A 144179-nucleotide genomic window follows, 5' to 3' on the forward strand; every position below is an offset into this window, starting at 1 on the left:
TTGTGGCCAGGGTAAGTAGGCTGTTTCTTTACTTCCAGCTCACTTTAAGGAATTTTAAAGATACAGAAGAGCTTCTTATACAAGCAGTCCCACTGCTGATCAAAGCTGTATGAATCTGTGGGATTGTGCCCCATTACCAAGCACTACAGATTTTTCACTCACACAAAATCTTTTGGCCCACATCCATTTCAAGGTCAATGTATCATCACAGGCTTTTAAAAAACAGTTAATTTTAATTCAACACCAACCCCCATAGCAGTCTGTGCCTTTTTAGAAACACTTTACATCACATGGTTCAAGATTAGCCATGCATCTGATGATATTTATTTCACCTGGAAAAGCAATGATCGTTTTATATACCAAAGAACATTTGAATCTTAATGAGACTTCCTAAAATTATTCTTCATTTTTTTCTAAAATTTCGTTTGAATAAATTACATGCTTGTTCTCAATTGACATTTTCCTTGCCATAATATTGGATGTCATTTTTTACAAAACAGCTAAAAAAACTTCTTAATCATCTTTTCTTCACAGTCAAATGATCACTGCACTTGGCAAGAGATCCATGCGCAATCCAGAGAGATACTTCAAAGAATTGAAAACTACTCTTTCAAGACAAGAGCAACACATTAGCAAAGGCAGTTTCCATCAAATACTTAGAGGATCTACTATCATGTTAAGATAAATTATCCTATTTTTCTAAAAATTAAAGGAAGTAGTATACACATAGTTCCTATTTAAAAATATAAATAGCCTAACTTATTTTTGTCAAGATATTTTTTCTAAACTACTATAATAACTTTAGCCTTAATAAAAAGGATGCAAAATAGTATGCACATATGTTTGTGTTTATTTGTTTTACAAAAAATAAGGGGACATTTTTCATAAAATAGATATCATAGATACAACCCTCCGAATCTTGTGTTCAGGCTAAAAAATGAGCGTATCAGTTACATTACTTGATTTCACAGTACATTAATCAAGTTATGGGAATATGAACCTAGGACAGCCTAATGCTCTTCCAATGCACCCCTCATGCCACACATTTGCACTGCTGCACTTTCAAGGCTACTTGGCCATTCATGTGTGGAAAGATACACCTGTTTCCACAATGCCATGCCGCCAGGCTTCCAGAGCTGTTCACAAGAATTCTGAGATTTCAGTTTGATCATCCATATGTATATTATAGATATATAAAAAAATAACAAACCAACCAACCAAAAACCTGCATTCCATTATACAGACAAGACCCTAAATAGCGAAACACCTTTAAATGCTCACATGGTATCTAATAGGCATTGGCAGCACTGCATATTGGCACATTTTTCCAAACAGCTCACTGATTATTTGAAAGCCTGTAAAAGACGATAACATCTATGAAACCGACAGTTTTGAAGAAGAGAAAGGAGGGGTACTGTGAATGAACAGTGTTTCATAACATCTTTTTGGCAGTGAGATAAGCCTTACTGCTGTGGTTCCAGATTTCTAGGCACTGGTTTTCAACCTGTCTCTTCAGAGAAACAAAGATGTTAAAACAAGTCAGGAGACTTTGCAAAAGATTCTAATATTCATACTTAATTTAGATTGCACAAGGATGAAAACAGTAAAAATATCCATAATGCCGTATTTGTCTTATTTCCTTACCATTCCTGAACTTTTCTTTTGGTTTTTTGTTTGTTTGTTTAATCTGGTTCGAGTCTTCACAGGTAGCCTAGCACCTCACTTCAGTATGACTCTCCCAAATCCCCAGGATCCCCTCAGCTCTCCTTTCAAAAATGGCTTGGGAAAAAAACCTTATCTTTTACAAAGAAAAATGACAGTAACCAGGTAATCAATATTAATCCTTTTAGATCTGCTGCTCTGTCACCAAGTTTTGATGTTTTGATCACCTTTTATGGCATATTCATTACACTGCCTTATTCATGCATCATCTGAATTGGAAGCTGTTCACTCACCTGAGCCTTGTGTCACAGAGCTGTGGGCAAAAGAGAGTGCAGACGGTGCTCCAGCAGAAAAAATAACTCCTTGAATTCACACAGTTATCAATTCCAGAATCAAACTTCTTCAATGAATAAATTCAACTAAGACAAACAATAAATTAAAATGAACAAAATTCCCACATCTCTGACCTGAGGAAGTGCTTTTGCACATACTGCATATACTGCATTCTAAGACAGATATTGATATATATTATAGTAGTTTGGATGTGGATCCAACCTTTCCGTCATAAAAGGTACATTGCCAATGTAAGCGCATTATATATATTGATGGCATTAAATACCTAAAAAGAAAATTAAAAAAAATTAAAAATTGTCTTACCCTTCCCTTTCCAATGCATTCCCTTGAATATAGTTCAAGAAAAACAATATATATTGTTTTAGTCCTTAACACGTAGACATTTGTAAACTGTTAGGGTAGGTTTGTTATGCCAATACATGTGTCTGAGTATTTATTTCAACACTGGTCATAATCTATTTTAATCAGATTAGAAAGGACACCAATTATTTAAAATATTCAATGCAGAAAATATAAGCACACAAAAACAACTTTGCAAAAATAAAGGAGCAAAGACCTGCACTGGTCTTTAAAGTCTCAGCTAATGAATCATTTGATGAATGAATCGTTTTTACAATAACTATCCCAATCTCCTACCACAGAGTAAGATATATTAGGATTAGGAAATCTTTAGGCATCTAGCAGTGACACTGTGCATTGCAAGGAGGAGCCAAAGACAGACACTTTAATTCCTGCTGGAAAAGTTGGCAACTTCTAAACTTCTTGGACGTTCAATGAATAAAACAACCAATATTCTCTTCATAGGAACATATTTTTCTGTGTATTTGCAGATATGCAGGTAAGTTAAAGCAACATACGAAACCAAGAAGTCTCTTCTATCTGGGGGAAAACAATCACAGACCATGGCCACAATAAACTGTGTATGCCAGATACTGACAAGAGGTTTGAGCTAGCCTTGGTATAAGGTCTCCATTAAGGACCATTCTGAGGACATCTCTCTACAGCACAGGCTAGTACAAAAATATCTGAGTTAGCTTTAAAACATTTGGCTATAACATGATAAAAACTCCAGCTAGAGATAATAGCATCAGTTCTTCACTTAGGCAGTGAAGAGCAGATTAACAGCAATCCTGATTTTGTACAGCAAAAATGCAACACGAGTCAAAAAATACCAATGCATAACTCACTATCATGAGCGGTTTATTTTCATTTTTATTTCCTGAAAAACATCATTAGAATTGCTAAAGGTTTTTATGCTTTGGGGTCCTGGTTTTGGCTGGGATTTCTTCCTTGTAGCATGTATAGTGCTGTTTTTTGGATTTAGTAGGAGAAGAATGTTGATAACACACTGATGTTTTTAGTTGTTGCTGAGTACTGCTTATGCTAGTCAAGGACTTTTCAGCTTCCCATGCTCTGCCAGGTGCACAAGAAACTGGGAGGGGGCACAGCCAGAATAGTTGATCCAAACTGGCCAAAGGGCTATTCTATATCATATGACGTTATGCTCAGTATAGAAACGGGGGGGTTGGCCGGGGAGCAGCGATCGCTGCTCAGGAACTGGCTGAGTATCGGTCAGTGGGTGGTGAGCAATTGCATTGTGCATCACTTATTTTGTATATTATTGCTATTATTATTTTCCCTTCCTTTTCTGTCCTATTAAACTGTCTTTATCTCAACTCATGGATTTTACTTTTTTTTCCGATTGTCTCACCCATCCCACTGGGGAGGGGGAGAGTGAGCTAACGGCTGTGTGGTGTTTAGCTGCCTACCAGGTTAAACCACAACATTTGGAAAAAGACAAATGTTATTCAGCATCTTCTAAAACACTAATTGTGTGCTGAGAAAAAAAGGGGGAGGTAGGAGGAAGGAAGGGACAGACATAAAAATATGAACGAGTGATCATGTTAAACAGCCTATACTTTGTCTCAGAAAGCTGTAGATACAGAATTAAATATATGTTATCTTATTTAGCATATTTTTACAATGTATTTCAACATGAAATTATTTCAGAATATAAATAAAGCAAGCAGACTGTATACACTATGAAACAGCACTTTGGAATAGACTAGATTTTTTTTTTCCTCCATTTGACGTCACTAGTAAGCACAAGCTTAAAAATATCATTTTCTATCACAACTATTTGATTCCAGCACACTTGATTTTATCTGCCAAGAGGAATTTGCAATAGCAAACGTTAAGAATAGTTTCTTGAACCAGTTGAGTATTCACACTCAAAATTTTATCTTAAAAGCATCTGTGTAAAATCTCATACCTGTGTAGTAGCCTTGATAAACACAAGATGTGTGGACATCTGAGGATGTAGTAAAGACAATCTTTTAAATAAACAACGTATTTCAGGAGACAATACTGAGTCAGAGGTTGTATTAAATAGCATTTTCACTGAGACTAGGTTTATTAATGAGTCTCCTGTTCCAACCCGTGGAAGAGACAAGAGAGCTGTCACTCTTTCCAATATGCAGCTAGCTCCACGATTATTTTGAAGATTTGTATGCCTGCATTCTTACTTTTGTAGGCTTTTTCCAATATCAATCCATGTAATTTCATCTTAAACTCTTCCTCATTCTATATCAGATAACCAACACCACATTAAAAGTCAAGTGGTACCCTCCTTGTAGCCTGAACTAATTAATTTAATGAAGCACATTACATCACTGGGTTTGTCATTCGGATTCAGTATGTATATTTTAGTGTATCAAATATAGTAAGAGCTTGTAGCTGTCCTTGACCCAGCTATTACTCAGCAGAAGAGGACTTGGTGGTGTACAGGAACGGCAAGAACAGCAGGCACCAGTGAAAACTGAGATATTTATGTTATTAGCATATGACAAACAAAACATACACTAGTTATTTAAAGTTTGAAGTTTTCAAACATTTCATTTGCACAGAGGCATCTCAAGAGGGATGCAGAAGAACAGTATGAGACAAAGTCAGGAATGGGAGACGTTTTCCTACTGGTGATTTTATCCAGCTACAGCAACTGAGCTGTTTAAGCAACATTAGGAAAGCAGTAGTGTATCAGCTTTTTAACATGAACTTACAGGTGAAAAAAAGGACAAATGAGCACCACACACCTGTTTCTATAATTTCACGAGACTGCATGGTTTTCAGTTTAAAGACCTACGTGGTGCTATGAGCATTCTGAGCTAACCACTGCATCAGAAGAAAGCAGCCCTGCATTGCCATTTTATGTCATCTTCACTCTGAGAAATACTCGAAAGAGAAAAAAAACCTTGGTATTCAAGGACTGTTACAAACCAGGGAAGCTATTTGTAGCTAACAAGAAAAAAATAGCTGCTCTGAATTATACTCCAGAGAACCCTCCTTCTCCCCCCATCATAACAGCTTGCCATTTAGCTTATGGAGCTTAAGCTTGCCATAAAGTTGTGGCATACAAGAATTTTAAAACATGTACGTGCAAACCATGGATTATTACTGCAAAGGGCAGTTGCAATCAGAACACAGGAGACAAAGCAAACAAAACTTGAAAATGTGATACTATTATCCTGTTTTGATGTTTACATTTATATCTTATAAAGGAAGTGGTGTACTTCTTGTCACATTTCATACACAATCAGCACTACAAATGAACAAGGTGACTTGAAAATGAACCTATCTTGGAGTGATTCCACTGGGTCAAGAACACAGATGGCAGTCCAGGTCACTGACACAAAACTGTAGAACAGTGGTGGCGAAGCGTACTAGAAATAGTGCTTAAAATGTTTAAGCAGTCTTCAGTTAAAGAGGAATGAATGCTGAATACAGCTGAAACTTTTAGATTAATATAAATTATTTTATAGCTTTATATTCAAGAAGAGGTATCATTAACACAGAACCTAAATGTATATATTCAAGTCACTGATAAAAACATTTTTCTTTAAAAACAAACAAACAAACAATGCCCAGTATTCCTAACTTAGCATGGGTAACAACACTGTTACTATTCACACACATCTCAAAGTAATAGTAACAGTGGGGATGAAAGATTACCATCAATCAGTTTTAACAGTTGTGCTTGTTAATGAAATACTAAGTTACTAGAAAACAAAGTATGGAAAATAATTTTGTATTGTGGTATCAGATATGTGGCCTAACCAACCATTTCTACCTCAGACTTCTATGATCTTTTAAACTGCACTTCCACTGTGGGTGGCATAGGGAAAAAGCAAGTAAGAAATATTTTATAACTTTCAGGTAACTGCCTGTTATCTCATGCAAATGAAGTTTAACTTGAAGCCCTAACCCACACCAGAGCAGAGTCTGCACTGCAAACATGACCAGGATTTCGGGGAAATTCTGGGTCTAACAGTTACAAAGAAAATGACTGCAATTTCAGTTATTTTGGCCTCTCCACGCTTCTAACAATTCTTTACCCTGGACATCTAGGTACCCCCCTGGGTTTGACTCTTTTCAAACTATGAAGTGCTCCCTGTTTGCTCATTAATCACAACCTTGCACTGACTCATGCTACTCACCCTGTCACTGTGCAGTAAGACTTTCCTCTCAGGATCCCAAGTTTCTAAAGCTACACTGGTTCTTTCTTAAAACAAAAATACTTTCAGAGCAGCTGCAACTTGGCTGGCAGTCTAACCACGTGCATAACCCTCCTTCAGATGTTTTTAGCCTGCAACTGACACTTTTCCTTTCCTGAAAGACACCATACCATACCCCAAAGTATGGCCACATCCTACACTGGGGACACAGGGGAAGACGTCAGTCACATGGACCTTCCAATTCCCTGGGAAAAAAAGTCAAAGATAGCTGTACCATTACACTTGTGAAAGCAAAGTTGTGAGACCTGTGCCAACCTTCCCACGTCATAAAAAATTAAAAAATAAGTCAGAGCTTCACTACCCCAAATCTGTGACCCTGGTAGGGGAGCAATCTCTTTCTGTGTTGTCCTAGACAAGGTTTCTCCATACTATGGGGCTGCAGCACAGGACCTGATCCACAGCACTGGATATTACTATTAAGGAAAGCTACTAGAATCGTGTTTCCAATTACAGACACAAAGCTGTACTTAATTATCTTGTGTATAGGACTGGTAACTTAATGTATTTGCTTCTGACAATAAATTTCTGCTTAAATTTTTCTGTGAAAGCACTGAGTTAAGTAACAGGCTGAAGTCCAGTGAAACAATAATAAAACTATTTTCAGAAGGAAAGTACAAATGGCAAGAAGCATAAAGAACTCGACTGTGATCAGTAGTTTTCTGGTTGTCTTGGAAAGAATTTCTGTTTTTTACAGCTACTTCTTCATACTAGCACTTGGATACAGTCAGCTTTGGAAACAAGAAGAAAACAATAGCTTCTGAATACTTTTAGTAACCAAAGTTTTTATCTTTCCAAAATAAAAGAAAAACTGTTCAGAAATTTATGCCTTCAATCATCTGCTTACTTGTAAATGCACTTAAAGATATATGAATACTTGCTTTCTAATCCATACAACTAAGAAACTATTACACACATTCATCCTCTTAGTAATTCACAAAATTGAGTAAAATTTAGAATTATAGAATCATAGAATAATTTAGGCTGAAAGGGACCTCAAAAGACCTCAATTCAACCTCCTGCTCAAAGCAGGGTCAACACTGAATTCTGGCCTTTGTCCAGTCAGGCCTTGAAAACTTCCAAGGTAGAAGTTGTAAGAAAAGTGAATATTCCTCATAGCAGTTCACATTCTTTTGTGATTCTTGATAAATTATTTTTATTGGTGGCAATATGAACATTAAGAAGGCATTAAAATGTTTTTCCTAGCAGACATTATCTCTGCTGTCTCTGTTCCTGTCTTATTTATCCTTACGTGATTAATTTTGTCCTCTGTTCTGCTTATTGAAGTTTCAGTAATTCACCCTAGTCTGGGCCTACATACTGGAAAGTATCAGGGTTTCCTAAGGCAGCCACTTGCTAGATCTATATGGTACATGCATGACGCTCAAGGACTTGTGGATCCCAAGATAAGGACAATGGCATTGCAGCAGAATTGTTTCAGGGATGGGATGGGAATTCCTATCCCTCTCAGTCACCAAGTGAAACGGAAGCACTTTGCCACAGGTGTCTAGTTTGCGCTTGGTGAGCATCACCTTATGCCACTAAAATGGAATGAAGCTTCACAGGAGCAGATCTTGACCTCAGAGAGAAATTAGACTGGCTATGGACAAGTGTATCAGGGAGGAAGACTAGAAGATCTAGACCATAGCTTCCCAGAAGTAGCTAAAAACACCTACTAACTCTTCATGGAGCTCATCCTGCCCTGGAATTCAGTTGATCCCCTTCCAGCCCAACACACATTATTTCCCAAACTCCCACTGACCTCTCCTACTCCTGTCTACTCCTTTAGAATCTATTCCAGCACATCACAAAACTGAGCTAGCTGCTGCTGTGAGTAAAATTTAATTTGATCAAGATCTGTACTCACAAAAGCAATAGAGTAAATACTGTGACAGATAAGCTCTTATATCATGCTAATTAATGAGTTAATTTTTCATCTATGTAGAATATTTGTTTCCCTTTGCAGTAAGAAGGATTTTCTTTTTAATCTCTCCAGTGAGCTGTTGTTATTGCACCTGTTCTTTCAGCAGTTGCTTACTTTTTTTTTTTAAAAGCAACTATTTAATACACAACATTCATATTTTAAAGACAAGATATTGTGTGAGGCATTTAGTCTCAGCAGCAAATAGAGGCATTCGACATCAAAGAAATACTGCCTTCCTGGAAGGGAAATGATAAGCCTGATAATTGTAAACATTAAACATGCTCCATTTATATCTGATCGCAACAATCACCATTCAATTTATTCACAATACACTGATTATTTTCACATAATGATCCTAATGGTATTACGCAAACATATCATAAAAGGACTTTGGTCACTTGCACAAACAATCAAAGAAATCAATTTTTTTCTTTATTAGAATTCTACGGAATTCCGAGAACTTATAACACAAGTACAAAGAAAAAAAAAAAAAAATCAATGTGTAAGAAGCCAGATATTTAATATGTTCCTAGCACTAGCACATACTCTTAAATACTACACTCCATATAAGCTTACAACATTACTAACTCTGTAAATAAAAAAATAAATCTGTATTTTTTTCTCAGCTCTGTTCCACAGTTTAAATACATTACTTAACTTCTCAGCTGTGCCTGTCAAAGTATTTCTAAACTGTAGGTTCTGGTATATGCAATATGTTTTTTGTTTGAGTTTGTTTGGGGGGTTTTTTTGTGCTACAGAATGTGAGATAAGACCTTTTCTGGTGTCACCCTGAGCAAAGGATGCACACAAATGCATTTTTACAAGAAATCAGTATTAAATAAATCTCTGCTAACTACTTAAATTTTGCAGGCAAGGAGAAATGAGAAGATGTTATCAATTCCCTTCACAGGAAGAAAACAGACCACATTGCATAAGGCATCCGTACTGGCTTCTTGCAAATAAAAATGACTCTGCTAGCCATTAAAGGATATTTTTTCATTCCACAAATAGAAACATTCCATATTTTTCATCATCAGTTATGATCTCAAATTAGTGTCATAAAAGATACTTAGAAGCAAGAATATGAAATTTTTACCAGTTAACTACTATACTAAAACTATTAACAGTAGTGAAAAAAACCCTGACATTCTTATCTTCAGCGTTAAGAAAGAAAGAAAGAAAGAGACGGGAAGGAAGCTGCAAGTAGTGAAAGCAAGGAGGAGCAAAAGAAAATAGATGGTAGAAAAATAAATGAAAGGAAGAAAAGGAAGGCTGAAGTGGGGAGGAGAAAGAGTGAGAGAGCAAGAGCATGCTAGGAAATAAGAGGTATTGACTGACCAGGACACAGTAGAAGTAAAAATAAGCACGTCCTCTTGACGAAACAATCTTTGCTGTTATACATTATTCACAACACCATTACGGAATAAAACAGCAACAAAAAATCAAAGGTAAAGACTGCTTCTTGAAGTGCAAATTATTTGGACCAAATACCTAACTTTATTGCTTTCTCTAAGTACTTTTAATCTCTCTCAGAAACTGCTGAGTGCTAACACACAAGCTCTAATGATGGCCCCACTATCTGCTTTACTACCAAAATTGCTTTTCTAGTCTCCTCAGTCCTGCAGAAAGACAACTTTGTGGCACTGTACTGCTCAGCTAGTTTGTGGAGGAGACAGATGCCCTGTACACTCTGGAATACATTCCATTTTGACCAGTTATGCTCTCCCCCATCTCACAATCCCCAAAATTAATGTTTCCATTAGGTTCAGGTATTTTGAATACTGAATCCTCTTTCAGTCCAATAGTAAGATGCCACAGTGAGTAGCAAGAGCCTTTGAAGGACTAGGGTCATAGCAGCTACAATAAAAAGTGCAGTCATGTATCATTCTACTTATCTGAGCAATTTATCACTAATGGTTGCTTGAAGTCTCCACAACCACCTAGATTATTTTAAGCATTGCTGGAGCTTCCATTTTCAGGCAAGCCACAAAACTGCAAAGAAAATATACATACCTCTATTGCAAAGAGTGAAATCTATCCTCAAAGGGAAAAGGATCCCATGAGAAATATATAAAATCCACTGTTTATCAGTATTAATAAAATTAATATAAATACTATAACTTATGCAAAAACATACAGGAAGTAGGAAGTTGAGTATTTACAATGTAATGGAGAACAAGTTCATTTGTTTAATTCTTATTTATTATAAAACATGCAAAGATTGCAAATCATAAATCACAGTTTCAATTATTTTAATTTTAGATAAACTAAAATTCTCCAGTATCATGGGAACTGCGGCATATATTTGAGGGGACTGCATTTTTAATTCATCATATCAATAACACTGTAAGTACATTTATATTACCTTAATTATTGTCATGTTAATTCAAGATTATAAAATTCAAGTCTTTGTGGAAGGGAACAACCATTGTGATGTTTGTAGAACATCAGAGCTTACATTTAGAAATTAAGTTACACTTACCAAACCAACTGAATTAGATTAGATTAGATCATTACTAATGGTACCATTTCTTGAAGTATAATTAAGGGTACATAATTTCAAGTAGAAAAATATTTCTGTGATTTTTTGGTTGTTTTTCTTTTCCATGTAAACATGATCCCCAAGGTCATAAAATAGGGGAAGAGGTTACTCTTTCCTTGAGCAACCCCAAGTTACGCAAATCATACAAATTCTTCTTTATCACTCCTAGTTCTTTCAGAATTTTTTCTCTTGCAGCTATTCTGCCAAGGGAAGAAATCGGAGACAGCTTCAGGCCAAATTGCCCATTTGGCCCCAGTCCACAGAAACACTTACTTGATGTGTCCTGTATTCATGCCTTTTCGGAAACAAAAGACTAAGCATTATTCCAACCAAACTCGGCTGAAGAATATGATATAACAAATCTTCAGAGAACTCCTTAATATCATCCACTCTACCACGGAAGTGACCTCCATGTAAAATTCCACAGTGCTCACCTTTTATATAATATAGCCTAACGATTACAGCATATGACGAGAAAGTCATGTTCCTGAGATCAGTTTTGCCCAAGTGCGTTGAAGGCTTCCTCCACAATCCCCCTTATCAGTCAGGAAGACAGTTTTCTGGATGAGGACACTCCAACACTCCTGCTGAAGCTGTTACAAGGATTCACTAATCCAGAAGTACTCTACAAAGGATAATACCATCTATTAATCAAGGTGTTAGGGCACTCATCTATAAGAAAGTTCTGCGTTCTAGACAATGTTCTAACGTTATTGTTCATATTTTTATATTGATCATTAAAGTAAACCTACATAATTCACATCACACAAACAGTAAGAAATCTCCTCAATATCTTCAGATCATTTTCACTACTTAAGAGAAAGCTGCAAAAGGACCACATTCTGAGAACACCACGATTAGTCTATATCCTTTTAATGCAGACTATGAACATGTATACATGGCCCTACCCATTTCCCAACCAGACATATACCTTTTGTGGCTCATAGTATGGCAAGCTTTCAAATTATCCTGTGGTGCCAAATGACGGCTCACTGTGGAAGTTTTCTAGGTGAGAAAGGCTTACGTATTCTTCTCCCCCAAACCAGGAGAAATAACTTAGTCAATTGTATGTTTCATTAGCCATTTAATTAGTACAATGTTTCCTTTTAATGAAGTGTCTTAGGCAGCTTTTTCTGTTTCTGAGTTTTTTAAACCTCTGAGCAATTATGCTACATGTACAACTAGCACTTTATTCTCACTAGCTCAATTCTCACTAGCTCAATTATTCAAAACCTAGTATATCTGACACAACATATCTTTCACAATAACACAAATCCTCTTTGACTGGCAATGTTTTTGGGTGGTGCTTAGCTCAGTCATGAATTTTCCTACCCAATAAAACAAGAAAAATATACCTTTAAATTAAGAAGTAGACTCCAGGTCATGTCAAACCACAGAAAGATTCATTTAGGGCCTCAGAAATTGCTTTTTTCAAGAATCAAAGTTTGAAAGTTAAATAACCTAGAAATACATAGCATATTAATAATATTTGTTTGATGGTGGCACTGAACAGTGAATTTAGCAGCTAGCAGCAGGAGGAAGAAAGAACAATGTCACATAATGAACCTGTTGAGCACAAATTGGAAATTTCAGTACATGTCATTTAAGAAAAGATACATGAATTTACAGGGAAGAAATAACTATCAAGCCTAAATACAACACTGACACGTTTTCCATATAACTATTTATAGAACATTTGCCATAAAACCATGGAGGCTTCAAAGCTAGTAAGAGCTGAACAATACTTCCTGGTTTTGAAGTTTTATAACAACATTCCCAGTCAAAATATTTTTGCTAGGAATTGATGTGCTACTGCTTAATCTTGGCGCACATTTAGATTCTGAGATAAACAAAAACATTGTGGAGGAAATAGCTTCTAGAAAAATACTGCTCAATCATTGTCCCCTTTTTTTTTTTTTTTAAATAAAGAATCATTATAGTTAAGTAAACTTAGGGATTAGATTTGTGCTCTTCTTTTATACGTAGCCTGATTCAAGCACCATTAAAAAGTCTTGCCATTTGATTTTAGTGGGGATTTCATTAACGCCTTAGATTAGTCCCGAAACTCTCAATTGAAATGTCAGGTACAGCATATTCAAGCAACAGCCATTTGACATTCAAGAAGAAGTTGCAGCTGATGTTCAGTAAATGATTTTCTTTCACGATGAACATGGTGATGTTTTACATTATCATCTCTCACTGAAAATAATGGAACATCCTTTACAGTTGACATATTTTCCCTTTCCCACTTCTTGCACCGACTCAGGCAGTTGAAATGGCTTACACTTGCTACAGTATGTTACTAAGTATTTTTGTCCCTGTTTTAAATGGGGATATTCATAAACAAGTGATACAACTCCCTCTGTTTTAAAAGCTGATACTACAGTGACTTGAGATACTATCTATTTTTACAGTGAAAATGATTTTGATGCATTTTATATGACTACTGGGAAGTAACAGATTAATATTTTGATTACCTTTTCCATAATGCCTGTATTGGTCAGAGTTTTAAGTAAATACCTCTCCAAGGCTGTGTTAATTGCTGCTCTCTCCCTAACAAAATCAGTACCAACTAGAGATAAAAACAAGAAAAATACATTAGAAAATCTTGTTTCAATATTTATTAAAAGACTTACCTATTCTGGATACAATCATGTCCCCTTCTCAAATCTGTGTTAGCTTTTCATTGCCCTCATGTCCCTTCCTTCCTCACCCAACCATAATAGCAAGTCCTTCGAATCTCTGGGAGATTTTCCAATATCTCTTGTCTCATACTAGTTCTAGCTTTCTTCTCATTTACATCCTATATTTCTAGCATAAAGAAAGCCTTGGGTACATTAGTGTCACTAGCACTGTCATTATGCAAGACAAATTAAAAAACCCACCCATAGAATCCAGCCCCTGAATTTATACTGTTAGAACAACACAACTGAACGGTGAAAACAAGCAAGAAACAGACTAAGTAGAACAAGAGTTAATATGTAACATGTAGGCCCAGGGAGTATTGTAGTATTAACAGAAGAAAGCAGTCAGTTCTCTTAAATAAATCAGTGTCACCATCTGCCCAGAAATGATATCTCAATTACTTCTTTCCTTCTTTTCATGCTAATCTGTGCATTCCATGACTAGGCTGTTTCATTTTAAAATGCTGGAATTTCTGTAAATCCTTCCATCTCATTCTCTGTTCTCTGCCTGTTTTTTAATAATATTAAAAAGTTGACGACGCAAAAGTTAATTGTCTTTATGATTCATAAGTCTCATGAAAAAAACGATAGTTGGGCAGAACAGACAGCTCCTATAAGCACCTCAGAAAAACCTGAAGTGCGGGCTCACATACCACTCGATGGCAGAGAATCCACATATGAAAGAAAGGTCTAGCTGTAGAAAATAGTTTCAGTCCACTGGAAATCCATTCATTCAGCTCTGTTACTCATGCAATAATCTCATTCTTTTCAGACATGACTTGTTCTTCCTCGTTTGACTTCATTTCAATGGAAGATGTGCCAAATGAAGTACTGGATGCATCTGTGATATTACATCCATGGCACGAACTGTCCTATTATTCAAAGGCAGCACGTGTAATGACATTGGCACAGTAAGTTGAGGTGGGTAGCAATCCGAAGTATTTTTGAACGATCATTCAGGATTTCTTAGGTAGTGATAAGATTTAAAGATGGGTAGATAGGCTTGATCTAGATGGCACAGGGAAAAAACAGGCAAAGGGAAAAGGATGCAGCAGAGCATCTGCAATGGTCAGTATCAGGGGAGAGTCAAAACCCACCTGTCCTCTCCCTATCCCAGACAAACTGATTCTATTTAGTATTACAGTAAGAGGACAATTAGGGCGCCTGATGTAGCGTGCAAATTACCTGCCAAGGTTTTATTCAGATATGCAGTTTATTTATTATCAGTTTCCATATCTCAAAAGAGGGCATTCTCTTAGTGTCAGTATGATTTATACACGTGTACCTAGCTGCATTGCAACTATATCCCACAAAGTTAAATAAGACTGTTTCCCCCAATAATCTTCAATACTTAAGCCAAGAATTCACTCCGTTTAATATTATAGGCAATTGTATTGCTGGAAGATATTTAAGTATATCAAGACAGCCTCAGGAACAAACAGTTCCACATCCTTTCCTCTCCTCCCACCTCTATATTAATGACTTGACACAGACAAAATACAATTCTTTCCCAAGAGCTCTGCTGAAGAACAGTGAGTAGCTATAATAAATGATGAAAACAGTGAACTCATAGGCAGCTTCCTAGTTAGACAAGGGTGAAGAAACCCCATCACTTGTAAGTTCATTATGTACCATAAGGCAATTGGAGAAAAAAATACTTTCAGAAAATAATAGCTTCTTAGCCTCAAGGCTGTATTTGGAAGCAAGAGGGACAAGTCTACTTCCAGACAAAGTGTGAATGTTTTAGCTACACTGAACAGAACAAAGTAAGCCAATTCTAAAGAATGGCTAAGTATCTTCACCAAACCAGACAGCACCCATGCAAAGCTTCCTCACAGTGTTGCTCAGATGACTATCATACTATCATAGGTCCATGATCTTAAGTAGTCATAAAAGTTTGTATTAGCCAAAGACCTTCCTACTGATTTTACAGGCTTTGGATCAAGCCCCGAATCACTTAAAGACACTAATTTAGCTTTTGCAGACCTAGTCGCCAAGAAACTAATGTGATTCCAATTCAAACCAGAACCCTTTGAACAGAGTGGGGCTTTATATATTTCTATAACAAAAATTCATCTTTGTTACAATCTACGACTCAGAGCTCTCTTCAGATTCAGGAAAGAATACAGTAAATTCCCTGCAGAATCACTATTGTTCATGGTATGCAAACTATTTGGCAATGCATCTTTTCCACTGTCAAATCACACACTCATTTTAGCCTCTGAGTAGATTTGCAAACATGAGCTGCCCACATACTAGGCATAGATATATATTTGCAGGTATGGTTTCTTCAAACATTTATCTATGAGTAATATTGACTGAACTACCCAAATGAGTGTACTTCTGCATGTCTGTGTCAAAGTTAACAGGATGAGCACGTGTATTTTTACAATGTGAGTTAAGTCTAAGATGTGATGATGTTCAATAAAAGCAGTAATTATTCTAGCAATTAAAATACAAAACTGAAGTCAGCATTTTGCTGCCGTTCCTGACTCTCCTTGACTTGCTTTATAACTTTGGGCAAGTAACTTAGCCCCCGATTCCACAAATACTTTTACTTATGCTAAGTACCACAAAGAACTGTATACTGGATAATACAGCTTCATTTGTTTAAATTAACAAAATCGGGGTCTTAAGCTGTTTCTGTTGTACTCCAACACGGCGTTATAACACAGCGAGTTTAAGAGAGTGCTTCTCTGTCAGTACTGAGCACTCCCCAAGAAAAAGCATCAGTGCGCAACAGGAGAACAAAAGGGAAGGCAGAAAGAGTGGGATTCCTACCTAGAGTAATTTGTCCCAACTGCTTAACCTCTGTCGCTCCCTTAGACTCGACACTTGTCTCTAAGCTGTAAATACTTACAGGAAGTAACTTCCTTTTCCTACCTGCGCCAGAACATCTGCTACCGCTCCAGGATGCCACAGCAACAAGACATACCTGAGAGGGGATGAGAGGGGCAAAAAGGGAACGAAGGAAGCTCTAGGCCTCTGGGTTTCCCTGTCTGACAAGGCAGACGTGGCCCAGACCCTGGGACACAAGCCCTGCCAGACGGCAGAAGTAACTCTCCTCGCTTACTCTGCGCCCACAGCGGGCGCCGCGCTCTTCGCCCACTGATGCGAGCCTTCTGAGCAGGAGCCGAGCATGAGGGCAGGCCGAGCCGCCCTGCAAGAACCGGGCAGTGAGCAACCGCCACGCTGGGCGCGGATGTCCCGCTCCAGCCGCCGGCAGCGGCCCGCCAGGCCGTGGCAGGGGCTCACGCAGGACGGCCGGGCCGGGCCGGGCCGGGCACCCCCAGACTCACCCCGCGGAGAGCGGCCCACAACGCGGAACGGAACCCCACAACGCGGAGAGCCCCCGCGGCAAGGGCTGCCCGGGGAACCCGCTCCTACAGCTGCACAGGCGCGGCGGGGGCACGCGGCGTTACTCAGTCGTTACGGCGGAGGGGATGAGCTAACTCCGCCGGCAGACCGCCCGCCCCCCCGCGGCCGCCCGGCCAAGACGCCAGCCATCTTCCCGCACCGCCCCCGCCCCAGGCGCCGCCGCGGGCAGGGAGGGCGCCCCCGCCCCGCCCCCACCTGCGGCCCCGCCCCCGCCCGCTGCCTCAGCCGCGCGCCACCCCCCCCACCTGCCAGCTCACGCCGAACGTAACTGCCCCGCCCCGCCCGCCGCAACGGCCGCCGCTCGAGGCGGCAGCTCGCCTTCTCATTGGCCCCCTGGCCCGCCCATCTGCCGCCGCTCCTGAAGGGGCGTTGGAGGGTGGCGCCGCGCCGCGCCGGGCTGCGGCGGGAGCGGGGAGAGGAAGCGGCGGCGGCGGGGGGAGAGGCGGGCGGCGAGGCGAGGCGGGCGGCTGGCTGCGATGTGAGCTGCATCTCATCACCTTCCCCCCCCCCTTCCAGGGTTTTTTCACACAGCCACGCGCTCCCCTTATTTTTTCTAGAGAAATATACCTGTCTGTAAATACACCTACACCTTTTTTTTTTCTTTTTTTTTTTCCCGGGCTCTTTTTCCGCAGAGGCCAAATATTTGAACCGGCGGAGCGTGCAGCTCGGGTAGCAGGGCAGAGCCCCGCGGCCAGGGGCTCCCTCAGCGACCTCGCTCCCTCTCGCCCGCCGGGGCCGCCCCCGCAGCGCCATGGATCACCAGCCGAAGTTCTTCGAGAACCTCTCGGGCACCGGGAAGGCCATCGGGGTGCTGACCAGCGGCGGCGATGCCCAAGGTGGGGGCTCACGCCGCGCCCTCCGGGAGCGAGGGGAGGAGGAGGGGAAGGAGAGGCAGCCGGTGGGGGAGGGCGGGCGGGGGGACTGCGGACGGGGTGGGGAGTGGGGGCAGCGGAGCGGGAGCCCCTCGGGGGTTGGTGTGAGGGAGGCAGGAGCGCAACGGGCCTCCTCGGCAGGCAGGGCGCCCATGCGGGAGGCCGGGGAAGGAGCCGGTGGGTGTAGCAGCGCCTGCGAGAAGGGAGTAGGAAGCATGGGCCGCCTCAGGCGTGGCTGCGGGGAGCCGCGCCGGTAGGAGCACATGGAGGTAGTGGAGAGAGGGGGGCCCTGGGAGCGGGGCACACGAGACTGCCGTGGTTCTCGGGTTCCTCTCTCCATGCTGGCCTTCGAGCTGTCTCTCCTACTGCGATCATTTGAAAGAGAAATCATTTTTGCGCGGCCGGGGCGCCTGAGCTGCAAACATACCCGCACCCTTCCTCCTTCCTTTCTCATCACGTTTCCTCTGAGTCTGCCTTGGCAGGGAAGAGGGTAGAAACGCTGCAGTAACTTTTACCACCAAAATGTCTTCACCCCTCGGGAGATGGGGGAAGAGGGGAGTGAGGCGGGAGGGCGGCTGGCAGATGCGAGCCGGAGAGGAGGTCGTGCCGCCTTGCACGGCGGGTGGGAGGCAGTCCTCGCTGCTGGGGCTCTGCCAGCCCTCGCCTCATCTGCTTTTCACTTCATTTTGGCACCAGGCACACTTCTGTGTTCCTACCCGTGGTTTAGAAACCTCACGTGGTAATTTACGCTGTAGCCCCGTAGGAGGATGTTGGAAACGTGTTTCACCTCCTTAAATCTCTTAAGTGTAGAGGGAGTCCTAGCTACAGGACAGGGCGAACAAAAGACCTATGGACACTAAGAGGGAAAGGAAAGAAGAGAGACTTGATCGCAATATACTTCGTCATGAAGTCATGTTTTCCTGCGTTTTCGTTTTCCCTTTTCTACCAGAAAATCTCATCCGTATTAATAGTTGGAAGCTTCAGTTAATGAAGATTTCAGATGTACAGTGCCCCATGCTATTTGAGAGGACTCCTCTCGCTCTGCTTTTGCCAGGAGAGTTGTTTAGTGGTGATTGCTTTTAGCTCCTTCCCTGAAATTACGATTACTTTTTTTTTTTTTTTTCCTCCCCGGGAGCGTCTCGAAAGTACTTTCACTCAAAGAAGAAACGGCTCTCTTATTCGCGTTTGTGAAGAGAGTAGAGGGAGTGGGGGGAAGCCTCTCCTTCCTTTTTGTGTGGGCTCGGTAGTTCAATGACCATTTTCCCCAGCTTTTTGGGCGGGGACCAGCCCGCATCCGCGGCTGGGGCGTTCTGTCCGGTTTCCCGGGGGCGAGCGGGTGCAGGCAGCAGCCTCCCCTCCCCTCCCCTCCCCTCCCGTCGCTTTCCCGGCGCGTCCCTGGGGCAGCGGTGTGCGTGGAGCGGTGCCTCCGCGCCCTCCCCGCCGCCGGTGTGTACGTGATCCGCTGCGAGTCGCTGCGGATTCCGCCTCTTTGCGTCATCTGGGCCGGGAGAAGCATCCTCCCTCCCTCTGCCCGCGGGAATAACGGGGAGCCCCCGGGTTTACCTGGGATTATCTGCGACTCTTCCTAATCAGGGGTGGAAGGGATTTGGTACCAATGGGAGAGGAAAATGTTGCAGTTCTGGAGAAAAGGCAGATTGGTGCCCTTAAATGGCTTCTCTTTTTCCCCTCGACGGGGTTACACTTGTTCAAGTTCTATCCACAGTCTGCTCTCGGTGTCATCAGTTCCACTGCTGAAGGATTCTAGGCGGGACTGTGAATCAAGGCATCTCTGGTTTAATGGTCTGGTCGCCAGATCGCCATTTTAATTTTAAAGTGTGACAGGGCATTGCCTCAAGCAGCAGTAGCATGCTCAGCGAGAGGCTGAGCCCTGCTACTCGCTTCCGCGTGGCTGGAGATTATATAATGCAGCAGCAGATGTATCTCTTTTTATAAAGTATTAATCTGCACTTGCCACTATATGAATTAAAGCATTTAAAGGACCTGCAGAATCCATGGGTAACATCTAGACTTTATTATCTGGCAGATGGCAACTGCAGCATATTCACATGGAGGGATAAAAAGTAACAGTCTGTGGAAGTTGCTGTCTGAAGAGTGAGGTTGTCAGAAAGACCAAACAAAGTAAACTGGATGCTTTCCAAGTTGTTTTGTAGGCAGTGGTGTTGTCCTAATTTTTTTTTTTCCTTTGTTCTTCTAATTTAGAACTTGATCATTTCAGCTGAATGGCACAACACAGCTGAGGTTCATAACCCTTACTATCTTGGTAATGGTATAGATGCGTAAAATACGCAACCTCAAGTCTGTTTGCGTGCTAGGTTATGAGTTAAAGGACAGAATGAGTCATGCCCTGTCAAGGTCATTTGCCCTACAGAGGGCAAATGTATGAGATAAGTGAAGTTGTGAAGTGTATGCAGAAGGAAGTATGCTGCTATTACTGCAGAGCTGTTTGAAAATATATTTTCAAGCAAACTGTAGGTGAGGCAAAACTACTAACTGAAGCAGGCAAAAGAAGTACTAATATAAAAGAGTTCCAGTCTCCTGTTTTGTTTTTTGTGTGGTGGTTTTTTTTTTTAAGATTTACTAGACACTAGAAATCTTCAGAATATCTGTGATGCAAACTAAACTCACAGGAAACTGAGTGTGAAGAACACTCATTGCAGTAAACACGTAACTTTCATATCAATAGGTGCCTTGATTTAGATTGGTGGGCTATAAATCTTAGCCTAGAACAAAATATGCTTGAAATAATTTTAAAATAGAAGTCACTGCCTTTGCTGTTATTGTACTTTTTAATAATTTAGAAGTAGCATTAGGTAAATTACATAAGCCTTTCTATTTATAGGACATGTTAAGGTTTAAATTACTTCCCCACATTTGTGGTATTTCCTTGCAAAGGTTTTTTGTTAGTCCTTTTTACTACCCGTGGAATGTTAAGGACTAGAGAATGTGTATATGTCATACTGGAGCTATTATGGTTTAGTCACCATACTTTAAACACAGGTCTCTTATTTTGTTTGTGGAGTTAAAGAATTTATCAGTGATTTATTTCACAGAAAAAAATGTATTTTGTACACTCAAGGTTTGTAACTACTGAAGTTTTCAGTCCATCACTTCAGCTAGCCAGCTTTTAAATTGTGAACTAAAACATTACTTTGCGCTATACTCACCTTGAGAGGCAAAGGAAGTTTTGACAACTGGTTCTCAAAACTTAAGTGTTAGTACTGTTTCTGGACTATTTCTAAGTTGTAGTGGTTGTGGTTCAGAAAGGTGGACTAATAAATGGGTTTTACGTCGTGCTTCTGTCTTCACTTTGTGGGACTCTGGCCACGGTCTGCTTCAGGTCATGAAGTATGCTGGTTGTATCTTATGCTGGTTGCCAGTGGCTGCCACAGACAATTTTGGCTGCCGTAGGTCACTTACGTTTGTACAACCTCCAGTCAGACTGCTTATTCTAGGACTGTGATAGATATGGCTCAGCTGCAGGAACAATGTCATCTGAAAGCTTCTGACAGAAGGTGATTGTGTACTGTTGGGGAACGATGTGTTTGTTGCTACTTGGAGTTGTTGCCCAACTTACTGGCTCAAGTTTATTGGCTTTGAATGTGACGGTGTTATTTTTGAGATAAAGATTTAGTGTTGTGGAAGAGAGCATAAGTAAGGGACTTAGATTACTTCAGCAGTCATGGTCTATGATATTGCAGACCATTACTGTGTAAAGATCTACATATCTCTGTTTGAAGCATTACAGGCTTCCCAACATTTCAAGGCATATTTAAAATAGTAGTGCAGATGTACTACTCTTGTCCTGGTAACTTACATTGGAAGAAGAAATTTTGCCACTGAACAAATAAAAACATGACTCCTTCAGCAAATATTGAGCTTAAAAATGGCTAAAAAGAACCCTATAGCCTCTTGCATTCCAGAGTTTTAGAATACCACAGACCATGACTGTGGAAGCAAAGATCTACATATTTCTGCTCTTGAAGCATTAGAGGCTTCTGAGGAACATGGCAAGACATGTTTAATATGGTAGTGCAGACGTACTGATCTTGTCCTGGTAGCATATGATGGAAAAAGAAATTTTGCCACTGAACAAATAAAATAAATCAAAAAAAACCCCAAAGAACATGGCGGGGGGGGAGGGGGGCGGGAATCCAAACCAAAACAACTCACACTCCTTTTATGTTGTCCAAATTGCAGAGTTTATTAACACTTAGGTAATTTGAAGATAGTTACAAAGGATTTTTGAATTCTAGCCCCCCCCCCCGCCACCTTTTCCAGCAAATAATAGTGTATGTGTGTATAGACATGTATATAAAATACATATATATGTGTCCATATGTATAATATAAATATAACTTGTATGTAAAATTAAGGAACGTAGTTATCAATGGATGAGTGTAGCTACTTCAATGCATTTCATTTTTGGAGGAACTGCTTCTGTAATTAGTGGATTCTGATTGGAGCTAGTCTCAATATTTTTAAAATTTTGATGAGATATGTAGCCTAGGTATTATGCTATTGTATATATTTGCAATAGAATGTTCTGATCTAATACAATGTTACTGTTTAGAAAAATTGTGTAGTATTTTCTTCAGGTATCAAAAATAATTGTGATTATATGCAATAAAATCTGTTACGTAATTAAAAGTAAATGGAACAAACACAAATTGTTTCCTTGATGAGTTGTTCAGTTCTTGTATTTGACTGCTTCTTCTCATCTTTCCTTTTGATGACTGTAGGCTCGTACATCGTTATTGATACCTCTACTCACATACTTGAATAAAGTCTTTCTGTTCGGTAATGTTTAGACATTTTCCTTAGTTTCTGTGTTTTGCTGTATAGTCTTTTAAGTCTGGATCTTTATTCAGGGTAGCACTTAAACACATGCACTAAGTTATTAAGCATGCATTAAAGCCAATGTTTATCTTTAAAATTGGTGGTACTTCAGTATTTCTTGATGCTTGTCCAAGATGCATGGTTTTGATTTTTCTTTTCTATGGTTAGTATTACAGTTATTTATTTAAAGGCCTGTCTGGCTGACTAAAGTGAGGAAAACTTGGCTTAAACACAAAATAGTGTTTTAATTTTACTCAAACTCTTCTGTTGTTGTGGTGCATATGTATGTGGAACAGGACGTAGGCACGGGAGAGGAATACCCTTTTGAGGGAAGGGAGTGCCTTTAAAATAATTTAAAGATTTCTGTAGTACTGTTTGTAACCCTGCTATGAGAATTATTGCTTTCAAAGACAATTGAATAGACAATATCAAGAAAGATGGTAAATTATCAACTGTTAAATTAATTTCAGAAATTATGTAAAACTGTGTAAGTAGTTGCAGGTTACTTAATCTTTGCTGAGTCCAAAAGAGCAAAATAAATTTTTTCCTCAGTCAAAGGCTTTAATGCAAAAGCAAGTGGTAATTCAGAAGGATTTTAAATAATTCTTACACTACAAAAAAAAAAAAATACTGGTTTTACTCATGACTTTCTTTTGAAGCTGCTATTCTAATCCTGTATATTTATCAGGCTATATTTATTATTCAGGACTAAATCCATGGTTAACCTGGTAAATCTCTTTTTCAGTAATAAGCATATAATTACATTTCATAGTTATGGTAATTCACAAATGCTATTGTGAGACTCCACAAATAATCAAATACAGCACCATTTTGTTAGACAAGTTTTACAGAGACTTAATGAAATTTTCTGTATTTACATACTTCAATCACTGCAAGCAGTGTATTCAGATTTAGTTAGCCAACATGTTAAAAGTCTAAAGCTTCGATGTTTTAACTGTATCTTGGAGATACCAAATTACAACATCCTTCAGTCCTTAGGCCTTCTGAAATGTAAGGTACTTCTTTAGGAGCTTGCTGATAAACACTCAAGTTCTTTTTCTGTATAAATAGATAAAATATACATTGCCAAATAATAATAAAAAGTATATTGCATAACCTTACGAAGTTACAGTGGTGGTACTGCTTTCTGTCGGTAATTTGTGGTTTGGTTTGGTTCCTGCCCCCTCTCCCCACCCCACCCCTAGGGCTTTTGCCCTGTCTTGCAGCAGATACATGAAAAATTGGTGAAATTCATAATTTAAGACACATGGACACTGGAAAGTATTCACCAAGAAAGTATGTGTCTGTATTATGAATATATTCACATGGAAAGAATTAATGGATTTGTCATTTTGAGAAATAAATGCTTATCTTTTACTCTGTTTTAGAAGTATGAGCATTAAGCCAAATCAATATTTGTAGGTTAATTTATACATAATGAAGGTATGGCAGATCTGGAGAATTTGTAATGAGAACAGAGTTTCTACCCTTCCTTAAAATACACTGATTGAGAGGTGCATGCTAAAGATCAAAAGCTAGGATACCTGACCAATAAAGCAGAAATGTGAGTAAGAAACAGATAAAAGACAAGTACATATCTTTGGTAGGCATGTGAATGTTTTTATTTAATGTCTTCCTATTTTATTAAATACTTATTTTTGCTGACAAAAGTGTTCTGCTTTAGCCTGTTTGGATCACAGACACTTTTTCTTTATCCTAATTAGATACTTGTAATACAGAGACTACTGCTGAATGAGGCACCAGAGTCTTTATAAGTGAACATGTATTAGATACCTGGAACAGTCTTAGTGTTTCTTCTCAGGTGCCAAATGGGAGAGGTGACAAAGCTGAACCTCAAAACCAGAAGGTTCTTAAAAGGGCAGTTCTGAGTAGTCCTCACCTGCTGAGGATGAACTTTTTCCCTTCAGAAAGTGAACCTTTTAGCCACCCTTCTAGAAATCTGCAGCCAAATGGATAATATAAAAAGTTGTTCTTATCTCTAAAACAAACAAAAAAAACCTCACCACCAAAATGCCTCCACAAACAATGACAACACCCCCCTGCCCCCCCCCCCCCCCCAAACCCCCCCCAAACCACCAATAGACCTCCCTACCAACCACCAACAAAAAAGCCCTACCTCCCACACAACATGTTGTGCATTAATAGAAGCAAGCTGTGGACTTTGACAAAAGGAGCAGCTTGTGCTAATGTCTTGTGTTTGAGGAAAACAGCTGTGCTGTGAAGAACTGTCAGGTTTATGAAGTTAAAGGTCTTTGTCTCCACTTTCCAGGGGACATTGTATGTGAGGGGTGGGGGTGTTCTCTCTGGTATGAGAACTGTTTCACTGGGTAGTTAACTTTGCTCTGTGTATTAGATCTGTTTTCATCTGAGACTTGGCATGCTAACTTTATTTTCAGTATAGCCAATCAGGTGAGATCCTCTGCTTTTCTTTGGTATCATACAGTTCATTGTCTAAAGCTGTGCTTTTAGCTGTCTTGGCATTTGAAAACTTTTTCCAGCTCTGTCAAAAGGCTGACTCTGGCTGAGGGAATTCTTGCTGTTATTTCCTAATACAGAATTGATGGGAAAACACTGTTCCTCATGATTTTAATCTTAAGGTTAAGTGACATCTGTATGAACAACAAAGCAACTTTTGATTTTGGCAAACTTAATTTTTTTGTTTTGCATTGGGCAACTTCAGGTATGTTCTGGTATGTTCCTAAGCAATAATTCTTTGAGAGAACCTCAGTCTCATTCTTTATTCAGACAGGTAAGCTTTTATAGCTCAGTATTTTTTCCCATAATGGTGGATATTGTAGGAATAGATCTTTATGGCTTACTGTGTTGTGGGTTTATATATTCTAGTTACCGACTTTTTACATCTCCAGACAGGTGAATGCTTCACACCTATGTCAAACAGCAGAGCTGATCTACTACTTTGCTATTTTGGTATTAAGTGCAACAGATTTGGAGAATTGGTGCCCAGTATTTTGGATTGTCACGTTTGTGGCATCCCTTTTCAACTGATGTGCTGAGGCTATTTCTTTCAGTGTAGTCTAACTACTGTCCTCACGCTTTGCATAATCTTTTGTGTCTAAGTGGTATGGAAGCAATTACTTTATTACTTTTGGGAAGTTCCTGAATAACGAGTAAGGTATCTGAAGAGATGGGTTGTAACAGAAATTCATTTGACCCATGTAGGGAGACCAGCGGAACTTTCACTGTTGCTCAGGTTTGACCATTGGACTTAAATGGAAGATTTTTCATTAGTATAATTTGTCAGATGTCTGTGAGCAGAGAATTCCAATGTGAGCTTGCAATTCTGGGAAGCAAAGTGGCATTTAGGCACTTTTCTGTCAAATGAGCCCATGCAACATTTCTTGTGTTAATTTACTGCTAGTTCTATCTTTTTAAGTGGGCACCTGTCCATATCAGGAGCTTTGGCTGTGCTCCCCCAAAATACTGTGTATACACTTGTGTACTTTGGAAAGCTCAGAAAAAAGAACTGTTAGAATATAATTGCTCCTTTGAAGAAGCTAAATATTAACTGGCTGAATGTTTTACATTTTAGATAGAAAACTAATAACTATTGTGAAATGAATTTAATTTCTGCTTCTGGTTTAGTAGTTACTTTTACAATACTGTTTTACAGTCAGCAGCAGTTTAATCTCCGATTAACACACATACTGGCATCCACGGAATTATTGTAACAAAGCAAATAGTTCTGCACCCTTCATATTCATGGACTGATTACACTGTCACTAAGCAAATTTCTGTTTTAATAGATGCTGATCATTGTCTTTAGGAATGAATTAATGTTTCTTTTTTTTTAAAGACACTGAAAATTTGTAGTATACAAAAAATATTGGATAACCTATAACAATGTGATTTTGCTTTTTTTTTCCCAGGTATGAATGCTGCTGTGCGCGCAGTAGTACGCATGGGAATCTATGTAAAAGCCAAAGTGTATTTTGTTTATGAGGTTAGTTTTTGCTTTATTCATTCTGTATTTGTCTTCTGACTACACTTGAACTTTTGTGGAAACCTCATAGGAAGTGAATAGTATAAATTAAAAAATGTTGTAGATGTCATTCCCTCTCATATCAGCATTTTATTTCATATTTTTGACTTTTGTGGAAAGTACTTTTTACAAGGTATACCCTGAAACTATTTAAATTAAAAGTAATTTTTTTAGATATATGGAATTCTTCATGTGCCACCAGAAGCTTAAAAATACTGAGAAAACCAGAGATGGTTGTTACCCAGCAGTGAACTATGTATTTGTGTACTTGTTAAATGTTTGGCCCCAAGTATTGTACTTTATAAATACCTTTCTAAACCTAGTTAAACTACTAATTCTTAACCCTTTGATTTTTCCCCAGTTCATTTTCCTAGAGTATGATAAGGATGTGCTGTTGCCCTCATTTCACAGATTACACAACTTGGTTTTGATCAAGAATACTGTCAGGCTGGTACCATCTTTCCTGGCTTATAGGTAGAAAGTTGTAACTGAAATAAAATTTTAACAAAAAAGACCCCACCAAAAAAACCTGTACCATCAGTAGTGTGTCCAGACATCAGAATTTTGTGGTTGAAGCTTATGACTGCATGTGCATGAAGATTGTTAACTTCTGTAACAATTAATTTGGTATGAAAAAATGATGAGACAAGTTTAATGTAAATGCCAAAATAATACTATGCGTTATGTCTTACTAAGTTATAGTTAGACTTCTGACTGAAGGACACTTTCAGTTTTTATAAAATTTGAAGATTAAACAATACAGTAAATATATTTAGCAAGAAGTCATTCTGTTCACACTGGAATTCCTGTACAACTCCTTAGAAGTTTGAGGTGATTACAAATCACAATAAACATTTGATACAGGGCAAAACTTGGTAGGTAATATTACTAGCAAAATGTAATTTTAATGTTTAATACAAAAATACCGAGTGCTAGAAGTCATAGAAGTGCCAGGACAGTACTTTGGTTTTAGTCTTTCACATGCAAAATATACAGTTTAGCTTTAAAAGGTAGCTATTTATGCATTTTCCTTCTGTGTCTGCTTATTCCTATAGTTCATTTACTAAAGAGATGTGAAGTATATTGAAATGCAAATAAGCAGAGCACTGTGCTCCAAAATTCTTTTGTACTACAGTGCTACAGCGAGTAGCTCTGAATACTTAGTGTGCACTAATTACATGGCCAATCTCTAGAATTCCTTCAGTGTTCGGCTGTTTTGCAGCCTTGCTGAAATGGGTCAGATAACTTTGTGGAAATAAGGAGGGTTTTTGACTGTCTTTAAAGGCCAGAACTTGGATTTTTTTTTTAATTATGTTTAACTTAAGAATTTCCATCTCTATAATTCATCTTACTGTACGTTTACTTTTGTCACCTTTTAAAAACTATTTTGTATCACAGTGTATTTGGTGATAAATTTCCAGAAATTTGGATATTTCTGTTTTCTGAACTTAGCAAGATTGCACTATTTCTGTTATCATGTTCCTCTGTTAATTGCTAGAGTTTGCCAATGTGAAGTCACAGATATTTCCAAATGAAAATCGATTGTAAAAATCAAGTCAACGTTGGACTTTTGAGTTTCCATTATATATTGTCATTCTGTCTTGATTGTAACAGTGTAATTGGGAGAAAAATGCACATTTCACTGTAAGTGTGGGTAATAGCTCTGAAAGAGATCTTTGCTTCTAGATTAGTTCATTCAGTTCTATGTTTCAGGAAGTACTGAATGCTAAACTTGTTTCCTCTCTGACCCTGTGTTAATTAAACTATGAAGTCAGTTTTCTTTCACAATGTGTATAAGTACTTCAGAGAAACAGTGTTTCAAGCTTTTGAAATGAAACAGCTATTTAATTTCAGCACTTTGAAATAGATAATAAGTGCAGGTGACAAGTGTCATGGAAAGTAAAAATCTTAGGGTAAGACTTGTCACTAATGATCCCTATTATAAGCCTTTGCATGATGTATACAGAGAAGTATTTTTGTATATACTTGAAGTTATTTTATTTAATACTTTTAAGAAGGCCCTTCTAAATTACAGTTTATCAAATGCAGACTTAAGTGTGTTAAGCAATGAGAATAGTATATTTTTAGCCTACATTTTTAGTAGGCATTTTAACTAGACACATACATGTCAAGGTAAAGTGATACTTGTATTGAAGCTGCTCTGAAAAACTGAAGAAAAAACCTGAAGTGGCAACATCCAAAAGGTGAAAAATGTTTTCTTATTTGGAGCAAAAAATGGAGTTAAAGGTCTCAGCCTTTTCAAACTTACTTTGCTCTAGTTTTCATACACTCTTTTGCTCCTGTACCTTTCTCTATCATATGAACTTTTTTTGCACTGTAAAACCATCAGTCTTCTACATTTGTGGCCAAAACTAGCTCCGTATTCTAAGTAAAACAATAACTCTATTTTCCTTTCATTTCTGAACTCATTTTGCTTCATCTTGTGATAAGAGAGAGATTACCAAGATAAATAAAAATTGCAATGAACTAGATATAAGTAATTTTCTAGCCTTTCTTAAGTTGGGTTTACCAAAGCCCAAAGAAAGAAACAGATGTTGGAATTCATGGGCTATTTGGACATACTTTGATTCCCAAAAGGAAAAAAAACCAAACTCATGTGAAAATTAAAACTATAAAATATTTTGTATAAACACTATAATTTATTATATTTATATATGGTTTATATGAAAAACTAATTTTATAGCTGTGAAATTTTTTTAAAAATTGTATCTTAATTTGTTGAAATTAGCACATTTGAAAAGTTTGCTACTAATTTGTGGAAACAGTGCTTACTCTATACAGTTGCCCTAGTTTCATATTTTGTTCATGTTAACAGCTTTTAGTATTTAATTTTAGTATATAAACAGTCTGTAGTCATCCTCACCAACTAGCATCACATTACTCCTCAAATCCGCCCCTATCTGAATTAAAATTTGAATACCCATGGACTTATTTCACTCATGCTGTGAAAATCTAGGAGATGGAAGTACATCTAAAAGTACCAGGCTGCTCTAGGAGGCTAGCTTCAATTTTTTCACTAATCAAAAAGGATTTAAGTTGGTGGGGTTTTTTTGTTTGGTTGTTCTTTGGGTTTTTTTTCTGTAAAGTGAGAATGAGAAGAAAAAGTGATGCCTCTCAATTATGGCAATTCATTTTAGAAACTGAGGTCTTAAATATAATATAATACAAATAACCTGCCCTTTTTCCAGGATTGAAGCACATAGTTCCTAGTGGATGCATGCTTTTACTACTAAGCTATGGAACTTTTAGATTCTTCATCTTGATTAAGAATCTTTTTCTCAAGAGGCTGGCATTGGAAATGCAATGGTACGGCAGTCATGGATTTCTGTGAGGAAAACTTCGTGTCTTTTATGTGGTGGTTTGTGCACTCAGTGATACTAGTATTTTATGTTGTTGAGCAATAGCTAAAAAAGCTCAGTAAGTAAACTTAAATAAAGCCCCAAATATCTCACTTGTAGCGTATCAGAAGATGGCTTGTTCTTTTTCAAAAGCTTTTGTTTGTAAAGTTAAGACCGGAAGCAAGATTTGCTGTCTCTGCCACTCTCTTCAGGAGTTACAGTGTATATGTATGTACCCTGTGAACATATGACCAACACAGTTTTCCTCTTGTTCGTCTTTGAATATTCAGATTTTGCATAGAGGAAGGAATAAGCATAAGATGGGGTTGATCTTCAAGTATAGTGCTTGCTGTATTTTGACAGTTTGCTTTTTTTGCTTTTTTCCGTTCTTGCCCCTTCATTTTAGTATCTTAGTACACAAGCTGTTATTTTTAGAATCTAAGTAAGATTTTTTAAAAAAATATAAATTGACAGGCCCCCTCTTTTTATTAAGGTCTGCATTCACATCTGCCAGTAATTTTCAGTAAATAGGCAATTTTTGTCCATGAGTCTCATGATATGTACATAATTATGTATATATTTATTGTTTATAATACTTCCTTGGATCCACTTTCTTCATTTTGCCTCTCAAGTAAAAATGGAAGGTGAATGATTGCAGCAAATATGTGAACTGTATACATCTTTGTCAGCTTGTAGTACAGCTTACTATAGTCAGTGTTACAAACTGAATTAGGATGCAATATCACACTATTCTTTTAGGATTTGTTGCCTATGTATCTTTGTGTTAGTGTAGTTGCCAATAGGAACACTGATAGGAAATGCTTTCAATCCATTACCGAGTGATAAAAGGAACATGGGATTCTTTGCTTTCAAAACAAAAAACAAGCAAACTTGTGGTAAGTGAACTTACTAATTTATTAGCCTTCATCAAGCTCACTTGGATCCACTGGAATGTTTCTGTCTGAAGATCTTTGCACTTTATCTGAGAGATTTTTTTTTTTAAGTTGATATGTAGATTAGGCATTATCTCTTTTCCCACTTGCTCTAATTTTGAAGGAATTGTGCAAATAATGTCTTAGCTTCAAGTCATTATGTGTATACATTAGTATACAAGACAGTATGTGTATGCATTAGATACATATCAAAGTTATCTGGAGAGTGTACAAAATACTGAAAAGATCTGTTTAATGACAGAAATTAGAGACATGGGTTGTTTTCCAGCTAGCTGTTTCTTTACTATGACTTGATCATCCTATATGTAAATTCATTAGTCAAATCTCACTGAGCAGAAACTTTTACGCTTTCCTGTTGGAATCTGTACTAGAATCCTAGAAAGCTTAGTTTGAGTAACTTGTACTTCTGCTGAGTCCAGGTTACCTTATATACTTATCCTGTCATGCTAGTGAGGGACTCCAAGTATGATATAGTATTCATATAATACATATGGCTTTTTAAGCCAGTGTAAGCTTTGTATGTTTCCAAGTTACTGCTTACTGGATAAAATCTACATATACTCTGGTCATGCCAAAGTAAGTGTCACCAGTCCATAATGTCAGTTTAGCTGTCTTCTGAACTCCCTTTTGTTTCTAGTTCCACCTGATTTATTACTGAGAATCCTAAAACTAAATATGTACAGTCTTGCAAGAACTGCATACAGAAGAGAGGTTGACTAATTGTTCCTCAGTATGATTATACATATGTACACATAATCTAAAAATGGAGACATAAACATGGTCATGTTTATTTTTGTTTGGTGTTTTTTTGTTTGTTTTCTTTAACCTAGAATGCTTTTTTCTCTTTGGATTTAAATGAATGTCAAAAAGTTGAATGGTAACTCCAGTTTTATTCTGGTGTCTGTATCAGTTAGGTTTTTCCAGGTTAGGACTTTTTTTTTCTTTTTTTGGTTTGTTTTTTTTCTTTTTAAATCAGTGTTCACAATATCAACTAATGGAAAAGAATTTGTAATTGTCACTATCTTTCTGCTAGTATTTATGCAGAGACTTAATAAAGCCAGGCATAACAAAACCCTTCAGCTGCTCACTGGATAGTTTTCCTTCTTTCAATTAAGTGTAGTTCTTTCTATATTACAGCATGCATTGGTTTCTGAAGAGCATTTGAGTTAAGGTATTAAGGATTTCTTAAATGCATCACTAAAAGTTGTATTTTTCTACTAAATTTCTTTCATCTATTTATTGTGTAACTGCCTCCAGAAAAGAATAAATAAATATTACCTACCTTGGTGTGGGAGGGGGGAAGTATACAAAGTGTTACAAAATTAGACATTTTTCAAAGATCATGACCTCAGGCTGAGGTTATTTTTTAGGAAGCACATTTCATAATGCTTTTCAAAGTTCTTCTTTGTAGTTTTTAAAAAATAACTGAATATTTATTCCTAAGAAAGGAGAAATATGTTGCCGTTCTGGTTTATAAGCTGTGTAATCTGTGAAGTGTTACTTCATCTTGAAGTTGTCTTTGGAACTGATCTTTTAGGAAGAGGGTTTGTTTGGGTGTTTTCCCCCTAATGTGATAGCTGCTTGAACGTTGTTTCATTTAAATTGAGTATTTTCTTTATTCAGTGGTTTTAGTTACTTAAAGTTGCATTAAAATACACAAGGTGAGTATTACTGCAGTGGAAATGTTACACAGCTTTTCAAATCAGACTTCTGAAATACTTTTCTCTTTCAGGGTTACCAGGGAATGGTTGATGGAGGTGATAATATTGTAGAAGTTTCATGGGAAAGTGTTTCAAGTATCCTGCAAGTGGTAAGTGTTAGGGGGTGGGACCCAAACCCTCTCTCTTTAAACAGGGAACCAAAATTCTAGATCCAGGCAATTACTGTAATTAATGGATTCAAATTCTGTGATGACTGAGTGACCAGCACATACCACTTTTAGCAGAGCCTGATTTCTACAGTATGGATGTTTGATACTTTTTAAAGATCTTTGTGTGGTCTTGTATGTGGTACACAGAAATAACCTTGAAAACCTTTGTCCTAGATTTTCAACATTACGTGCCATTAGCCTCCTAAAGCCGTAGTGACAAGCCTATGTTTACCAAAAAAGACATTATAGGGGCAAAATATGAAACAACTGTGTTTTGTAAGGCAGGTGTTTTCTTACAAAACCCTATTGGCTTTCAGTGTAAGTCGATTTAGAATTATAGTAATGGGTGTATTTACAATACAGTTCTCCAGAGCTAGATAATACCAGTGACTTTGCCTGTACATTTATATTACAACGTTCTGCAAGGTGGCCATTTGGATCTCCTTACGCTTTTCCTCAGCATGGTAATGTTGTTACCTCTTCTAGAGCAGATGCTATGTTTGGCAAAGAGGCCTTACTGCTTGCCAGGCTTTCTGAAAACTACCTCCAGGTGAAGCGTGGATTTCTGTGGAGCTTTCTTTAAAGCTACTATAATAACCATAAAGCAGTTAACAGAGAAAAAAAATAGGTTTCTTAATTTTTTTTTTAAACAAACAAATGCCCTGGAATACTGTGAGATATTTTATCCACATATATTTGATTTTTAGGTTGATTTTTTTTTTAATTCCCTATCTTGTAGAATCTGTAATCTTATAATTAAGAGAAAATTGAGATGTCATGGGCAAGCCACACAGGAGCATAGGCAGGAGCAGGATGTAGGCATCCTATACATGTATATAATATATATGCTATAAGAATAACACCTTTCTGAGCCTGATTGCAAGGAATTCAACAAACCAACAGTGAAGCTGAGGATGCGTCTTAAAGAATGTGTTTAGTTATTCTAATAAAAGATTTTTCCGCCCAACCTATATTTCTGTTTAATCAAACAGGTTGTAGTACATTGTTTCAAATACACAGTCTCTTTTCCACCTCCAACTACGTTTTTTTAAGTATCAAAATATCTAGTTTAGATTTTTTTTTTTTTTTAGTCCTGATTGTTATTTTTAGAACATCTCCATGTGTACCCTTCTACTTTTTTGCCTGTGGAGAAAGCTGAACTGCTTCTATTCCACATTTTTTTTTTCTCCTTCCATTAGCAGCAGTTGTGTATTGCAGTGTAGATGGTAAAATAGTGCCTAGGACTGGCTTGAGAGCTGAAACACCTGTTGATAGGGAAAATCATATCAGTACAGCCTCTACAGATTTGATCTCAAATTTAGATTGGCATGACTGATCTATTATAAGTTAAAGTGAAGGAAATGCTTGTGCAAAAGTGAGGTAATCATCTCCAGATTGTTTGCAGTCTCAATTAATTTTATTTTTCACTGTGACAATAAATAAGGCAAAAATTAGACTGTTCTTGAGTGACTGAACATCATAAACACAGAAGATTTGTAAATAACTTGTTTCCAGCAAGATGCCCAGCAATTTTCAGTGTCAGGGTGCTTCAGTCTTTTTTGAAAATAATGACTCCCATTTTTGCAGGAAGCTCTTTAAATCATATTAATAAATACAGCAGATAAATTAATAAAACAGAAAATTTAACATTAGTGTGATCTATACAGTACTAAATGTGGATGCAGTTCTTTCTGTAATTCTGTGGAATGACAATAAATGCTAATTTTGAGCTTTAGGGATACATCTTTTCTGTTATTGTTTATATATTAGGGGAAAAATGTCACGCTTGGAGGCAAATTAATCTAAATTCTTAACTACTTAGTATTGTGTCACTTTTACTATTGTCATTACATGTAAGTAATAATTAGATAACTAATTGGAATGCTACTGAAATTAATCCCAAACGATTTCACATTTTCCTTCAAGAGTAGCTCTTCTTCAGTCGTTTTTGAGTGTTTTTTTCCCCTCGTGTGTGTATCTGCTCTTGAGAACGTAATTTCCTGCAGGTTTGATAATTCTTTGATTTTCATGACCTTTTACTCACTGTAAAATTAAAAATGGAGGTTATGCTACAAAATAACCATTCAACATTAATACATCTTAAAAAATACAGTAAAATACTGGATTATAAATTAAAACTGTTATACTTCCTCTTTCTAGGGAGGTACAGTTATTGGTAGTGCACGCTGCAAATCCTTTCGTACGCGGGAGGGCCGCTTGCAGGCAGCCTACAACTTGGTTCAGAGAGGAATCACCAATCTTTGTGTGATTGGTGGAGACGGTAGCTTAACTGGTGCCAATCTGTTCCGTGAAGAATGGAGTGGGCTTCTAGAAGAACTGGCACAGAAAGGTAAGCTTGCGTTTAGACTGTCTAGACTTCAGGGAAGTTATGTACCCTTAACTATACATACACAAATCCAGAGGATATTTCTTAAGTTCAAAAATTAAATGCATACATTCTAGGAAATAACATGGTTCTTCATAAAGCAATAGTTTTTGATTTCCATATATCCTTTCTTATATACTAATGAAGGTTCATAAAGGCCAAATAAGTTACTGGGCAACTGTCTGTGTGGCTTTTTTTCCCCATATGAATAATTTTCAGGGTCTGAATTTTAAACTTGCTGCTTGAAAAGCCCTTTGCCTTCAAATCCAAACTGAGATGGTAATTCCTTTCCTACAACAAGCTACACACTTGGTTGTTACTAAATTATGATGCTTTCCTCTTATATGTCACTATTTGTTTAAGATCCAAACATTAAGTGCCTGTTGCTAAAAGTGCATCCAGCCCAGTAGCTGCTTTGATACCATCCAAGAGAATGTATAGGGAAGAGTAAAAGAACATAACAAGCCTAAACAATGCTGTGTGGATGCTCTATGTTATTCATAATATATAAATATTCTGATAGGTTCCATCCATTTCTGTCTTCAGAACTTCCTGAACCAGATGCTGTTAGCAGTCCTTAATGAATTTCTCTTCCATGATGGTATACAGTCTCCTTGAAAGCATGCAGATTTTTGCTGAAAACATTGTGTAGCAAGGAGTTATACAGCTTTGCTGAATGATGGATTGTGAAGAATCTGCTCCTTCTGTATATTTTGATCCTGCTGGCTTCCAGTTTCATTTGATGTCCTGTAATTTTTATGTTAAATGAACAGTGAATGATCAGTTCTGCTTCCTCTCTGCATGCCATTCAAGATTTTACAGCTGTCTTATTTTCCCTTCATCATCCCTTTTTCTAGATGGAAGAGTCCTAGTTTGCTTAGTTGTTCCTTATATGTAAGTTCTATACCTTTGATCATCTTTGTTGCCCTTCTCTGAACCTTTTCCAGTTCTACCATGTCCTTTTTGAGGTGGGGAGGACCACAACTGCACCCAGTATTCAAGATGAGGGCAAACCATGGATCTACACAGTAGTATAATGAACTTTGTTTTGTTCTCTATTCTTTTCCTAATATTTTCTAATATTTTGACTTTTTTTTTGACTGCTATTGAGCATTGCAGCTGATTTATTAATGAAAACAGCACTATTATATTATTATGCTGAAAATAGCACTATTTTGTTTGTGATGTTAGGGTGTATTTTTCATGTGTATCAGTTTACATTTATCTACAATGAATTCCATCTGATACTTTACTGCTCACTGTGTCTTGCTAGTCGTCTTCATTTCTTCTCAGACACTTCATGCCTTTAGAACCCAAATAATTCAGTTTGATCGGTAAACTTTGGCACCTTACTGCTCATTCCCTTTTCTAGGTTATTGCTGAGTATGTTGAACAGCGCAGATCCCTGTACAACTCCATTGGTTACCTTCCTCAGATACAAGAACTTGCATTTACTACTGCCCTCTGTTTCATATTTTTTTACCCTCTGTTTCACATTATTTATTCTATGTAAAAGCCTTCTCTCTTATGCTGTGGCTGCTTAGTTTCCTCAAAATCCTTTAAGGACAGACCTTGTCAATGGCTTTTTGGAAATCTAAGTAAAATGTGTCAACCAGATATCCCTTATTCATGTGATTATTAAGTCACCTTTGGAACTCTAGAAAGGTTTGTAATGCATGGTATACATTCATAGAAGACATTTTGATTCTTCTTCAGAATGCTGTATTTATCTTTATGGACATTAGTTACAGTTTTCATTATGGTTTCTACTATTTAGTATAGACATTAAACACATTGATCGAGAGTTCTTGAATCTCATATTAGAATTTGGCATTATATTTACTACCATCGCATCCACAGATACTAAGGTAGTTTTAAGTACTTAAGGGCTAAGGTATTTCATCCTTGAGATCCTTTAGAACTCTTGGATGATTCAGCATTTTCACTGATGTCTTGGGAGACACAGACTAAGACTTAGAATAGGAGCTTTTCTATTCTATTTGCTTATTAATCATGAAATCAGAGCCTTTCAGTGTTGCAGAAGAGAAGTCTTCAAAAGTTTAATGCTGGTTTTTAATTGTTTACATATGCCCATAATCACATCCAGTTTGCATCCTTTTACTACTTTGTTGCACATCATACACTGAGACTACAATTTGAATGCTATTGTTTAAGTCCAAACCATCAATTTTAAGGTTCGTTACAAAACTTGATAATTTGTTGACACTGAAATGGACTGAAAAGCTCTTGTTTCCTTCTTGACTGTAAGGAGTTCTATGCAGGATTCTTTTGTTTGGTTGTTTGATTGGCTTTTGTTTGTTGTTTTGACTAACCTTGTTACCTAAAATATCTAAATGTAATTTAACTTTTGGATATGTTTAATTTACAAAAGTAGAGTACCCAAGCAATATTTCTAAAATATTTTAAAAAAATAAATCTTGCAACTCTCTATCTGGATACTTCTTTACAGGAAAGATTGATGAAGAGGCTGTTAAGAAATATGCTTACCTTAACATTGTGGGAATGGTTGGATCCATAGACAATGACTTTTGTGGCACTGATATGACCATAGGTACTGACTCAGCCTTGCACAGAATCATTGAAGTTGTGGATGCCATCATGACCACTGCTCAGAGGTAAATTGTGCATATTATAGAAAACTATAACAAATACTCAGTTGTTTATGCTTCAAATCTGAAGTTTCTTATTGCCATACAATGGCAGAGGATATAAGTTAATTTTAAATAGAAGTTAGGTAACTAGTATTCGTAATATTTTTAGAGTGGGACTGAAAGCTCTTTTTGGCTGCATCTTTCAAGTGTCTCAGTTTTCTTTTGTTTTTTAGTAACTGCTTTTCCATCATTCCTGTCATGGCAGCACTTCAAGCATTTGATTGTAGAGGAGCATCATCTGTAGGGGCAGGCAGGCTTTGGGTTTTTTAATATGTTTTTAGTCTTTCCCAGACATACTTTTCTAGAGTAAATCCAGACACGCTTTCAATAGTACAAAATAGCATCTGTTTGTATATAAGCTTTTCTAGGTAAAATTTAAGCAATTAAATTATTTCTTTTTTTTTTAAAATACAGCTATATCATTACAGTTCTTAACTATGGGTCTGCATCATTTACATTTCTAGTAAATGTTCACCTAACTTCTCTCCTAACTGCCCTTAGATGTTTTAGAAAAAGTAGTAGTGAAAATGAATTATGTGTTGGAAGATACGTAATTTTAGATATGTAGTTTTAAATACATTGTTTAATACTACCTTCTATTTTGCCGTGGTAAACACAGGCTATTTCCTGATAGTGGGTTCTGATTTCAAGAATTTGGACTTGATTTTTGAGTTGCAGTATTAAAGTTAATTTGTTTTCTTATTTTTACAGCCATCAGAGGACATTTGTTCTGGAGGTTATGGGGAGACACTGTGGGTATGTATTGTCTTCAGCAGTTTGTGTCTTATACAGATATAATCATGAAAGATCAAGAAATCTGAACCATAAATGTCTAATCATTTGTTATGTTTATTAGGTACCTAGCCCTTGTTAGTGCCTTAGCCTGTGGTGCAGATTGGGTATTTATTCCTGAATACCCACCAGAAGAAGGATGGGAAGATTCAATGTGTGTTAAGCTTTCAGAGGTAATCTATTACTATGTTTGGGTTTTCCTGATGTCTTTGCAGATGTTTATTTGAAAACAGTGATTTAAACATGTGATCAGGACTTTCAGCAAGTCTTTGCTTCTGGTGTCACAGATAGTGCTCTCTGGTCTTAAACAGTTCTTTTCCTGCATTCTGTGATTGTTTTGAAGAATTATATGACCCCTCTAAGGATTACATAAAACTATTCCTATCTAAGCAGTGTGTGTACCCTTCCTCATTAATTTGATATAAGACATTTCACTTCATCAATGAAAAGACCTGTATGAAGATAAAATGTGTGAGAACTCTGAAGTGATCAAGTATAAGAAATATTTCCTCAAATCCTAGCAGCTTAATGTGTAACAATTGATTATAAAATTGTGCTGTAAATTTCTTTCAGTTTTTTTATTATATGGATGTGCTTTTCTTTTTATTACAGAATCGTGCACGAAAGAAAAGGCTGAACATTATTATTGTAGCTGAAGGAGCTATTGATTGCCACAACAAACCTATAACATCAGAGAAGGTTAAAGATGTAAGTGTCAACATCCTTATGATGTGCTTTCTGTTTTGTTCTTAAGATGGGGCTTGTTACTAACACTAACATTGCTTTACAGGAACAGAGTTACTTTACAGAAGCTTATCGCACAGCTTGCTGGTTGTATTTTATGTTTGATTTATTATCTGAATCCATAGTCCATGTAAGGGGGAATTATTTCAGTGGCTGTTAATTAGAACCTTTTCTCCTTGTAAAACAAGGCAACAGTCCAAAACACCTAATTCATGGGTAGAGAGTCTTAAATCAGCTCAAATCCGTAATTATAATCTTACTTTACTTTCTATTTCTTGTAAAATTTTAATAATGGTCTATCTCACAGTGAAATAATACTGTCTCCTTTGGACAAAGTCTTGTCACTTTTTTCCTAAATGGGTGCTTTGCCAACAATTTCATTGGTGTCTAAGAAAAACTTTTGAGCTGCAATTATTCTGCTTTTCTTGGAAAGGGTCCCTTAAGAAAAGCACTTGAAAAAGTCATTGGCAGGAAGGAGCTGTGACACTTTGACTTTAGCTGGGGATTATCTGTGACTATGAAGTTTTGTTTTCCATAGCTGTCAGTTTGAGAGTAATCTTTGACTCTGAATTCAGAATTGCAGTTTTACAAAGTAAAATTTAGCACAAAGTGGTGTTAAGTGTACATACAGCAGATATGTATTATGTGTTTAGGGAAGAAACACTACTTGCTTGCTACAAATTTTAGCCAGTTAAAACATTCAAAAACTATAAATACCAGGGATAGAAGATCTTGTAAATAACTTCTAAAATTTTTTTTCTGCTTTATGTTATCCATTACTTACTCCTAACCTTACATGCTCACTGAAGATGTGTTAGTAAAAGATGTCTTTCTGTGACTTCAGTTTTGATACGTAGCAGAGGAAATGGAAAGAAAGTCTGACTGAATGAAATAGTTTTATTATTACAATTTTTACTGCAAGTTTTAAAAGCCTTGTCAAGTAAGGTTAAAAGTCATCTTCACTAAAGTTTTGCTCAGCGTCTTTTGGGATATGTAGATGTTACACGTAGATGAAACACAGAGTGAATAAAACACTAACTGAACTTTGTTCAGGTATTCTAATTATAATGTTTAGACCTGTTTTTATAAGGCTGACTTTGCATAATGAAGCCATTATAACTGTAGTTAAAGCACTGTAATCTAAGCCACTGTTTTGCCATTAATAACTAAAATGTTGCTTTAGATTAGGAACTTGGAGTTTAGTTCTAGGTTAGGAATAAACTAAAGACTGGCTTAACTTTTGTAGTGTTTTCATTACTGTTGACATACTAATATATAGTATATGTAGAATTTTATTATTACAATAGCATGTAAAGCAGAGTAATGCTAACACATGCATATATAAACTAATGATGATAATAAAACCACTATATTTTGATATTTTTTGCAGCTTGTGGTTCAGCGGCTTGGGTTTGACACCCGAGTAACTATCTTGGGTCATGTGCAAAGAGGTGGAACCCCTTCAGCTTTTGACAGGATTTTGGTGAGTGAACCTAAAATAACAGCTCATGGCACCACATGGTACAACTACACTTTGATTATTTATTTGGGGGTGGGGTAGTTCTTTACCCGATTAACTTGACAAATCCAATTATTATATCACATTAACTGTCTGAATAGCTCAAATTCAGAATAGTGGAGCACTTTGTGTAAAGGATTAAAAAGCAAAGCTACAAAACAATCGTCCATACTTGAATATTAAACAGCCTGCAACATTGTCACCTACCAAGGGATAATCGGTTTCAGCTTGATTTACAGAGAAATTGTCTCCATTTCTGTAATTGAAAGCCTTGTGCTTTTAAGTGCTTGCTTGACCATTCAAACATTATTTATTTTCAGGCAAGTCGTATGGGTGTGGAAGCTGTGCTTGCCCTTTTGGAAGCTACTCCAGCTACCCCTGCCTGTGTGGTGTCCCTGTCTGGAAACCAGGCTGTCCGTCTGCCTTTGATGGAGTGTGTGCAGATGGTGAGTTTCTGGCAAAATGCCAATTTATAGTTACTCATTAACTACAAAAGACCACTGTGTATAATAATTGTCTGTTGTCATTAAAACACTGATGGGAATGTGTGCAGCAATTTCCCACATTTGGGAATAATGAACTTCATGTGTGTTCTCTATGTGTTATTACTTCTTTGCGAACTACCAACAAACATATATTTTTAATTTGTTTTAAAATCCATTTCAGATCTTCTCTTTTTATTGCTACAACAAATTCTTCAGATGCTTACATCCATTTACACGTCATGCACAACAGTCAGGTTTCTGCCCTGAAACTGTTCAGCTTAAATTGAAAAAAAGAAAACACAAAATAGATGCATTGGTTCCCCCTGCTCCCTGGAAGTCTTTAGGTGTCTGCTTCTACCTTGTTCTTCTCCTGCCCATTGTAATTTATGCTATGATAAGAGATAGCCCATAAATTAATGAAATGTCAATATTTCTTTTTTTCACTTTGGAAAGCTATTTCAGAATGATCTATTTACTGGAATATATTAAATAATCAACTTCCTATGTTTTTTAAACATATTGAGTAATCAACTTGTTTTTTCAAGACTCAAGAAGTCCAGAAAGCCATGGATGAGGGAAGATTTGTTGAGGCTGTGAGGCTTCGTGGAAGGTATGGCTGATAACTTGTATCAGTTTGTTTGCTCTAGAAAAGTTGAATTGCTTTGCTGTTCTGCTGGCACTTGACACTTTAGTTTAAATGCTTTAATATCCATATGGTTTTATGTATTTGAGAATAGTAGAGGAGACAGAAGAGTTGCTTAAATAAAATAATTGAAATTCTTATCTATGTAAAAACATGCAAAACAAAACTGTAGTTCAGTACTGTCAGGCTAGTGACTGATACTGGGGTAACTAGTCACAAAGAAAAGAGCTGCTGTGTTGTATGAACTGACTGGTAGCAACCATATGTTTGTTTATTCAAGATTTTGAGGCCAGTGCTGTGACCTTGTTTGCAAGTAGCTGGTTGTTTTCCAACAGTAATGTTGGAGGGAGACATTCTGCACTCTTACGTGTCAACAGAGCATTTTCTGTTTCAATTTATTTGATAATAAAATACTTTATCACCAATCCAGAAAACTCACTTGCCAGCTATATAGTTATTTTATATTTTCTTACTATTATCTTACAGGATTGAATATTTTCCACTGTTCTATCATTTCCAGTTTTTATTGTGTTTTGGATTTGTAATAACTTCGGTCCAAATGCTACATACCTGTTTTTAAAAGGTTCTGAAAAATTCAAGTGTTTCTTTAATATAACTATGAGTTGAAAAATTTACTATTGTATTTGTCTTATTTACTTATTTATTTAGGAGCTTTGAAAACAACCTTAACACCTACAAATTACTGTCGCACAAAAAACCAGATGCTGAGCTTCCAAAGGTGAGGGGTTTTTTGAGTGTGCAATGCATGTCTGCTTTTGGGGTATCTTAAGAAATAGTGTTGTTTTTCTCTCCCCCTCATTCTGCCTCAATACTCTCTTCAAACCTGTGCCATAGGTTTTATAAAATTTTATAAAATTAGTTAAATATTATAATGGCAGAAAGATACTTGCAACACACAACTTTAATAATAACTAAGATTTTTTTAAAGTGAAATACCATTCTAACTAGACGATTTCCTGCTAGGCAGTTTCTGTCTTGGACATATGTCTGGTCCCAATTGCTATAGTGTCCGGTCCTAATAGTTACTGTTATGTGCTCTGTTCCTTAACATGGAGAGGAAGAAAGGTGATGCAATCATGATTAAGAGTCTAAAAATCTTGGGATAAAGAAGGAAGATTCAGTATAAAAGAATTCTAGCCCTTCCTTTTTAAGGGGCAAAACCACTCAAGAACAGGGGTAAGTCCAGGAATTCATGAGATGGAATAGTGAAGACAGATGCATCATGTTTACTTGGTCTATTGAGTCACTGTAACAAGACAGAAGTTTTTAATAGTATTTTGTAGCTCAGTCGTGTGATTTTGGCCACTTGTGGTGTTCAGTCTGTGATGCTTACATCCATTTAGATGTAGTTGTTTTATCTTGAGTGCAACTGCTAAGAAAGCAATATAAATGGGGACTAAATGCATAGGTATGGAATACACATGATATACCAAAATATTTATTATTTCATGTTATGTTTTAAATAGAACCTTCTCTCTTACATTGCCTGTGGTTTATATTACAAATTTATATTTGATATCTCAGACTTTTCTATCTGAGTAGATTAGCCACTTACCTGGGATACTCATTAAACTTGGGGAGACACTGTATATAAGCACAGTTACTTTGAGTTGTTAGGAAATGCTTTAAAAACTGCTGTAATCTGAAAATATATGGTATTGTGAAAGATGCTGAGTGCTCCTGTTTACTACTATATTGTCAGCTGCTCTAAAAACCTGGCTGATACTTTAAGTTAAAAGTTGTCATCTGTTCCGCTTTGCATGGTACTGATGATATACATCTAACTGCTATGGTGCTAGAATAATTTCCTATTCTTTTCTTGGCTATTCTGGGTGGTTTTGTAAGAAACTACTACTTTAATTACATGAAACTGGTTGAATGATGCAGGGTATTTTACATTTCTTGAACCTAGCTGAGCTAGAATATAAAAACCTGAATAACTTAACCTGCAAACCAAATGAAAATGTGATAAAGTCTTATTTGAAAACATTCTTTTTTTAAAGTGTTTGTTTCTATGTGATATTCTGCAAATGGGGAAGTATGTGTATGTATCTTCTAGTTAACTTTAAATTTTGGATGGTTTTAGGGGCTTTGAAATTTCCTTCCCTACATTCCAATATTTAGCGACTGTGTATGATGGACAAATTAACCATGGTGTAGAAATTAAAGTGCTTATTAAATACTATTTTTCTCTTGCAGACTAATTTTAATGTGGCAGTTTTAAACGTTGGTGCCCCTGCAGCTGGAATGAATGCTGCAGTGAGGGCTGCAGTGAGAGTTGGCATAACTGAAGGCCATAAAATGTTTGCTGTTATTGATGGATTTGAAGGTTTTGCTAGAGGGAAGGTCAGTATTACACGTCTGGATTACATAGTAGTATGTACCCCATCCCACACCATCACCTTTATGTTCTTAGAAAGTGTGTCCTGTCATAACTGTTGTGGGAACTGATTCTTAAGTTCTTTTACTTCATAAGGATATATAAAACCCAAATTGTAACTGTATTTCTCAACTATTCAAGTCGATAGATTAATCTATGTTAAGTATTGCTAATCACATGCTGCAGAGCTACAAAATTAATTCAGATTAATCCTACCTTCAAATTTTGGTCAATGTTTAGCATATGGTAAGTTTTCCACAGAATAACAGAAGAATCGCTGATTCTGTGCGATGAGTTGTTGCATTGTGCTCCTTTGCTGTAAGGAACTTTGCAGTGGTGCTTCTTGAGGGAAGAAGCTTCCCCTCCCCCCACCCTTGTGAGTTAGATTCTTGTGTTCCCTTGTCTTAAATGTTAAGCATCAGTTGGTATACTGAGGAGAAACTGGATACAATACTTGATTTTTATGCCTACCTGGAGCCATAGGTCCCAAAACTAACTTCAAAGACCTAGTTTTATAGATTTTTGTGTTTCGCATTCAGTAGGAGAGGATATGAAAACAGGATCATGATATGAAACAAGGAGGCAGGGTTCATCACGATCTGGAGGAAGAAAGAACAAATAGATAGAATGGAAAGGGATTGGCAAGAATTCAAGAGAAATTAAGTTAACCTCTTGATTCCATTTTCGTTCTTTGCCAAGTTCATTTTTGGTGCTGTCTGTGCCCACCAACTTGTTCCAACAGCTTTACATTAATTAGTATGTGATGTTTGCTGTATGTCAGGAGAAGTAATTGGATAATTGCTTAACAGACTCTCCTTTTTCACTTTTATTCAAAGATAAAGGAAATCAGCTGGGGGGATGTTGGAGGCTGGACTGGTCAAGGAGGATCAATTCTTGGTACAAAACGGTAACGTCAATATTTTGCCAGTTCATGTGATGAATTCTAGTATTTTGTATAATCAGTGTATGATTCTGTGCTTCTTTTCCATCCACAGAATGTTTTAAGTGCTCAATTTCTTTTTAAATTGTTACGTTCTAACTTGGGTATCTTTATAGTAGCTCTGAAGAGCTCAACTTCAAAATTTCCTGGGGTCCTTATACTTAGAAGGATTGCAAACCTGTAGTTTCTTTACAGTTGACATGATTCCTTGTCATTAGGAAGAGAAGAATTATTTGTATGAATAAATATGTAAAACGAAAAATACTGCATTGCCTGCTCAGTTTACTGTTTCAGCTTAGTAACTGGTTCTTATTGCTGCAGCATCTGTAAATTGTCTATTTTTCTTTTGGTTTAATAATTTTTAGTACTCTTCCTGCAAAATATTTGGAGAAGATTGCTGACCAGATGCGCACTAACAACATTAACGCCCTTATGGTTATTGGTGGATTTGAGGTACACTGAAATGTCTAATTATGTCTGAGTAGAATTCCTAACAAAAGGAATAGACCATTTTAATTTTTACCCAATCTTCATGTAAAGTGCATTTGGTTATAATGATATTTTATACACAACACAAATAGTGTTTAGGATCAGAAGTACCGTCAATCACTGATTCTATGGAAAGTTGGCATTCAAGACAGTGACTAGTAACTACAGAACAGGATGTGCTAAATGGGTAAATAAGGTGAGATAGCATGATAGTATTTTTGTATTTAAAAAAAAAAAAAAAATTACTTCAGCAGTGCAAGTTCCAGTCTATACTGTCTCGATACTTAGAACATACTTCCAGAACTTCTTGACCTTTAGTAGTAATTGCACTGTGGTCCCTTATTTAAGCCACTCTTTCTCACATAGTGCATTTCAAAATCTGTAATTGATCTAGAGAAGTATTTTATTTTTCTTCTGTATTTCATATTCATTTCATTTTGCAAAAATAATAAATTTTTGAAATCTTGATTCAGGAGAGTATTTTGCCAACTCTTCCCAGAGAAGAACATGCTTATTGCTTCTTAATAAGGAATGAATCATCCACTTTTTCCAACCTGTTAGGCATGGCCTTAGCAGGCGTATTAAGGTTTTAAATCAGGACTAACAGTACCTGAAGATTGGGGAACTAGTTTGTGGTGTGTTTGTGTTGTACAAAGCACTTTGTTATGTCTAAATTGTATATTCACTTGAAAATGAATGTTCTATTTATTGTTTGTTTTCAAATGTATACTTGTTTTTAATGCTTGCTTTTTTTTTGTGTGTGTGTTAGATTTTAGTGGTTCCTTAATGCTTTGACTTGCTGAAGTGTGCTGTGGTAGAAATGGCTCCCCCTGTGGCCCTTTCCATTTTATCATTCCAACTTTGCCCTTATTTTATTCATCCTAATTTTTCACCCAATGCCTGTGCCCAACAGGCGTACCTCGGACTTCTGGAATTGTCAGCTGCCCGAGAGAAATATGATGAATTCTGTGTTCCAATGGTTATGGTTCCTGCAACTGTATCCAACAATGTACCGGGTTCAGATTTCAGCATTGGTGCAGATACTGCTCTGAACACTATAACTGATGTAAGTCTATTCTGGTATGTGTGCTTACTAACAAAGCAGTTTTGGTTAAAACTGACTAAATTGGCTAGAACTGGATATTTTTATAGACCAGAACTTTGGAAATGTAATTTGGAAAACAGTACAGTTACTTGGATAGCCACATTCATGATACCTATTTAAAAAAGAGAGGGTTTAGGATCCCAAATGCTTCCATTAGGTTTCCTCTGAAACTACAATGACCTGTAAATTTGTAAACTACAAAATAAGATGGCATATATCGATTGCATATGGAAGAAAGAAACATAAAGCTAAGACTTGATGATAATTTGATGCGCTGTAGAGGAAAAAAATCCCTATCATATCTAAAGTATCAGTATACCCAGCTGTAAAAAACACTGAGTAAATGTTGCTCTGTTCAGAAAGAGATCCTTATTTATGCATGTAACATCTTTATTTCTCTAATACAGAATGTAAGATCCATATTTCTCTAATAATAGGAATTACATGTTTCTGCTAATAAACAGATTTTACAAAAAAAGAGTTGAGACATATTATGAAGTATTTCTAAAAAAATCAAATCCAGTAACATGATGTAAATTAAAAATGGATTGATTAATGCTACACGCAGTTGGATAGAAAGAGCATTGTCAAACACCACACAAATTATATTGTCAGGCATGCGCATTTACTGTTCATCTGAATTGCTTAAGAAGCATTAATCCATCATGCCTCTACTAAGAAGAGCAATTCTGTTTCTATATATTCTGGCATAATTTTGTCTGTGAAACAATAACAGTAACATTATACTTTCTTCCTTTTTTTTTTTTCCTTTTCAGCATAATCTATGGACACATGTGTATTGCAGATACAGTTGCAGAGTGTCCATAGCTTAAAACACAGCAAAGACCTAATAAAGCATTTGTCTTTAAAATTGAATTTACATTTTCACTTATAAAGAAGAAACAGAATTATTTCATAACTTGCTTACTGAGTTACAATGAATTGCCATATTATATCACAAGTTCCACTTTCTGATTTTTGTCTCCAGCCATGCTGGAGTTGGAATGTAGAATTTTTTCACTGATCAGACATGTTGAACTACATTTTAAAATGTGAAAAACAGCAAGCATGGTACTCATGTCAACTGGGAAAAGAATTTCAAGTTGATTTTCAAAATGAAATGTCAGTTTTTCTATCACTGAGATGTATTTGAAGATTTTAATAATTATTTTCAGAAATTTGAAGGCTTCTTCAAATACTGTCAACTTCAAGAGCACTAACATAATTTTCAGATGTTTTGTTTTTGTGTTTTACCATACCAACACAAATATTTTCACTTTCAGCAAAATAAACCTTTCAGTTAGGAAATTTCAGGTTCCTTAACTATTGCCTTGAACAAGATGATAAGCTAACTAGAATTTATCTTAAACACATTCTTTATAGACAACTTAGGTTATAAATGTTAATGTTTTCAGTTCTGGTAAATAAAAATATCTCTCCAAAATGATTGGTCATAAATTAAGGTGAGTAAAATGATTGTGCATAACACCTACTTTTCTTTTCTTTTCTTCTTAAGCTTTGTTCACCTAACTGGCTTCTTTTTATCGGTTATTTCATGTAGAGTGGGATATATCATAGTCAGTCAGTCTCTTTCTTGTTGTTGTGTTTTGCTTTATACTTAGGTTTCTAGATATCATCCACCTTCTTTAGATAATAAAATGTCAGTATCTCCATATTTTCAATGCAGTAGTTGAAAATTTTTAAACTGATATTTTTTTACTAATAGCTTTCATCCTCGTTTTGCGTTTTATTTTGCCTAGATTCTTATATGAAATAAATATGGAATGTAATGGCTTTGCAAGATTTAGCTTAAATCCAATGGAAATTTAAGTTTTGTTCTTTTTTGGGGGAAGGAGCAGACTTGTGTTTGGGAAACATTTCTGCTTGGTATCTTCAGTTTTCTGCTCTGATCATGTGAACATGATTCACTAAAACTGATAATGAAAAAAGTATCCTTTCATTCCTGTGTTGTATGTTCAGATCAGGTTCAGTAGTGATGATGCCCCATATTAAATGTGACTGATAGACTCAATACAAGTCATATGCAATTGACTGTGGTAAACTAAAGTAGCAAATGGACATGAATGTCTGTTATATCTAGTTCATAGCATTTTCATTCCTATTGCCACTATTAGGTCAATAAATGCATCATAGTTTTCAGTGCTCTCAGATTAGTACCTCTTATGAACACCAAAATGTCGTCACACGTAGTTTTGCTGTAGTACTGTTCTTACTTCTATGTTCTTGACAACTTTTAGTAAGGTAAGTACATTTCTATTGGATAATGAGGCTTTGTTAGTGTTTGGCATTACTAGACCCTGTCAGTGTTAAGTTGTTTGAAACTTGTCAAGGCATGTAAATGGTACCTTGAGACATTTGCAGATAAAATGTGTTGAGATGCTGCGTTTAAAAAGAAAAACAATAAAACCCAGGCCAACAGATACCTAACACCTGAACGAGAGATTAGGCAAGAGTGTGCTTTTCCCTAAGTCATAGAGAGTGGATGGTACATTTCTCAATAATTAGAATTTAGATTCTGTAACAGATTCTATGACCCTCTTGAAATGCTCCAATTTTTCCTTTTTTTATTAATACAGGCTTGTAATCAGTTGAGTAGTAAATTTGGTTTGTCTTTTGAAGAGTGTTTCAAATTTATCTTATGCTGTATTTTTCACTTCAGTTTTCAGAATATTGGTGAGAACAATTGTCAATGAAAACTCCCCAATATAAATTACCTGGGGAAAGCTGGATGTTTCTGTACCTGAAAAGGGTATGCTTAAGGCTTGTATATCTAGGTACACAAAAGAAATAGTTTAGGATTGCAGGATAAGAACACGAACATTGACTTTTCTGTGAAAAGAAGCATGAGTAAAATAACTACCATAATAAAAATACCTATATTCTCAACTTCATGCTGCTAATCCAGTGAAATGAATAGAATATTATTTCAGATAGCAGACCTCTGGAATGTGACAACAAAGAAATGTTAGTTTTTTTCCTGAATAAACATGAAAGATAGAAATGTCTTTTTAAATTAAAGTTGGATTACTTAATATTGATCAAAAAGAGGCATTAGCAATACATTTTGCAGGTGGAACTAAAAAGCAGAAGCCTAGTCTGTAATTAAGCAGAATGAATAAAAAGTTAGACTCTTTCAGCTACAGAACATGAGAAGAGAATGGAAAGGATGAATTAATCTCAAAACAAAGCCTACTGATGGGCTAGAGGAAACTGATGGAAAGAGGAATAAACCAGAACAAGGTATGGAAGAATATTCATTTGATTTAGGAGACATAGAAGTAAGTGGGGAAATGAAAAGAAAACGTATCAGCTAGAGATGGAGAAAAATAGAACCTCAAAAAGGAGGGTGCTGAAACTCTCTGTGTTTCTTTGAGAATCTGCCTTTTCCTTTCATTAAAGGGAAGAGGGTACAGGTTGATCAATTGGTATTGTGGGACAAAGAGTATCAATCAGCCACAAGAAAACCCTTTCTCACTGAGGAGCAAATAAAGCTACAGTTAGATTGCCTTAATGCAGCTTCCATGCAGTTTCCTGAAAAAACAGATTCCTGTACCCTCCCAGTGCTGGTGCTAACTAGCATATGCAGCTCCATATTAGTCTGAACTGGGAAGCTGAAAATTAGCCTGGCCAAGCTAGCTAACCAATTAAATCATCATCTAGCTCAGTCCTGGCAACAGCTGGATGTGAAGCTAGGGCAGTAAATCCATCCCTTTCAGTGACCATTTGCATTTAGATCAACATGAAGTCAACAAACCACAGTCTTTGCTTGACTGCATGTGTTTTTATAAAGCATCCTTGGTTATGGCAATACCCTTTTTAATAACACAAATATAATAAAAGGGTGTGAAATGATTAAACCATTTTATTGACATAGTACAGTATCCCTATATGATCTTACTGTAGTACTTAATTTAAAAAAATTAATTGTAAAGCAATTATTAAAACCACCAATCACTTGTTTACCCTTTATAATTAAAGTGACCCTTTATTGAAAACATTTTCATATTTTGCTGCAGTGATGTGAAGATGTTGCATATAATCATCTAATGCTCATGCTTGGTGAAGGTACAGTCTCTGGATATGTTTGCTGAAATCACTTGCATCAAATAAAATGACTATTTAATGCAAGTAAAACATATCTTAACTGCGTCTTAACATATCATAAATGCAGACTAACCAGTTGTGTTAGTTATTGCTCTAAATCTCCCTTCAACTTGGTTTCCCAAAAGTCTCAATATAAAACTTTTAAGAGAAGCTCATGTTTTGCAGATCTCCAGGAAGGCATGTGGTTTTACCAATCCACTTTGGCTCGGTGTACGTCTTTATTTTTCAGTAGAAATAAAAATTCAAAGCAGCCTGACTGAGCTGAGTTGGGCTAGGCAATTACTGAAATTTTCTCAGCGAAGTCTCATCCACTCAAAGAAAAAAAAAAAAAAAAAAGAAAATCCATTTGTTGCTCTCCTGGCTATACTGCTTCTCAGAGCTACAGGTCTGAAAGCACAGTCTTTTAGACTGTATTTCAGACTTAAACTGGAAATGCATCCTAGCACTGAGCTTAATTGAAAGTTGCACTTACGAAATACATGAGTAGAGATAGACTTTAGAAAGTAAGTTTGCTCTTCGTACACCTACCACCATATGTCCTGTCCTCTCACTGAACAGGATCTGCTTTATCTAAGGAAAAAAATCTAGAGAACAGAACTCTTGCAGGTGAATTTTTTTCCCATTGCTTTCTCCTAAGTTATTACTTAAATCATTCACTGTATAGATATTTGTGGAGATAGTTTGATGGCTATCTGCTAATTTGATTGGCAATAGTTTGCTTCTCTGATTTGAGCAATTGGAACGAGACTTCTGTGAACATCAATCCTTTCTGGGAGAAAGAGATGAAGAAAAACGTAGCATGCTATGTAATCAGGCTTTCTTTTGGAGAGTCATTACCTAGGCAGTTTGAAAAATTGCCACACATCATAAGAGATGCTGATTAGTTTAGATTAGGAAGAATTGGAATAATATAACTAAAAAAATGTTTACCAACTTAAAATAGTTGCACAGTCTTGACCTTTAAGTATTATTTTGACATCTATTAGGAACACCTAATCCTTTTCAAATGGTGATTTATTTTGTAGTGTTTGGAATCTTCCCAAGGACCTACAGCTGCTTTTCAAAGAATCTTTGAACTATACTTGCAAACCTTATTAACTTGTCCATGTGCACATATTCCTGGATTTTTCTGGGCCTATGTCCAGTCTATGTACGTAGAGGCAGATGTGTGATGTTGATACAGTCTTGGAAGGCATAGGCAAAACTCTTTCTGTTTTTTCTTGGTGGATATAGAAGTGTGTCTTGACTTTATAGGATAACATAGTTTTCAAAAAAGCAGCTTTCTTTAAGCATTTTCTTCAAGTTGTAGGTGTTTTACTAGTTAACTTTCTAAACTCCTTAACATGTATCAAACTTTGATCTTTAAGTGGTTTCTTGTGGAATGGTTTCCGGTCTACCTTTATGCTGTCTTTTTCTGCCCAACTGCTTCAGACCTCTACGCTGTGCAAACTTCGTGTTCACTCTGTATTAACGTGCACTAATCTTCTGCATTTCTTCAAAGAGCATTGTGCCAATGCAACCCCAGTGCAATGTTGTGGTATGTACAGGATATCCCCTCCCAAAAAATGTCACCAATTTTATTTACTTGGGCCAATGGACAGCCAAATTTACCATCACATGCAAGGAGTCATTAGCAGAGCAATCCAAAGACAAGGAATGTATCACTCATACTTGTACCACTGCTTCAGGCCTATGAAAGTTGTCTGCAGCTACATGAGGCACGTTCCCGCTTTGAGGAGTTTTGCGTACCTATCTGTGTGTTGCCTGCTACTATTAGCAACAATGTGCCAGGCACAGACTTTAGCATTGGTGCTGACACTGCCTTGAATGCTATTGTGGAGGTAAGACTGCATATCTTTTGAAAGTTAAGATGATGAAATGCGTAAGATGAGGATACCTAAAGACCTTGAAATGTCTGGTTTTCTAAAATAATTCATTTACTGTGTTTTTTTGCTATTTTACAGTTAAGAAGTTTTCCAAGACTGATTAAAGATTAACCTAATCAAAATTAATTATATTAGATGTTTTACTCCTGGGGACTCTGTTTTATTATCCAAGACTGCTGCATTAGTGCTTAGGACATTTGCTTTTACTGAAAATAAAATATTTTGCCTGCTTTGATTTTGGTTTTTTTTATCTTATCCAGCTCCTCAGCATTACTTAGGTGAAAGAAGAAAGCACATGTTTTATGAATAAATGCCACGTTTATTTCATGGGCTAATGACTGAGCTCAGTGCAGTAGAGCATTTTAAGGATATGGTTAACACTAAACACATGAATAATCCAACAGTCTGCGTTAGGCTTAACATATATTAAGTGCATATAAATGCATGCATAGTATAAGCAAGTAGGTCTGTCCTAGCTAAGCAGTGTGAGGCCAGAACTTGCTATGAATGAGTTTTCCATTTCAGTCAGAACAATCAGTTTTCTAGTTTTAGTCTGCCATAGCTTTTTACCTTGGGTACAACTGCTATATGAACTCTTTAAGTTCTTTACTATCCTACTGAATCTGCTGTAGCTGCAGCAAAGGGAACTGGGTTGAGGTCTAATGTAAACAACTGAGTAAACCTCTGAACAGCTCTGGGTTTTATCAAACCCCTCATTATCAATCCGTATAACTAATTATAAAGTAATTGGCCAAGAATATCAGAATAGAGATACAGGAGTTTGAGAAATGCAGGTTTGTTTTCCTGCTCTGATACAGTGTTATTTGTTTATATAAAGTGAAAAAGCTCCAGTAGATAACTGAAAGAGCTGTGTCAGAATATATTATGGCTTTGTCTTTGGGAGATGCAATACAGCATCCCTGAGGCCAGGAGAACCTAAGATAGAGTCTGGGTAAATTGTAGCAATACGTTCATAGGCAGGACAACGGGTACTTTTACCACTCCATTAGCTTCTTCCCCCTTACCTACTTCTATAAATGTCAGGCTAAGTCTGCTAATTATGACCGATATCACTTCTAACAGTTATGCACCTGTAAAAGTGAAAACATGAAAACCTAATGGGAAAAAAATGATCGTATATATTGCTGCTTCCTCTTATTTCATTGTTTTTATTATTAATTTTAATTGCAATTTGTACAGCTTTCAGTAATGTTCGCAGTAAAAAAAAAAGTAAAAATGGTTGTATCTATGGAATGTCATTATGGTTAGAATGTTTGGTTTATGCTAAAAATAGAGCACTGTTGATTTGGTAATGTTTTGAATATCAGATTTTTCATGAAGCTGGCTCAGTTCATAGGAAAGCTCAACTAGCAATGGAATTCCAAAGAGTACTCCAAAAAGAGTCACCATGCCTCCATGCTTAAAACTTCTGAAACCTGCATCAGACATTTGAGCTTTGGCCTTTCTAGCCTATGGAGTAGTATATGAATGATTCTTTAAATTATTCTGTGCCCATTTTGTATTTGGGTATTTCTGTCACAGTCATCCTGCAAGAGCAAGAATGGTAGAAAGCTTCTACTATGTCTCTTGTATAGTCAAGAATAGAAGTCCTTCTAAATAAATCTAAAGTGAGTAATCCCACAAGAAACTACTGATCTACATCCTTGCTTAGAACTTAGAGCTTCTCAAAAGGCAGAAAATTTCATTCTACTACCAGCAGCTGGAAAATTTTTTTAGAAAGCTTGGCATTTACAGGTCTTTTAAGCCTCTCAAAACGAAGGAAATCTTTGCATGTGTATTTATTTCTTCAGTATCCAGAGCCAAGAATTATTATATCATAAGCTAAACACATAGTATCCATCCAGTTCCAGGCAGCTTTTTTAAAATGAGTTAAAATTGGTTCAGTGCTGCATCTGCCACTATTAAAAGTAATGGGGATTTTTACAAATTTGTTACTGTTTGCCAGATGCCAGTATTGTGCAAAAATTCTTGTGAAACCACTTCTGGAAGGGGAAAGTAAAGTGCTTGAGGACATTATAAAAAGGTAGAAGACAGTGTCACTTTGAAAAACTGATGAAATTCAAAGTAGGCTTTTGTGATGTAGTTTGTTATGGGGATACTTCCTGCTTAGGAGAACAGAATGTCAATCCATATTTTGAATGAACTCATGTGAATTCCGCACTTGCGTGTATATGTGTGTGTGTGTATACACATAACATGTACATATACAAATATATAAATAAAATATATGTATAAATTAAATTACACGTATCTTTTGGTAGCTGGTCCTAAATAAATGCATACACTCTTTTTAGTTCTTCGGTGCATTAAACTATGATGTTAGAAGTTCTAGTCTTTTATTATTTGAAGTTTTCTCATGTATCAGTTCATTATTTGTTCTGTGGTCTGTTAGGTATATTTTTAAAGACCATATTGCTCACAATCTTAATTTCAGCTTGAAGGGTTATTTTCAGTTAGCTGAATGAAGGTTCTGGTTATAAATATCTGTGAAACAGAAATACCTCAAATATTACAGCATCTGCAGTTACCCATTCAGAAAATCAGTAAGGCATAGGGATTTTTTAATGTTATCATAAATCAGGTTTCAAGATGATGAACTTCCCAGGTACTTTTATTCCTCATTTTTACTAAACAGAACTGATGTAGGGACAGTACATCAGTTTTGCAAAATTCTTGTCGCCAAGTCTGGTATGACCTGTTTGTTTATTTTTAAGACAAAGAAGGAATTATCTTTTTCTTTCTACTATTTGCTTTCTGAAAGGAAGGTAATATTATCAGATGGTTTTAAAATAACTTCGAAGGGTAGGAAAACTCATTCTAGGAAGTGAGAGTTTGTTGAATACCTTTTTGAGTATTATTAAAACCTGGAGATGCATAGTAACCTGTTCCTAAGTTTCTACATTTTCCCAGGTTTCTATGTTTTCCGAAGTTTCCTAGGTCCTACCACACTGGAGATTTTCTCTGTAAAATAACAGAGAAAGAAAGAACTTAGAAAGACTTAGAAAATACTAAGTCTTTTAGGCAGCTCTAATAAATACTGGTATTAACTGGTGGCATGTAAGCAACAGATCTCTTTGTAGAGAACATTTCTTATGCTAGTCAGAGTAAGATGCATGTGGAGATTGCAGTCTTGTTATAGTAAGTATGTACCTATTAATAAAAAACCAAAAACATTTAACAAAAAAAAAGCTCCAGTAGTGCTTGAAAAAAATTATATTTATGTGAATATCATTACTGGAAAGTAAACAATAGGGCAATAACATGCTCAGGACTTAAGCTTAAGAAACTGTAACTGTTAAGTATGGTTGGGAATGCAGTGAATTTTAAAATCAATACTAAGAAGAAATAAACTCTTCAGTAATTAATAGACTTAAAGCAAAGAAGAGAAACTTAACTCATACCAGAGCTGATTAAAAAGCTCCTTTATATCTATTTGCATCTCTGTTAGAAAACTATCACAACTTTTAATTCCATGCACAAACCAAAATTCTTGGTTTAGTATTTACGGGAAGCAAATAAGAATTGATAGTAGCAAAACATTTTATTTTGACTGTCGTGTTCAATGTATGATTTGTAAGCATTACTTTATTTGGTAGTTACTGTAGTTAAATGGGTTATGCTATGCTGGAATGAATTTTTAAGGATATATGTATTTTTTTATAAATTTTTTAAGCTCTTCTACCAATAAGTGACAGAAAATTGCATGATACATAAACTCATAGAAATTCAGACTTTTTTATTTAAACTTACAATATCTTGTCTTTGATTAGACGTGTGATCGCATCAAACAGTCCGCCAGTGGTACCAAGCGTCGTGTATTCATCATTGAGACCATGGGTGGTTATTGTGGTTATCTGGCTAATATGGGGGCCCTTGCGGCAGGAGCTGATGCTGCTTATATCTTTGAAGAACAGTTTGATATTCGAGAGCTCCAGGTATACAGCATTAGAAACGTTTTTCTAATTTTTAAGTAGACCCTAAAATTGTTGTACATATATATCATATTGTGTATATTTGAAGTAGGCTTCTGTTACAAAAATACCCAAATGTTTGGATTGTGTGTAAAAGCTAGGTTTGTCAGTAGCATTTTCACATAATGCTGGTTCTTATGCCATATTATATAAAGGAACTTGTACCAGTTATTCTTGGCATCAGATTCAGTTAACTGACAAAATTATTGTATTAGTCATTAAACACTACTAGGTGAATTGTCTCATTTTTATTCTTCTGATTGAAATTCAAATTACATGTAAATGAACAGACCTGGGCGATTTTAAAAAGGGCGGGGGGGAGAAGAAATACCACTTCCATTGTGTTAGATGGCTATTCATGTCAGGAGTTGAACAGTATGCAAGGTGTATTAGATACTGACTTTGATACCACAACTATTCAGAGCATGTTTGGAGGTGTTACTAAAATAAAGATCTCGGGCTTTAAGGATTACAGATTGGGGTGTAAGCTGATATGGAACTTGTCTACTATGAGGTTTTTACACTTCTGAGGTAGTTGGTGCTAGCTGTGGTCATGGACAAATACAAAGCTAAACAGATAGAAATTTCCCGAAAGGAAGAGAGATATGAAATGAATTGCAATTCCTCCCCACTCATTTCTCAGTGGTGTGTACTCTTCATGTCATATATGGGAGTACCAGCACAGCAGTACATCACTGTATCCATAACAAGACTTTTGAAAGGACCGGGAGTAAGGGCAAGATGCAATCTTTTGTGGCAATTTTTGTTATTTTTATGTATATTGACATTATCCAACTTGGTGCTATACCAAGTAGAGCATACAAAAAACCAACTCTGTGTTGCTATTAAAATCAATTATTTGTGTTGTGGAGGAAGAAGTTAGTAGATTAATAGTCATACACAGTATATTATCCTGGATCTCCAAAAACCTGCTGATTATTTGAGTTTGCACAGAGTATTTGATGTGGAATACTTTACAGAAGTTCTCAGGGGTGTAGGCTCATTAAAGTTGTTTTAGAGTTCTGTATGGCTTGTTAAAAATACTTTTGTTGTTTCTAGGCTAATGTGGAACACTTGACTGAAAAAATGAAAACCAGTATCCAGCGTGGTCTAGTGCTGAGGTAAGCAAAAGTAGTTTTAATAGATGGCATCAGTGATGCTGAGCACTTCCAGCCAAGTAGGTTGTTTGGCCACTTGCAAAGACTCTCTAAGTCTATATTCATTGATTATTCCTTTAGCATGAGATTTTTACTAAAGCTGTAGCTCCAGAAGGCAAGTCTGGGAGCTGTCTGGATGCTCAAGTCCAAAACTTCCCTCTTTCTATGTAAATATACTTGATCTACGATCTAATATTTTATCCTGTTTTCAGCCTGTTTTCTCATCAGCTTTGTCTTTTATTGTAGATTCTTTCTTACTAAAGATAGTGTGAAAACAAGTATACACGTGTACACATATAGTATGGCCTTTACTATAAAAATCCTACTTAGAATTTAGAAGTGTCATGGTTTAGCCCCAGCCAGCAACTAAGCACCAGGCAGCCGCTCACTCACTCCCCCTACCCCGATGGGATGGGGGAGAGAATCGGAGGAGTAAGAGTGAGAAACACTCCTGGGTTGAGATAAGAACACTTTAATAATTGAAACAAAGTAAAATAGTAATGATAATAATAACAATATAATAATCATGATAATAATAATGATATACAAAGCAAGTGATGCACAATGCAATTGCTCACCACCCGCTGACCGATACCCAGACAGTTCCCGAGCAGCAATCGCTGCTCCCCGGCCACCCCCTCACACCCCCCCCCCCCCCCAGTTTCTATACTGAGCATGACGCCATATGGTATGGAATAGCCCTTTGGTCAGTTTGGATCAACTGTTCTGGCTGTGCCCCCTCCCAGTTTCTTGTGCACCTGGCAGAGCATGGGAAGCTGAAAAGTCCTTGACTAGCATCAGCAGTACTTAGCAACAACTAAAAACATCAGTGTGTTATCAACATTCTTCTCCTCCTAAATCCAAAACACAGCACTATGCCTGCTACTAGGAAGAAAATTAACTCCATCCCAGCCGAAACCAGGACAAAGAGATAACACAGAATAAAATGTCTTTCAAAAATCAAAACACATTGATTAGCATGTTTTAAAATCATGCCTTCTTAGGCAGCGTGAATCAGGCTGTAGCTTCTCTCTTTCTGGAGCATTTATTTTCAGTATGCTGAGTAGCAAGGGGCAGTAAAATGAATACCACAATAAATTGCATGAGGATTCATTCAGGTTCTACTAGTTATATGACTAGGGTGAAAAAATATCCGGTGTTTACAGTATTGGTAAGGAACAGCCTAAGGTACTATTCATTGTCCATGCTTTTATAAAGGGCAAAATGATGACATTGCATGTCAATGATTTTTTGTTTTAATGCAGTTTTTTCCTCTGCATAATGAACTTGTCAGACCTAAAATTATATTTTTACTACCTTATTCAACAGTGGATTCCAAGTGACCTGCCAGTGATGTCAGTGTAGTGAAATTAACACAGACTTCAAAATCATGAGCATGTTACATGAAAGTGAATATACATGATTAGATGCAAATATCTAAGCCATGATTACTGGTATCAAGAAAATGGGAAGACACTTGTCATTCAGTAGCCTTAAAGTAATCCACTACTTAACAGTAAATTTGCTAACTGTATCTGGCCTTTAATTGTTACAGAAATGAGAACTGCAATGAGAACTACACAACTGACTTCATTTATCAGCTGTATTCTGAAGAAGGAAAAGGAGTGTTTGACTGTCGAAAAAATGTATTGGGCCACATGCAGCAGGTAAAAATGACCTTAAAATTACAGGCAAGCTTAACTTTGTCTGAACAAAGAGCATACACTATTCAAGCATTTCAAGCAAGTCTGATTTGGGATTAAAGAAGAAAAAGTGTGTGGATTTTTTGTTCATAGGTAACTCAGAAGTTTTTGTTAGGATATAGGCTTGGGGAAGAGTGGCTGGAAAGCTGCCTGGCCGAAAAGGACCCTGGGGGTGCTGGTTGACAGCCGGCTGAACATGAGCCAGCAGTGTGCCCAGGTGGCCAAGAAGGCCAACAGCATCCTGGCTTGTATCAGGAATAGTGTGGCCAGCAGGAGCAGGACTCTGATTTGTCTGATTGTCCCCCTGTACTCAGCACTGGTGAGGCCACACCTGGAATACTGTGTCCAGTTTTGGGCCCCTCAATACAAGAAAGACACTGAGGTGCTGGAGCATGTCCAGAGAAGGACAACAAAGCTGGAGAAGGGTCTGGAGCACAGGCCTTATGAGGAGCGGCTGAGGGAACTGGGGGTGTTCAGCCTAGAGAAGAGGAGGCTGAGGGGAGACCTTATCGCTCTCTACAACTGCCTGAAAGGAGGTTGTAGTGAGGTGGTGTTGGTCTCTCCTCCCAAGTAGTTAATGATAGGACAAAAGGAAATGGGCTCAAGCCGTGCCAGGAGAGGTTTAGATTGGATATTTGGAAAAATTTCTTCATGGAAAGGGTAGTCAAGCATTGGAACAGGCTGCCCAGAGAGGTGGTGGAGTCACCATCCCTGGAAGTGTTCAAAAAACGGGTAGATGTGGCACTTTGGGACATGGTGTAGTGGGCATGGTGGTGTTGGGTTGATGGTTGGATTGATGATCTTAGAGGTCCTTTCCAACCTCAATGATTCCTAGTTTTTACTTTCATTATAAATAATCAGCCACCAAGCCAGGAAACATGAAATTGCTACTCTGCCCTTAATTGCTTTAGTGGTGGACTTGGTAGTGTAGGTTAATGGTTGGACTGGATGATCTTAAAGGTCTTTTCCAACCTAAACGATTCTATGATTCTATGATTAGATTTTATTGCAATGCTTTCTTAGAAATCTTGGAAAAAAACACATTAGATTTTTAATGATTTTAATTTTCATTCCTTTCCTGTCTATATGAATAAACAATTACTTTTTTTAATAGGTAACGCAGCTGTCTTATTTTGTCATACATCCTTATAACACACTTATCTGCCCATCTATAATGTATCTGGCTTCTGAACCCTGGAAGAGATGAGATTGCACTAAGAAAATACGTGTAGATGGATTGTTCTTGTAGAAGAGACAGTAGTGAGCTACTCCTTGTGGTCTTTGTACCTTGCATCTCTTTATCTCACTAACAAGTAGTATAGTGAAATAAATAGTAAGTTTCTAATTTGGTTACACTAACCATCAAGATTGAGGTAGAGTAAAAAATACATGTAGAGCCAAATTTCTCCTGTACTAGTAGTGAAACGACTGTCTTTAAGTCATTTCAAGCTGTATGTATATTCCCCTTACTCATATATTTTTAGATTATTCAACACTGAGGTTGATACCTTCTGCATAAAATTTAGCAAAGTTTATTTTGAAGGTCAAGACCAGCATTAGTCAAACAATCTGTTTGGACCTATGTGGAACTACTTCCCATATGATTTTCATCCCATCTGCTGCATTGAAAATGGACAGAAAAGTCAGACTTTATATAATATAGACAAAGGGTTTGAAGAAAAACTGAAAACAACACTTTTGTTCCCAAACCATATAAAGGCTGCTGTAATACTTGGAATGAAAGCAGCCAAAAAAAAAAAAAAAAGAAGAAATAATGTGATTCGTAGTGTACAAAGTCCCAACACAGTTGTTTTCATCCTAGTATTACATACATGGCATTAAGGCCTGCCTCGTTCTAGCTGCCATGGAGAGCTATGCTTCCCAGACTGCCTAGATTACAGAGAGTCAGCACGTGTGTTTCTTAGGCTTCCCCTGACACCTCTCCTTCAACAGATTCCTGGTTTACATTGTGCTGAAACCAGGCTGCCTGGTGGCAGTGTGATAGCTGGGCAGTGCTTAATGATCAGCACTAAGGGGAAGTGGAAGAAAGGGAAAACAGTGTCCTCCATTTATCTAAGTGAAAAGAATTATTGATTCCATGAGAATTCTACAAGTGCTTAACACAACTTTTAACTGTTTTAGCTTGTTTTGCGTGGTGGGGGTTTTTGTTTGTTTGTTTTTCTAAATGAGGCAAATGGAAATAAGAGGTAGAGCTGGCCATTAACAGAGATGACTGATGAAATAAAAAGACACACATACTGGTTCGATAACTAAAATAACCCACAGTTAAATTTTCACACAGGGTGGTGCACCTTCACCATTTGACAGAAACTTTGGGACAAAAATTGCCGCAAAAGCTATGCAGTGGATCTCCAAAAAACTGAAGGAAACCTACCGAAAAGGTGCAGAAATATCTGGTGCTGTCTTTTGTTACTGTCTTTGGTTAGCTATCGGTATCAAAGACTACTCTACTACACAAATGTATGAATGTATATTAGTTTGTTAGTCAACATACTTCTTTCCCTCTTGATTATGTTTTTATTATTCAGTAGTGCTTTGCTGTGCTTCCTACTGTAAGAATTTCCCCTCAAGTCAGGTCAATAATTCAGATAGCTGTTTTGTTATCTTTCTTCAAAAAATGCTAGTGTGATTGCAGTTTTTCATGCATGAAGGCATTGATGGTTATATAGTTACATCTGTTCTTCCTTTTTGTTTCATGGTGGCTACATGGGAGACAGAAGAAGGTAATATGTCTTCTTTGGGAATTTTTGTAAAGCACTGTTTACTAAAATCTAATTTAAAATTGGATGTTAAAATTCAGTCTTAATTGTTGCTTAATTACATTATATTTTCATTGCTAACCACCAAAGCTAAATTAAAAATGTGAAGGTCTAACCCTATTAAAGTACTAATTGATGTTTTATCATTAAATTAAATATTCAGTAACTGAAATCAAGCTATTGTAAGCTCCCTATTCAATTTAATTACAGAAAAAGGGTATTTGCCCTTACAAGTGTGAGTAAGAAAGATCCTGAACTATTTCATTCTTTTTAGGAAAAGTATTTGCCAATACCGATGACTCAGTCTGTTTGCTGGGAATGCGTAGACGGAACCTTGTTTTCCAACCTGTGGCTGAGCTTAAGAATGAAACAGACTTTGTGTACGTATACGCTGCTTACATTTTGAACATCTCGACACAGACTTCCTTTCACCACATCAAACGAGCATCTTCTCTGAAGTGCTGACACACAGCGTTTGCCAACCGTTTTATTCCACTTTTCTCTTTGGCCTAAATTCAGCCAGTGATTCACTTTGATTGTTCACTTGTCTTTTCTAACAACTCCCTTCATGCTTTCTCTTCATCCTCCTCATACTTGGAAGTCTCTTGTTATGAATTCTGGGACTCCACTGTCCTTTTAAATAACATTCTCATAGTTGTCTTTGCTCTAATGCCTAGAATTACTTTGCTTCTGGTACAGTTTAGTGGAGCAGCATTTTTGTCCCTAATTTGGTATTATACTTGCATATGAAGAGTATCTTTATAGTAAAATCTATTTGTTCCTTCAGTATTCTGTCCTTATTTCTCCTCATTTTGGGCCAGTGCTTACATCTCACCACAAATGTTAATATCTGATCCTGTTTAATAAGGAGGGCCATTACTGTTAGTGTTGTCAAAACAAAATGTGTTTGTCTTAGCTACCAAGTCAATCACCTTATCTTTTTTTTCCCACCACACCTCTTACACAGACACAGGATTCCCAAGGAGCAATGGTGGCTGAAGCTGCGACCACTGATGAAAATCCTGGCCAAGTACAAGACTAGTTACGATGTTTCAGATTCAGGCCAGCTGGAGCATGTTGCTGTGCGCAGCCCAAAGGAAGCAGAAACCGGAGCCATCTAAAGCCATCACTTTCAGATTATTCTAATAGATGCACATTGTGAGTAACAATGCTTTAGAATCGTTACAGCTTTGTTTTGTAACATTTAAATTATTGTACCAGCACTTTATGTGAAACAAGACATTCAGATGTTGCAGATTTTGTCCTGTATTTGTGTTGTTCGAAACAAACCCTAGCATCTAATGGATAAACACCGTTTACTGATACTACCCTTTAACAGTAAATGCAACACTGCTCTATGCACTCTGTAAGTTACTCATCCACTGCACTTTGTTTCAGAGTACTTACACCCAAAAAAATAAGTGTAGATGGCTAGCTTTGTGTTGAGTTACAGGATGTGCTTAATGTATCTGAAGTGAAATAAAGTACTGTTGCAAACATCATGAATGACTTGTCAGAAATTCTGTTCACCTGCTTTTAAACAACTGCGGGAATAATGCTTCATGAAAGATTCTCTCCACATTCTGGTGGAGGAAAAAAGCAACTGCCCTTTTCCTTCCCTAAACATGCAGGAAGTATTCACAGCAGGGCAAGCTGGGTTTCATTACTGCTTTAGGGTTATGCTAGAACTCGGAATCCTTTCTCCTCATACAGGGATGATAAAACTGGCAGGTGGTGGGGAAAGCCTTAACAACTTGAAATTCAGAAGGGTGTACTCTGGTCCTTGCTTCATGTTTCCTTCCTCTCAGCTTCTTCAAGACTATTAAAAAAAACCCCATAATGATGAAAAAGGGAGGTGATTCTGCCCCTCTACTCTGTTCTGGTGAGACCCCACCTGCAGCACTGCGTCCAGCTCTGGGGCCCTCAGCACAAGAAGGACATGGACCTGTTGGAGCGGGTCCAGAGGAGGGCCACAAAAATGATGCGAGGGCTGGAGCACCTCTGCTACGAGGACAGGCTGAGAGAGTTGGGGTTGTTCAGCCTGGAGAAGAGCAGGCTGCGGGGAGACCTTATTGGGGCCTTCCAATACTTAAAGGGGGCCTATAGGAAAGATGGGGACAATCTTTTTAGCAAGGGCTGTTGTGACAGGACAAGGAATAATGGATTTAAGCTAAGGAAGAATAGATTTAGACTGGCTATAAGGAAGAAATTTTTTACAGTGAGGGTGGTGAAGCACTGGAACAGGTTGCCCAGAGAGGTGGTAGATGCCCCATCCCTGGCAACACTCAAGGCCAGGTTGGACGGGGCTCTGAGCACCCTGATCTGGTTGAAGATGTCCCTGCTCACTGCAGGGGGTTGGGCTAGGTGACCTCTAAAGGTCCCTTCCAACCCAAAGCATTCTATGATTTTATGAAAAAGGCTAAAACTGATTTTTGAAGTTAGGCTGACAAACACAGCCAAAAATGTTTCCTCATACCAGCTTATCTGTTAACTGGACCTTGACAAAAAATTAAATTACTAGATTGTGTCATTTCAAAATATGACTGAATGTTGCCCAAAGTGGCAAATACACTGTACACTGATTCATTAGTGATTTGCCCACCACACTGCAATTCACTACAAACTTGGCTTGATGCAAAGTGGAACGTTACTGTCACAAAGCTCCTCTGGCTGTGGGTGGCTTCTGCAAGAGAAGCTGGAATTTTCACACCAAAGAATGAAATCTGTCAGTATGAGACACATAGTTTTTATATATCCAAGAGCAGACATGATTTCAAACAAACACCATTTAAAACTCTAGAGTTTTACATATACAAAAATATTTAATTTATATAGTATTCATATGCAAGCGGAAGAGTGAGTCTTCAGTAAATTATTAAGGTCTGTCTTTCCCATAACAGAGCAAATCATTCCTGCTCTCAAATACTGTATGGTTAGAAAATGTTTCACACAATTATTTCAAGGACAGCTTTTAACTGGTTTGTTGGACACTGTTAAAAGCTGCAATGAACATTTAAGTTGGACTATAGCACAGTTAAAAGTTACTACAAAAAGCTAATTCTATAGTCACACATATTGGCTTGGTTGGTATTAGCTTGGATGTTCAGCAGTGATTCATCGTTTGACCCATGAGGGATCTTTGGTGATAACTGCGTTTTCTGGGCCAAGCACAGCTTGACCACGGGTGCTCTTCCCAACTGCAAGATACCTGCAAGGAAAAAAAAAAAAGAAACAAATGAGAAGCTGCTGCACTCAGTTATGTGTAACTCTGCTACACAAGTTAAAAATATTCCCATCTCAGGAAAAAGTGCTGTTTGATATGTACACAGTGTTTGCTTTTACAGCATCTTTTGGATTTACAGTGGGTTTTCCCCAGACATCACAATACAACCGCCTCCTAAGGCAGAGCCCTACCTAGCCTCTCTCCTTCACCTTGTCTTCCTCAGTAGTGGAATTCAGAAGTCTAAAGAAGCACAAAATGTTACGAGTCTAGAAGAACCAGCTCGTATAGCCAGGAGCTGGATGTCTTGAGTGTCCTCTTTCTCCAGACAGTATCTGGACCCTCCAAAAGTAAAACAATCTCCCACAAATTCAGAATGAAGTTACACCTGCTAAAATGCAATAAGCAGGATATAATTAACATTTATCTCTCTCTCTCCAGGTTACAAAAGCAAATAGTGAAAGTAGTGCAAAAGGCCAAGGGAAGAAGTCCAAGAACTTTATTATGACTAACTTTCACAAACTGTTTTCTTCTTCAAACTAGGTTTTTGTTCCATTTTTCAAGTAAAAATTTTCCTAAGTTGAGCACAGACTTACTTGTTTGATACATCAACCAGGTTATCACTGTTGACAGCAAAAAGTTGTTCTCTGTGTGACTGCTTCATTTCATCTGAAATCCCATATAAGAAATGATTCATTCCTAGGAAAAAAAGAAAACAAAACCACACACTGCATTGGGGTACTGGAATCTCAGTTACAACTAAGTGCATGGGTGTGCTGGAAGGGAGGAATAGAGAATATCATCAGGCCATTCTTCCGAGACAACATCTAACTGTAAATCAAATATCAAAGGTTAGTACTGGGTAAATTAATTTTCTGAGGTAGTAAGAGTTTCCTATTTAGGAAAGAAAAAAAGATTCATATTCTATCCTGGCAACTAATTTAGTCTGTCAAAAATCTAAATGTAACCGTGGTCCAGAAAACCTAAACCACAAACCACCCTAACATTATTCACTCTGAAGAGTTCCAGTACTTTTTAACAATGTTTTAGCCAAACTGCATTTCATGAAGCTTCTGCTTTTACTGTGGTTTATAACAACAAGCTCTTAAAATTTGCAATCAGTTGTAGTATACCTGCAAGACAAAGGTTTGATCCCCTTTTTGTACTACACACAGAAATGTGCATACAAATGCTTTAATGCTTTTTTTTTGGAATACTTGCCTACAGTATTTTGATGTTAATATTAAAATTAATATTCCAGGTCCATGAACAACCAGAGAACTCCAAATAATCATAGAAAAAGCTTTTTGTCATGCAAATAATTATAGGGGCGGGGGGGCAAAACGGCTTGGGAGGACACTTGTCAATTAGTCCAACCTCCTGCCCAAAGCAGGGCTGACTTCAAAGTTAGATGAGGTAGTCCAAGGCCTTACGCACGGCCTGATGACCGATACAGCACGAGTACGAAAGGACAAGTATTTCCCTCTGCAACTGCTGCCAGGCCTATTCAACAATGTTCTTCTACTCAGTGTTTCACTGAATTTGCCACAGCTCCGTTAAGATGTGTGTTCAAATATCAAAGAATGTAAATCATGACTCTCACAAATACCAATGTTCAATATGCATGCATTTCTCATATGCACCTAAAATTGATTACTCCTTTTTTTAATTGCCCAGACCAAAACCAAGTTCCATCAGCTGAAAGTCAGCTTCATTTGAAGTTTTCTTATTTAATAAGTTAGTGTTAATACAAGTACATATTAAAATAACGCTAATTTTAACTTCGTAATTCCTTTATCCATAGGAAAGGAATGTATTCTAACTTAGCAACTTTCGGATTGAAATTAAGCTGAGAATGGGGGAGGGAGGGAAAAGTGAGAAAGTAATGTGTGAGCAAACTGAAAAGATGTGAAGATACTACCAAGCCATCACAAGTATGCAGATGTGTAAAGACGGTAACACCCTCCACCATAACAGACAGACTTTTATGCTTTAACTTCTTCAAAAAAAGCATGCACAAAACATTAGTGACATTCATAGTCAGTATGGATACTTGTGTCAGGAAAACAATCAACATTTTTTTGAATCAGAAGACCAATATTTCTCTTTATTTGCTTGCATTTAATGCCCTTTCCAAGCCTAAAATTGTTTTGCTAATCTACTTCCATCTCCTAGCTGTATTCACCTGACTTCAAGGAGCATTATGAATACAAAAACTTCAGTAGAGAGACTGAATGCATGTCGTATTTCTGAAACGGAGCAACAAGAATTGACTGCTTCATTGAAACTGCAGTTGTCTTACATCTGCCAAGTACAAATTATATCGCATGATACAGTTCAGCAAACTAACTATCTTCTTCCCTTTATACTTAAATAAAAAAAAAAATATTGGCAGTGCTGGGAGGCTGGTGAAAATATACCTTTATCTGAAGGAGCTATTGGTGCATCTACAGCAGCAAATACCGCTAGCTTAGCTTCATCGATATCTTGTTGTGTGAATTCTCCAGATTTGGCCCATTCAACTGCTTTTTCAAATGTTTTCAAGGTGGCTAATGAATTTGGGTCTCTTAGAGGAAGGAAAAAAAAAAAGTAAAATTAATTATTTTAGTCTTAGAAAATGAAATACTGTAATTGCTTTGTTCCCGTTTCATTCATAGCTTATTATGCATCACACAAACATACATACATGGGCATTAAACCAAATGATAAACTGCCTTTTTGTTTACAAAGAGAGGTTTTTGGTTTTGGTTGGTTTGGTTTGGCTTTTTTTTTTTTTCCCCCCAGAGGAAAGAAGTGTTATAAACCAGGCATATTTTGAATTTTAGATACACAAATGCAGCAAGTTCAGTTGCCTAAAAGTAGTTCCAAGGCAGTATGTAGAGAACTGGTATTTAAGATGACGGTAAACCAGCACTGTTTACAATATGCTATCAATCTGCTGCAACAGCTTAGTAAGCATAACTGCCACTAACATTAACAGTATTTATGATATGCCATATCTTCTCTAAGTTGTGTTTCCTGCTACACCTGTTCCTGCTCTCTGTAAAACAGGTGCAACAGGTTAACAAGTACTGAAACACTAACCAGGACAAGTCCTACCATGTTGAAGCTTCACAGAGAGGCAAGGCTGCTCAAATTTTAGCTAGGAATCCTGACCAAGTACTGTGCTAGGCTGTCTGGTCTAGGGAAATGATTTAAGCCAGGACTCTAGCCACATGACATTTTCAGTGGCGATTGTAACTAGTCTTTAATACCTCCAGTTCAAATTTCATCCAAAAGAGTTCTGGTAAGACCAATGCAAGGTAACTCTTCTGGAAGAGAGCGGAGGGGAAGGGGAAGGAATTCCAGATCATCAGCATGCTCATTCAGCAGCGATACTTTCTGTTGAATCTCTGATGATTCCAGCCAGTCACCAAAGGAAGCTGCGCATTTCCAAACTCAGGACCTTAGGGAACAACATCATTCTACTTCCTGGTCTCAAATTTAGAATAGTCTTGAATTTCCCTTTTTAGGGCCTCCTCAACCCAGGAAGAAACAAGTGAAAGCTAGTTTTACGTAGATCTGGTACCAAGACAGTAAGCATCTAAACACAGAGACACAGCAATGGTTGCTACCAGCAGAGATGCATTAAGCTTTCCCAAGGACAGAAACCAGAGAAAGCAGGGAGGGGTTTATCAACAAAACTGATATACCTTAAGCAACTAATCTGAACATCATCAGCACTGAATCACTTTCTTGTGATTCAACATTCTTTTTACTTCATCTTGAAAGAGAGCTACACCTAATTCAAAAAAAGATACATGTAAGTGCAGTCAGCAGTGCCCTCAGACATGAACAGGAAAGAGTGAACCTACTGTTACCTGTAGGAGTAGAAAGTGAATATTCCATTGTGATTAAGTTTAGCGCCTCCACCGTAAGCCCCTCCTTTCTCTCTGATTTCTCTATGTAGGAATTTAGCTGTCATCAATTGTGCAAGAACTCGAAGACTGTAATGAGAGAAATATCAACAGCAAAGATGTTAAATGAATTGGACAACAGTAATATTCACAACTTCCTCTAAAGTTCACAAAGATCCTCATTTGCAATGCATTGCTTCTTGTAAGCTACAACAGTAATGATAAAAATACTCAATATTTAATAATAGCTGGATAATGTGACATCATTGTAAGAGTGGCACTGCCAAAGCAGAACATTCCTTGATTATTTCCATTTATTTCACTTTAATGAAATACGAGAGCAGCCTCCTAAACTTTGTTACATGCAATAGGATTGCCAACTCAGACACTTCCAAGTAGGCATGGCTGTTTATTCAGGACTTAGGAAATAGTAGCCCCTCGTTACTTAATTTCAGCATTTACTAAAACAGGGCACTTCTGGACCTAACCATGCAAAGGTTGCTCCATAAAGAATTTGTGACAAATGCACTACGAAGCATTTTCTATCAACACTCCATTTTCTGTGGTCAGCCTAAAACCTTCCATTTTGTTTTGTCCTAGGCAACGTATATAGAAGCTCCCGGCTGATTCTATTTCCCACCTTGCATAGTCTGCAGCTGTGTAGGGAACTGTTCGAATACATTCCCCAATATAGTTCACGGGGAAGGGAAGTACAAAATGGGTCTTCATCTGGCACGGTTTGAAAGTAGGATCCTAAGAGAAAAATGCATTATTGTCACAGTTAGCATAGATGAGACAATTTATCCATTTGAGAACTCTGTCTTTTTTGAGACCTATGAAATTCTGCCAAACATAGAGACACATAAACGCTAAATCTGCCACTTGACCTACACTGCAATCACTGACATTTCGCTTGTGCCCATATCAGCAATGCAGTACACAGAATTGCCTTGGAAACTAACGCACATGGACACTGTACATCACCTACCCATCCTTGCACACCGGCTTCTCAGTTGTGCAGGCCTTGTTATCATTACCAAAGAGTTTTGATTTGCATGCTTCCCCTGCCATGTCTTTACTCTGACTGAACCAAGTGTTCATAACTCTCCCCTTCTATGTCCACAAAAGTGCATGGTCACCACATCCTATTTCAGTCCATCCACTCAATTTTAGATATTGAAACAAGATTCAGAAACTGAAACCCACAAAAAAAAAGTAAACTATTTATGAACAGCAGCAGCTATATGAATTTCTGCTCAAACATCCCCTGCAATAAACTCAATTATTCCTCACACCCCCACTTCAAAACTTCCAGTTCTCTTCATGTCTCCAGGCCTCCGCAGCACTCGCTTCTTTGCCTCTTTCACACATACACCTGCTTGTGTGCTTACTTAAGCACAAGCAGAGCCTTACACACCTCCAGTAGCTTTTATGCCCCCGTTTCAATACTCACAAGCCTTTCTTAACTTCAGAGACCTGCTTCCCAGCCCCTCACACATCTCTGGCTGGCTGGGCCAAGCACAGTAGTGTACACATGACTGGTCAGCAAGCAAAACTGTGGGCTGAGCTCTCCCTGCCTTCCTCTCAAAGGAGAGTTCAGGGTATGCTAAGGTATTTTTCTCTCCTGTAGCCAAATACAGATTTTCATTGTTACTTAGTTGTCACACACTCTTCTGTCAGGTGTCATTAACACTCAGAATCATTTAGGGAGGAGAGGAAGTAAAGGAAGGAGCTAACTGGGAGTGACACCACACAAGTCTGGTTCTGAAACCAGTATGAAAATAAGCATCACTTACAAGGCACAGCACAGAAGTTTGATGGCTAGTTTCAAGAAATAATCCAGTCAGAGGGCAGAACTGAAGGGCATATTATACTTCAGTGGTGCGCTTCTAAATAGTAAGAGCACCTGTAACAGCTTAAGATGGACCACTGGTATCAGTTAGGGCCCTCGAATACCAATATCCCCAACCAATAATGTACTTACATTAACTAGTTTCCTTGTGATCTGCAAACCAGTAAGCATTTTGCTTCCCACAGGCTTGACTTCCGAAGACTTCTACAAGAGACCCAGCCCTCATATTAAAAGATGATTCAACAATTTAGACTAATAGTACTACAAATGCAACGCCTACCCTTCAAACCTGTTTGAAACCACCATTAGACCGTGTCTTCACAAACATAAGCAAGCTACTCAATTACTTCTTTATATTTGAACTTCTAAGCAAATGCCAAATAAATTTCCTTTCAGGAGTAATTTGGCACTGAAAGACACCAAGACAGAGATTAAATGAGACCAAGAATGTTTCAGACTGTCATTTCCCTCATGGGTAGGGAACTGGGAGCTTATTCCAGTCTCGTCAGAAATTAAGATGAATGTGCATATTGACAGAGCAGATCCTTTGTCAACTCTATTGTGCCAAGCACATTTTGTGCCAAATGTCCTGAACATCCAGATAATGAAACAAATTCCTACGCAACTGAAGAACTGCATGTCATGCCCTGTTTCTTTTGGCCAAAATTTCAAGTAAAGCTCAGATAAAGAAGAAATAACAGTTTTATGTGACAGAGAAAGGAAGAATTTCTTTTTCCACATCCCACGCAAAAGCAGTAACCTCAGGGTAAGGCTTGACAGCTGATCTACAGGATTACTATTGTCTATTTTATTGAGATGAAGACAGCCTCTGTGGCAAAACACATAGCAGCTTATCACAGAGCTGACTCTTGCAAATTTCTTCAGACATCTTTGTATGGACATGGTATCTGAGTTCAATCTTGTCCTGATTGCACAGTGGTCTTCACACAAGATAAAATTCAACTGTGTTCGATGCCCTAGTCACAAATGAAGTTATTTCTTACCTCAATCACATGGGGACGAACAGGTTTTCTCTCTTTTTTACTTCTAGCTATGCCCTTTATAAATTTCTCTACTTCTTTAGATGCTTCTGATATCTGTTGAGGTGCTGCATTCACTGAACATCTGTTAAAAATACATATCAAATTTTTAAATATGTTTTTGTGTTTTCAGACAGTCCTTTATAAGGTGCACCACTGTCTTCCTGAACATTTTCTATTAAATCATCAGAATGTTAGATCTGAAGTCACTGACAATCATTATCACAGAAAAAAGCAAAATACTCATAATCCAGCATTTGATAGGCAAAAAAAAAAAAAGTCACAGTCCAATTGCTTTTCTTTTGCTTGCCCCAAAACACCTTCAGACCTAAACTTTAGCAGCAGCTGTCAAACCACTTCTGTGCACAGGACAGGGCTACATCAGTTTTGCAGAATAAAAATGTCTCACAAGGAAACTAATGTCCTCTGTATTCTCTCTTTACAGGCAGACGTACCATGGTTTTGAATAGTATAGATATTTCCATAATTTTATTAATAATTTCATGCTTTGCAAAACAAAAATTTGCAACTTCTGTCACTTCAAATGGACTTATTTTTGGAACTAATGCATCTGACACTAAACACCTTAAAGTGCCCCCTTACTTTTTCCAATATATGCGTAAAGCAGATTTCAGAATGTCGCTATTTTCCTTTTAGGAGAAAAAAATCCAAACCAAGCTGCATTCTACTGTTACAATACAATATAACAGTATTTGTCTCCTGGGCACCTTCAAGGGAAAAAAAAAGGCATAATTCTGAGTATTTCTGTAAAATCCCACAGGCCATTTATCACACTTTTGGTACAACAGTTAGACATGAAAATTGCCATAAGTTTCTCATACCTGTTAAAAAATGAACAAAATATGCCATAGCTACCACTTTGCAAGCAAGGAGAATTTAAACTAATAACATTTTTGTAGTTTTTCCACAGACCTCCCATTTCACAAAATCCCAGTACTCCATGAAGCGCACTGAGAAATGCCCGTTCACAGGCCATGGCCTCTCTTTAACCAAAATCCCCCTTTTCTTTTTAGCTGGAACTCACCTGATGTTGTCACTATTTAATAAATACTTTTTAATGCGCGGTAGTTTGCGTAGTATTGGTTTAACATCCGACATTTCTGCTATTCTCTTCATCAACTTCACCTGTGCGGGAAGGGAAGGCAGAAAGACTACAGATTAAGCCAATAGAAAGAATTAGCAAAAATGAGCACTCTAATTCCAAAGTCGAGGATTTGGGCCTCACTGAAGAACGCCATTTAACTTTTCACCTGATCCATCCCATTGAACATTTCTTGCAGTTCTCCAGAAGGCGTAAGGTTTTTGCTGGCTCTAATAGAGGCATATAAATGCCCAGAATCTGGAATCCCATTTGACAGCTCCTGGGCAGTCGTCTTAACCAGCACTCTGAAATGTTCTTCCTCCTCAAACCGGGGGCTGAAAGAGTAGAAGCAGGTCTGTAGGTCTCTTGCAAAAGCACACCAATGGAATTTATACTATTGCATCATTCATCATCCCAAGTTCAACAAAGAGCTCTTAGACTGTTGGCTCTCCATTTAATCCACTATATAGCCATGCAAATGATCAAATACTTAGGTTTAGAAACTGGGAGCCGTTCAAAGATACAGTTATAAAAAGAAATCCTGAAGCAGGATCTCTAACAAGAAGAGAATGGTTAGAGGAAGAGGGGAAAAAGAACCCCAAAACACATGCAAAAACACACACAAATAAACAAAACCCAATGTACTGTACTTGTTAAATATTTCACTCCACAGATGCATCATGTCTGGCAGATTTCTATCCAAGCACAGAGATGAAAAGAGCACACCCTGAAGGAAAAAAGAAAAACAAAACCACAAAAAAAAACCCTTCACACAAGACAACCGAAGCAATGGCCTGAGAAATGCACAATAACTTTTTATGAAAGCGATGCAATGATGCCAACCTAATGCTACACATCACAAAGCCACTTCAATGCAGGCTGTGCTACTAAAATCAGAGCAGACATGAACTATGACCGTAAGGAGCAATTCAGAAACAGTATTTCTTATTTTTTACATAAAGTACAAATAAAACTGTTTCTGGGAATGCACCTTTCTGCAAAGGGGTCTCCCTAATTCAACTCCAGGGTCCATGGCAAGCAAACCACAGCAACAGAACCCAGCAAGTCTGAAAAAATCTTAAGAGGATACTGCTAGGACTGTTATGCCCAATACTAAGATCTAATGATCTTGCAAACATTCCATGTTTCTGAACTACATTAACAGTAACATACGCAAGTTAACAGCAATCTCTATGTATAATATTATACCATTCTGTCCTCCACCCTTTGCTTCCAAAATTTTTTGCAGCGATCAAAAATATGGTGACAGATGCTAGTGAAGCACTGCCTTAAAAAGGATAACCACATCAAGCACTCCCCTTAAAACAAAATACTAAGCTACTGTAATTTTCAAATTTATACCTTGCATAAAAAGGCATGAGTCCTTTTATACACTCAGTTTTCACTCTACAGTAGCTGACCCTCTACCTGGAAGCCCTGACTGACCCTTAACTACAGAGCTGTTATTGCAAGTGCAACATCTTGAAGTTTATGATTAATTTACCTGTTCATACACATCCAGGTGTGAATCATCTGGAATGATATGTGGGCTGACAGACATCCCACCTGTTTTTAGCTCTATTTTCTGGGCTTGTTCTCTGTAATCAAGGGCTCCACATCCCATCCTGTGAAAAACAATAGAAATTTATTTCCATTTTCAGCGTATGGCAAAACCAGGATCCATATGCCATTTGCAGAAGAGACTGTTTAGGCCAATACTAATTTAGCAACCAAACAATTTGGGCCGTTATCAAGCAAACATAATACTTCACACCTTATGAAAGAAAAAAATAATACACCAAACTTTTCAGTTAAAGCATCCTGTTAATCCAAATTGGTGTATTAAAAAGCGTGCCTTATGTACAGGCTTGCTCCCAATATCCATATGGAACTACAGTAATAAAAACCACATAAACTGTTATCACCAATAAAAAGAATAGATTCCTCCCAGCTCAGGTGACTTGTTCTGCCCTGTGCCACTCTTCCCCCTATGATGGGGTCAGCATTCCTGTGACCACATGGTGTAATCAGACCAAAAATCTATCCAAGTGAAAACTTTTAATTTCTGCTAGGCTATTTTTAATTTATATCAATTTTCCAATCTGTTTGGGGAATGTTTGTGTTCATGCTGGAGAAAAAGGCAATGCAGAGACTGATGGAGAAAGGGAAAGGAGCTGGCAAGCCTGTGGGGAAGAGGGAAGACCACTGTTTCTGCAGGACACCAACTTATCAGCATTTCCCTCCTATAACAACAACAATTGCTGAAATTGTTAAAAGCAGTATTATTTCAGTAAGTTGTATTACATCTTATTGCTTTAGCTTCTAAGAAAGTAAACTCCTCACTTTGTAATGACACTGCAGAAGAGCGGCACATATGGTTTGAGCTCCTCGGGAAGAGTGTTCAAGCTGGAAACAGCTCTGAAATAAACCACCCCATTGGTTGGCTGAGCACAGTACTGGACAGGAATTTCATCAGCTAGGGATAAAAAAAAAAAAAAAAACAAACAAAAGCAAAGAACAGCAGCAGCTTCCTACTATAAACACATAAAACCAAAACAATTTCTTACAAGAACTTCATATTAAGAGTTATTTTCTGTTGGCATTTCAGAGCCATTTCTTGTTTAAGCTTTGCACATTGTACTGAATGCTGGACTGAAGGGGTTTTATTGTTTCTGTCTATGGTAAGGTAATGGATACCTGGACAATTTGATGAGAGAATTCTGTTGACAGAGGTCACATTTTAGAGGTAACATGCTACGGTAAATTTTAAGGAATGGTAATTTGTTTCTGAACAACTCAAGAAGTTTTTCTCCCTTATTTTTTGCCTTCATCACCTCAAAAGTTGAGGAAAGCAGGTTCCTGTATTGTACGTTCTCTTCTAAGCTGGGGCATTAGAATATACGCATTAGAATTTTCACAAAACAAAGTCATTTTAGTATCAAAATTACACAGTACTTGACACTTGCTGGCAGTTTTTGCAGGAAAGTGTCTGTTAGAAATATACTACAGAGCAGTATTACCTGCAAGACTCTTGACAGAACTGTAACAAAATTGAGATCTACAATTTCTTGTTTCCTATCCATCCACGGGGTAGCCACTGGCAAAGCAGGGAGAAGCTTGCACTGAAGTTATGAAGGATGACTTTTTTTCCCACCCCCCCCTATGGCTCCTGTACATCATATTCTGTAAAGAATAGGTAGGAAGGGAAAGCACTAAGGAAGGCTCTCTCCATAAGCTGCCAGGAGTGCTGCACCCTGGATAAGTCTTTGGAAAGTGGCAAGATTGCTCAAGAGCAGCGGAGCATGCCGCCTCGAGACTCCTCTGACTGCAGGGCAGGGCAGGCAGTGAATAAGCAGGCAGCAGGGAGCTTGCATCAGGAGCGCTACCGCCAGACCCCTGGCAAGGGTGGGTGGCTGGTTCGAGCTGAGAACGGCCCTACATTGCCCCTCAGAGGCGATGGCGAGAAGCGTCTGCAGATCCACTGCAAACTGGCTCCCAGAGACAGTAGATGGTGGACTAGAGGAAAAGGACCGTAACTCTGGACAACAAACAGAGAGTACATCTGCTTTGTAAAGAGCAAAAAAGAGCAACAGCTGGGCAAGCAGCCAGACAACAATCCAATAGCGTTGCTCTTTTGAGGACGAAATAGTGCTTACACCAACCTGCGAGTGTTGTCTCCAGCACAGTGAATGGGATTTTGGGCTCAATGTCGGACACTTTTAGAGCTGGGAGACAAGAGGTATCCTGAGGTTTGCTTTGTAGAGTAATTAATTCCAAACCTAGTAAGGAGAGCAGAATACCAGTTTGTCATTTTCAGCTTTTAGTGAAGGTGCTGTTAAAACCTACTAAGGTGATGCAGATCAGAAAAACACAAGAGTCTGAAGTTTAGCATTTTCTATCAACAGTTCTTTCAAATACTTTACTGAAACAAATTCTGCAGATTATCACATCACAACAGCAAACAGAATGCTGTACCTTTGTAAATTCCCTTTCCAATCCCTCCTTCGCATCCTGTTTACAGTAACATGCAATTTAAAGCCTGACGAAGTGGCATCTGCCAGCCTGACCTGCCACACAGCTTTGCGAACACCAACCCAGGCAACACAGACCTTGCAGGTAAGAAGCTTCTTTATAACCCATTCCCCGCAGCTCTGACTCAAGTGCTCTGTCAGTACACTGATGCAGCTAAATTGTTGTGTTTAATTTTACATTTTCAGCCTCTTTCAGATTCTAGCTGGTCACCTCTAAATACCGTCCAATTTATCTTTGTAAGTAGAAAGCCTCATCTGATTTTCTGCTCCCCTACCCCTGCCTAGTACCAAACCTTCAGAAGATTAACGCCACTTTTTTGGAAGACTTCTGTGACTAGATCACAAATTTAGATGACTGCCCAGGATTTCCAAGTTTAAGTTATCACCCAGAATAAGCTGAACATAACATTATTTTCATAGTTGGCTTTTTAAGTAGAAAAAAAATAAGAAATAAAATTACAAAATGTAAGTTTTATAGGAGCATGGAGCAGACTTCATATGCACAAAAATAAACAGCTTCAAGGTAAATGGAGGAATTCATCTTGTACTTAGTGCAAGCTAACATAGGAAAGAATCAGCAGATCAATATTGTAAAACCATTTCCTTTCTTCTGCCCTACTGGAGATATTGATCATTCTATTTTTCAGTGTTAAAAATAGTGGAATATACCAATCATACATACATTGCCATGTAAACGCTACACTGCACAGCCCCATAACACGTATACACAAATGTCCAATAAAAAAGCATCCCTTTCAGAGCAAATGCTGGAGCGTGCCTGAGAATTTAAGATATTCTACAGAACACCAGCTAAAAAACTGGCTGTGTTTTTAAGCAGTTACCCAAATAAAAATATGAAAAAGCATATTAACCTTTTTCAAAGATTTGGGTTTTCTCTTCTTCAGAAAGAGCATTGACCTTTTTTTCCAGCTTTTCTGCTTCCATTTTTGCTTGTTTATCATGGTAGCCTTCCTCTGGACTCATTGACAGAGTCAATCTATGTGGATTATCCTGCAGAAATATATCCCAAAACAAAGTATTATTAATTTTGAGGGCAACTTCCTCCTGTTTTCCCTCAGATTATTGCTTCAGCAGCAGTAGACAAAAACAGTGTATGCATCATTTGGCTTGCATATTATCAAAAGTATCACAAACAGGCAATTTAAACTCTTCATTTCATACAGAACAGCCTGTTGCAAGGGTGAGGAAGAGAGGCAGCTTACCACAAGAACAAGCATGAACAACCTTCCGTGAAATTTTAGTATAGAGACTCCCTCAACAGCACACATTGCACACATTACTCATTAGCTTAATTAAATCAAGGTTAAACAACTGTACATAACGCTATAGAATGGCATGCCACAGGTTTTATCTGGAGAACATTCTAAGATGGGGAATCTGGTTAAATGCAGGAGGGTTTCATTAAACACCTCTTTCAACCTGCCCAAGCTTGAGTGCACAGAGATCCCATATGATATAAAACATGCATGCCTTATCCTGCTTAGAAATGTTTTACATCAGTCTTGCTGCCTGAGAATTCCATGCATTATGCAAGTGTCACAACTGCTGCTGAATTTCTCTGTTTATACCGGACTGTGGAATTTTAGTAACAAAATTACTCCAGCAGCTTCCATTTTATATAATAATGGGAGGCTATTCAAAAAATAGTGACCTCAAAAATTGCCCATTTCAAAGTAGGAGTCAAACAGCAACATCTGTCACTGACAGACACTGCCAATAATTTGGGACAATGTAATCGGATTCTGGTTTATGAGTTCATCTCCCCTGTGCTTATGTGGAAAGACTACAGAAACCTTATTTGACTACAGAGTTGAAGAGGGAAATGCAAAATTAACCAGGCATAGTAAAATGGACAGGATGAACAGCATTCTCTCCCTTGCTTCTAGCCTTCCTGCTTTATTAATCTCCAGGCACAATGTACAACAGTGCATAATTTTCTGATATAAAACCATCCAACTATTCTTATTAATTCCTATTGAGTCATGCTTTTGCCTTAGTCCCCTCAGCAGAACTGCATAGTAAAGGACATTCCAAAAATACTGCACCTGTATTTCTTCCCTACAAAAGCCAAAACCTTAAAAGCTCCCTACTACTTCCAGACACTAAAAATGCTTTTAGGAAAACAGATTTCAATTGATGCCACTGTCTCTTGTTGCCTCTGAGTATATGAGAATCAGCATTTACTCACTATTAAATCAGGTTGGCAGTTACCTATAATAGATCTGCCCTTCAAAACAACTTGAACAATTTGACCAGAAAAAAAACCAAACCCAAACAAAAATAAAGCACCACCAACAAAACAAACACCAAAAAACAGCAAAAACAAACAAAAAAAACCCCAAAACCACTTTTGCACTTCTAGCATTGGATTTTTTCTTTCTGGCATTAGCTAATTCAGCACTTCAGAACTATTTAATGCCAAGTGCCGGGTCCTGCACTTGGGTCACAACAACCCCATGCAACGCTACAGGCTTGGGGAAGAGTGGCTGGAAAGCTGCCTGGCCGAAAAGGACCTGGGGGTGCTGGTTGACAGCTGGCTGAACATGAGCCAGCAGTGTGCCCAGGTGGCCAAGAAGGCCAACAGCATCCTGGCTTGTATCAGGAATGCTGTGGCCAGCAGGAGCAGGGAGGTGATTGTCCCCCTGTACTCGGCGCTGGTGAGGCCACACCTGGAATACTGTGTCCAGTTTTGGGCCCCTCAATACAAGAAAGACACTGAGGTGCTGGAGCATGTCCAGAGAAGGACAACGAAGCTGGAGAAGGGTCTGGAGCACAGGCCCTATGAGGAGCGGCTGAGGGAACTGGGGGTGTTTAGTCTGGAGAAGAGGAGGCTGAGGGGAGACCTTATCGCTCTCTACAACTACCTGAAAGGAGGTTGTAGTGAGGTGGTGTTGGTCTCTCCTCCCAAGTAGTTAATGATAGGACAAGAGGAAATGGGCTCAAGCCGTGCCAGGAGAGGTTTAGATTGGATATTTGGAAAAATTTCTTCATGGAAAGGGTAGTCAAGCATTGGAACAGGCTGCCCAGAGAGGTGGTGGAGCCCCCATCCCTGGAAGTGTTCAAAAAAATGGGTAGATGTGGCACTTTGGGACATGGTGTAGTGGACATGGTGGTGTCGGGTTGATGGTTGGATTGATGATCTTAGAGGTCCTTTCCAACCTCAATGATTCCTAGTTTTTACTTTCATTATAAATAATCCAGCCACCAAGCCAGGAAACATGAAATTGCTACTCTGCCCTTAATTGCTTTAGTGGTGGACTTGGTAATGTTAGGTTAATGGTTGGACTGGATGATCTTAAAGGTCTTCTCCAACCTAAAAGATTCTATGATGCTATGACTCTGATAATGCCTTTACAGTTTTTAATTCTTCGAACTCCAGTAGAACATATGGAGAGGAAAATAAGAAGAACAGAAAGCAGTTAGCACTGACAGCAAAATTCAGGCAGCAGTTCAGTGAACATGAGCAGCACCAGAATAACCTTACTTATAACCAAAGTCTTTTCAAGGAAAAAGAGATACATCTTGCTATGCCAATACTAAGGAACACATAACTAGGTCTATAATTCTCTGTTCACGTCTGAGCTTCTCATTAGGAAACACCCATGTACCCTTCTATAGCGTCAGGCATCACAGTTCAGTAAAACATTAGCATTTTATCAATGTTCTAATGTGTGTTTCCAAATGTCCAAACAGATAATTTTTCCCATTTTGAAAAGTTCTCACTTCAACCATTTAAAATTAACATGCTTCATTCAAAAGAGCTGCTGTTGATCTACACCTAAAAAAAGACAGTATGGTTATAAAAAATTAGCCTTCAGTTTAATTTTAAATACAAAACTGTGATTTAAAAATTAATACTGCAAATATTTTTCCGTAAGTTGTCCTACCTTAAAATATGTTTTAACTTTTTCCTGAAGAAATTTGGGATTTTCTTTAAGGCACTGCCTGAACTGAGAGACTTTATCTGCAATTTTCAGAAGCTCCACTGGGTCCCCATCTTGATTCCAGCAGGAGGCTATATACTGAATGGGAAAGAATAATTTGGTAAGCAGGACAATTCATCTGCATTTCTATAACTGGCATCATCTCTGTTCCATAACCACCTTATCATTTATAATTGAATAGCAGACATACAATGAGTAGTTCTAATGTATTTGAAGAGGGAAAAAAAAAAGCCGAAATCTTTGTTCAGATTAAAGGACTATTCCACCACCACCTGTCTCCTGTGCTCTCCATTCTCTAATTTTATCATACCAAACCACTTTTTTTTTCTTTTTAGATTTTTTTTTTTTTTTTTTTTTTTGCATAGGTGTGTATATCTGGATTCTGGAAATCTATTGTAATATTCTTTCCTCCCTCCCATTTAAAATAAATTCATTTTTCAGCCCAAGAAAGAAGGAAAAAAGGAACAGGCGGTAGAGACAAAGTAGTACATAAATATTACAATCTACCCATTTATTGTATCAGTAAGATGAAATGATTTATAATAAGGCAACTCAAACATGTAATGTAGATGGGAATTTGGAGAAAGAAAATACTAAATAACCAGAAATATCCCCAGAATATTTCTTTTGGAAGGATTTGATTCTAGTTTTATTCTCTAGTTTGAGACTATTAGCAAACTTAATAAAAGTTTGCTTGAATCGCTATTTAAAGTTCTTCGAACACACCACAGGGCAAGATACCAAAACCTTCTTCCTTTCTACTCTGTGTGGGTGGGGAAAAAAACCAAAACAAAGCAAAATAAAAAAAATCACAAGACATTTGAAAGAATAAGTCCTTAAAAGCATACAGAAAACAAATGCATTGGAACTGTCAAAACCACCTTCTCTTTTCTTAACTCTTGATTACAAGCAGGTATCACAAGCCCTCCAGACTTTTTCAGTAATATTTATTATACTTATATTATATATTATATATATATTATATTATTATACTATTATATATTCTGTGGAAATTCCCTAATGTGTTTTAAAGAATAGTATTCTGCTAGAATATGCTCAAGTTAATTCTCTTAAAATAAAAGTAGTCACACTGCTTATTTGAGGCTTCCATTGGGTCATTACAATTCAGTGCTGGTTTTCAGTAAGCAACCTGAAAGTTTAACCATGTATCTAACAGCGTTGTCCAAACGCTTCTTGAACACCAACAGGCTTGGGGCCACGACCACCTCCTTGGTGTTATGGTTTAACCCTGGCTGGCAGCTCAGCCCCACGCAGCCAGCCACTCGCTCCCCTCAGCAGGATAGGAGCAGGGAGAATCAGAAGGGTAACAGCGAGAAAACTTGTGTGTTGAGATAAAGACAGTTTAATAAATAAAGCAAAAGCTGTGCACGAGCAGACCAAACCAAGGAATTCACTGACTGCTTCCCATCAGCAGGCGTGTGTTCAGCCATCTCCAGGAAAGCAGGGCTCCATCACACCTAATGGTTAGCTGGGAAGACAAAACGCTATCACTCTGAATGTCCCCACTTTCCTCCGTCTTCCCCCAGTTTTATTGCTGAGCATGACATCATATGGTGTGGAATATCCCTTTGGTCAGCTGGGGTCAGCTGTCCCAGCTGCGTCGCCTCCCACCTTCTTGTGCACCCCCAGCCTGCTCGCTGGTGGGGCAGCGTGAGAAACAGAAAAGGCCTTGACGCTGTGTAAGCATTGCTCAGCCATAATGAAAACATTCCTGTGTTATCAACGCTGTTTTCAGCACAGATCCAAAATATAGCCTCATACAAGCTACTATGAAGAGATTTAACTCTATCCCAGCCAAAACCAGTATACCTGGGGAGCTTGTTCCAGTGTTTGACCACACTATCTGTGAAGAACTTTTTCCCAATATCCAATCTGATGCAGCTTGAAGCCATTTCCTCATGTTCTACTACCAGACACCAGAGAGAAGAGACCAGCACCTCCTGCTCTGCTCCCCGTCATGAAGGTGGTGTAGAAAGCAATGAAGTCACCCCTCAGTCTCCTCTTTAAGTTGAGCAAACCTAGTATCCTCAGCAGCTCCTCATGCGTCATGCTCTCTAGTCCTTTCAGCATCCTTTTTTGCCTTCCTTTGGACATGTTTGAATACTTTTATGTCCTCCTGTCCTGGTTTCGGCTGGGATAGAGTTAGTTTTCTTCCTAGTAGCAGGCATAGTGTTGTGTTTTGGATTTAGTAGGAGAAGAATGTTGATAACACACTGATGTTTTTAGTTGTTGCTGAGTACTGCTTATGCTAGTCAAGGACTTTTCAGCTTCCCATGCTCTGCCAGGTGCACAAGAAACTGGGAGGGGGCACAGCCAAAATAGTTGATCCAAACTGACCAAAGGGCTATTCCATGCCATATCATGTCATGCTCAGTATAGAAACTAGGGGTGGTTGGCTGGGGAGCAGCGATTGCTGCTCGGGAACTGTCTGGGTATTGGTCGGCGGGTGGTGAGCAATTGCATTGTGCATCACTTGCTTTGTATATCATTATTATTATTATCATTATTATATTGTTATTATTATCATTACTATTTTACTTTATTTCAATTATTAAACTGTTCTTATCTCAACCCGGGAGTGTTTCTCACTCTTACTCCTCCGATTCTCTCCCCCATCCCATCGGGGTAGGGGGAGTGAGCGAGCGGCTGCGTGGTGCTGAGTTGCTGGCTGGGGCTAAACCACGACACCTCCCTATATTGTGGAGCCCTAAACTGCACACAGTACTTGAGGTGAGGCTGCACCAATGCTGAGTGTACTGGGACAGTCACTCCTTTCAACCAGTTAGCTATACCGTTCTTAACACACCCCAGGATATGGTTGGCCCTTTTTTGGCTGTATTAAGCTTTACCATCAATGAAAACCCCCAGATCCCTTTGCACAGGGATGCATTCCATCCTCGTCCCCCAATCTATATGTACATCCGGAATTATACCATGCCAGGTGCAGAGTCCACATTTGTCCTTGTTAACTTTCATACAGCTTGTGACTGCCCAGTGCTCTAATCTATCAAGATCTCTCTGTTGAGGTCTCTTTACTCTCAAGGGAATTAATGGCTCCTCCTTATTTAGTATTGTTGGCAAACTTACTTAGTATGCACTCAACTCCTGCGTCCAGGTCATTGATAAAAACGTTGAAGAGAACTGGCCCTAAAATCGAGCCTTCCAGAACTACTGACTGGCCACCAGCCAGATATTACCCCATTTACTGAAACTCTTTGATCCCCAGCCTTCAGCCAAATGCTTCACCTATCCTACTGCATTTTAAATAAATACATCACACAGAGAAAAGTCCTCCTAATTGTAAAGCTAGCATAGCACTGGAATACAGCAAGGAAGTCAGAGAATCTTTACCACATGACATTTAAAAGTACACAGGCTGTCATCTGTAATAGCCAACATGGCTTCACAAAAGGCAAATTGTGCCTGACTAATCTGGTGTCCTTCTACAATGGAGTGGCTGCATTGGTGAATAAGGGAAAAGAAACTGATGTCATCTATCTTGACTTCTGTAAGACCTGTGATACAGTCCCACACAACATCCTTGTTGCTAAATTGGGAAGAGACAGGTTTGATGGATGGACTATTCCATGGATAACGAACTGACTGGATGGCTGCATCCAAAGAGCTGCAGTCAATGGCTCAACGTTCAAACGGAGATCAGTAACAAGTGGTGTCTGTTCCCCAGGGGTCTGTATTGGGACCAATACTGTTCAGTATGTTTATTAATGACATAGACAGTGGGATTGAGGGCACCCTCAGCAAGTTTACAGATTACATCAAGCTGAATGGTACAGTTGATACACTAGAGGGAAGGGATGCCGTCCACAGGGACCATGACAGGCTGGAGGAGTGGGCCCATGTGAACCTCATGGAGTTCAACACGGCCAAGTGCAAGGTCCCGCACCCGGGCTGGGGCAACGACTAGTAATCAGTACAAGTTGGGTGATGAATGGTTTAAAAGCAGCCCTGCAGAGAAGGGCTTGGGGATATTGGCAGATGAAAAATCGGATATGAGGCCACAATATGCACTTGCAGCTCAGAAAGCCAATCGCATCCTGGGCTACACATAAAAAAGCGTGGCCAGCAGGTTGAGGGAGGTGATTCTCCCCTTCTACTCCGCTCTGCTGAAACCCCACCTGGAGTACTGCATTGAGCTCTGGGGCCCACAGTACAAGACAGACACTGACCTGTTAGAGCAGGTCCAGAGGAGGGCCACAAAAATTACCAGAGGGATGGAACATCTCTCCTATGAAGAAAGGCTGAGAGAGTTGGGGTTGTTCAGCCTGGAGAAGAGAAGGCTTCAGGAAGACCTTATTGCGGCCTTTCAGTACATGAAGGGGGCTTGTAAGAAAGACAGAGACACTTTTTACCAGGGCCTGTAGTGACAGGACAAGGGACAACAGTTTTAAACTGAAAGAGGGTAGATTTAGATTGGACATAAGGAAAAAATTCTTTACAATGAGAGTGGTGAGACACTGGAACAGGTTGCCCAGAGAAACTGTGGATGCCTTATCATTGGAAGTGTTCAAGGTCAGGTTGGATGAGGCTTTGAGCAACCTGATTTAGTGAAAGATAGCCCTGCCCATGGCAGGGGGTTGGAGCTAGATGATCTTAAAGGTCCCTTCTGACCAAAACCATTCTATGATTCTACAATTACTTTAGTTACAATTAGGCCCCTATCAGGCCCTTTTCAAGGTCAACTTCTAAAACACAACCTCAGGGAAACAAACTGAAATAGAACCCTCTTCTATGGGAGTATTAACACCAAATGCTGCGTGACTGTTTGGTCTTTAAAAGCAAGAATTGTTTAAGAGCTTTCTGTTCCAGAATTAAGTCCTAACAGTTGAATCAACTTCAAGACCTAAAAATGTTGAGAGAGAAAGTATATGTGTCAATATTTCACCACACAGAATTACACAATCTGAAGACATGCTAGAAAGTATTGGCTATCAAAATCAGGCACATTTTGCCAGATCCTAGTATGAAACATGACACGCAATTAGATATCCACAATTTGTCTATTTCACTGTATGGCAATCTGATTTAAAACAGTTCTTGGTTGTGCTCTCCAGTTTACTAGTCTCATGTTAAACCAGGACTCTGCTTCTTTACCTAACTTTGTATGCCAAAGGAATGACCAGCTGTTCATGCTGAAGAAGATACAACACTTGAGAGACACAAAGCAAAAGAGCTGCTTAGCAAATGAAGTTGCTGCAGAGCAGAAAAAAAAACAGGCCAGTGGAGAACGGGTGGCAGCAGGAGGCCCTGATTTCCAAACTGACTGCAAACGCTTCAGCTAACTCATTCCGAAATTTACGATGACTTGCTGACTTCTTAAAGACACCACATTCTGCTGTGGAACACGTTTTCCATTAACAACTTAGGTACTGAAATTTTAAGCCAAGAATTGAATTACTGTACATTTTCACTTGTGAATCTTTAAATTAAATTACAGTAGTACAACCCTAAATTCCATAGAAAAATATAGTTCTTCTATTTGATTTTTGAACATACATAGGCATCTGGCCAAAACATACAGTTACAAGAGTCAGTATGGCATGCCTCTCTTCCAGAATTAATCAGTGCTACTGCAATCAAATTCAGGCAAAGACAACAGACTCGCTGCCTGATTAAGTCATACATTGTGCAGTCCAGCAATAGTGCGAAGGCTACTGAAAACAAGGAAGAAAGGTGTACATGAGATGAGAAAGGACAAGCCCTTAAGTGAAAAGTTTTACGTATCAAGAGCCTACAAAATGACCCCATATTTTGTACAGATGTTGACAATAGATTTCTTATCCATTCCTAAAAAAGCATCACACACGGGCACACATACAGACTTACGGATGTCAGGGCAAGTCCAAAACTCGTAGACTGATGCTTCAGCTGGATTTCAATTTTGTGAAGTAAAGCTTCAATCCTATCTTCCTCAAATCCTTTCCTTTGGGAAGTGTAATGAGAGAAGGAAATCATATCCATTAACACTAATCACTTTAAGTGAAGTTATGAAAATGAATTATAACATCGATAAAGGAAGCATTACAACATAATGTCTTCCACACTGAATTAAAATTGATACGAAATAATCTTATCATGCTGTGTCATTTAGTGAAACTGCACTAATATCATTAAACTCCTGAAGGTTATGCTGATGAATATGCTACAATAGAGGAAGTTAGCAGACACAAGTTTTAAGACTATTGAACAACATTACTGCTTCTTTGGTGCATTAATTTTAATATAACTAAATTTTTAAGGCATGTTATTTTATATATGCCTTTATTATTATATGCCTATATATTATCATATTATTAATATCTAATTGTATAAGGCTGTATGAAAGAACTAACAGTATTCTCAAAAATTTAGCATTACTCACGCAATAACTTCATCAACTGTTCTAGCAATTATCTGTTTCACAGTATCAATGTCTCTTTCAGCAATACCCTGTAGACCCACACTGAAATAAGCTTCTCTTGTTGAGCCATTAAACCTGTAATAAAACATATTCAACTCAGTGACAAGTACTAGAACTTAAGCATTAAACCTGCCAGCAAAGGCAGAAGAAGGGGAAAAACACCTGTAATTTCCACATACACACACACAGGATTTTAAAAGCTAGGTAGAAAGAAAAATAATTACCAAAGAGGCAAGAAATGGAACTTAAAAGCATTTTTTGTTCAATTTCAGTAGTAGTAGCACACTGTTAAGAAAACATACAGCATATGACATTAGAGAAAGAAAAACAGTTACAGAAGAAAAGCTAGTCTTTTCTTTTCATCTTCCCATTCATCTGCAAGTACTTTCAGGTAAAGAAGTCTCTTTTTTAAGGTGAAAATTTTAGCTGCCTGTAATGCCAAACACATACTTTCTACTTAAGCGGGTGACTGGAACGGTACTTTTAAATTCACGCTTTTAAATTCGTACTTTTAAAGCAGTATCTGTAAGTAAGTGGTGAAGGTGAAGTGTTCCATGTTTGTTGCAATTATTTTCAATAGTACTTAAAAAGAAAAAGTAAAGATAATTTTGTTCAAGCTGTCAGGCAGGGTTAACCATAAGAATTCATCTTTAGAGAGACAAAGTGACACTTGCAGCCATACGGAACACCTAGCATTTTGAACTATAAGCCAACAAACAAAAAGCAACAGGTGTTCATCATCTCTAAACATCCACTATTTCATGTCTAAAAAACACAGAAGAGATTCAGTGAGAGACTCAGATGTTGAATTCTGATCTCTGGACTCAAACTTACTCTTCTAGATTGGTTCATTGGCACAGTCACTAGGGCAAATTAAAGCCAACTCACTATATGGTTCAACACCATATTAATATAATCTACCTGGAAAAGGCTCAGCAAACAAAACGTACAACTGAATCACTACTTCAGTGTCTGAAGATGGATTTCTACTGCCGTGCCCTGTGATATTAAGATGTCTGCATGGCACTGGCATGCATGACATAGGGTACTCTGCCTGGCTTGAACTGTCTCGAGGTGGAGTCATGGGTTTCCTGCCAGTCCTAAGGCATTAAAATAATAGATGAGTATATTAAAGTTTCCCACTCAAACATCTGAGACACAGTCAGTGGAGACGAAAGCATGATTTCTGTCATCCTCAAGTCTAAAAATCAGTCAGATGAATCATGCCCTGAAAGTGCTTCTTTCTTTCTGCTGCCAATAAAGGCAAACTATGACGAGCAGCTGAGCCTGTAGTTAGGTGAAGACAATCCACCCACCCTTAGTCTGCGGCACAGAGCGAGCTCAGAAGACTGGCTGCAAGAGCTGCAGCTTGAGTAAGTAAGTGTTGGCAGAAATACCCTTTTGTACAGAGGCAATGGCAAGTTAATGGCAGCTAACTACACAAAAGCACGTTTTTACCAAATCTACCTACTACTAAATCACAGAATTAAACCAAAAAAGCAAAGGTAACACAGTACGGAGAAGAGCTAGTGAACTCTTCTGAGTAATACTAAATGGCCAAGTAAATTAGGTCACTGAAGGTACACCTACCCATTTTTCGTGTTCACAAGCTTTAAACAGTACAACTTTGTTTAAACTAACATAGCTTCTATTGAATTATTTTGACAAGCCAAAAATTACACTCGAGAATGCTTTATAGTTCATCAGCAGAAACTCTTAAGATATTTTAATATTAAAATAAGATTATTCTGGTGTAAATTGCCTGTATAAGAGACCACTTCTCCCAACTTAATAGTGGTTTGTATCTCTTCTAATATTGCTTATAGTAATGAAATGTAAATTGCAACGCTTACCCAACATCAGGAGAAAAATCTGTACCAACACCAGACTCAATTAAGGCTTTGTAAAAAGGAGAATTCGGCCCATCAACCAACAGTGAAGATAACAGGCTTAGTGTGAACGTTTCAAAAGTGTCTGCAATACTGAAGAAAAAATAGTTCTTAAAAAACATCAGGCTAAGAATATGAGACACCCAGCATCACTGCGTTCATTTCAGAAGAATTACTTCTATAAAACAATGTAGAGGGAGCAAGGGAGAAACAATTGTCACTTATGAACACTGCACCAAACCTTAGGGAACTGAGAGAGTTCTGCATCTTTCACTTACTATAAGTAGCAGTAAAGCAAGGTAAATTAGGCTGCAAGGGTAGATAAAGTTAGTAGTAGGGTCATACAGAAAAGCTTGCACATGGCAGGAAATTGAAAGACAGGAAGCCAGCGTTCCCAAAAGTCTAATCCACAGAACAGTTCTGTAAGATAATAGCTGATTTTCCTCATGTCTACCTGCTAAAGAAAAACACAGGAAAAATTCTGCTTAGTAATTAAACTTTCATTTACTAAAGGAGGATTTGTCTAGCTTTCTAATGGCATTATTTAATTTAAAGATGACATATATGAAGAGGGATGGGGGACATGAAATATGCCTGCATCTTGCTTGAAGTTCTAAAATGAGCCTTTGATTCAGAATTTCATTTTGATACACTTACTCTGTCAATAAGTAGCTGACGCTGACAGTTGTCTGCTTGGAAGGATCAGCAGCAAATGAGTCTAAGCCACATGTTACACTGTGTTCTCTCTGTAAAGTATAATAAATGCATTTGATGCAGACTAAACTCAGAGCAGAAGCTACAAACAAAAAATTACTGCTTGGATCTTCATTGCATCTTCCTTCCACAGATTTCAAATAATTTTACAGATACTCATGAGTAAGTTCAATATTCCTAAGTAAATACACAAGCACAGGATATTGTGAAAAATATGAGTGGTATCGCAATTTTTACACATGGAGAAACAGAGGAGCTGATCAAGAAAATCTGGCCATAATTAACTCACTGAGCAGGGTTTCAAAGAAATGCTTAAGCAAAGGAGGGAAGGGGAGAATGGAAAAAGTTATTTTTGACACCAATGTTTGGAAGTTTAGGTACCATTAGAGGGCATACTTCCTGACATTTAAGAATCACTGTTTGTATAAGTAGCTTTAAATGCTATCCATTAATAAATGCTTCAAAGCTCCAAATACTGAGGGACTTGAGAACTGGAAATAAGAAAAAGAAACAACTGCACGCAGTCATTACATTACTGAAACTCAAAAGTAAATGTAGTTTTTCCCCTCACTTTAACCAAAAATAAAAATACTTCAGCTCTTTCACAAACACACACACTTCTAAACAAACAAAATAACTCCAGCAGCCTGGGCTGAAATGTTAACCTGTTATACACAGTTTCTGCAGTTCCAAGATTGAATGTGCACTGTTTCTCTTTCTTTGTTTTTTTTTTACTTACAGGCTTTTCCCAGAGTTTCTGTTTTGGGATGTCAGTATTTGATTCAATTCTTTCAAATTTTATCAATGCTTCCTCATGTATTTGTTTCAAATGTTGCTCCAGTGGGAAATTACCATACGTGAAAAATCTGCATTTCAAATGAAAGCATTTGGGATTAAGCATCAGATTTTACATGAAATTTACAGTAACATTATAATATTCTGAACTTCATGTGATTTCCAGTGATTCAGTTACATCTAAAAGGGAACATGCTTTGCAAGGCCCCTATGTTAAAGGCCCACCAGTTTGCCATATACATAAAACCCCTGGATCTGCTGGTAGAATTCCACAACGTTTTTCAGCTCCTGTTTTATGCTCTGGAGCCCACCAAAAAAATAAGAATTTGTTTAGTTGCAGCAATATACAATGTTCCAAGAAGAAGTATTAGTAATTGAAGCCAGAATCCCAGTGCTCTGAAGTTTCAGAAGACAAAATTCTTACGGTCCTCACACATAATGGCTAAAATACGATGATCTCAACTGATCTATAAAACATGGCTGGGTTCTGCAGGTCAGTCTACCAAAGCACACTCTCATACCCACAAGAAACACTGCTGACTTCCACTGGATTAAATATGAGGATAAGGTACGTCTCAGGTAATGTTATTCCCTGACTAAAATCTAAACACAGGTACAACAGAATACTTGGAATGATGAGAAAAACAAAGGATGGTAAATTCACTATCATGACACAAGTTGATGTTCCATAAGTGAACTAATCAGACTAACAGATTGACTGCAAAATTGGTTTAGAAGAAACAATGATAGCATAGATTTCCCTCCATCTCATGTTCACATTTTCAAACAAGATGACTTTTAGCAGTACCAACAGAATTAGTATCTGACTCAAATGGATATCGATTATTTAGAACCTGATACAGTAATGTGTGATTCAGGAGCAAACACAGCCGTTCATGTATAACTTCTTTTTATAGCTTTTACTCTGTGTTGACTTGAAGGAGGATAGGAACCTCTAGACTCATTGGTGTTACTTGCATCATAACTCCCAAACATTACTGCTAAATACTTATTAGTATGTTCCATTTCCCCCCACCCCATATGAGTTCAAGGTGAATCATCTGTAAACAAAAATCCCCCAAACAAATCCTCATAATCAAGCAGGCAGACGTACTCTAGAAAATCAGCCATTTCTCAGGAGCCTCTGCTCCCAATTCACCCCTCACTTCTCTCTTCCTTGTTTCAATGTTGTCCTAGCTGCTGGTAGTCACAGGTTATCTAAGTTGCTGGCCATACGTATGGAAACACTGTATTGCTGGTTTTCCCTCACAAAAATATGAACAGAGTGCTAACTCACTATATAACCTATTAAGTTAGTCACAAATTTCAGATACCTGGAATTGCTTGGATGATAATGCGTGGCATGGAACTGTTTAAGCTGCTCCCATGTAAGGTCAGGAATACATAATGGATCTCCACCAGATACTACACTGTAAGTGTGATCAGGAAGGATTTTATTCTGCAGGTGCTGTGCAAATATCCTCTCTTTATCTGTCTTAAGAGGCAAACACCACATTTCAGTAAAAGTCATCAAAACACATTTTAAAAATAAAAGGTGCTCAATAATAAGGCCTCAGAGCTCTAACTTAACACAAAAGCTCCTCCTCGCATAAACATTTTGTTCTGTAGTCCCGTGTACTTGGATAAAACTACCTACATTATTATGTTGATTTAAAAAATAAAATCTATTAGCAAGGTGTTATTTTATATGTAAAAAAACTTTCAACAGGCTAACTTTAAGAATAACCATGTAACGGTTGTTGACTTTACTGAGGACTCAAATTTCACAAAGGAGAAATGGAAATCTCTGGTGCAATAATGCCATTGATAACCTGCAGCTTAAGCCACTTCACCATGTGTAAGATCTTAAAACAAAAATTCACAAAACTTACAAACGCCCCTTTCATTTCATTAAAAACAACTCCTTTGAAGACTAGAGGTGTCTGAGGATCAGTTGGGTTCTCATGTTCTAACCTCCAACCTTCTTGCCTGAAAAAAATTAATAACAGGAAGTATTGGGAGTTTGAAGGTTTTGGTTTGGGTTTTTTTTTTGTTTGTTTGCTTTAATTTAAGGTTTGCATACATCTCAAGCTGTCCACATCTTACCAGAAATCTAGTTGCCGCAAACATGGAAAGAAAGCTGCATCCAAGTACACCGACAGGAGATTCTGAAAATCCTTGGGGTTTTGTGTTGAAAATGGATAGAGTGTGTAATCACTAGCTGCATATAAATAAATGTAGAAAGATCAGAATTTTAGAAAGTCTGAGATGCATTTTGCCCTTGTTTGTTTTTAATCTCTCCTCTATATAAATAAGTGGAAGAGAAGAAACTTATTAAATGATACATATTTTTCCTGAGGAACACACAGAAGTTTAACACTGCAATAATTTTACCATTAGAACTTTGCTTTTGCCGTATGTATGAATAATTAAATGCACTGTTGTATACTATAAAGATCCAGCTCTATTGGGACTTTGTAACTGCCAAATGAACAAGATCTATTTTGGTGCTTTGCCTTGTTAGTTTTTTAATCTCTCACTCTCAACATTCACACTTAATAATAATGGCTCTCCAAAGGGAAATTGAGGAGAGACAACAGACAGCTCTACTGCAACAAAGCCTCATGCATTTTAAGTGGTATTATTTACTTTGGGCTCACCTGTGAATGCATTCATGAAGGTGGACAGCGACCTGTTTAACATTTTAAAGAATGGATCTCTGCAAGGATACTTTTGAGAACCACATAACACAGTGTGCTCAAGGATATGTGGGACCCCAGTGCTGTCCATTGGAGTGGTTCGGAATTGTATACTGCAAGACAGAGAGCACAGAGAGGAATGCAGTTATTTGTGATGAGAAGTCCATCCACCTCCTATCTGCAGCCGAGATTTATGGCAACTTTATCGCTGTCTAGTAACTAACACAGCATACAGCAGGATGCAGAGTTATTGAGTCCTTCTGACTCCTGAGTGCTCAGCCACTTCTTCTAGAGGGTGTACAACCTCTGCACTTCTATTTCTGGAGGCGGTACAGAAGTCTTCAGCACATAACTAAACACATTTCTATTTTAGGTAAAAGGCTCGGAAAAAAATTCATGGAAGGTTATGGTAAAAAGAACTGGTTTACATCTTGCAACTATAAGGCAATTCATCGGAAAGTCCAGTTTTCGCCTCACCAATACAGAAGAGATGATAATAAATTTTCAGTAGTTTAGTGTAGAGCCACAAACATGGTCAGGGGCTAGAGCACATGCCCTGTGAAAAGAGACTGAAGAAACTGGGCTTATTTAGGCTGGAGAAGGAAAGGCGTCAAGGGGACTCAATAGCTGCCTTCCAATACCTACAAGGAGGTTATGATGAAGACAGGTTCTTTGCATAGATATGTATGATGGAAGGACAAGAGACAATGTTCATAAATTGAAGCAAGGCAGGTTCCAACTTGATATTAAAGAAAAATAAAACACCATACAGACAATCAAACATTGGGAACAGGTTGCCCAGAGAGGTTGTAGAATCTCTTGTCTTTGGAAGTTTTCACCTGGATAAATGTCTCAGGAACGTCATCTGAATTAAGTGCTGACCCTGTTTCAAGCAGGTTGAACAACAGGCCTCACGACATCTGTTCCAGCCTAAAAAACTCTAAGGAAGTCTCACAAAGGAAGTACTATTGTCTTTGTTATCACAGAAAAATCCAGTTATGAAGCTGGATTACAATTTATAAACCACAACTTGATGCCGAGATGGAACGTGCTTGACGTGGTTTAGCCCCTGTCGGCAACCAAGCACCGCACAGCCGCTGGCTCAACCTCCCCCCCGGTGGGATGGGGGAGAGAATCGGAAGGGCAAAAGTAAGAAACCTTGTGGGTTGAGATAACAACAGTTTAATAATTGAAATATTATAACAATAATAATAGTAATAAAAATTGTAATGACAAGGAGAACAACGAGAGAGAGAAACAAAACCCAGGGAAAAAAAAACAAGTGATGCAACCGCTCACCACCCGCCGACTGATGCCCAGACAGTCCCCGAGCAGTGATCGCTGTCCCCCCGGCCAACCCCCCCCAGTTTCTATACTGAGCATGATGTCATATGGTATGGAATAGCCCTTTAGTCAGTTTGGGTCAACTATCTTGGCTGTGCTCCCTCTCAGCTTCTTGTGCACCTGGCAGAGCATGGGAAGCTGAAAAAGTCCTTGACTAGTGTAAGCACTACTTGGCAACAACTAAACCATCAGTGTGTTATCAGCATTATTCTCCTACTAAATCCAAAACACAGCACTATGCCAGCTACTAGGAAGAAAATTAACTCTATCCCAGCCAAAACCAGGACAGTGCTATACATATATTAATGTTTTACCTGAACAGGTTATTGGAGTCCTCTCGAGCCACATGTAAATATCTGGCTCCTGTACAGTCATGACTAAGCTTCACTGCAGTCAGGAACAGCTCAGGAACAGCTGTCACCTGCATTGGAAGAAAACATCTGTATTACAGTGTGACTGCAACAAGGTCATATAAATCATGGATGATACAGCAATCATCACTTTGTGATCCTGTATATAATACTGACATACACAGTATTAAATAAATTCTTTGTTCCTATGGTTTGTGGGGGGAAAAAAAAGAAGTATGCAAATGGAAAATAAAATTTAAGAACACAATTAAAATACACTACAATCAAAGAACTATACTCTTCTGGTACAGATACTAAGACCAGAACAATTTGATCAGAAATACAAAGAAAAGGCGTATATTCAAATGCCAGTGGTTAGGGCAGCAAAAGAAAAATCAAGGAACCCAGTTCTACCACCAGCTCTGCCACCAGCAATCACTTTTTGCAAATTACCTTTACTCTCTGCTTCTGCTTTTTTCTTTAAAAAAGTAAAAAGAAATTCCACGTATTATTTCCATTGCAGGTTCTTAACAAAAGTATTAAAAGCACCTTAGTAGAAAAAAATATTACTTGAATGTCTTTGCATAAAACAGCACACAGTGAAGTTCGGTTATCTGTCAGGACTTTTAGAGGGCCACAGCGAACGCCCAGCATCTGCGGCAGGCACGCAAACTGCAGGGTGCTTTATTTACTCTGAAGAGTTAGCTCCCTATAGGAACGTTGCCTAAAGAATTTGGTGGCAGAAGGGTAACTACCAGTGGCTACCGTATCATTTTTTAACTGGCCATCCAAAGCACCTACACAAATATTTAGTGCGTAGACTCCTGGCCTCACTTAGGCGCTTTCCGAGTAAGGGGAAACTCATCCGTACAAGCGCGGAGGAAAGGCGAGCGAAGGGCGATGCTTACCTGCTGCACGGTGAACCCATGGATCTGCTCGCCCACCCGGTACCGCAGGGCTCTCTCACTCGCGGAAACGCTCTTCCACCTCCACGGCTTCTGGCCCTGCGACCTGCAACAGCGCTTCCCCTTAACCCGACACGCTCCCACCGCCCCGCCAAGGAGCCACCGCCCCCCGCCCCGCGCCGAGGGGCAGGCGGGAGCACGCAGCGGCCCAGCCCCGGCTCCCGCCGGCCCCCGGCGCTCCCGGCCGCCCGCACGGCCCCCGCCAGGCACACGGCACGGCCCGCCCGCTCCTTCGGCCGAGCGCCAGGGAGCCGCCGGCAGCGCGGATCCCGCCCAGGCCCGCGGCGGGGCCCGGGCAGCGGAGGGCGGGCCGCCACCGCCGGCGCAGTGCCCCTGAGGGGCCGGGGCCGGGCGAGGCGGGCAAGGGACCGGCGGGGCCCCCCGCCCGCTCCCCCCAGCTCCCTCCCGGTCCTCACCGCCCGCGGCTCAGCAGCCCCCCGGCCGCCCGGTAGCGGCTCCACATGGCTCGGCGGCGCCTCGGCAGCGGAGCGGAGCGGGACGGGACGGGACGGGCCGCACGGCCGGGCCGGCGCAGGCGCCGCGGCCCCCGTCCGCATTGGCGGCGGCGGGAGGCTCCGCCCGCCCTGGCCGGCGGCCCGCCCCGCGCTGCGGCGGCGGCTGGGGAGCGGGGCCCGGGAGCGCGGCCGGGCAGCGGGGCCCGGGAGCGGGGCCGAGGAGCGGGGCCCGGGAGCGCGGCCCGGGAGCGGGGCGGCGGCGGAACCGGCGGGCCGAGCTGCGGGGCGATCGGGCGGCGGCGGGTGCTCCGGCCCCGGCAGGGAGAGGCCTTGGGGGCGGTGGGGCTGCGGGGGCGGAGCGCAGCCCCAAAACATTCGCCTTTTTGGGGAGGATTGACCTTGGGGGGCGGAGGGACAATCTCTTGGAAATGTCTTTGCCTCTTCAGGAGGTTCCCAGGAAAATCAAAAGCTGTGTTGGTTGTAACGGGAGTGACCTTCGAGTAGAGCCTGCTGTCTGCTTTTTCAAATTAAAAAAAAAGCACAGCAGCCGAGATAAACGTGTTTCAAGGACTGCATCCCTCCCTGCCCATGTCTTGCCAATACATCTTAATATTTTTATGCAAAGATTTTGTGAGGAAAACGAGCCAAGTGAACAGGAGCAAGTGGGGACTTAAGGCAGGCTTTAATCCTGCAATTGTGTCTGTGTGAGCAGAGCCTTTATCTGCTGCACAAGGCCTTTCACGCAAGGATGGCAGGGTTCAGATAAGCTAGCAGAGATCTGGATGTCCTTCCCCCAGTCAATGTCGCTACAGGGACCTCGATGAAGATCCGCAGGATGATCTTGTACCCCCCAGGAAAGTGCCGGTACGTTGAACTTCCACGCCTAGGCATTTATTCCTTCAGTTTTGCAAACTAATACAAATTTTAGACAGTAACTCGGTAATTGATTTCGCATTGCACGTTCATGAGGTTTCCCAGAAGGCCAGCAGCTATGAAGTACGTCCACCAAATTACCAATCCCTTGTTCCTGAACGTCAGAGCCTCGTTATTTAGACATAAGAGACCTGATGCCAAAAGTGGAGACTACGTGGGATTTAAAACAAAACCAGAGTGAACAACAGGTGCTTGGCACATCCCATGCCTCTTGCCATCAGTTCTTTGTGGATGATGTTAACTGAAAAAAATGGAATTTAAAGTATTTGGGGAATGTTTGTCTTTACCATCTCTGACCTCCTCCTCCTCCTGCTCCTCTTCGCTGTCAGGCATGCAGTTGTCTGCCTCCCGCTGCTGCCTGTGATCAGTCACGTTAGGGATTTTCTCATCTGTGCGCGACTCGGCGCTCGCTGCCCTTCTGCCCTCCCGCGCTGCCCTAAAGCACGGCATCGATCTCCCTGCTAGCTGCGGGGCTCCTGATCACTCCGGCGCCTTTAATTTCCTCAATGTTTTTCTCATTTGTGTTTTCCATGTAATTTTCCCATTTCATTAATTTTTAAATTAAATAAAAAAGCCAATAACTTGCTGTAGTTAAAGTCGGGATGTTGTGCATTAACCTATATAACCTGTCATCTATCTTAATTACATATCTTTCTCATTCCTTTTTAAGGCTGGTGAAAAGATCCAGTAACTTTCATGTAAAGCTTAGATGCTGCGAACTAGCAAATGCAATTTGTTTGCCCCCTATTTTCATTATACCTGATTTCCTCCCTGCCTTCTACCATTTCACCTCCTGTGTTTTTTGTCCTTTTTTGTCTGTTTGTTATTGTTATTTTAAAAGACTATGCTGGACTTTTCTGTTGACTGTTCAGTTCCTTAGTTTTACTAACACTTTCCTAATTTGACCATAAGCTACTGTCTCTTTTTACAGATTTCTTGTCATCAATATTTCGTTTGCTTCATGGTTTATAACATTCATCTTAATGGAACATCAGGCTGGCATTCTGCTGCAGACATTTATTTATTTTTAGTTGATGTTTATATTGGAAGGATGATTTACTGGCTGTCTGTTTTCATATCACTGACATAGCGTTTGACAGGCAACCTTTCACAAACTTAATCAATCTGAGTGGGCAGAGTTTCAAAATACATCAAACATCATTCCTAAACTTAAATTTAATCACAAAAGGGAAGTCTTTTATGCTACCCCTTAGACAACTTTAAAATAAATTTTCTTTCTCCTGCTATTGTCTTTGATGTATTTTGTACATCAGAGCTTTTCTTCTGGGAAATGGAACAGAAACTGATCTGTTATACTATTTTTTCTTCATTTTCTTGCTGTGTAAGATTACTGCTGCACTGGTAATGTAAGAGTAGTACATATATTCTTTGTGAATGTACAGGCACACACGTGTGTGTGTGTATATATGTATAAAATCTGGCAAACATGACTTTTGCATCTTAAGAAAAGGATAATTCAGAAAAACCTCACTGCCATGTAAAAGCATAACAGGTATAAAATGATCTTGGTCGACTTGTCTCGATAAATCACATAAAACCGTTTGGATTACCAGATTTTGCTTTCAGTTATTTAGCGACAAATTCTATGTAACTGCAATTACTTCAAAGAACTTTTCCACTGGTGAAAATGAGATGACAGTTTAATCCTCAGTTTTTGACTAGAGAGATGCCTTTACTTAGTGGTTTTTTCCTTCAAAAGATTTTGTTTCAATCACTTAACAAGTTTATCTAAATTAAATATTTGGGCTAAAGAGTCCCATGCCTGCACAAGCCGTTTCTGTCAAAAATTCAGCTAAAACTTCAGGAATGAAAATGCTATTTCGTGTTAAACTAAGAAGTTTCATTCTTTATCCTCTGCAGCAGAGGTTGGTCCCTCCCACTTGCCAAGTCCATCTTTTCTTATCTTCATGGACAATAAGGCCCAAATTTTGCCAAGTTAAAATCTCTGAAAAATACTTAGTAGATGCTTGTTGCACCTGGAAAACTATATTTTCTGTGGTGTCCCCTACCAAGCATGCTTGGATGTCAACATTTCTCCCTGCGCAGAGCATAGACTGTGCCTGCACCTTTCTTAGGTTTTCTCAGGGCTAAAGATAATAAAAATTATTTCCTCTGTGACTGCTTCACCCTCCCGGGGGAGAGACCAGTGATTTTCTGCACAGACCTGTACTACATGTTGTCAGAAGCAACATAAAACTCCTTATGAAAGTCAGCAAAAGTTAAAGGAAAAAAGGCTACGCTCAAGTTCTGCTGAAAGACAGAAATTTAAAGGGGATACAGTTGGTATGTCAGAAACTGTGCTTTCTCAGTGGACAAAATAACGAGGAGGCTATCTGCCCGTCAGCCCTTTTCTGAAGGCCGTGAATAAAGTCTCTGTGAAGGGCATTCACAACAACTGCGTGGCAGCCAGTGAGCTGGGAAGAATGAACTTTCGCCTCCCAGATGCTGCCCTCCTCTTCCCCAGTTCCTTGCGTGCACCACCCGTCATCTTCCTGAGAGAGGGTCTCCTGAGAACAGGTCTTTGAGAGGGTGTGAGCGTGACCCCAGCTGCATCTTGAACATCACTGAACCCTACTAGTACCCTTTGCTTCTGTATCAATTTTGTTTCCCAGATTATTTATTTGCATTCCTATTTTTAAGTTTATTCTCCTCAATAACAAAACATTAGCAAGCCATGGGTGTCGCACCGCGGGTGTCAGACAGCATACACAGGGCACTGTAAAATACTTACACGGCCATGTGGAGAGAAAAGTTTGCTAGGGCTCAGCACACCTCCTAATTTACTCTGTCCGTGTTTTCTTCCAGACAAGATTGCAAGTAAGAGGCAGAGACAGAAGCTGATGGTTGTGCTGCTGCTGTTTTTCTGCTTCCTTCTTATCTTCGCAAGCTTCTGCTTAGCCTGAAACTAAGACTTGGGGGTGTGTCGTGGTTTAGTCCCAGCCAGCAACTCAGTACCACGCAGCCGCTCGCTCACTCCCCCTACCCCGATGGGATGGGGGAGAGAATCGGAGGAGTAAGAGTGAGAAACACTCCCGGGTTGAGATAAGAACAGTTTAATAATTGAAATAAAGTAAAATAGTAATGATAATAATAACAATATAATAATCATGATAATAATAATGATATACGAAGCAAGTGATGCACAATGCAATTGCTCACCACCCGCCGACCGATACCCAGACAGTTCCCGAGCAGCAATCGCTGCTCCCCAGCCAACCACCCCTAGTTTCTATACTGAGCATGACATGATATGGTATGGAATAGCCCTTTGGTCAGTTTGGATCAACTATTTTGGCTGTGCCCCCTCCCAGTTTCTTGTGCACCTGGCAGAGCATGGGAAGCTGAAAAGTCCTTGACTAGCATAAGCAGTACTTAGCAACAACTAAAAACATCAGTGTGTTCTCAACATTCTTCTCCTCCTAAATCCAAAACACAACACTATGCCTGCTGCTAAGAAGAAAATTAACTCTATCCCAGCCGAAACCAGGACAGGGTGTCCCAGAGATTGTCTGCCCGTTAGCAGGACTCCTGTCAGTGGCAGGTGGGAGATTATTAAATGAATACATGGTAGCGTGAAAGAGAGCGAAATGTTCCCCACAAAGATTTTGCAGTAGAAAACAGAATGAAAACTGAGCGCAGTGTTCAGCGTGGTGATTTTTGGACAATTTACCTCAAAGAGATCCCACAAGGTGGAAATAGGCTCTCCACCGGGCTGTGTGACCCCGTGCAAAACTCAGGCTGGCGCACACAGACCCTGCTTTGTATTGTACTGTCAGAGAACAGGATACCTCCCATGGCTACAGTGCCAGGAGCAGGTTTGTTCCCAACCAGTGATTTGAGAGAAAGAAAAAAGGAAAATCATGTGTCTTGCTAAAAGCCTGGGGTGATGTAGTATACCAGAAGTGCCTGTTTTAGGATTATCTTAAGCAGACCAGAATACCTGATTACAGTCAAGATGGAAACCTTGCTTAATAGTTTACATTTCAAATAATTTTACTAGCCTCCTTCACATCTTTTCCTGCATCTTCATTAAAAGATTTAAATATTTTAATCGCTTCCCCTGCTAACAAATAGTGTGACAGTGAGGAATTCAGGGAAAGGAAGGAAAGAGGAAGGTAAAGGAGAGACAGGGCTTGGGTCAAGCTTGACAGAAGTTACGTGGCTCTGTAACAGGCATACACATAAGTGAGGAAAGCTAAAGTCACATCAATATTATTTGTAGGAAGGGATACTACAAAGGATTATCACTAACTGAAAAGCGTTGCTATAGAATATCACAAATGTAGGAGTGGAAAGTTGCTCAACGCTTCAGTTTCTCATGGGTTAAGCAGAACTTCATGCGCAACTTGTGTGCGGCCTCCAAATTGCAATTTAATGCTATAATCAAACTCTGTACAAGTCACTTGTTAACCATGACAGCTGAAGGAGTATGAATCTCAGGGATAACAAAAACAGCGAATTAGCAAAGTGGCAGCATTTTATTCCCTAGAATATGACTTAAAAATGTATAACTGACTTATTTTCTAAGGTGATGCCGTTTGGAAGGACCTTCCTTTGCTGGTTGCTTATAGTACCTAGAAATACTCAGCTGCGTGGCTTGCATATTCTCATCAGTCTTTTCATTCATCCTTTTATAAACACTTTGGTAATATCTCCACTTTAACCATTAGTAATGTTTCTTGCTGTAGGAAGATAGCCATGACATAGGTAATCATGACTTACATCAGAGTCCATTTTTGCCAATAGAAGAAAAACAAAAGCCTCACTGCTGAGAAATTCCACTGTTGTTGTCATTCATAAACTATAGCCCACAACACCAGGGAGAGGATAAACAAGCTCTTGATACTACAGAGTGATCCACACTTTATGAATTTTCCTTCAGCCTTAGTTAGTTAGCCTTTCATTTCTTAACTTCTTTGTTGCACCAGAGTGAGACAAGCCAGAATAGAGATTAATGCTGTGCAGATGTGGTCTCACGTAGCTCTAACAAGATACCTCAGTCTTGCTCCTGTCACCCAGTTGACAGAAAGCCTTTATTAAGTCCTTAACAGTGCAGATACATGTAAGATACAGGCCAGAGTGTACTCTTTGTGTGTGGGAAGAATAGCATCTGCATAAAGGAGTTGTGGAGTTTACGTAGAGTTAAAGATTTAATTTAAGTGAGCTCACTGCCCATATCTGCAAAACCACATGCTAGATCCTGTGGAGCTGCAGTAATGGAAAAAACATGAAACGTATGCCTCCGTTTAGTACAAGTGAAATGTATTTTGAGAAGAGGTGGAATCTAGTCCATGTCTGATGCTGTCTGGAATAGTTAGAAAACCACTCTGCATCTGTTTACATTTCAGCTGCCACATGCTGGAAAGAATTGTTTCTTGTAATCTCTTACCTTTCATTTGGGGGGAGAGGGGGAAGAAAAAATATTTAACCCTAGATTTCTTGCATTTTTTTACATACTTAAGTGTCAGGGTAGCAGGGCATCACCATGGTAAAAAGCATCTTCTAACTGCAAAGCCAGAGAAGGTTCATAAAAATTAAGGTCCACACTTGGCTCTTGGTCTCCTCTGGTCCCTGTGTGGCCCTAAGACACAGCTGTGGGGAGGGGAATTTCAGTTTAAATTACCTGAAGCAGTGAGAGAGCTGTAATACAGCTTAGTGGGGCAGTGTTTTTACGATATGAAACTGCAGCATCCCCCTGTGTGTGGAAAAAGGGCCTTGAAGAAATCTGAGGGTGCAAAGCCCCGGGCTTAAGTCGGAGGGTGTGTAAGGTGATGGTAGCCTAACCTGGTAAAGCCTTGTTCCAACTGCCTTTTAGAAGAGCTCTTAGAGCAAACTGCCTCCAAAATCTTACCCAGATTTTGTTTCAGGACTAGGTTATTCACTACAAAAGGGAGCCTGAGAGTGAATTAATATTTATGTGATCTGAACCATCAGGGAATGTTGTAGCCAGGGTCTGTACTCCAATAGCCAGAGGAGCAATTCTTTACTAATCTTCAACTTTCTGTATTTGAATGCTTGTTTGAACACTTATTGTACTCATCTGGATGTGTTCTAACATGCTGAAGTAGCAGTGACAGTAAAAATGCTGTATTTGCATCTGTGACTACTTTAGGTATAGGAAGTTTTTTATGTGAAGAGGTAGGTGTTTAGACGTTGTCCCATGACCAGCAGGTATAACCAAATATTGTTTCTTCTTGGCTACATCCATTACCTCCATTATCTGTCCCCATATTGCAATGCCCTCAGGAGCCTCTCATCCCTACTACGATTTTGCATTGCCTGTGCCAGCACTGTAAAATCATATGCTGTAGCTGATTTGGAGTGATGCACAGACAGATTGCTCTGCAAACTGAACGTATAATGGATGGGCTCTTCCTGCTTTTTCCTCATCTGAGCACTTAAGTTTTTCTGCTGCTCATCTGTCTCTTTTAACAAAACATGGAATTTAATATCCCTGGGACTTCTGCTCTCGTCAGGTTCCTTTGCAATTAGTCAGCTGGTGGAAGAGAGGGGGACTCAATGATAGACAGGAAAAGCATGAGCTGCAAGTCTAATTTTCTTAGAAATCCAGGATGTACAAATGATATCAAGTTACAGTAATCAAAACATTCTCCAGTTCACTGACTGTTTCTGAGAAAAGCAAAGCAGTGTTATATTTTAAGTCGTACTTGTGTTTAGATTTGTCCTGGCTCTTACACAGCTGTTTAAAATGCAGCACAAAATGCAACTTGACTTACACTTTATTATTACAAACAAATGCTAAGCAGAAACCATCTGTATCTTCCACTGTTAATGTCTACATGGTGCTGCAGTTGGCCAACTCTTATAATCACATTCTAGACATGAGACACAATCGTAAGACTTGTTAAATGTCTGTATTTCGTGCCATCATTTTGTAGCATTGAAGTTAAACTTTAAAATGCGGGTCATTGTTCTGAAGATTCAGAGTCAAAACACTTCAGAAATGTTGAAGACTGCATAATTGTTTAATTTGCTCAACAACATTGTTTTCAGTTAATCTTGAAGTCTCGTGGGTCAACCAATGCCTTCTAACTTACATATGGTGTAGTCAGTCATACGGAAATAAATAGCATTTCATGAAGTAAACATCAGTGAAGTGCTGCCCCATGGCTCTTGTTCTTTAGGGTGCTTTCTATTTATCTGTAGCTATAATAATAGCCATCTGGAAGGGGAGGTGCACCACAAGTGTTACCACCCCTCTGCCTTCACGGAAAAGCAGAAAAGCGTGCCTGGTGACAGGCAGCTGCAGCTTGTGTAACCCTTGCATTTCGGCCACGGTACCTGCAGCTCTCATTCCTGCAGCAAAGACTTTCTGCTACATGTCACTGGGACGTTTACCTAAGTAAGGCTGCAGAACCGAGCCAGGGTTTTTCTCACACACATTTTACTTTTACTTACAGTTTTCAGGACATGTAAGTCTCTCTCCTTTGAATAATCCATAAAGTCTTCAAATGGGCAATGCGACCTAATCTGCTGAATGATCTCATGCTTTGTCAGGTGTAAAATATTATCCAAAGTGAATGAAATGAGATGGTTTGAAGTTTTGAAAAGATGTCTTTGGAATGTATGAACATATTTGTTTCATCTTCCACATGTAACCCAAATAAAGAGCCCATTAAGATGTACTCCACATAGTGTACAGTTCATTATGTTCAGCAACATGTCTCTCCCTTCTTGTATTAAAGCAAACTATTCTCTTTCATCTCTGTTCCTGATAAAGACCTGCCACCTTTTACTGCTTAATAATTGAAAGCAACCTACTACAGAAGCTTAGTGTTGGATGGCTGCCTGCACCAATAATATGAAAAAGAATCGAGTTGTTATTTTTGATGGCTTTAGTAGTTATTAAAACTGAAGACTGTATGTCATGACTCTAGGAATCTTTTAACTCAGCCAGTGACTTACAAAAAGAAACCCTGGCCTTGCTAAGGTTAATAGTGACTTCTGTATCACTATAATGTCTACTTCAGTCATCAAGTCTCTCGGTTTCACAGTTTCTCAAGGAAATAATGAGTTAAGATTGCTATTATTATCTGTTTTACAGATAAGCTAACAGAATTTCATTAATTAATCAATAGGACTCCAGAACAAGATTCGTTTCTTTGTCAGAATCACATAGCACCCATGTGTTGACATATATGGGTGAAACTTCCTCTGGGTTCCTGTAGAATAGGCATGCTTTTTACAGATATGCAAATTTATTTGTATATATTTGAAATTCAAATATGTGTTTATCTTAATCCTTCATTATGACTTTCAAAACAAGGTAATTCTCAGAAATATTTATTTTGCATAAATGGATTTTCTGAGCAAATGGATCTAGTTTGAACAAAGACTTCTGAGTCACCTCTGTGGTGGTTTTACACATTTTGACAAATTTTTTTTAAAGCTAGTTTTCTTGGGAGCATGAAAGCTAATTCAGGGGTGAATCTTTCACAGGACCAGCAAATTCTCTAAAGCTTGTTTTAGCTTGCTTTTGCTCATTTTGACCAAAATCATAGCAAAACCAGTGTGAAGAGAACTCACGAAATTAGCATTGTAGCTTCAGTCTCCTACATTGTTAAAAAACAAACAAGATTTTGTTATGGCTTGCATCCATACGTATGTGGAATGTATGTGTCACTCAGCTTTTTATCTGTTTGGAAGGTCATGTCACATGTCTTCCACAAACAAACAGAGAATGAAGAGGATGTGAAAATTGCTGATCAAATCAAGACCACTCTGCAAACTGGATCAGCGCCGCAAGGTTTTGTATGTGGGCTTGGCCTTTCATTTTATCAGGAGAAGTGATACCCAGAACTGGACTGCACTGTGACTATAGAGTATGTAGTCACAAACAGAAGAATTCCAGCATGTAGTTGTGAGGCTATGACAAAAGGGAATTAAAAATAAATTGGAAGAGTCTAACTGAAAATGTGTAGCAATAGTGAATACTGGAAGCCCACAACTCTTATTGTCAATAAAATATGCATAATATTTTTCATTTTATCCATACTATATACTTCACATTTCTGTACTTAGCAAGTCTGAAAGAGGCCCTCTGTTTCTGGAGCATCAAATACCATTTTCCAATTCGCCCTATAAAATGACTACCTAATACAAAAACTAGAGCCAGGCAGTATGTAAGTGGCAGAAGACTGTATCCCTAGAGCAACAGCTGAGCATAAAATTGAACACGATAATAATTTTGACTTATTCAACTCTTACATAACTTAGGTTGCAATTGCATTCAGATGAGACAATGTCTAACCTTGGCATACAGAAACACTGCTATGGGCCAAAGCTCTTGCCCTCTTGCAGTTTGTGTGCCGCCATTATGATAAGCTTTTCTATTGTGATAACTCAAGCATATGCAGTTTGCCATTCAAAACAGAACCAACAAAGCTTTCAGTAAATGGAATAATGTCTACCCTGAATGTCAGATACAACATCAGTCATTAGAAAAATCACCATACATGCAAAAATCATTGAGTGAACACGCCCCAGGCCTGCTTACAAGTACCTTTCTTTCAATAGTCTTATCTATTGATAATAGAGCTCACCGAAAACACATTTTGCCTTCAGATAACCGTGTTTGGCTAAGACAAAATATTTACCCATGTGTTATGTAATGTATCAAGCACCCATGTATATATCATACGTGTGTAAACAATTTAAATAAAATACCAAACAAGATAAGAACACATCCAGTTTTAGATTATAGGTTCTGCTGTCCTCATGTTGGTCCCAAATCTTCTTCTGGTACATTGATAGTTTTCAGAGGGAGGCTTGATGTAATTAAATCACAAGAAGAGCTGCATTTATTTGCAAAACTGGACAGTTACATTTTCTGATCCTGCTTAACACATTATGCAAAATAGAAGATATTAACTCCAGCTAGGAAATCAAATATGTTTTCATTTTCAAAAATAACAATTTTACACAAATAGGCTTTGGAATAATATCTCATGGGTAAGCTTGTTTTGAGAGAAGATTAATTGGAGAATTACATAATGTTGTTAGTAAGCAATTAAAATTCAACTGAGCCTTAAAATTTAAGCCTTAGGGAACCCTGGTTGAATTTACACATATTTCAAAAATAAAAGTACAAACTGCTTCCAAAGTGCTGTTACATGCCATGCATATTTAAGGATTTTCTCTTAAATGATCCGTTTAGCCTTGCTTAAAGGATCTTGGGAATACTGTTTTAGATTACTGACTTTGGAACTATCAAAAAATGCTTTGTCCTCCATGACCAGACTTAGGTTTTTTTATACCCAATGCATTCCTCAGATGGCAAATTTTGCTTTCTTCACACATATTAATGGCTCAGTTTTCAGGGAACTGTGAAGAGTTTTAGGTCAGCATGATGGTAGGTGTTGGATTAGTGAAAAATTAAAAAGACTCCCCCATCTTCCAGGCCTTTTGAGACTGTGGAGAAGGTAGAAGGAAAACTGTAGAGTGCAACAGAAGGCAGGTGGAGACTTGTACCACCCGTGGGGAAGTTACAGGCAGCCAGGGAAGGGGCAAGAGAAGAGGCAAGCTGAGGCTATGCCACGTGAAAGCGTGGTAACGTCATTTTTCAGTGAGATTGAGGAGCATGGCAGAGTTGTTGCTTAAGAAACAGTATTGGAAAGCAATGTCTGCTCTGATTTGTTCCAGGAAGGTCACAATCTGCAAGTTTATAGCTCCAGAAACATCTGAATCATCTTCCAGATAGCTTTAGTGTTTAGACCGATAGTAGTTTTTCCTATGACAGCTTCTGGGAAAGTGCATCGTGTTTAGCCACCTCCTCTTTGGCTTCTCCACCGCCCGCGGAGCACAGCAGGGCTGATGCCAGGGAGGAGGAAGGGCAGCAGAGGGAATTTCGGTAACTTGAACCGTTTCGCACCATTCACAAACTGCAATAAAGGATCTGCGAGTTTGAAAGAGCAAGAGCTGGCTGTTGGTCACTAATCCTCTAGAGGGCGAGTGCTCCCTGTTGTATCTTAAACCCTCCTCGAAGCAGGATTTTGTCCTGTTACGGTCTTTCTTCTACCCTTGTCTCATTTAAAACTGATGTTATCACCCCTTCTTATGGCAAAGCCTCAGCTTAACCCTTGCTTTCTTGCTGGTCACACTGCTGGTTTTGGCTTCCTTCCTTTCACCACTCAGATTGCCTCATTGATTGTGCTGCCGGCCAAAAGGAACTTTCTGTTGACACAGTTGGCAGTGAGACAAGCTGTGCGCTTAGAGCTCGTTAGATAGGTGGGGTTATATCCTAAAGCTAAAATCGGACACTGCTGCGAAGTGGTAAAACTCCTCCAATGCTATTCACTCTCTTCTCTGAAAACTGAGTGCAGTTATTGCATGTGCAATTTATAATCTGCTTTTTAAAGGATCTGGGTTGAGACATGGATTTCCGCTGAAATCATGCAAAAGTTGTAGTATGTGGTCTAGGCTGGGTTTTTGTTGTTCACCTTTCCACTAAACTGACCATGCCATGACTGAGCTTTGAAATGAGATTATTTTAACTTGAAACTGAGAGCAAAATCTGGTGGGTTTGCAAATGGAGCCAAAAGGAACTCTACGTTAAAATGCCATAAAAATGCTGACTGCTCTGAAAAATCAGGCGGAAGATATTTCAAGATAGGAGCAAAAACTGATAGTCTTTTTCCTAAAACAGGATGAACATTATCTACTTTTTCACAGCATAGTGAAGATAAGTCCATGTTTGTGTGGTACAAGACAACACTGTGTTCCAGATTCCTCTGCTAGCTTCAAGTAGTTTGGTATGGGTAAACAGCAAAGTGCATTCCCATGCGGAGATACTTTTCCGAGTTACACAAACAGTGTGATTCTCATACTGTGGCAAAAACATCTCCCTAGGACAAGATGCATTTATAATGCTTCTAGTTTTGTGACTAGCTTGTCCAGCACTCCACTGCTTGATGCAGACATATCTAGAGGTAATGAGTGAAGAACTGGGCTATGACTATGAAGAATAGCATGCAAAAGCCCGTAAAGAGATGAAGCATCCTATGTACCCTTATGGCTTTAAACAGCACACAGTAAATAAAATCACAACGCTGAGTGGCCTAAGGATTACTAGGAATACTGGTTTAATGTGTACTATCCATTCTCAGCACTAAACAATGGTGTGGAATAAATAATATGCGATCATGGACAGTATTCATCAATTAACAATTAGCTAACAATCTTCAGTCTCATATTTTCTGTGTGCTTGGTTTTGTGTACCAGTTAACAATCTCTTATCTTAGTTTTGTCAAATATAATGAAAAGATAGGTATCTAGTGAGTATTTCTCTAAAGCAGACAGCACCCATGAGAATTGCCCTACTCTGTAGTCTGGGAAAAAGGCAATTCAGAAGGAAAATGACTGAGTTATGGAGAAACAACCTGAGGAGTCAAAGCCCAAACTGCGGAGGCTCTGTAAAGCTTCCTGCTTCGGCTGTCGCAGATCCAAAGGGAACGATAGACCAGAAGAGACTGGAGGGCTCAACTTCAGATGTAAGAAGACACAGTTTGGGTCCTCACTGATTAGTTAATACTGCCCAGTGAAAAAAATCACTTTAATTAAAACTCTTCCTGTCTGCCAAGGGAGAAGGCACCATGTGGTTGAGCTGGCAGCCAACTCTAACAAATAGATTGTAGGATTCTCTGTATACAATATTTTCTTGAAGAATTGGAACATTGTTGTTGAAAGGAATGAATGTTTCTGCCCTTTGCACCCTTCAACAGCGGGAAACACTAATTGTCCTATGAGGCAACAGCCAGCTAGGTTTTCCCATGTCCATTCAAGCTCTTGCACATCTGCATAGAATTAAAAGTTACAATTTACAGTTAAATATATATATATGTATGTAAACTATGTGTGTATTAATTATAGTTGTGTTTAAAGGCTGTGATTAAAGATCAGAATCTTCTTGCCTGAAGGACTTCACATGAAAATTAAAGGACAGTCTTTGTCCCCAGCCTGGCCGAGTGAAATCCAATTAAAATATTTCCCCATCATGAACTATAAGTATGATTAAGCAATGCCTTGAAATAAACATAATGAAAACATTATCCATCATTTTCAATTGTGGTTTTCCAATTAAATCAGGGCATAACCTATTTGACAATTAGCATGTGATGATGTCTGTCCCTAGTGGTAAATAAATATCAGTTTGACTTTGGTATGATGAAAGCTTTTTATTTTTTAACTGTTGAGGCACATGTGTGTTTGGAACCAGGCTGACCAAATACGTCTTACTGGAAATCTAGTGTGGGGTGTTTTCTGTGGGTGAAGTTCAATACAAAGGAAAGGGAAAAAGGGCAATATTGTAAGGGATTTTGAGCTGCACAGAAAATACTCCATGTGTTAGTGACTGAAATCACAAGGCAGAGTACTGAATGACACAGGGTGGCAGCACAGATCAGCAATACTGGCTTCTGCCCATTGAAAGGATAATAAAACCCCTGTGTCCTCCTTGCAGAAATTTGTGATTTTTATTGGGGCTATTTTGTTCATGCCTTATTGTCACCAGGTGATCGTTCTCCTTAAAGGTCGTTCACCTTAAACTGGACTGAAGTCAAGCTAATGTCCTGTGGCTCGATCTAGCTCTAAATGACATCATTACTGGGTGAAGAAACACACTCCTAGAGAATGCTTGTTCTGGAGTGGGTAAAGTCAGACATCCCAGGAGAAATCCTGATATTGAAATCAAATGAGTGGTTTGTTATTGACTTTAATGGGACCGGGATTTCAGTGCTAGGCTAGGATTTTCAGTAGATCAAAGGAAAGGACAGTAAGATTCAGTCATTTAAATAACTTAGTCACTTAGGTTTGAAGGTGGTATTGCAGAGGAGTGGTCTAACTTGTTTGAAAATCCTAATCCCAAATCCACATTCAGTCACTTGCCTAACTGACCTGGTTTGTAGGGGTTTTGCATGTGTGCACTCCCTGTTGATTTAATGCAAATAGCTTGAGGAAATGTGTAACGTTACCTTAAGGCAACATTATTACTGGAACTTCTATACTTTAAAGGGTTTCAGGTTGTAAGTTTAGTATATTGTTTTCATCTCCTTGGATTCTTGTTGTGTAATGATATCCACAAGGTGAAATTAAGCTATCATTTCCAGCAGGAATAAACTTAACATTTATTTCTCCATAGCTAAATTCAGGTTAATTTCTCTGTTCGTATCATCTACCTTGCACATCCAGGTTTCCATCCCACAAAGGCTTACGCAGCTTCTTAACTTTAAGCATGCCAGTTTTTCCATTACAGTCACGTGAAATTGCTTCCATGTTTAAAGTGCACGTTAGCAGGATCGAGGACCTTAGGAAATACACTGTGAGATAGTGCATGTTCTCTAAATTCTGTGACTCAGTGGGGTGTAATAAATGAATAATGACCTTGCATTAATGACCTTGTATTTTCATGTCACAATGTCAGCATTGCTTTAATTTAATCCATTGTATTTATTTTCTCAGGAACAAAAGTCTCATTTAATAGTAATCTAGAAAAAGAAAAAAAAAGGGGGTTTTCTTTCATTCACTTAGTCGTTTGTTCTTCTTTTACGTGCATTCAGCTCTTGTCCATCCTGAAAGACTCTATGGTAACTGGAGATACAGTGAAATTATGACATCTCAAGAGAAAAGAGGCTGAAATCTGAACAAATGAGAGAAGAAAGGATTGTTAGCCACTGTTCACAACTCTCTTCACTTGTTTTGACTGACATCTACTGAACAGCAGTGTCTACTAAAAGTTATATGAGAAAATAGGTTTTACTTTCTTGATATAGCTAGCGCTGAAAATAGGTGCTTTTTTACACATTTTATTTCTTGTCTTTTGAATTAAAAACCAAAACACTTCACCCGTCCTTTAAATGCTGCAGTGAAGATAAAGGTCAAATGCTTTATCTTCATATAAAGATGATTACAATAATCTCCTTACACTTTCCCTTCAAAAAGCTGACTTTTCAATGCCCTCCATATCTTTCTTGCAGTCCTTCTTTGCTTCTGGACATCCTTTTGTCATTCCCATTTACTTAGTGGGAATGCGTATTTGCACACTGCTTTGGTCCAAATGACTGCACGTTGCACCCACTGTCACTAGATACAGTGAAGATAATAAATGAAAAAGAAGTTAGCTATAAGCAGGAGGAATTCTGCAATGAGTTGAGGCAACCTGTGTCAATGTCAAAAGTAGGAAGGACATTTGCACAGCATACATTATGCATCTCTAAACATTTTCTTGAATATACATTCTGAGCACATAATCCTTATGATAGAGGTTGTAAGGGGATTTTTAACTTTTATTCCTCAGGGCTCCATCCTGCAAGGTGGTGTTGAAAGGCTGCAACTCCTTCTGAAATCATGAAAGTGGTGGCAAAATATTAGCTGATTTAAATTATTGTACATCTGTTGAAGTCTTTCTCCTTATTTCAGTAACAGTTTACACCAGCAAAAATCCTAGTCCTTAGAAGAAAGAACTTAACAATTCCAGAAGTTGTTCAACCCTTTACAGGATCAGATCAGCAGACACCAACAGCACCATGAAACGTATTCCCAAGGGGCAGCTGGGATTTCATACAGCTCGGGCATCTATAATTCTAGTGCTAAGAAAGCAAGCTGCATAATTCATGGGAGGGAGAAAAACCTGGGCAGTAACTACTTTGTTAGCAATAATAAGGTGGCATCTGATATTGGAAGGTCTAATCCTGTCATATTCTGATGTTCTCAGATTAGTTAGTAAATGAATTTTTAAAATAGCCAAGATGCCTAGGGATAATTACAACCAAATTGTCCTCAGTATTTTTTTAACAAATGGTTGATCATTAAAAAATTGCCCAGAATAGGTCCAGCTATATTATCTCACCTCCAAGGAAAAGTATCCAAGATGATTTCAACAGCATATTGGAGCACCGAGAATTTTTATGGAGATGTGAGGTATAATGGATAATCTGACAAATGTAACTATTATGGTTTGAGCACACCACCAAAATAGCTCCCTGCTTTCTGGAAAGTAACAGTATGTTTTAGAATAGCCCAGACTCAATTCATATTGATCCACATAAAGAATAATGACGAACCACACTGTTTCAGTAGAATTAATCCACTCTCTTTCCCTACTGCCCTTGTTGAACCCTCAAGAGAGAATTATAGATTTCTTATACTGTTATGCTCATTCACTTACTATGTGGCAATGACCTACTTTCTATTTAACACAGTGAACACAGGACTCTGAATGTACGAACATACAGCATTAGGCTTATGCATATAGTGTTGTGATTGTCAGAGATAAAATCTGACATCCAGTAAATCTTTGATCTTGAAAGGAAATGGTGCTTATTTGCATCTAAGTACTTGCAAGCAATTGCAGGCAATCCAAATGGAGAATCAAAGCAGGAGAAGCTTTTTGTGGGTAATTTTTAAAAAATTCTAGGCAAAAAGCAGTTTGGGTTTGATTTGCTCAGAGAAGCATGGGCACTGAATTTGCACAAATTTACAAAAATGGCTTCTTTCCAACTCCCTGTGACCTTGCCTTTGGTCATTGCAAAAGAAATGCTAATTAATGGAGCATAAAGTGATATTTTTTTGTTCCTTGTAAGTCTTTTACTTGAGAAGGATGCAACCTGGAGGGAATGTTGATAGCAGTTATTTTAAAAAGCAAATAACATGTCTCCTCAAATGCTACAATCTTGCACATGTACTGGGAAGAATGGAAAGCCAGGTAATGAATAACAGAAAGGTTTGGCTCAAAGGCTTGTAAACTGCAATGTAAACATCATACCTCAGAATTACAGGCACATAAGCAGTATGGTTCACACATGGTATGCTGGGCGTTATGTCATGACTGCTTTGGTACAGGGCAAAGCTTTGATAATCTTGCATGTTTTTATGCCAAGAAGAAAATTGATTGCTAGCAATGTGGAAAATTACATGATGCCACTGTCAGTGAGTGATGTCCTTTATGTGAAGGCAAGAAGGATCAAAAAATCAAAAAGGGATTGGGAGATTTGGAAATTTGGCTTGAATAGAAGAAAACTTCAACTGCAAAAATTCTCTGCAAATGGAGGTTTCACTGGATTTTTTTTTTTTTTTAAATGACAGTCTGGCTTTTTATAGGAAAGTAATTTTAAAATAAAAATCAGTATTTTGCTCAGAAGCACTGGGCAATACTTTGTGACATGGATAATTTCAATTTTCTTCTAATTTATATTTGTCAAAAGGCATACAGACCATGGTACATACAGATTTTGAATGAATTCATATTGCAAGGCAGATTTTCCTATTTTTGTTTTCAGTCAGCATTCCTCCAGTGTCTTCATAAGATTTGGTGAAGCTGGGTGTCGCTCACTATAGATAAAGTTATCAGGCTGGCTCTAGGTGAGTAATTAGGACTTATCTACATGAGAACAGTTAGCCAAAGATTTTTAGTTTAGCTACTTGTCCTACTGTGCATGTCCTAGTTTTCTGCTATTGTAAGCTTGTGAATCATGGCTGCTCGACAGTGGGGGTATATAAAAAATGTATAAATCAGAAGTTCCTTTATTTTCTTCTGCACTTGTTTCAGAAATGTAACTTATTTTCATCTACACAAAAAGAAAGGAACTATGAAAATGAGAAAAAAATCACTTTTTTATAGTCTTATGATAAAATATCAACAAAAACTTACTCTGGAATCTTTCAAAAATGAATTTTATTTTCTTTAAATTGCTCCCTTTCTCGTGTTTAACAAAAATGAAGTTTTCTCTTGAAAATGAAAAAATGTCCATAATAAATAAAAAGCAATACTGTCAAAAGACATTTTCAGTGACAGGTCCTTAGATTTACTTTTAATGTGTGTATATGACAACACATTTTTAAAAGTTCAGAGCTATGCCTCTGTAGCTGCTACTTGCCCTGTATTATTTGACAACCAAATCTTTTGCAGTACATCAAAGGACATGATCACTAGTTATTACTGACATGCCAAGTTTCAAATGCAAGTTTATCTGGTTTTTGAATGATCTCTCTGGGGGGAAAAGTGCTCGTGTCACTATTTTTCACAGTCCAGAAGAAGTATGGTTTTTCACCTTCTCATAATTCAAAATACCTAACCAACTTTACTCACACTGTAAAAGTTAATTAGCAGCTATTATAACATTCCTTTTACTTTCTGACAAGCCGTATGTATATAATTATAGTTTTACGTCCTTTCATTCAGCACATCGCATCATCTGAACCTGCATGGTAAATGAGAATTATTGTCTCTGTGTTTTCTAGCAATATTAGTGTTCAAAGTCACAGCAAAATGTCCTTCATATAAAGAAGTTCAGTCCTAGAGTAATTAGGTTATTCTTTCATCTTCACTCGCAAGATGGAAAAGGGAAAAAAAAAATCCAAACCACTAAAAACATAGTCATTGAATAAGTCTTTCCATGATGACTGTAAGCGAACAGATAAACCGCAAACTTTTTGAAGCAGTCAACAGAAATCCTTTCATGTGGTCTGGATCTCAGAAACCATGTTTGAAAATATGTCATGTATGAAATGAATAATGTTGGAATTAAGACTGCTATGCTCCAGCAGCTTTGTTCATAGTGTTTTCTAGGTTGATTGAAAACAATCAGCTGGAAAGACCTGCGTACACAGGGAAATGACACAAGTGGCCCTTACTAAGATATATAATTTTCCTCTTATTATGCTAATTAAAGAAAATTGCCTTCAATAATACAAAATTATATATCTATATTGGTTCAATTTAACTAATGTTCCATAGCTGCATAGGCAATCCATGAAAGCAAATAAAAAAGATATTCAGCTAGAATTTATGGAGAGTGTTCAAACAAGTCTTCAAGAGGAGGGCTGAGGTTTACAGTTTCCCCACTACAGATCCTGCTTTATGCTGTTCAAGAGATTTACTACATTCTTTTTCTAATTTTATAATATAACAACTACTGAATCTCCTGATAAATCTGATTCAATGGAGACAATATTGCAAAGTGACAAATGCTATCTTTCTCTTTTGACAAAGAGAAAGCCCATATTTTTTGTCAGAATTATGTAATTGCACTTCCAAAGGACAAGAACAAATAAAAGAAAATTCTCTTTTAGAAAAGTTTGTCTCAAGCTACTCAAGATTCAGTGGGTAACTTTTAAGTTAACATTAATAGAATTTCAGTCTAAGCTGCCTTAACCCTGATTTAAAGTGAGTAAAATAAGTTATGCTGCAACTACATGATGCAATATGGAAAATGTAATGGCTGTGGTCAGAACCATAGTTTTATGTTTCCTGATTATTTTCCAAACTCTTATTATAACTTTGTGATATACTTTCATGTCATTTCCATTTGTTTTAGGAGACTAGAAAAGAGAGCAAAACATATAGTTACTGAAGTATTCCCATTTATTTTGAACATAGAATCATTCTTTATATCAAATGTAACTTTACTGATTGCAATGATCACAGTTTGTGTTCCAGCGGTAACTATGAGAAATCAACATTTTCCAAATGCTACTGCAGAATGCTATCTTTTTTTTTCTCTAAATGTGGGGGATCATATCTTTATGAACTTATATAAAAAAGGGTGCCATACTTTAAGTTTGTTGATGCTATATGGTGACCTGGTAATTATTGCAGTGAAATTTGGCTTTCTACAGGTGTATTAAGTACAGGTGTGCTAAGTTTGGCAACCATAAAGTTTATACCATCTGAGGGAGGATCCATTTCTTTACTACATGTTAGTGTTTTCCTATCACTGTGTGCAGGAGCCTTAAAGCATACCTACCACCAGCTAATGAACTACAGCGATAATGTAATGACACTATTTCTGTTAACAGTCCCAGAGCAACTGCCGAGAGTAGTTAAAGTTCAGCTTTAACTTGTGAACTGAAGCCCATGTGGGAAGTGGAAGGAATCCCAGCAATTCCAGCTTGGGAGCTGAGCCCGTTGTCTACAGCAGCACTGTAGACCTTCTGCACTCTTCGACACTTGGAAAAGATTCAATTTCCTAACCTCTTAAATCTTAGCTTGTTCTGCTTAGATTGCCAACAAGACTGCCAGTAAGTGCCAGTTACAAAGTGGTTTCCTGTTCAAGGAATGAGGTGCAAGGTGTCGATGAATTTCATAACCAACATGTGAGGGGTTACACTTTGATTAGGTTTTAACTGGTAATCAAAGTTGAAAGATTCTGCCCAGTTGCTAGTTTCCTAAATCATTAAAGCTCCCACCTCTGAGCTAAACTTATCAGCAGCAGCTTGTATTTTAAGTTAAATGAATATTTGGAAACTTAATTTAAAGCAAAGTGGTAGCTGGATGAATGAATGAATTTATTTTGTAGTGTTGGCAGAAAAATGGAAACTGGACAAAGTAAAATATTTCAGCTTTGCTGGCAAGAGATTCGTAAAGGAAGACTGGTTTTAAGTAGTCTGGCTTTTAAATAATGCATGTAAACTGTATGTTGGGTCCCAGTGAGTTCATCTGTTTTTTTAAGCAACAAGGTTTTTTGCAAAATCTCCTACTTCTCACAAATAGCAGGAATTCACACTTCATCTTCTGATTGTACTCTTGTTGAAGCTTTGTCTGTCTACATTTCTGTACCAACATTTATGGGTTTTTCGTGACCATAGTTTCTAAACAGCTCACAAGATGTAATTTTACCCTTTGGGCACTCCCATTAGCATTTTTTTTTTATTGAATTTTGCTAATATATTATCACAATACAGAATGAAAATTCTCCCAGGTCACCCATGTTGTGAAACCATAAATTTCAAAGAGATTATATCACCTGCCACTTCCTGCCTACATCATTCCTACATCAAATGATCTAGTGATTGTGATTATTCTTTTCTCCTTTCCCCTGTGCAACATTAAAAACCTTTTAGAAATTAGTGATGGACCAACAGCTTCTCTTTCCCGCTTTATTTCCTTATAAGCATAAGAGAGGAGAAGAGGTCAGAAGAGCCAAATACCAGAACCAAGAAGATGGCTGGCAAATTTTCTAAGCTCAGAGGAGTGGAAGTTCAAGATAGGTTTCAGATGCACAGTAAAAAGGAAAGGACTGGGAGGCAGACAATGGGGAATCAACTTCACGCCCAGATGTTCAGCAGAGCTTCCAAGGTCAGCCTAGTGTGTGCTTTTGGTATACAGAAGGATAAGTATGGGCTGAAGGCCTGTACGTTGGATCCCAAGAGTGGTTCCAAGCTACTATTATGAATATATGCCCTGTCCAGTCAACTCTACATACTGGTAATAGATGCTGTTCTCTTCTGGGAACAAATCACTCTGCTGTTCTCCAGTTTCTCCAACGTGCTTAGCCCCATCTCTGCTTGATCCATTCAAACGGCCTGGGGAAAACTTTTTGCACCATGTGTATTCATGCTTTCCCCTTTTGCAGCACAGTAGGCATCCAGTTAATCTCATGCATTGATATGTAGTGAACAGGAGAATCTGGGTCTGACGTTGGGTCAGGGCATGCTCATCTGACCATATAAGTGGCTAAGCAGGGAGAGGAGAGGAGGCATAAAGTGTAGCCACCTTACTCAAGCGTTGTGTAGCTCTTTGGGAGAGAAAGCTAAGTGCTAGGGACAGGTAGGACATGCACAGTTCTGCAAAGCCTCAAAAGGGAGTGTGCTTACATGTGTATTTGTCTGGGGCAAATCTTGGTCTATGTACGTGGTCACACCTGTAAGGCACAAACAGACCTGGGCATCTGAACAAGGCCATGAGCATCCAGCATTCCCAACTACAAATTGAAGGGAGTCTTGTGAGAAAAAAAATCACAGTCATGAGATATAGCATAGTAATACCATTTATCCATAATCTGTGGAGCTGATTCTACTCCTCATGTTGTAATTTCTGCCAAAAATAAACTGCTCCGATGAGAGAAAAAAAAAGTATACAAAAATTAAAAGCAAGGCAGCAAAGATTCGTAAGAGGTCATTTTGTGCTGAGAGAAGTGACTTCTAGGTCAAATTGTGCAAGTTTACTGATGTTTCCCTCGGATCCACCTAATCTCTTACAAAACCTATTTTTAAGGTTTCTTAGACTGCCTCTCTTTAATTTCCTTTGGTGTAAAAACTAGTTCTGATAGATACCATGAAGACAAAGAGATATCAAGAGAGAAAAACCTGTGCTTTTTAGTGAGACGATAGAAATTCATTATTCACAGCTGCATACACACATGATTTTGAGTTCTAACAGCCAGCAATTAGTTTAAACAGTAATACCACCAAGGGAAGCATAACTTAGTTAAAATTTACATTTAAATGAGATCATTTGGAGAAATCAAATGCAGAACAATCTGTTATTTTTCTATAACATTTCATAGTAGATTTTCTGAGTAAGGTATTCCTCACAATATAGTTTTATTACTTGCTGGTCTGAAATTACCATGATACATTCGTACATGTAGGGAAAAAAAAAAATCTCACTTACCATTTGTTCATTAACAACCTGATGCAGAATATTATCTCTGTTCAGGAAAGCATATTAACCAAATTTGACTTAAAAGTTGTGCTTGGCCCTGCTGCAAGCTAAGCACGTACTTAAGTGCTTTTTCTGAACATGAATTGAAATTCTAAATGCATGTACTTGCTTTCTTCAATCATGTTGTCAACCTACAGTGATAGAAACTGTTTCTGTTATGAAGCTCTTTGAATTTGTGAGCTATTTTTAATTCTTGTAACCAGTTAAAAACCAATGATACATGACCCTGTGGTAAGACTTTGTGGAGACTTTCATGCCAGATAGAAATCTCTTGAGATGTAATTGTGAACTTTGAAATTAGAACAAAATGAAAATTAGATCTTCCTTCTTCTGGGAAGCTCCTGCATTTCAGCCCTCTTTTTAAAAATCTGAAGTTTGGGCCATTATTATAGTTAAAATTTTCCACAGAATAGAAAGTTTCTAAATAGAAATTCTTGACATTTCCAAGTGAAAATAAGTCCATTGAGTTTTGTTTTGATGTTAGGCAATAAACTGCATCTGCCACCAAAGGGAGAGTATTTTATAGGGTTTCTGGAATCTCTTTTTCCCATTTTCCTCCATAGCTGGGCTTTTCCTCCATGTCTGGATTTTGTAACACAGAATATTTATTTTTTAAGGACTCTGAAGAGTAACTGGCTCCCCTCTGTGACAAACCAAAATTTGCAGCTAATATCTTAAATAGGATCTAGGAAAGGAGTCAGGGCAAAGTTTTAAGGGCATAGCACTCTGGAAAAATGCCTTCCAAAAAGATTGGCAGAATAGGACCCTTAAATCCAAACTACCTGGGGACCACTGCCATCCAGCCTGGGGAAATAAGCAGGTTTCTGTACTGGGGACTGTTTATTGGAGTGTCTGTGTAATTCTTTGCCTGAGCTGGCAGGTAGCAAGGGCAGCCTACAGGCAGCATGCAGAGGCACCTACAGGAGTGTGGCTTGTGCAGTTTATTGTCAGAAATACAGTCAGCCAGGACTATCTCCTACTGCAAGGGCTGCAAGAATGTCACATCTATGTTCACAAGCCACTTTTCTGCTAAATAAACTGAGTACCTCTATGACAGAGTGGACCAGAAGCCTGTAATGGATGACTTCATTATCCATTCAGCACCTAGAATGAGCAAGTGTTTCGTATAGGACACGGAGTAAGACGGGTCTGTGGCAGAAAGCATTTGTATAAAGACATGATGGAACAGCTAATAATGAATAACAGTTGCATACGCAGAATAAGAAGGTCCAGAACACGAAGGTACCTGAACTGAATTTATATTAATAGTGAAGAGCTCTGTAACCTATTAATTATGGAAGAATCTCCTCTTTCATTTCTTATTTTTATCACTATTATTTCTTATTTTCCTCCCTTTTTGTTCCATTGACTTACTGCAGTGGTTTTTAATACATCAGCGGCATGGCATTCTCTGACTAAAGGCTAAACTGGGCTCTTTGAGCTTTCCTCTCAACACTAGACAATGCTAATAAAACCTCTCTTGAAAAGCATGAGGTAAACCTATTTTGAGACGGGTAGTTGGATGGGGATCAATCAGGACTGTGCCAGCAAAAAAGTTAAAAAACATAACAGTGAATGGTCAAGGCCAAAAATGATGCAAATTAATGAAAACTTGGCCATCCTCAAATCCGAAACCCAGACTCATCACTCATTCCAGATCACTGCTGCAAGCTCCAGTGTAATAAAACAGAGTTTTAAACAGTCTCATTTTGACATGTTTATGCATTTGTGATGCACTCTTGCCTCTATCTGAAAACGACCCTCTGGCAATGTCAGCAGACAGAGAGAGCAGGAGTGGGATAGGCATGGAGGCTCTCATCTCTAATGCTCATCTGTCTGCCCTGGTCAAAAGGGAGCAGGGCATTGGAGGGAGCCAGCTCTCATACCGCTGGTGCTGGCCTCATACTTTGGTCTCCTGTGTACTGAGCCGTGCCACTTACAGAAAGCACTAGAATTCACGATTAAAAATGTCCCTCTGAGGAATTTTAACAGCTGACAACAAAGCTCAACGTGATGTAATTTGTTGAGTTGAGAAATGTCTTTTAATTACCAAGTCAGTCTTTGTTGCAACCTCTTAAATGTGTGGTTTCAGTGTTTGTTTTCTGTCTTTCGGACAGTTCCTTGCATAGAACCAAAGCTTTTCTCTCTTTGTTGTAGGCAGAGTGACATCTCGTCAGGTTTTATTACAACAGTCGCCAACAGTTTTAGCTCAGAGTTAGCAGAAACCTGAATTTGAATAACTTCTCAGGCTTTAGCATTTTCTTTATGGAGCACAGACACATTATGGAACCAGGCAGTCAGGCTGGGTGGAGTTATGTGTGATAAATATTTGGCTACTTGTCTTGATCAGTTGATACCAACTGAGCAAATTCCTAAGTGTGAAAATGCTGCAGGACAGATGATTCATTCTGTTTTGGGGCTCGAAGGCCTCCTGGCTTTAATGGGCTTTGGATCAGACCCTGAGCTTCCAGCTGACCTTCAGATAGCCCTTCTGCTGAGCATCTGTGGAATGGAGTACATGAATTAAATGAGAATTAACTCCTTGCTATGAGGGCATTTTACTGCAGATTGTCCATGTGAAAAAAAAATCATCTGAAATGGCTACACAAGTACTGGCTTTTTAGAATCAAGCTTTCTTCGTTATGTCATATATGCAAAAAATAGGCTTTCTGCTACACCATTGCAGCTGGCAAGCCCTTGCCAGTGGATCCAAACATAACTTGAATTTGCAGTCCCCTAATCTGCAAGCAAGGATAAATCTGACTATCTTCAACTTCTCCCATACTGAAGTATATAGACACAACCTGGCTTCGAGAGAAAACTGATCTTTGCAGGATGTGTATACACTGTTTCCTTGCACACAAGCACCTGCCTTCCTTGCACAAGCAGAAATATTTGGCCTTATAAGAACAGCGGATGAGGCAAATGTAGGCTAGACCTGTAGTTTCAAAAATTCACACCCATCAAAGTGGACATGATACAAAGGTATATTCGAAACATTACACCTGATTTTGATAATATGACCATTGTTGTCTGTAAGAGATAAATCAGTCTTCTCATCTCCAGAACTGGACTTGAATTTTTCAACATTTTTAAAAAATTTAAGACTGAAACTGCAGTATTTCCCATTTTGAAGAACTTTCAAAAATAAAAATATCCTACTGTAACATTTTTAAAACAAGATGAAACAAACTGTCTTCTGTAGTTTAAATGGAGAACTAAATTTGTGCAACTGTTTGATTCCTAAAAATTGCCAAAATTTTGACTTGCTGTTCTGTAATGAAAAGGAAAATCTTCAGGTCTTAGTTGGAAATCTTCAGAATTCATATAGTATTGACTGTTTTTTTTCTTTCAGCACTCTCATTTCTTAGATCTTGTATAATCATGGAGTGGAACTCAGTATGCATTACATCAGACTTCGGAAAATGAACTATATATGTCAAGGAAATGCCATTGCAATGCAGAAAGGTACCAGTTTTCCACTGTTCTTCACTAGCAGTTTTAAGAAATTGACCCTCTCTCCACTGTCGGGCATGAAAAAAATAATGTTTGTCTTTTCTCAGTCAAAGCTATTGTACTGCATTACTACCTGGGCAGACGCTGGATAGATACTGCTAAGTAATCCAACTGTGCTGACTGTAGCACAGGTGAACAAAGCAGGCAAGAAAAGATTTGTTCTTCTCTGGGAAATGATGCCCTGACTTCAGCAGATTACAAGAGTGTTCATGCCGTGGTCAAGAGGGGATGCCCAAATGACTCAGAAGTGAGCAGGGACAGGCAGAAGGCATTGATCTGTCCTTTGGTTTAGACAAGATGGTGAATAAATACAAATATGGTCTTCACTTGTCTTCTTTAAGGGAGCTTTGTTCCTCCTGAACTCTCCCAGGGTTGTGTGGAAACACCGTGAGCAATACCAGGCTGTGTTCTCACTGTGGTTCCAGAGCTCATTTCTGCTTCAGCAAATAAGAACTTGATGCAACGCGGGGGATGGTCTGAGATGGAGTGTATGCCTGAATGGCAATTGAAACTGAGATTAACTCACGTGGCATTATGTTTCTCACTCCCAGTTTTGCTTTTATGTATTTGAAGTGTCAAATAAACTGGACACATTCATAAAAAGTTTCAGCAAATGCTTGTTATATCTTGACTCTCATTTGTTGTGTGTGTTGATCAGATATAGACAATATGGAAGCTACTGGTGATTTAAGACATTAATGTGGCCAAGGATAGTGCTATCACTGTAAACCATATTATAACCCATGTTTCACATGGAAGCTGAGATTCTAGACTGAATTACAGTTTTTCTGTTCAAATACAGTGCATTCACTGTCATTTATAACGTAAAAGGACAACTGCAGAGTAAGAAAATAAATAAATATGTGGTGTTACTTGTAGGAAACTAGAATATTTGTCTATTTCAGCTTGAAAAGGTGTCTCAGGCTGTGATTTAAGAGGGAAATGATTGCAGTAAATCAAATGAAGCAGGAGCCTAGATTAAAGATGAGAAAGCTAACATAGCCAAGATAAATGCATTTGAGTAAAGTTACTTATCTGTGATATTTGCAAGACTGGGTTCAGCAGCTAGTGTAAGACCCATCCTTAATTTCCCTGGTAACAGCACAGACTTATAGGCACCGTGTTGCTTCCCCTATAAGACCATGAACATTTTATTTTAACTAGAATTCTGTCATATTATTGTTTATTCTATTAAAACAATATGGCACATCAATTTCAGTGTCCGGAACATGCTGAGGTTTAGCATGAACTGGCAAATCTTTGTAGCCACAATTCTAACTCAACAGTTTCATTGACCTATGGCCATAGGACTTGTAATGTCCCTAGGTAAGTCAAATGCATGTGCAAGTCCGTGAGTACATTTATACATTTAGATCTGTATGTAAGTCGTTTTGTATATTCTTCTGTATTTATGTATGTATAATAACAATAATATTCTTTTTTTTTTACCTATTCATTTTCTTTACCAGGGCCTTTGTCTGAAAGAGCATATTTTGTTACTAATATTTTCTGTCTGTGGTCTCACTGAAGAGTTTTTTTTTTAAAAAAAAAAAAACAAAAGTTTATCTTTTTTTTTGTAAGCTTCAGCAATTTTATCTGATTTAAGTATTTTAAAATTATTCCATTTTTCATCTTCAGGTGTACAATGAATAGAGCAGTGGAGAAACTCATAAGAGAAATTGAAAACACTGGGATAAAAAAGACGAATAAGGGAATGTGATAAAAATATGCAAAATAATAAACAGTATAGAAGAAGTAGATCAGGAGCATCTGTTACCCCTGTCTCATAACACAAGAATATGGTGATTTTTATGAAATTAAAAGGTGGTAAATTCAAAATAGATAAAAAGAAATATATTGTTATACAGAGCAGGTAAATATTAAAACTTCTTGCAAAGAATGTTGTAAAGGCTGAAGACTTAGTAAGATTAAAATGTAGCTGAATGTTTATATATTTCTTAAAAATACCCCCATTTATGATAGTGTATGATAATATAAATTCTGAAAGATTTAATAAGCTTCATGCCATGGGTTTATAGCAATCTTTATCTGTCATGACTCTGGACTCTGTCTGGCAGGGATGATGATGTTTCTTGTATGTTCACCTACTTTTAGTGATTCCCTTGGAGAGGGCTGCAAATGAGGCTGATGTTCCTATGAGAAGAAATGTTCTTTCCTTACAGTATTGATATTCAAAGTGTTTCCTCATATTCCTCAAAGGAGCTTAGGATAGAAATGTAAAGTTTTATGGAACTCATGGGCTGAGACTACAGGTGGGTACAGAGTTTGAGAGGAGCCCTTACCTCTACACCTAATGTTCATTTCTCACCGCTGAGGACCTGGGTGAGTAGTGAACTAGGAAGGGCTGAGCCTTCATTTGTCCTTGTTCCCAGGGAGGTGATTATAGCTGATATAACTTGACTCATGATCATGAGTCTTATGGTGCAGCTGGGATCATGGGGATGTGTGGTGCAGCAGAAGGATGGATTTACTTAGGCACCTTTGAAGGTGGAAGAAGGAAATATAGAGTGTAAACTGGAATACCTAACAGAAATATTCTGAAATACACAGATCATGAATCATGCATTTTCAAGGATGTGACCAAAAAAAAAAAAAAAAATCTAGCCTCTGTGGATTAGAAAACAAAGTTTCAAGGAAGATGGCTCATAGATTTATAAAATTGTAAGCATTTAACAATGGGAGGACATAGAGGTTTGGATTTGCAAGAAGTGCAGAGGGATTAGCCAGATCCTATTCATTTTAATTAACAGATGAATTATTTCCCTCTCTTATCAGCACTAAGACTTGCATGACATTTTAAATGGACAGTCTATACTATTCCAGCCCTGGCAGCATTCCCCTTGCCTCTGGGCACTTGACTGGCTGCTGTGCTTGGGCCTCACACACTTGGCTCATGTGCAGTAAGCACCTTGGATGGGATTCATCTGACTAGATGTAAGCATTTACCTTGGACATAATATGGATATTGACAAGTAGAGGACATGAAGCCTTAGCTTCTCAGTCTGCGTCTGCTCCTGTACTCATTGGCCTTTTTGACACACATCTTTGGGAAGTGCTCATTGTCTGCTATTTCTTCATTAGGAACAAACACCATTCCCAAACTAGTCATTCATAACTTTTGCCTCGAGCAATATAACACTTCTAAGCATTTTCTTACCTTATTGCCCAGAATTTTCTTTAAGCTTTTGGACAATAGATGGAGAGACCTCCAGGAACTCATGAATGACTTATAAACATGTCTCTTCACATCCTGGTCTCTTCCTCTTTGTCCCTCCCTCTTTATAGTAAATACTGAACTACCAACTTCCTTTCCACAATGCTTTGCTCCTTTCCTTTCCTTTCCTTTCCTTTCCTTTCCTTTCCTTTCCTTTCCTTTCCTTTCCTTTCCTTTCCTTTCCTTTCCTTTCCTTTCCTTTCCTTTCCTTTCCTTTCCTTTCCTTTCCTTTCCTTTCCTTTCCTTTCCTTTCCTTTCCTTTCCTTTCCTTTCCTTTCCTTTCCTTTCCTTTCCTTTCCTTGCCTTGCCTTGCCTTGCCTTGCCTTGCCTTGCCTTGCCTTGCCTTGCCTTGCCTTGCCTTGCCTTGCCTTGCCTTGCCTTGCCTTGCCTTGCCTTGCCTTGCCTTGCCTTCCCTTCCCTTCCCTTCCCTTCCCTTCCCTTCCCTTCCCTTCCCTTCCCTTCCCTTCCCTTCCCTTCCCTTCCCTTCCCTTCCCTTCCCTTCCCTTCCCTTCCCTTCCCTTCCCTTCCCTTCCCTTCCCTTCCCTTCCCTTCCCTTCCCTTCCCTTCCCTTCCCTTCCCTTCCCTTCCCTTCCCTTCCCTTCCCTTCCCTCTTCCCTCTTCCCTCTTCCCTCTTCCCTCTTCCCTCTTCCCTCTTCCCTCTTCCCTCTTCCCTCTTCTCTTTTTTGTCCCTCTTGCTGCCGAAACATGCTTTAAAATGGTTTACCACTTGCTTTGTCACAGTGATTTCCTAAGCAGTAGATATCACCACTTGTTAATCCAAGCCAAGTCTTCAGACTTGAAATATTGGCATGTCCTGGTCTGTAGGCACTGCTTTGTCCAAAAGTGTTTATTATAAACAGATGATAATTAAGATTCAGATGATAATTAAGGTTTAATGATCATTCATTATTATTCATGTGCCAGATGCAAATTTACTTCCAGTGGAGTGAAGTCAATATAGAGTGAAAGGCAGCAGGAATGGTAAACAGAGTGCCACATTTATCATGACATAGTGAAAAATCCCCAGTATCAAGATGTACATAGTGAGGTTCTGCAAACACACAGTTGGTCATGATTCACATTATAGGTATGGATTAGTTGTAATTTATTACTCCCTTGTTTTACTAACCCTGCCAGCAAACAAGTGTAGATCTGACATACACAGACTAATTATTTTCAGAAGCTTTCATCAGTTCTCTGTGTTCATTGATTTTTCTCAACTTTTCTTGATTTTGAAAAGCCATTGATACCTACCAAATAGACGCAACTCAACAGTTTAACTTGAGAACCTAGCAAAAGCCTTCTTGACTTTTAAAAAGAAGGTCATCCTACAGAAGGACACATTTCTTACAAATAACAAAATTAGTCTTCAAATCTTTCATTCCTCCCACACTAATGTATTCCTAAACATATGCAAGAATCCTTGCTGAGCCTCTCAGTTCAGTTCCTGAGATTTAACCAAAGTGCTTCACTTAATTATTCAAATAAATTAACTCCTTGTTTAGCCAAAATTCTTGAAGATCAGGTCTCCAGGTAGAGTTCGTTCACGGAGCTCTGGTGCTTCAGCAGATTATGTCCTTTAAGACTGAGTGAAATTCTGTACCAGAGACAATAAAATAAGCCTAATTCAGCATATATTCTGTGAAATCTAAATCCAGGAATGATACCTCAAATGCTAAGATCGTTTGTCCTACAAATCAAACAAAACTGCTGACTACAAAAAAGTGACTGCAGCCTGAGAGAAAATGGGGAAAATCAAATGGGACTGAGTAAATGAGCACTAGGGAACATAAAAGAGATGGAAATGTTTGTAAAAAACATAGCATTGGCCTTTGTAGGAGGATAAATGTTTACATGGGTGCTGGCTGCTTGCTTAAATCGCTGCAAGAATTCCTTTCCCACAACATCTAGTATCAACAACCTGAATGAAAAGGGAGAATTAAAAGGGGCATTCGGTTTCAGAAAACACGTCTGTCCTGGGAAAACATACCATGTCTACAAATGTGGCAATACATTTCAAGTAAAATGGTAATAAGCATAAGATAATCCTGTTCTAGTGAACAACCTCTTCATTTTTAACCCTACGTGTACTCCCAGATTTAACTGTAGTCTACTTAGATGTTAGAAGCTTACATGTACTTAGCAGTAAATTAGTTAAAAGATGTTTATGGTTTTTCAAACGTGAAACTATTTCCTATCATAATGAGGTCAAGGGGCTTTGGAGTGGAAGAACTCACACTTTTTTTCTCTGAATGAAGAGCTAAGAACATAACTATGACTGTAATAGAATATAAATCTTCAGCAAGGGAACGTTTTTTAGATAGCCATCACATGCCTTCTGGTTTATTCCAGTCTGTCTTATAAGTTTTCATTGAAATGAGTCAGTTCCAAGTTACTGTAGTTTTCCTCAGGTATTTTATGGCAATGAGGCTATTTCTTGCTCATTAGCATGCAATGGCCATGTTATAAATTATGATAAAAGTGCTAAAATAATTATTCCATTTTACATGCTGAGGTTCACCTTAATGAATATTTTAAAATAGTCAGAGAATGAGATAACATTTGGTTACTATCCAGACAATGTCTCTTGCCCTTCAGAATACGGCCAAATGTTGTATACTGGTCATGAGTCAGAAACAAAAGGTATTTTTATAGCTTTCAAACACATGTGAAAGGCCATAATCTTTCCATAGTCTTTCCCTTTTTAATAGCAATCTTTAAATGGGTTTTGTTTGATTTTAAAGGCAAACGTATATGTCTGAGTAATGATTGTAATAAATTCAGAAAGACATTCCCTTTCTTCCTTGTAAGTGGAAGGTGGATGAAGGTTTAGTCAGCGCCTCCGATGAGCTGACCTAGGAAACGGTGACTTACTGGTCTGTGCAATTATACTTAGTGGAAAAGTTCCAAGTTTGAGAAAATCTGGCAGTAGGAGGCAGACAGAGTTTTATGCTGATGATCAAACATGGCAAAGGTTCTGGTACTCGTAAATTCCAGTCACATTATCTCTCCCTGAAAAATGATGACTTGTTTTGACAGTGTGTCACTAAATACTTGCCTCCTAAATTAGGAGCCTGGGCTCTGGAGGAGTGAATACAGGATAGGGATTTGAGGAATGCTAAAGTCTAAACCCTGCTCTGCTACTGACCTGTGGCCAGAGGCAAGGTCGTCAGCTCTCAGCCTCAGTTTCCCCTCTTGCAAATGTTCTCTAATGGTCTAAATTAACCATTTGTTATGGATAATCATCGCATAGCAGGGCATTGTAAGAATGGTTTCAAAGTTCTTTCACTGTGCAAAAAGAAACATATAGTACCAAATGGTCATTTACTCCCGGCTTCTTTGAGTCAGTGAATCTCAATTTCTGTTTATTTGTGTATTTACATTGGACTAAAGGAAGCAATCAATTTTTTTGGTATTTGCATACCAAATCTTTACCTGCAGTTAAGTAGTTAAACAGCCTGTTGAATGTGTAAGGTACCCAAATATGATTTGTGATATATCAGTCATTCCTGTTGTATCAAATTCTAGCTTCTTCTGTATTTTTCAAAGGTTTTATGAGATTTCTGGGTCAGATCCTCAGCTGGTTTCAACTGTCATAGCTCCAATGAAGTCAGTGACAATGTCTTTTAAATTAGACCTGCAGGGCCGGAGGATGACTGCAGCCAACTGCATCAAACTGTCATACTTCACATCATTCTGTATCAAAGCGAAATGCAAATACTGCTCTTGCACATGATACAGTGCACGGAAGTCAATCAAACCCGGCCAATTTACATCAACATATTAGCTTGCCTGCTTCATATAACCAAACACCCAACACTCACAAAAATCTCCAAGAAACAAGCAAGCGACAAAATGCGTGGGATAGTGAGACCACTGAGCAGAGGCACGGGCTGGCCCTGCATTTGGCTGCAGCATTTTGAGCAGCGGGGCAAGAGGGACTCCTGGGGTTTAGCTCTGTTGCTGTCACTGATTTATTGAGTGACCTTGGAAATGTCTTTGTGTCTTAGTGACCATCTGTAGCACCACTTAAATACCTTGCAAGCTTAATTGGTGCTTCTAAAGCATTGTAAGACCCTTCGGTAAAAGACATCATGTCTGTTTAATGTCACGTTGTTTTATTTGACACCCGGAAATGTTCAGAATATGAAATGCTGAATGTAAAGCTGTTCAAAACCATATGTCTTATTTCAATAATTCACTGTAAGTTCCTAGGGGAAATACTATGCAATAAAATCCCATGTTACCCTTCCTCAGATACCGTAGTTGTAAGTTATCCCAGACGTCTGTAGATTTCAATCTGAGGGCTTGTCTCAAATTCCAGCTGCTTTCATAATTTTAAATTAAGGATCTCATCCAACTCTCACTGAAATCAAAGAAAGGACTTCCACTGGCTCTACAGGATGCTATAAGTGGCCTAAAAAGAATATTTGGGAACCTCAGCCATTAAGAGGCATTCATGCAGCACCATTGTGTTTCACAACAGAGCAGAGATGCACAATCTGTCCTGAGTTGGTGATGCTCAGTTTTTAATGGCAATTAAGAGGTATTCTCTGTATAAGTGCTAAAGGTAGAGTGAAATAAAATAAAATTATCTACACTATGTTGTGAAAAGAGGCACACAGTTAATTTTCATGTGGAATGATGCAGCATATGATGGCGTAATTCAGCTGGTTATGATAGGAAACCTTCAGGCCAATTTGTTACAGTGAGTCAGTATTAGACAGTGTCGATCCAATTCATTTTTTAGTTTAAGTAAAAAGAAACCTAATCACCCTCTCACAAAGTGCCTCTGTCAAATGTCAGAATGAAATTCTGCTTTTTACAGTGTGTTTTATTTATACTTGGTGGCATGTTCCTAATTACAGCTGAGGGAGTAATTTGTAGAGGGTACGCAATTTGAAAAACAGAGCTTTTCCTCCTCTTAACAGAAATATTTGCAAGTGGGTGATGATGTCCTCCAGTGTCTGCTCTGAAGTTTGTGTGGTGAATCTCTCTTCAAGGTGCTTCCAGGCTCCATCTGGGTGTTCTCTGAATGGAAACGTCACCTAGTTAGCAGCAGTACAGATGATAACACTGGTTTTGGCCAGCAACAAGATGCTCAGGGACACATAGTCTGTCCACTAACCTAGTACAACACCCACCCCCAGATGATCATGATGTTACAAGGAGATGGTGGAAAGCCACTGCTAACTCCTCATGTCTTTTGAACTTAGTGTTTTTGTTCATAAGATGCAGAATCTACTTTGGACTCCAGGGTAAAAGTTACCTTTACCTAATGGTCCCTTGATAGGGTCTTGCTGCGTATTGAAAGAATGAGAGGAAAAATTTGACTGTGGCACATGCCAAGGCAAAGCTTATGCAAGAGGGCATAATTTGACAATTTGCAAATTTATGGCACTTGTCCCTTTGCATCCCTTACTTTTTTCTAGCCTCCTTCTTGCAGGAAAAAAACACGTTCAGCTTCTCCATGCTATGGTTGAGCTGTTGCTAAGAGCCTAGTGCTGTCACATTTGCCTAAACAATTGCAATAAACAGCATTATTAATCATGATATAAAACATTTCTAAAATATGAAAAAAAGTCTATAAAATTCTGCTCCATTCTATTTGCAACATATTGCCCTTCCTCATTGGCTGAATTTCTTACTTGCTGTACAGGAATTGCACCTAGCAGACTCCAGAAGATACAGCGCGACCCAGTGCTCTGATGTTCAGGTTATGTGTGAAGGACCTCAGCATAGACTGACAAAGGACAGATAATCAGTCATAACAGTGCTTCTTTTTGCAATCCTTAAAGTATAAAAGAGCTTTAAAGGAGGCAAAAGTGGTCCCCAGGGGATACTTTATGAGAGATTGGGCACAGACAGTCGTACAGCCTGGCTGAGGTCTTTGTGGAGATTTTAGGATGTTTGGGGAACGTTGCTGAACACTGAACATTGCAACTCTTCTGTGCCTTTGGGGATCAAAGAAAGCAAATCTGTCTTCTGCTAAGGGCTGGGCAGACTCTTGTACGGCCCCTGCATTTGGGCAGGGAAAATAAAGCTGCAGCCTGCCCCTGCCATCTCCCCTTCCCAAAAGTAGCAGAGATCCAACTCAAGAAATACGCAACCAGATCCTTAGACAAAGGAACCAAGTATATCAGTTGACAGCACTGGAACTAGACAAGTGTTGGAAAGTCTGGTCCAAAGTACAGTATGTGTCCTAATCTCACTGCTGATTATTCTTGTTGCTGATTTATTAAATCAGAGGTTATTTTAGGCAAATCCATCTTGTAATCCCAGATCTGTCACAAGGCTCTTGTCTGGAAGAAGCAGAGGCTAGAAGTAAGCGCTACTTAAGACTACTGGTCAGAGTAATTTCCCTTTTAATATCATATTATAAATCAGGTGCCTGCTATGCCTCAATAATATAAAAGCTGGAGTAATTAAATTTAAAATAGGAGGAAAGCAAAACATGTTACTTTGCTCTGTCACGTGCTGTTTCTATACTATATACAATGGAAGCAGGCATCAAAAGTAGGAGTACACTGCATTAAATTTTATTTAACTTTTGCCTGCAGTGCATTTTCATTTAGAGAGCTAGCCTCCTATCTGTTCATGCATGTAGGTCTTATATACAGTGCTGTGAATGACATAGGTCCCTGCATGAGAACATATTTTCCAAACAGAACTGTAGTAAGTGATGCTTTTGGTTGCCTAGAGATAACAACAGCAATGGATAGTCCCAGAATTTGCCTAGTGGCCTTCTTCAGCTTGTCTGTGATTATGGGTTTGGGTTTTTTTTTGGGTTTTTTTTTTTTTGCATATACCAAAGCCTGCACGGCATAGCAGCAGGGACTAAAGCACCCGGCAGCACCGTTAATAGGGGGCTGCAGAACCAGTGGCATTTGCTGGTGCCGGGCTCTCTACAAAAGCGTTCCGCTAGGTGACAGTGTGGTCCTCGGAATCCGTGCTGCCGCCTGTGAAATGATGGGAGGCATTGAACCTTGTTAGGACTGTAATTATCATCTGAAGAAAAATGTCCCCCAGAATAATAACTAGGAAAACTGCATACAAATTACATTGTCTTTTCAGGAAAAAAAAAAAAAAAAAATCTCCTGTGAGTTTAAGATGTGCTAAAAATAGAACTTGAATACATATAAGGAACACGCTGGTTATTATGTCCTCACCTCAGGAGATCCATGCAGTTAACTGAGGCTAGGAACTGAATTCAGATTAGAAAAGAATATTAAAAGAAAACAGGATTTCTCTAGATTTTTTTGAAGGATAAGATGCTTGAAATTAAGGGGGAGGGGTGGGGAGAAAATCCTTCCACCCTTCCTGGTGGAAGAAGCAGAAAATCAAACAAAACGTAAATACATCTATCTTCGGGAATATCAGAAGATGGCTACAGGGAGAGATGCACCCGACTGCTGTCCTGCAAAATGGGACAGCCAGACTGGAGAGCAAGAAATGGTATTGGGGAGTTGCAGGTTCTCAGATATTTCCCTTCCATCCAGAGAAACGAGTTGTGAAATAGCCCGTCATTCAGCACAATTCTCCAGCCTTCTTCTGCAAATCAGAAGGAAGCCAAGATTTAAAATGGGCAAGCTGATCATGCAAACCCACTTAGAAGGAAGCGGTGTGATGTGCTTGAGGATCAAGGTATAGGAAAATAAAACAATCTGACTCCAAATCCAGAAGGCATTTTCACACTGACGTGTTGACGGAGGTGAGTTGTGCTTTTGCTTTCAGCAAGACCACATGGTGTCTTTCCACTGCATGCACTGAAATACCTGACTGAATTAGAGCAAGTGGCAGAAGTAAGGTAACAGTATAGAGAGCAGCCTGAGATTCTGCAACTTCCTGGAGCTCATGGGTCCTCTGGAAACTATTCATCACCTGAATGAAACACTCAGTGTCATAAAAATAGCTTTTCTTTACGTTAGTCTGCAGGGTGATTTCTTTTAAGGTGACTTAATAACATTACTAACATTTCACATCATCCTGTGGCTTCATCAACATTAGTGTTTTCTCATCAGTAAATTTAGTCATAGCTTTTTATGCTGGTTTTTTTTTTTTCTTCCCCTTTTTTGGCTGCTGACATGGGTATTCTGGGTATGGATGCGATATTCGGGAAGTAGTGCGTGTGCAGTGTGATTGCTGATATCAAGCGTGCTTCCCAAAAGCACCAGATGCAGTTCTAAATCAAGCTGAGCCTCCAAGCTTTGGGAAGTGGCTGATATCGCAGAGCCTCAGGAAGACTGTGAAGAAGAATGTTGCCAAATGGCACACGTCCAATTAGCTTCCTCAGTGGCATATTTAGGACAATTAGGGGAGACTTGTGGCTATGGGAGACTTGTGGATGTGGATTCCTTTTTTTTTTTCTTTTTTCTTTTTTTGTATCCAAGAAAGTGTACAACAAGCTACATGTTCTGGTAAAGTTATATGTTCTGATAGCCATCGTGCCTCAAATTTCATACTGTTGACTCTAGGTAACAGTGGTGTTACATTCTTAAGAATGAAAGGCACAATATAATTAGGAGAGGTATTATTTTGTGTTTAGCAGAGCACTAAATTAATGATATATGGGCATGATTCCGCTGGTGCACATCCCTGTTACTATGGCAACAATATTATGTCATGTGAGTCTGTCCTTGGTGTTACTTAGAGCAGCAAGGTCTCAGCAAGCTCCTCATTTATTTCAGAGACCTAAATAGACGCTTTCTCTGTGTGTGGAATGAAATCAGTTTTATTATAGCTACAAATGCTATATATTCCATTAATTGCTTCTCTTATGTTATCGTGTTAATTTACTTTACTTACATGGAGCATTAGCATTAACATAAACCAGATAATTAGTGAACTGCAAATGACTAATGCACCCATATTGTGCAAATTCCTCTTTTCATATTCAAAGCACTACCATGTGCTCCAACTTCTTCAACCCCAACCATTAACCTCAAGGGTTTGCGGACCAAAAAAGGAGATGGAGTCAGTCCAAGAGGAAACATTCCCATCTCCAGAAGCACTATCTGCTGATTCACAAAGAAAGAATTTCAGAAATCCAGCCCCTCTCCTTCCCCCATCACTTCTCCTCCCAGCTTCTAAATAAAAAGAAGAAGTGGTTTTTAGAAGGATTCCTGCTAGGGGCACATGGTGTCAGGTTCAGTCCTCTGTTTCACTGCACGTAAACCAAAGCTCTTTGATCAGGATCATTGAGACCACCGTAAGTCTGACAAGGAATTGCAGTGTGAATAGAGGCATATCCTAAAGACTATCCAGATTAGATTTTTGATCATTTTGATTTATTGTTCTGTTTTTTCCAAATGTACTTTGATTCGCAATAGTAACCTCTGAAATGTCTGAATCAATGTCACCGTACAGCACACTTCTCTCAGGTTAATGCAATTGCCTTAGCTAATGAGATTATTTTGCGGAGCAGCAGCCAGCAGATGGCAGCCTGCCTGGTAGTGTTTCAGCTAATGCATTTTTTATAAAATATGGGAAAGTAAACCAAAGGTACATCTACCCTGTGTGTACTGGGGGGGAGGAGGAGAGGAAGTGTTTTGCAAGTCAGAATGTACAATTAAAGGAAAATGCTCCCCCCCACCCCCCATAACCTAGATGTGTTAATCAGATTTGTTCTCAGTGCTTTTTTTACTAAGTAATGCTGAATCCTGGTTAAAACAAAATGATTTTCCCTTCCCCCTCCCCCACTTCAGTCTTTGGCTACTTTAGAGAAATACTGTATCTTCAAAGTACCAGCTGGCCAATCAATTTATCTTGACATTTACAGCTGGGAAGTTCATCTATTAATAAGAGATGCAGCATGTACCAAAAGACGATTAATGATAACCATATATCAATATACAGACTGTACATAAAGCCATTCTCCTCCTCGTAAGAAAATAGAATAGAGCTACAACATAAGAAGTAGAATACAAAATTTTGAATCATCCACTGTTTGCTAATTCCTAGAAATACAGGGCAAGATCCTCAGCCTGTGTAAATCATGGTATCTCTGATGAAGACAGCTGGAACGACAGTGATTTAGATCAACAGAAAATGTGACTCACAGGCTTATCTGCAGTTTTTCTTACTGTAACATCTCTCTCCCTGGAGTCCTTTGCTTTCCAAAAATTTCAGCATCACCGGCTGCTAAAATGGATCATGAAAAGCAAAATAAGGTAAAGAAAGGGATTCTTTATACACATTAAAGAGTGACATTTATAATTTCTGAGAAGACCTATTGCCTTGCTTAGTCATTTCCCCATTTTGGGTCACTGCAGAAGGTTAACATCTTCTGCACAGGAAGCTTTCTGCGTACCACAGAGCTGTCCTTCGTTGCAGGAAACTGGAGATCAGTGAAGACGGAAGATTTGATGGAGTATCACTGTGAATAAATGCTTGTTTTACCTATGTCCTTTCATCATGTCTGACTCAGATGCTGTAACGATGGTCAAAAAACCCCTACACAGAAATCAACATTATTCTGAGAAAGAGGCCCACTTACCCCTCCCCCATCCCTCCTCATCCTTCAATCATCCTTCAGCCTGATCTGATGCTTGCTAAGGTCAATGGCGAAACACTGTTGACTTATGGCTGAAAATCAGGATCTAAAAGAATGTTTTGTCCCAGCTCCTTTTCCTCCTTCCTCCTCCATTCTTTCCTACTATTATATCCTCTCGTATTCCGTGACAGCCACCAAGACTATCTCCATTTTATTGTTGATGGAGTATGCCTTAATCCTCAAACATTAATTTATACCAAGGAAGGAGGTTACTTACATGAAGAATGTACAGCTGTGTACAGTATCTGTGCCACATAATGTAAGCTTAATTCATACAAATGGTTCCATTGATTTTATTTTGGTTGCTCAAGCTTTTGCAGTCCAGGCTTTCCAGTGCTAATGTAATAAGGGCTGTATGGCAAATAAACCTTTGTGTGTCCTCCTCTCTAGTTCAACCTCCTTTCTTCTTTCAAATCTCTCCTTAAAACTTTTCTTAGCCTGATGTCCATTAAATGCCCCCCTGACAGAAACTAATGTTGTCACATTGGTTCCATCTTTCGATTCCCATTTGTCTGACAGAAAGTGAAATATCTGCTCTGGCTGCATACATAGCATGAAAGGACCATGCTTTTAGTAAGCAAATAGAAAAATAAGGAGGTCTATATTCCCATCCCACCTTTATTTGTTTCTGCCTCCAAATAAAATAGCTTGATGTGTGATTTGGTAAAAGTGTTAAAGGGCAAATTACCAGTCCCATAGGTAATACTAAGAATAAAGAATAAATAGCAATAACAAACAATCATGTTCCCTTGAGCAAGCTTTCTAAAATTAAATCCTTAGCATGTCTGCCTTTCTGCTTTTCTTTTCTCACTGAGGGAAGTTAAACATTGTATTATTTAGTTAAATGATTTTAGTTAGGTCATTACTGCAGGCTACGTAGGTTAGATGGTTATTAGTTTCCTTTTGTAGATTTGCTTTTCCTTTTTAGTTACTACTGACAGTTTCACCGTTACCACAGGGCACATTCTCATTGGAAGGCTGGTTGTGCAGTGGATTTTATTAATGGTCTTAATCTGCTGTCGTGTCAGTTAATGCATTTGCCAAGTGGTGTGACAAGGGTTGACTGAATCTTACAGTGAATATGAGAGTAAGAAATATGTGTGTGAGGTAACCACCCCCCCATAAAGACTGCTTTTTAGAGAGAAGTATTAGGAAAATCCCACCAAGAATTGAAAGCAGTGGGAGCCTATATAAATTCCCCTTAACTCTTTAGATCTGTGAACTTGCAGAGCCTCTTTCAGTTAATATTGTTGTTAATAAGCTGTTTCCCGTAATTTTTATTATTCTTGTTTTAAATGTAACCTAATACAGAAAAGGTCTAATCCAGCAGAGCAGGTACTTTGATGAAAAGTTAACAGGAGAGAGACTTTAAAAATTAATGAGATACCTAACTTGGCATTAGTTGACTAATACCTCTTAAAATACTCACCCTATATACAACTTCCCAGAGATCCTATGAAATAGCAAGATTTGCACTGTGAATTCCTAAGGTCCAAGGCAGTTTTTTAGGTTTGAGACCATCCTATGCTGATTTTTCTATTTAAATAAAACATAAATCCTGACTGTTAAGAGGGAAAGTGCTGGTCAGATTACATTACTGTGCCTCAGAAACATTGTATGCAGCCTGATATTCTCACATATGTAATTCTATTGACTTCAAGGTTTCAAAGGCCAAAAGGAACTGCCTGTTTGAAAAAGGTAGGACATGGGACAGGTAATTCTAGGGCAGGCCCATGTGATTTTTTGGGAGCCAATATGAAGAAAATTTGAGGCTGGAAAGCAAATTCTGAACTGGAAGCTGTCTACCTCTACAGAGCTGTGTTGGCTAGGAAGTCCTTAACATGCGTCCTCATAAAGCTTTGCTACAGAATATTGGTTGCCCTTGATTTCCTCAAAGGAATCATATTTTACTGAAAATATTTTGTCAACTTTTTTGTTAAAAAGGTACTCCTTATGTAACTCCAAACAAAGCAATGGGACACAAATGAGTCTCAGTGTTTTAGACTGAAGGTGGGACAACTTTATGTGTCTTTCAGCTGAGGAGATTTACAGAAGAAGGGCCTAGACATAAGCCAAAAAAAAAAAAAAAAAAAAAAAAAAAATTGAAATTGCAGTAGAGAATAATATCAACCCTCCTATTGTGAAAGCAGAGCACAAGTATTTAAAAGCAAGATCATGAATTCTTATAGGCCGGAAAATTCTTGACTGGGGACTGGGACCTTTCTCATCTAAGCGAAAGCACAGTTATTTTATGCTTAGTCAGTTGTTGACATCTACTGAAACATCAGAAAAGAGGATGCAATATAACTGTGACCATAGTTGTTTCAGCAGAAACACCTGTCTTGTACGGACTGATGCCAGGACACCAAATTCATCTCTGGATGGCTACCCTGACAGTAACAAAATACTTTCTTTGTCAGCAAGCACTAACTCTGCTGGATGCAGCAGGGTCCTCAAGATATTTTGTAAGCAGTCTGGTTACTTAGTGTTTTACTGTTCTTCATAATCATTTAAAAACCATTGGGTTTGAGTCCTTATTAGTCCTTTGCCAGAGAGTCTCCCTTGCTGCTCTGCCAAAGACTCAAGAGGTTTCTGGACTGTTGTACAGCAGGCATGGCAGAAGGTTAATAATAAAAATAACCCACCTTGGCAAAGCATCAAATTAGACGAAAGGAACCACCTAAGTCCATGCATTTGCCAAGTAACCTGGCACAGAACCAGGATGAATGGTTACAACTTGTATTAGTGTTTCTTGAAGAAAATAGCCCAGCTGAAGCTTCAGAGCTGCTTTGAGCCTTGGGAAGACATATGTAGGATTTACAATCCATTTTGAAAAGGAAGTGAAGGAGATTTCACTGATGATGAACAGAATTAAAACAGCAAACCTGGGACACTGTTGAGTTTACCAAGTCCTGCTTCCTTGCACAAAAGACACTGCAACTTGTTTCTATTCAAGTAGATGTTCCTCCAGCATCCCTTTCAGAGCCTAGGACAAAGGCCAAGCTTTCTTTGTCTCCTGTTGGCACTGGTGTTAGCAGTCATAGTGTGAGGTCTGTACCAGAGCCTGAAGCTCCAATACCTCTCACACTTGACACTATTCCCATTTTATGTTGGACCTTGCTTTTCATTAGAAGCCAGAGAATGATCACTTGCAATCTACAAGGTTTCCAGGTTCAAGCCACACAGTATTTACTATAGAGATTCTGAGTAGAAACAGCCCTGGTCACACCTTAGGCAACCTCGATATTTGTGTAAATTATAGTAGCCTCTGAAGGTTTTCAGTGGATTATTATGCTGCCCATCATCTAAATAATCTTTCCTATATGGCCCTACACCAGGGTTTGTAAAGGCAGTATTTTCTGGTAGCCTTGGGGTTTTCCCTAAATACTGTCTTGGAGAAAGGGGAGGAGAGTGGATAGATACTGAGTTAGTTAGATACTAGGTGTTTGGACTTGCTCTGTGAAGAATCTCTTCAATGTGGTGTGAAAAGCTGAGTGGCAGTTTAAATTTTAGCCTTATCTTATGCATACCTCTAAAATTAAGTCAGTGGGTGGGAGTTTCTTCCCTTTTTCCACTGAAAATCCACTAATTTTTAATCAGAGATTAAATCAGTTAAGGAGAAAATAATATGGTGCAAAGCAGCAGCAGTGACATCAGCCAGCAAAGGAAACACATCTTGGCTAAGACCATGGGAATACACGACCAGCTTCATCATATAACCCACTCTAAGTGGGATGGAGTAAGATTCTGACAGTGCTCTTGCAACTTGCAGAGAAGCTTCTAAAAACCAGTGGTAGATTATTCAGAGACTGTCGTCTTCTCTGCTCCAGAGCTGTGGTCAGTAACACAGGCCTGGAGGGGAGACTGTTCTTTCTAGGAAAGTACCGCTTCTCCTGTCTGCCACTTAGAACATATTACACAATCTCAGGGAAGATGAAATGTACCGAGTTCATCACATCCTGATATTAAAACCACATTTATTTCACTTTAGTGTTATTCATTAAAACCTGCTTATTTTTGCTGTTTGTTTACCAACACAGGGCAATGTGAATGCGTTCTATGTCATGTGGCTATTTTGAACTAACAAAAATGTCTAGTAACTTTCTTCTAAATCTGATGTGGTCCATTAAACATGAGGCAACATGCTCTATTTTTATATCAGTGACACTATTCCGTAAGCATTAAATTTGTTTCACCACTTAACACATGGTCTGTATTTATGAATCTAACCTCCTTTTAAGGATAACTTGCTTTTTGGCTGAGCTGCTCTCTTATTATTACCGGCTTTACAGTTTCACCTACCTGTTTTACTGTTACGAATACTGTACAAAAAAACAGTAAGAAATTAAAAATCAAGTTGTGAAAAGCTGTATTCCCCCCTATTTAGTGTTGACTTGGGGTTATCCTTGTTTGGCTGAGCTAAATAAGTCAAGCTTCCTCACTCATGCATGTTGTTTCCATAGCATAGTCCACTTTGTGTTGCTCACAGGTGAAATGGGGAGGTTTTGTAGTTTCTACTGCCAACCTGCCAATTTTTGTTTGTTTGTTTGGTTGGGGTTTTTTATTCTCTGGGACAGACTATGTGTGGGAAGTTGGGAGAAGAGGTGAGGCAGAGTCTGGACAAGAAAATTGTGGTATCTTCCATGTAGCACATAACACTGTTTAACATCTTCATCAATGACCTTGACAATGGGACAAAACATAGCCCCAGCAAGTTTTCAGCTGGGACCAAAGCAGGGAGATGAGTTGATAGCACAGAAAAGGGATCTCAGCCAGCAGGAGAAGTAGGTAAACAGAAAATTCATAAAGTCCAACAAAGAACAGTGAAAAGTCCTGAGCCTGGGATGGAGAAATCCTGTGCAGCAGTCCAGGTTGGGAACTGACTGTCCAGGCAGCAGCTCTGCAAAAAGGGCCTGGGAGTCCTCATAAATAACCACCTAGACATGAAGTAGCAGTGTGCTCTTGCAGCCATGAAGGCTAACAGCATGCTGGACTGTATTAGCAAAAGAGTAGCCAGCAGGTTGAAGGAAAAGGGTTTTCTTCCTCTACACAACACTCAGGAGCAGGGTGCTGTGTTGAAGTGAGTTCAGCAAAGGGCTACCACAACAGACCTGGGGCTGGAGCACTTGCTGTACAGAGGAGCCAAGGGAGTGCACTCTGTTGAGGCTGGAGAAGGGAAAGCTCTAATCGCTGTCTTTGACAGCACCTGGTGGGTGGTTATATGCAAGACAGAGCCTCACTCTTCACAGAGGTGTATAGCAAAGGGACAAAGGGCAATGGTCACACAAAGAGAAATTCTGACCAGATATATGGAAAAGAAAATAACAGTAAGAGTGGTTAAGCACTGGAAGCATATTGGTCAGACAGGTTGTGGGATCTCCATCTTCAGAGATATTAAAAACTCAACTGGACATGGCCTTGAGAAGCCTGGGCTATCTTTTAAGTTACCTCTGCTTTGAGTACAAGGGTGGGCCAGGTGACCTTCAGAGTCTCTACCAACATAAATTATTCTTTTGTCTGTGACTTTAAGTTATTACATGAGATTAAGGAAAAATCTAGTTCAGTCCAGTACATTAGTGGCAAAAAGACCAATCATCTTTTGGAAGGAGGATATTCATCTATTATTAACAGAAACTGCTATTTCAGTATTAATGACTGATAGAATAGGCATTTCCTGGCATTTAATGACCTGTTGAGTGCTTGAGAAGTAGCTGAGAGCCCTTTGCTTGGCTTGTCATTAGCTGACAGAAAATGACCAACTTGGAGAGCACTAGTGCTATTGTAGACTCTGAGAACGTTTGAAAGAAAAAAAATACATTAATTGGACTAAATTCTTTTCTCAGTTAG

General features: G+C 38.6%; 2 protein-coding genes across 7 annotated transcripts; one reads left to right on the forward strand and one right to left on the reverse strand.

Annotated features, from left to right (window-relative positions):
- The first annotated feature begins 17863 nt into the window (after positions 1 to 17863).
- On the forward strand, positions 17864 to 64255 carry PFKP (phosphofructokinase, platelet). Of its 6 annotated transcripts, none has more exons than XM_075706403.1 (23): positions 17864 to 17948; positions 26750 to 26823; positions 32907 to 32984; positions 35205 to 35394; positions 37901 to 38066; positions 38814 to 38858; positions 38959 to 39067; positions 39507 to 39602; positions 41029 to 41121; positions 41478 to 41603; positions 42188 to 42252; positions 42955 to 43024; positions 44506 to 44652; positions 45523 to 45593; positions 45992 to 46079; positions 47029 to 47181; positions 53034 to 53186; positions 57023 to 57187; positions 58283 to 58344; positions 59936 to 60047; positions 62386 to 62485; positions 63138 to 63243; positions 63831 to 64255. In XM_075706403.1, exons 1-23 carry the CDS (start codon positions 17864 to 17866, stop codon positions 63982 to 63984), a joined length of 2508 nt encoding a protein of 835 aa, XP_075562518.1. In that variant the 3' UTR covers positions 63985 to 64255. The 6 variants fall into 6 exon arrangements, with proteins under 6 accessions (XP_075562518.1, XP_075562522.1, XP_075562520.1 ...); XM_075706407.1 differs by lacking the exon at positions 53034 to 53186 and adding an exon at positions 62822 to 62827; XM_075706405.1 differs by lacking the exon at positions 47029 to 47181 and adding an exon at positions 62822 to 62827.
- Positions 64256 to 65977: 1722 nt separating this feature from the next.
- Positions 65978 to 93773, reverse strand: PITRM1 (pitrilysin metallopeptidase 1). Its single transcript, XM_075704754.1, has 22 exons — positions 93699 to 93773; positions 93141 to 93301; positions 91751 to 91877; positions 90955 to 91043; positions 90262 to 90390; positions 88370 to 88483; positions 87835 to 87931; positions 81913 to 82047; positions 78877 to 79015; positions 77636 to 77752; positions 76317 to 76449; positions 75478 to 75598; positions 74624 to 74700; positions 74143 to 74308; positions 73917 to 74017; positions 72836 to 72956; positions 71964 to 72035; positions 70620 to 70732; positions 69944 to 70069; positions 68504 to 68649; positions 66680 to 66782; positions 65978 to 66071 (listed from the first exon to the last, which is right to left on the reverse strand). Exons 1-22 carry the CDS (start codon positions 93711 to 93713, stop codon positions 65978 to 65980), a joined length of 2496 nt encoding a protein of 831 aa, XP_075560869.1. The 5' UTR covers positions 93714 to 93773.
- Between the last annotated feature and the right edge of the window lie 50406 nt (positions 93774 to 144179).

Source organism: Pelecanus crispus, chromosome 2 (assembly GCF_030463565.1).
Source record: "Pelecanus crispus isolate bPelCri1 chromosome 2, bPelCri1.pri, whole genome shotgun sequence".
NCBI classification, from domain to species: Eukaryota; Metazoa; Chordata; class Aves; order Pelecaniformes; family Pelecanidae; genus Pelecanus; species Pelecanus crispus.

Excerpts from the sequence above, each read along its gene's own strand:
- PFKP (XM_075706403.1), top strand. The coding sequence starts at position 17,864 with ATGGATCACCAGCCGAAGTTCTTCGAGAACCTCTCGGGCACCGGGAAG. Across the intron at positions 42,253-42,954 it reads GCTGTGAGGCTTCGTGGAAG|GAGCTTTGAAAACAACCTTA; the intron begins GTATGGCTGATA and ends TTATTTATTTAG. Across the intron at positions 60,048-62,385 it reads TATTGGGCCACATGCAGCAG|GGTGGTGCACCTTCACCATT; the intron begins GTAAAAATGACC and ends ATTTTCACACAG.
- PITRM1 (XM_075704754.1), bottom strand. Across the intron at positions 74,701-75,477 it reads ACCTGGATGTGTATGAACAG|GGTGTGCTCTTTTCATCTCT; the intron begins GTAAATTAATCA and ends TTTTTCCTTCAG. Across the intron at positions 74,309-74,623 it reads TGGAGTGAAATATTTAACAA|CCCCCGGTTTGAGGAGGAAG; the intron begins GTACAGTACATT and ends CTACTCTTTCAG.